The sequence below is a fragment of the Chenopodium album genome, chromosome 20 (genome assembly GCF_948465745.1).
Source record: "Chenopodium album chromosome 20, dcCheAlbu1.1, whole genome shotgun sequence".
Lineage (NCBI taxonomy): Eukaryota > Viridiplantae > Streptophyta > Magnoliopsida > Caryophyllales > Amaranthaceae > Chenopodium > Chenopodium album.
This window is the reverse complement of record NC_137853.1, coordinates 9,732,376-9,868,836: the sequence shown is the minus strand read 5'-3', so window position 1 is coordinate 9,868,836 and position 136,461 is coordinate 9,732,376. Positions and strand designations below refer to the sequence as shown.

The 136,461-nt window shown below is 37.2% G+C and overlaps 10 protein-coding genes, 2 non-coding genes and 1 pseudogene across 13 annotated transcripts; 9 read left to right on the top strand and 4 right to left on the bottom strand.

Annotated features, from left to right (window-relative positions):
* Positions 1-6,735: 6,735 nt before the first annotated feature.
* On the top strand, positions 6,736-7,653 carry LOC145596768 (uncharacterized). The gene has a single exon (XM_081652970.1). The coding sequence runs from the start codon at positions 6,736-6,738 to the stop codon at positions 7,651-7,653; it is 918 nt and encodes a 305-aa protein (XP_081509096.1).
* A 9,001-nt stretch (positions 7,654-16,654) lies between these two features.
* Positions 16,655-16,761, top strand: LOC145599942 (small nucleolar RNA R71). Its single transcript, XR_014104186.1, has one exon. It is a non-coding gene; the product is annotated as a small nucleolar RNA R71 (small nucleolar RNA).
* Positions 16,762-29,223: 12,462 nt separating this feature from the next.
* Positions 29,224-38,153, top strand: LOC145597566 (WAT1-related protein At3g45870-like). The gene is made up of 8 exons (XM_081653761.1): positions 29,224-29,627; positions 31,861-31,923; positions 32,006-32,122; positions 32,214-32,496; positions 34,268-34,423; positions 36,039-36,190; positions 36,360-36,549; positions 37,766-38,153. Exons 1-7 carry the CDS (start codon positions 29,368-29,370, stop codon positions 36,547-36,549), a joined length of 1,221 nt encoding a protein of 406 aa, XP_081509887.1. The 5' UTR covers positions 29,224-29,367; the 3' UTR covers positions 37,766-38,153.
* Positions 38,154-38,589: 436 nt separating this feature from the next.
* On the bottom strand, positions 38,590-44,980 carry LOC145598272 (protein root UVB sensitive 1, chloroplastic-like). Its single transcript, XM_081654602.1, has 8 exons — positions 44,834-44,980; positions 43,349-44,343; positions 42,945-43,220; positions 41,872-41,928; positions 41,562-41,760; positions 41,179-41,294; positions 40,312-40,488; positions 38,590-39,233 (listed from the first exon to the last, which is right to left on the bottom strand). The coding sequence occupies exons 2-8, from the start codon at positions 44,210-44,212 to the stop codon at positions 38,946-38,948; spliced, it is 1,977 nt and encodes a 658-aa protein (XP_081510728.1). The 5' UTR covers positions 44,213-44,343; positions 44,834-44,980; the 3' UTR covers positions 38,590-38,945.
* A 5,597-nt stretch (positions 44,981-50,577) lies between these two features.
* Positions 50,578-56,636, top strand: LOC145598115 (uncharacterized). The gene is made up of 9 exons (XM_081654428.1): positions 50,578-51,326; positions 52,724-52,931; positions 53,550-53,627; positions 53,931-54,294; positions 54,496-54,608; positions 54,679-54,843; positions 54,985-55,124; positions 55,909-56,001; positions 56,090-56,636. The coding sequence occupies exons 1-9, from the start codon at positions 51,217-51,219 to the stop codon at positions 56,247-56,249; spliced, it is 1,431 nt and encodes a 476-aa protein (XP_081510554.1). The 5' UTR covers positions 50,578-51,216; the 3' UTR covers positions 56,250-56,636.
* A 1,602-nt stretch (positions 56,637-58,238) lies between these two features.
* LOC145597938 (uncharacterized) lies at positions 58,239-62,954 on the top strand. Its single transcript, XM_081654221.1, has 4 exons — positions 58,239-58,703; positions 59,482-59,535; positions 60,752-60,877; positions 62,400-62,954. The coding sequence occupies exons 1-4, from the start codon at positions 58,305-58,307 to the stop codon at positions 62,577-62,579; spliced, it is 759 nt and encodes a 252-aa protein (XP_081510347.1). The 5' UTR covers positions 58,239-58,304; the 3' UTR covers positions 62,580-62,954.
* A 793-nt stretch (positions 62,955-63,747) lies between these two features.
* On the top strand, positions 63,748-64,934 carry LOC145598817 (glucuronoxylan 4-O-methyltransferase 1 pseudogene; annotated as a pseudogene).
* A 1,210-nt stretch (positions 64,935-66,144) lies between these two features.
* LOC145597342 (superoxide dismutase [Fe], chloroplastic-like) lies at positions 66,145-69,592 on the top strand. The gene is made up of 9 exons (XM_081653496.1): positions 66,145-66,295; positions 66,390-66,442; positions 67,518-67,589; positions 67,762-67,950; positions 68,031-68,202; positions 68,356-68,474; positions 68,609-68,659; positions 68,863-69,006; positions 69,320-69,592. The coding sequence occupies exons 1-8, from the start codon at positions 66,253-66,255 to the stop codon at positions 68,986-68,988; spliced, it is 825 nt and encodes a 274-aa protein (XP_081509622.1). The 5' UTR covers positions 66,145-66,252; the 3' UTR covers positions 68,989-69,006; positions 69,320-69,592.
* Positions 69,593-69,932: 340 nt separating this feature from the next.
* LOC145598371 (mediator of RNA polymerase II transcription subunit 22a-like) lies at positions 69,933-74,321 on the bottom strand. Of its 2 annotated transcripts, XM_081654715.1 has the most exons (4): positions 74,194-74,321; positions 73,168-73,312; positions 72,150-72,215; positions 69,933-70,572 (listed from the first exon to the last, which is right to left on the bottom strand). In XM_081654715.1, the coding sequence occupies exons 2-4, from the start codon at positions 73,309-73,311 to the stop codon at positions 70,324-70,326; spliced, it is 459 nt and encodes a 152-aa protein (XP_081510841.1). In that variant the 5' UTR covers position 73,312; positions 74,194-74,321; the 3' UTR covers positions 69,933-70,323. The 2 variants fall into 2 exon arrangements, with proteins under 2 accessions (XP_081510841.1, XP_081510840.1); XM_081654714.1 differs by lacking the exon at positions 74,194-74,321 and having other exon boundaries at positions 73,168-73,313.
* A 15,560-nt stretch (positions 74,322-89,881) lies between these two features.
* LOC145598248 (F-box protein SKIP31-like) lies at positions 89,882-94,359 on the top strand. The gene is made up of 9 exons (XM_081654579.1): positions 89,882-90,102; positions 90,610-90,843; positions 90,936-91,009; positions 91,934-92,009; positions 92,092-92,202; positions 92,820-92,994; positions 93,078-93,196; positions 93,718-93,784; positions 93,872-94,359. The coding sequence occupies exons 1-9, from the start codon at positions 90,019-90,021 to the stop codon at positions 93,940-93,942; spliced, it is 1,011 nt and encodes a 336-aa protein (XP_081510705.1). The 5' UTR covers positions 89,882-90,018; the 3' UTR covers positions 93,943-94,359.
* Positions 94,360-98,033: 3,674 nt separating this feature from the next.
* On the top strand, positions 98,034-100,153 carry LOC145598649 (uncharacterized). The gene is made up of 3 exons (XM_081655033.1): positions 98,034-98,191; positions 99,181-99,522; positions 99,621-100,153. Exons 2-3 carry the CDS (start codon positions 99,195-99,197, stop codon positions 99,911-99,913), a joined length of 621 nt encoding a protein of 206 aa, XP_081511159.1. The 5' UTR covers positions 98,034-98,191; positions 99,181-99,194; the 3' UTR covers positions 99,914-100,153.
* Positions 100,154-100,469: 316 nt separating this feature from the next.
* LOC145598648 (arabinosyltransferase XEG113-like) lies at positions 100,470-125,639 on the bottom strand. Its single transcript, XM_081655031.1, has 13 exons — positions 125,248-125,639; positions 123,571-123,858; positions 121,455-121,660; positions 120,015-120,120; positions 118,402-118,658; positions 107,101-107,236; positions 105,364-105,458; positions 105,231-105,284; positions 104,251-104,364; positions 103,286-103,384; positions 103,036-103,155; positions 101,265-101,351; positions 100,470-101,181 (listed from the first exon to the last, which is right to left on the bottom strand). Exons 1-13 carry the CDS (start codon positions 125,414-125,416, stop codon positions 101,014-101,016), a joined length of 1,899 nt encoding a protein of 632 aa, XP_081511157.1. The 5' UTR covers positions 125,417-125,639; the 3' UTR covers positions 100,470-101,013.
* On the bottom strand, positions 109,729-109,835 carry LOC145599844 (small nucleolar RNA R71). Its single transcript, XR_014104101.1, has one exon. It is a non-coding gene; the product is annotated as a small nucleolar RNA R71 (small nucleolar RNA).
* Positions 125,640-136,461: the final 10,822 nt, after the last annotated feature.

The window sequence follows — 136,461 nt, the reverse complement described above, 5'->3', positions numbered from 1 at the left end:
GCCCGAAAAATTGTTACTCATTTAATTTAAATAGTAATTATAGAAAGTCTATAGCACAACGATGATAGTAATTATTATCCTTAGTGATGAAGCACTGCTGAAAATTGGGAAATGCCGATGGTTATGTGAGTAAAGAGATACCATAGTGTTGGAGAAAATAGGGCCAAAAAGTGTGATACTTGCCATGGCTACTTAACATTCAAACGATTCATCTAACCTTCCATAGTTTTTTTTTACTAATTCAGGTAATTTGTTATATTATTACAAACATAACAATATTTTGTACTAATCCAGTAATGGTATTAAAGATTAAAGGAATTGATGGAAGTCACCCAGTCAAACAAATTGTTTAAAGGATACGATATATTATAACAAGTCATTTTTTATTTCACGTAATTTGTTAATGTTGTTATATTTAATAGAATTCTTAACCAGTAAAAAATTGAATTTTGCTTGAAGTATAATTAAAAGTATTATTTATTATTACTAATATAATATTTGCACTACATAAAGTTTCATATATTATACTTTTAAAAATATTATCGTCAATATTAAACAACATTATTTTTAAAATTATTATTCTTAATATTAAAAAAATATTGTTTTTGTAAAGTTAGATATTTACAACTATATGAGGTTTTATTGGGTATTAAAAAATTAAAACTACATTTGATTGAATTTGCTTTTAAAGGAAAAAAAATTTGGAGGTAACATTAGAAAAATAACTCTTTTTTAAAAAAGGAAAATTTATTGGAAACAACCTTTTGAATTTTTTTTGTAACTTCAAACTACATTATAAATTTTTTTAATAAAATACAACCTAATGCAATTTTCCGACGTTGACTCTATTTTTTCCAATGTTAATTATGAGTGTGCAATGCACGGACCATGTATATTGCTTAATACACTCATTTTCCCTCCTATTCACTCGTATTAAAACCCCTCTTTTATTTTCTCTCTTTTCTCTTTGCCATTCAATTGGAAAAAATTGCAGGGTAAATTCCTCTAAAGCTATTTGAATATGGGATTTCAAGTTTTCAACCAAGCATTTCATCAATTTCGAATAAAGTATCGTGGTTTCTGTTGTTTAATTCTTTCTTCTTTGTTTTTCTATAATTGGTATTTTGAAAAATTAGGGTTTTTTCACCAAATTTTTGAAATTGAAATAATTGACAAAGGATTTATCAATTATGCAGTGTTGGGCCCGTATTATCATACGACCCATTACACTTAGGGCACCAGTCCAAGATCAATGGTTCAGCAAAAATAAGCAAAACGGCTTGATTAGAGTAAACAAGGAAAGCAGCATCATACATATCAATCAAGAGGATACTTGCCAAAGATACACCTACAGAACAGGGAAGAAGATAAATCAAGAAGATCTTCTTGATTTCGAATATATTCTGAAGATATTTGTAAACCCTAGAGATCCCTAGGTATAAATAAGTGTAATTAGACATTTTCAGCATTCATGTACACACGCATACTCTAAATATAATCGAATTACTCTACTTTTATCTACGGAACTGCATCCCTACTGAAGAAGGAAGCTTGTCCTTACTCAGTATTGTATTTCTAAACTTGTTCTCTTTACTTAATTGATCATTTATTGCTTACTTATTGTTTATTCATTGCTTTATCAATTGTTCTTAGTAGATTTATATGCTTTTGGTAGTATGATTGTTATTACCCCTCAAACCTAGCAGATTCTCATATGTCCTTGTTGAGATTTGCCTAAACAATTTGGCGCCCACCGTGGGGCTGATAATCAATTAACCTACCAATCCGCCAAAAACCAAAGCAAACACCATGGCTGGGCACCAAGTACCCTTTACCATGGCCGAAATCAATGAGGGAATGAATGCATTCCGTCAAACCTTAGACTAACAAAAAAGCCAGATTGAAACACTGTTGGCCCAAAAGGTTCAAACCGAAGCCAAACTCACCAGTCTCACCAAACAAAATGAAGCCCTCCGTAGCCAAATACAATCAGTTGCTTCTAAGACCGTTAACACCAGAAAGAACACTGAAAGTATAGCCATGCACCTTGATATGTCAGGTACTTTTCATACCCCTAACAGGGAAAAAGGATCTAACACTAGGGAAACAGCCCTGGGTCTAGACTCTTTGGATGCAGGAATTCGTAAGAAGAATAGCCAGGAAGGATCCGAGGAAGGAAAGATAGAGAAAGTGGTCAAAGAGTACCTCAAAGCAATCGAAGCCAAGATCGCCAAGATTCCTGGAATGCCAAAGCCCATGGAGGAGGAGGCATCAGATGGCTATATAGAGTCTCCTTTCTCAGAAGAGATCGTCATGGTAGAAGTGCCAAAGAGGTTCAGCACGCCCAACATGGCTATGTATGATGGAACTAAAGCTGGGCGTGGGCCGGGTCAGCACGCGGGCGGCCCGGGCACGGCCCGCCGGCAGGCCCGGCCCGGCACGATGGCACGCCCCTCGTGCCTCGTGCGGGCTGCGGTTAAAAAAAACCAAAAAACAGCCCGGCACGGCACGAGCCCGGCCAATAGCCCGCAGGCACGGCCCGCAGGCACGGCCCGCAGGCACGGCCCGCAGGCACGGCCCGCAGGCACGGCCCGCAGGCACGGCCCGCGGGCTAACGGCTATAAGGCTGGTTGTGTTTTCCCTCCAACGGCCATAAACGGCCATAAACGGCTATAAACGGCTATATTTTCACCTATAAATACCACCCTAAACTTCCAATTCTTTCCACAACTCAACTTCTCATCTCATTCTCTTACTCTCTTATTCTCATAATCTCATTATTCTCATATATTATAATTTATAAATTATAATCTCTTAATATTTCTTAATCTCTTATTCTCTTATAAATTTTACATTTTTAATATTATTAGTCTACTACCAAAAAAAAAAAAAAATACTTTGTTATATTTACATTCGGGAAATTATAATTTCGGGAAATTATAAATTCGAGAAATTATAAATTTGGGAAAGCGTTGAAGCGTCGTTGTAAGATCTAACTCAACTTTATTTTAATTTGTTATTGTTATTGTTATTATTATTGTTGTTATTATTATTATTATTATTATTATTATTATTATTATTATTATTATTATTATTATTATTGTATACTTGGAACTACTTAATTACATAAAAACTAATTTCTATTTTAATTGTGGGTTATTTGGATTGTTGAAATCTGTCTAAGGCGGGATTTGGGCTCTGGACAACGTCGATCCTAACCATAACCTACCTGGGATCTCATTGATTTAGATAATCTACTATTATTATAATTATTTTTGAAAATTTATTAACTTACTAATTAAGTAATAATTAAGAAAAAAAACTTACTTATACTTGTTAATTGTTATAATTTGTTACTTTGTTAGTGTTATAAACTTATAATTGTTAATTTGTTATAATTGTTAATATTGTTGTTAATTATTATTTATTAGTTAATAATCTTAATTAATCATGGCATCAAACCCGAACCAATCCTCCTCTAAAAAAGCCAAATCTAAACGACCATTGGAAGGCTCTTCTATGCCCCCCCCTACAATGCAAATCCCTACTATGCAAATCCCTACAATGGCCACCACCCACCCCGGGTTTTCTACCGGTTTTCCCACCGGATTAGATCAACAAGGGACATTCCAACCATGGCAAAGCACCCAATCTCCACCTTATTATGCCTCCGCACATGATATGCCTTTTGAATTTAACTATCAAACAACTCAAGCAAGCAACACACAACCTGCCGGCTCTAGTGACCCATCCGTCCAAAATACTATTCCCCCATCTGATAACCCATTCATTGAATGGTACACCGAAGAAGAAATGACCCTTTTGAAAAACCGAAAGAGTAAATGTTGGCAATATTTCTTGTTAAGTAGAGATGGTGAAAAAGCCAAGTGTAAAACTTGTGGTAATATTTATTCGGCTCCAGCCAAAGGCGGTACGGGGCACCTAAACCGACACAGTGAAAAATGTGGTGCCCCAAGTACTGACCCAACTCAACCAAAAATTTCTCAATTCCATCCTTATGGCTTCACTTACAATTATGAGAGAGATAGGGATGAACTTGGGAGAATGATAGTCCAAGCCGAACAACCTTTTCTTTTTGCTGAAAGTGATCCGTTTAACAATTACATTAAACGAGCACTACAACCCCAACACAAAAAAATCTCCCGAAAAACCGTTAAAACAGCTGCCATGAAAACTTACTTAGAATACAAAATGAAATTAATTGAAGAACTTAAAACTCTTACTTCAAGAGTTTCTATAACTTCTGATGCATGGGATGGTGGTTATGGTTTACATTATTTGTGTGTTACTTGTCATTGGGTTGATAGTGAATGGTTATTGCAAAAACGTATTATTTATTTCAAATTGCTTGAATACCCCCATACGGCCTTTAATATTTCTAATTGTATTATGAGTGCTCTTGATGAATATTGTCTTAGGGACAAAATCATGTCCATGACGTTTGATAATGCAACATCCATGACAGCTAGTGCTAATCTAATTAAACCAAACTTGCATAATGTCATAATGGATGGAGATGCATTACATATTAGATGCATTTGTCATGTTTTAAACTTGTGTGTTAAGGATGGACAAGAAGCAATTGGTCCATACTATTCCAAAATTCGAAATGCTGTTTTGTCTATTATGTCTTCTAGCAGTAGGTATCAGGAATGGAGGCGATATCTTAAGCAAAATAAGATAAAGCCTATTAGAATTAAAACGGATTGTCCAACTAGGTGGAACTCCACCTATGACATGTTGAGTCAGGCACTTTCGTATAGAGTTCCATTTTCATTGTTTTACAATAATAAGTATCCACAATTCATGATAGCAGACTCCGATTGGGATAATTGTGAAAAATATATGCAATTTTTACAATTATTATATAGTATGACTCACTGTTTTTCTTCTGTTTATGTTCCTTGCATTCATTCTTTCCTTCAAAATGCATGTTTATTTGCTCAACTTCTTTATGAACATCGATCACAACAAGATTACAATGATTATGTTCCACAAATGGAGGCTAAATGGCGTAAATATTACACTAAGCTTCCTATGGTTTATATGTTTGCTTCTATTTTAGATCCTAGATCAAAGTATGATGGCACATTTATGCTAATTGATATTTACTATGAATGCATGCAACTCGGTGATGGTGTCGAACAATATAAAAATCATGTGAAAGATAAATTTTTTGAGTTATATAGAGTTTATGAATCTAAATATGGAACCGTCACTCATTTTGCCCCTTCTCAAACATCCAAAAGCGTAAGTAAAACGGGCAAAAGTTTGGCGGCCCAAGCTGCTAACATGTTATCTAAGTTTTCAGGTAGTGGATCATCATCAAGGCGAACACAAAGCGATGTTTCGGAGTTGCAAATGTACTTAAACTACGACTTCATGAAAGGCTTGGACGAAGATTCGAGGTTGGGGATGGACATCCTAGATTGGTGGAAATCCCAAAGCACAAAGCATCCAATTTTGGCGGCAATGGCACGTGATATTTTCAGCATCCAAGCCTCCTCCGTTGCCTCGGAACGAGCTTTTAGTGCTTCGGGAAGGGTTCTAGACGATAGAAGAACAAGTTTGAAGCCCGAAACACTAGAAATGTGTGTTTGCTTGAAGGATTGGATGGATGCCCAAGAACGCATCCAAGATCGTACTTTTACGGCCAACGACAACATCGATGGTTCCGATCGTTCTGGTTCAACTAGCTCCTCCGCATTAGCTAGTGAACATGAAGCCGAAGATGAAGACGAAGAAGATAATGAAGACCTTGATTGAAGATTACCAACAACTCGAGAATTAATATTAATTAGCGAAAATTCTAGTATTTCCTATGTACTCTATTAATTAGTGAAAATGTTAGTATATCCTATGTTGGCTATGTACTCTATTAACATTAGCCGTATAATAAAATAACAAAATAAGTTATTCATCAATTATTGTTAGTTGTACACTTGTACTTCATATTATCTTTTACTTAATAAATTTTTATGAATGAATTTTTTCAACTTTTAATTTTATGGAATATGTTATATTGTTATTTAATTTTTGTCTAATACTTATATAGTTATATGAATAATATGATATATAGTAAATTATGAATGAACAATAAATATTAATATAATTTAAACAATATTTAATATAACTTAACTCCATAAAAAATTTAATAATTATTATATTCAAATATTAAATTGTATAATTATTCAATTCAATTTTTTCTTTCATAAAAAAAATTCAAGTTTTTTTAAAGTTTTTTTTAATTTTTTTTTTTAAAAAAAAAAAAGAAAAAAGGGTAAGCCGTGGCCCGTGGGCCGGCACGGCCCGCCTCCACCGTGGGCCGGCACGGTGGCCGGCACGACGGGCGGCCCGGCACGGCACGACCGGCACGGTGGGCCGTGCCGTGCCGTGGACAGGGATGCTTGAAGGCAGGCCCGGCACGGCACGGCCCGCCTCCACCGTGGGCCGTGCCAGGCCCGGCACGACACTGTACCAGGCCCGCCTAGGCACGGCCCACGGCAGGCCCGGCACGGCACGTGCCCAGCACTAGATGGAACAATAGACCCTGATGAGCACGTGTCCCTCTACAAACAGAAGATGATGACAAGCTCAATCCCTAGAGACATCAGAGAGGCTATCATGTGCAAAGGCTTTGGAGCCACATTATCAGGTCCAGCTCTAACTTGGTTCATTAATTTAGATAATGGGACAATTTGATCTTTTGCAGGAATGGTAAACCTATTCAAGATCCAGTTCGCCAGCAGCAGGAAAATAGAGAAGCAATCTTCAGATCTATACCGTGTTGTGCAGAGACACGGTGAATCCTTGAGGGATTATCTCAACAGGTTCAACAGGGAAAAGATTGGGATACACAAGTGTGATGCTCCTACAACAATTGAAGCATTCAGAAGAGGGTTGCTAGACCATAGCGAGCTCTACAAGGAATTGACCAAGTATCCCTGTACAACCTTTGAAGACGTGCAAGCTAAGGCAATGGCTCAAGTCAGATTTGAAGAAGATGCATATGCAAGAAAGACTCCAAAGCTCAGAAAAGATGAAGATCGTCCGACAAGAAGGAACAACAACTTTCCTAGAAGAGGTCATCGATTCAAGCCGTATCAGCGTTCACGCTTTGATGAGGGATCAGTCAATGCTGTCGAACGAGAATTTTCTGATAAGGAAGATCCTGAACTCCCACCCAAGTTACATGAGTATTGCTTCAATGTCAATCCTGCAGGAGTAATAAGGACCTTAAACAAGATGGGAGATATTGTACAATGGCCCAGAAGGAGCGATAGGCCTGGAGAGAAGAAAGATCCATCCAGATGGTGTGATTTCCATTCAGATATCGGTCACACTACTGATGAATGTGTCGCGCTCAGAAAGGAAGTTGCATACTTACTGAAGAAAGGCTACCTCAAAGAGCTCCTGTCAGATAGATCTAAAGCTCCAGGGAAGGAAAGAGAGTCTAAGCAAGGAGGTCCTCCTCCTCCGCCTCCAATTATCAAAACCATCTGTTTCATATCAGGAGGGTCGGAAGTATGCAGTTTAACATATTCAGCAGCAAAGCGACGTGCAAAGGAGAGTAACAAATATCAACCAGACAAGAAGGGAGAAATCCAAGATAGACATCCCCATCATGTTTGAAGAAAGCGACGCAGTAGAAGGCCAACATGACGGTCTAGTGATCTCGCTCCCAGTTGGAAATTGCATGATCAAGCGAATCCTAGTTGACAATTGACAGGCTAAAGTCGTATCACCTAATCAAAAATAATTACCTAAGTCCACTAGCTTATGCAGATAGGGAAGTAGGGTCGAATCCACAGGGAAACTAGTCTTTCTACTCCTAATTAATTAATATTAGTCTAAATTATTAAAGTAACCAATATTTGTTGTGATTATAAACTATGCTACGAAGATTATGAGTAAAGAGAATAATTAAGGAAGAAATCAATAATAATAAAGCCTAGGGCATAGGTTCACTAATAAACAATATTCTAGGGTAAAACACAACAATCAATCATCAATGCTTTAATTAATCAGATCATAAAGGGCTTTCGCTACGTATTACAATCACAGAATTAATTTACCGGTATTAAATCTCATCTCTCGAATCTCGACCTAACCATTTATAAATTAATCCGCCTATTGAAATTAAGCCTAAACATCAATTCTCATCTCTCGAATCTCGAATCAATATAGCTAAACTCATACAATTAAACCTGGCCAAATCTAATTGCATAGCATTTAAACAATCAATAGGAAATCAATTAAGCATCAATGATCAACAATCATAAAATTACCCTTTCATATTATTTATTAGATCCCCATAAACCCTAGAAGGAAAACTACTCAGACATAATTAAAACTAAGCAAAACATAATAATTAAACAAGACATGAAGAAATTGAAAGAAGAAAATACTGAGATTAATTAAGAGAGAAATCATACCAAGACGGCGGAATTACAGTTGAATTAAGGAACAAGAGAGAATAAAAGTCTAGAGAGAGAAAGTCTAAGTAGATAGAAGGAGAATAAAAACTAGAGTAAGAGAATAATGAAGAATTCTCTAATCTTGCCTAATAAAATTACATTAATACTAAGCAAGAAGATCTCCGCTAAAACAAAAGCAAAACGGAAAACTAAACTCCCTAAAACCAACACGCGCCCGGTCGGGCAGTGGCTCGCCCGACCGGCCCGCCTTTTTCTCCTCAAATGCCTTCTCGCGCCCGGCCGGGCCCGCCTCCTTCGCCTCAGATGTCTTCTCGCGCCCGGCCGGGCGCGTGCTCCGGGCGCGGGACTCTTCAAGGTGTTGCTCCGCCCCGCCCGGCCGGGCGCACCTTCGGGCGCCCCTATTGTGGTTTGGGCGAGGCTTTTGGGCCTCGAATCTCATCCTTTGGGCCTCCGAACTGAGCCCTTAGTCACCGATTGATACCTCCGATCGGTCTTGGGCTATCGAACGTGGTCGCGGTCTTCCAATACTTGTAGATGCTCCTCGAAAAACCCGGGAAAATGCTCCAAGTATGCAAATTCCTACAAAACTCAAGCAAAACTACCAAAGCAATGGAAAACACAAATTAGTAATAAAAGTGGCTCGTAGGAGCCAAAAACACTACTAATTACGACCAAGGGACGGGGATAAATATATATATAAAATGAACACATCAAACTCCCCCAAGCCAAACCTTTGCTTGTCCCTAAGCAAAGAGCTCCTCAATGAACAATAAAACATGCCTCACCCCAATATAAAAATCAAGCACAAACGATCCAAGGCAAGTCAAGTGAGCATGCTTCAAAATCAACCAATCCTATCCATCTAATCACCCTTCCTCCCCAACAATTGTCAAATAGAGAAAACCACAAGAGCATATGGAATTCAAGACTAGTGCTCACACACTCAACTCTCATTTATGTGGCGAGTAAAAGATGTACTCGATCGCTCTCCATCCCAACCCCTTTAATGTGAACAATGCCCTCCCAAACTCACAACACTCGTGTGTTTGAAAAGACATACACTCAACCTAATAGTCGACTCGGAATATGTCAAGTCATAACTTGCATTGATAAACAACACTTTCACATTTACACAACTCTATGCACAAGGTCAAAAGGTCTTTAAAGCTTGTAATGTAAGGCTAGGGAAAAGGGTAGGATATATTTGGGAATATGTGAGAGAAAAGCTTTGCAAAAAGGGAGCCAAAACCTAATAAACCCATGACCAAAATTAATGATCATAAACATCTCCAACAAAACTAACTCCAACACGAATCCACCAAATATACTCCAACAAAGTAAACAATCCCAACACTCACAATTTCACTCATAAAAATATGAAAATATGGAACAGGAGTGAATAAACAAACTTTGAACTCAAAACTCAAATATTTTCATTGAAACTCAACTTTTTCTCTTTCTTTTGATCAACCTTCACTTAGAACATCTGAACATTAAACACTTTTTTTCCTTTTTGCTTTTTTTTCATTTTTTTTCTTGAGTTCACTTTCCTTTTTTTTTTTTTTATTTTCTCACTTTTTTTTCCTTTGAACTTCTTTTTTTCCATCACACTTTTATTTTTCAAATATATACACAATAAAACTCATCAAAACAAAAATATGATCAAGAACAAATAACTTCTCAAACCCCACCTAAATTGTGCAAATAATGTGCACACTACAAACTCCCTCACCTCACTCACTAATAGCTCCCCCAAGCCAAGCTTGGGACTAGTAACTAATGGGGCAAACATGGCTTGTAATGTGGCTATAAACAATAAGAAAGTCAAGGCAACAACATGGGTAGCAAGAAGGGAACAAATGTATCTAAATAAATCTGAAGGCTACCTAAAAAACAAATGCATTCGTCCTCCTCATGTGCATAATAGTGAGTTATGAAACACTACTCATCGTTGCAAATCAATACTCAAATTCATTGACATACCAGGAACTAATCACACATTCCTAACCAAATCAACTAGTCAAGCACTATATTCACAAGTAGTTGGACAAAATTGACGCAAGTTTAGGAATCCAGGTAATTAAACTTCAAATCATGATCAACAAATCCACAATGCTCAAAATCAAATACCAAGAATCAAAACAATTTTCTCAAGTATGGGGCACAGGGAAGCATGATTTACAGTTCATTGGTTCGTATTTTTTTTATTTTTTTTTTAATTTTTCAATTTTTTTGTATTTTTCATATAGGGAAAGCAATAAACTAATCTAAAAAGTAAAAAAAATCTAAACTAACGAAAACACACCGAAAATAAACAAAAATAAAGAAAAAGGAAGAAGAAATAAATACCAAATCCAAAAATCTCCCCCAAGCCAAGATCAGACAATGTCCTCATTGGCTCGAAGCTAGCCCAGCTGGCTACTCATCCTCATCCTCGTCCATCCGTGTGGACCCACCTGCTCCACCACTGGAACCTGCACCATCTCGCGTCCGTAGAGTACCTCAAGCTTTTCTCGTTGCTCCGGTGTTGCGATCTTGATCGTTGACCACTGAGCAAGTTGAAGAGCCGGGTCATATTGTTGAGATGACCCGCTTGAACTACCCCCGAGCAAGTTTCTGCCCCTCTTTGCCGCCATTGGAAGTGGTTATCAAAAATTAATTGTTGTGGAAAATGAAAATTTTTGATATAGGAATGTAGAGGATGAAGGGAGGAGTATAAATATGTAAAAAGTTTTGGATTTGGATGAGAAATTGAGAAGTTAGAGAATTTAAGTTTTTTAGAGAGAGAAAGAATGGAGGAAAGGAAAGAAAATGAAGGAAAGAAGAAGAAGAAAGAAAAGAAAGACGGTGCAAAGGGGAAGATGGTCGCGCCCGGTCGGGCGGACATTCGCCCGGTCGGGTGATCTGATTGAGCCGTTCTTTTTTCCACTCGCGCCCGGTCGGGCGCCAATACCGCCCGGTCGGGCGATCAATTCTTCTCCAAAACTTCTTCTCGCGCCCGGTCGGGCGTCCCACAGCCCGATCGGGCGATTTTCAAACAAATTCTAAGCCAACTCTCGCGCCCGGTCGGGCGTTCCTCCGCCCGGTCGGGCCAAATAAATGTCCGCATACGTCAACTCTCGCGCCCGGTCGGGCGAAGCTCCGCCCGGCCGGGCCCGAGAACACGTTTGGACGTTCAACTTTCTTCAAATTTTGGCTAACTCTTTTCCTCAAATCTGTACCAGAAACTCATAAAACTCATTAAATTCCCTCCTCTCTCCTCTCATAAGAAAAAGAAGAAAAAGAAAAATAAAAACAAGTAAAATACGGGTTGCCTCCCGCAAAGCGCTGGTTTATCTAGGTCCCGCACGACCTTCTTACCATAGTATTCTCAATGTGAACTGGAACTAGTCAGGTGTAGTAGTTCAACTGCACCAATTGTAGCCCCTTCGTGATATATCTTAAGCCTCTGACCATTTGCCTTGAACTCATTACCATGCTCATCAAACAACTCTACAGAACCGAACTTGTTGGCCCTTTTTACAGTGAAAGGACCCGACCACCTTGACTTCAAGTTTCCTGGAAATAGTTTAAGCCTAGAGTTGAACAACAACACCTTATCACCCTCTTTGAATTCTCTCGGAAGGATCATCTTGTCGTGCCATCTCTTAGTCTTCTCCTTGTAGACTCGCGCACTATCATAGGCCATCAACCTAAACTCATCAAGCTGGTTAAGTTGTAGAAGCCTCTTTTCTCCCGCTAGCTTAGCGTCCAAATTGAGCTCCTTAATAGCCCAATATGCCTTGTACTCTAACTCCACCGGAAGATGACATGCTTTACCATACACAAGTCTATAGGGAGTGGTACCTATAGGGGTCTTAAATGCGGTTCTATATGCCCATAGGGTGTCATCCAACTTATCGCTCCAATATTTCCTAGATTTTGCTACCACCTTCTCTAAGATGACCTTAATCTCACGATTAGATACTTCGACTTGGCCACTAGTTTGGGGATGGTAGGCTAACCCTGTCCTATGGTAAACACCATACTTCTTTAGGAGGGTATCTAACTTCCGCTCATGAAAGTGGGATCCTCCATCACTGATTATGGCTCTAGGCACTCCAAATCTAGGAAAAATAGTCTTCTTGAAAAGCCTATGGACCACCTTGGCATCATTGGTAGGAGTGGCAATGGCTTCTACCCACTTGGATACATAATCTACGGCGACTAGTATATAACGGTTCCCTCTAGAAGAAGGGAACGGTCCCATGTAATCAACACCCCAAACATCAAAAATTTCAACTTCCAAAATCCCAGTTTGAGGCATCTCATGCCGCCGCGAGATGTTGCCGGTCCTCTGGCAAGAGTCACAAGCCTACACAAAAATGTTAGCATCCTTGAACATGGTGGGCTAATAAAATCCCGACTCATTTATCTTGGCCACTGTTTTAGAGGGACCATGATGTCCTCCATAAGGTGAAGTGTGGCAGCTAGTGAGAATACCATGTACCTCCCATTCGGGGACACACCTGCGAAATAATCCATCTGCACACTCACGAAACAAAAAAGGATCATCCCAAAAATAATGTTTAACATCATAAAGGAATTTCTTTTTTTGTTGGTAGGACAAGTCGAGAGGTAGAGTACCACCCACTAAATAATTTGCAAAATCGGCATACCAGGGATGTTGCTCTACAACTGCATACAGGTTGTCATCAGGGAATGAATCATCTATAGGAAGAAAATCCTTACCCTCATCATACCTGATTCGTGACAAGTGATCTGCCACTACGTTCTCTGCACCCTTTTTGTCCCTTATTTCAATGTTGAAATCCTGGAGCAAGAGAACCCACCGGAGTAGCCTAGGCTTTGATTCAGCTTTGGCTATCAAGTACTTTAGAGTTGCATGGTCAGTAAAAACAATAACTTTAGAACCAACTAGATATGATCTAAATTTTTCTAAAGCATAAATGACAGCTAAAAACTCCTTCTCCGTGGTGGCATAATTGACTTGAGCCTCATCCAAAGTTTTACTAGCATAGTAAATAGCATGTAAAACTTTGTCCTTCCTCTGTCCAAGCACGGCTCCTAGAGCAAAGTCGCTTGCATCACACATGATCTCGAAAGGAAGATTCCAATCGGGAGCACATATGATGGGTGCCGATATCAAAGCCTGCTTAATCCCGTTGAAAGACTCAAGACACTCGTCGGTAAAAACAAAAGGGGCATCCTTAAGCAAAAGCTGAGTCAGTGGTTTAGCAATTTTAGAAAAATCTTTGATAAAACGACGATAAAACCCCGCATGACCTAAGAAACTCCTAACTCCCTTAACATTAACTGGGGGAGGTAATTGCTCAATCACTGAAATCTTAGCTTTGTCTACCTGTATGCCCTTATCAGATACAATGTGACCCAGGACTACTCCCTCTGTCACCATAAAGTGACATTTCTCCCAATTTAAAACCAAGTTGCATTCTTCACATCTTTTAAGGATTTTAGCTAAATTAATTAAACATGAATCAAATGAAGAACCATAGACACTAAAATCATCCATAAAGACTTCCATGATAGACTCTATGAAATCAGAAAATATACTCATCATGCAACGTTGAAAAGTAGCAGGTGCATTACATAAACCAAAAAGCATTCTACGATATGCAAAAGTGCCATAAGGGCATGTAAATGTAGTCTTTTCCTGATCTTCAGGGTGGATCGGAATTTGGAAAAATCCCGAGTACCCATCCAAATAGCAAAAGAACTTATGGTTAGCTAACCTCTCAAGAATTTGATCAATAAAGGGGAGAGGGAAATGGTCCTTTTTAGTGGCAACATTTAATCTACGATAATCAATGCACATACGCCATCCTGTAACAGTTGTAGTGGGAATTAATTCATTTTTTTCATTCTTAACCACAGTCATCCCACCCTTCTTAGGAACCACCTGAACAGGACTTACCCATTTAGAGTCAGAAATAGGATAGATAATACCTGCATCAAGTAATTTCATAACCTCTTTCTTGACTACCTCTTGCATATTGGGATTCAACCTCCTCTGGGGTTGAATGCAGGGTTTGTAGTTGTCCTCTAAGTGTATCCTGTGCATACAAAAATCTGGGCTTATACCCTTGAGATCATCAATACTGTACCCTATTGCCCTTTTATGGGTTCTGAGGATCTCTAGAAGTTGGGAAGTTTGTGGGTCATCAAGTGCAGTACTAATGATCACATGGTGCATTTCCTGCTCATCAAAAAAAACATATTTTAAATGAGAAGGGAGAGGTTTTAGTTCAGGTTTCTTTACCTCTACAGGTTTCGATTCCTGAACTAATTTTACTACCTTCTTATTCTCTTTGTCATCAGGTTCTTCTATGGCAAGAGCTTTCTCAATAATATCCACCTCCTTGCTCCAGACACTCGCATCACCTGCAGACAAATTACCACAAAGTATTTCTTCCAAGGGATCCCTTGCAAGAATCTGTGTCAAGCTATCATCACAAATATCATCCATTATATCGATAACATCGATCAAACAACAATTTTCCTCAAGCATAGGACCTTTTAAAACCTTCCCTAAATTAAAAGTAATATTATCATCACCAACAGATAGGGTTAGTTTACCATTTTTAACATCTATAATGGCTCCTGCAGTATGGAGAAAAGACCTACCTAATATAATGGGTATTTGTGTATCCTCAGCCATGTCTAAAACAACAAAATCAACAGGGATGAAAAATTTACCAACTCTAACAGGGACGTTCTCTAAAATACCTAGGGGATATTTAACAGAACGGTCTGCCATTTGCAAAGTAATATTAGTAATTTTTAATTCACCCATATTCAATTTAGAACAAATAGACGATGGCATTACACTAACAGAAGCACCCAAATCACATAATGCTTTATCTATGAAGACATTACCAATATGACAAGGGATAGAAAAACTACCAGGATCCTTTAATTTCGGGGGAGATTTATTTTGTAACAATGCACTACACTCCTCAGTAAAAGCTACAGTTTCTACTTCATTAAAGGCCCTCTTTCTAGTCAAAATATCTTTCATAAATTTAGCATATGCAGGAACCTGTGTAATAAGTTCAGTAAAAGGAACCGTTACCTGCAAATTTTTAACAACCTCCAGAAACTTACCAAACTGCTTGTCCAACTTAGTCTTTAGTTGGCGATTAGGGAATGGTAATTTGATAACTGGTGGTGCTTCCCTACTCTTCCCCTGGGGTGCATCCTTCCCTGAGGTTGTACCCTGCAATGAATCATCAAAAATATTAGTGTCAGGAATTTTACCCTGCAGCCCTGCAGGGGAAATTGGTACAACGGAATCAGGATTAGCAATATTAATTAAATCAGGTTCATCCTCTTTGGGCATTTGGGGCCCATCGTAGTGTGAACCACTCCTTAGGGTGATTGCATTAGCATGATCTGTAGGTTGGATTCCTTGCGCTGGTAAAGCTCCCTGCTGGCGAGATTGAAGGGTAGAGGACAATTGGGCTATTTGGGTGTCCATGACTTTATTATGGGCTATAATAGAGTCAATCTGTTGGTCTCTACTCTCCATATGTTTTTGCATACTGGTCAGCATTGCCCTAATTTCTAATAAAGCAGGGTCAGAAGATGTAGTAGGGGCTTGTGATGGGGGTTTCTGGTTAGCATGAGGGTGATAATATTTCTGCTGTGGAGGGGGTGCTTGTTGTGGTTGTTGTGGAGGTGGAGGATTTTGAACATTGGTGCTACGGTAAGATAGGTAGGGATGGTTCCGGTAGCCAGGATTGTAGGAATTGGAGTATGGATTATTTTGCTTGTAGGTTTGAAAAGCATTAACTTGCTCCATTGAACTCCTGCAATCTTGTTCATAATGACCTACACTTCCACAATTTTCACAGAAAGCATCATTAGCATTATTAGAAACAGCAGAAACATTAGCAACAAAATTAGGATTGTTAGTAGTAAGGTTATCTAGTTTCTGGAAAACAGAAGTACGCTGGGCTTGCAATAGAGTTACTGAATCAACATGATGCTTGCCCTTGTTAGCATAACCTCTAGCATTCCCATATTGGGAATTATGGATTGCCATATCTTCAATAACCTGACCTGCATCATCAACATTTAAATTCATAAATCTACCGCTAGCTGCGGAATCTAAAATTGTCCTAGATGCATTTCCTAAACCATTGTAAAAGGCTTGAATCAACTGCCACTTTGCCAAATTGTGGTGGGGACACTCCCTCTGCAGATCCTTGAATCTTTCCCAAGCTTCATATAATGCTTCATCTGTCTCCTGGGCAAAATTTTGAATGGCACTTCTCAATAAAGTTGTTTTCTCTGCAGGGTAATATTTATTATAAAAATTCAAAGCAAGTGTCTCCCAATTAGTAATACCAAGTGCAGCTCTATTCAAACCATTAAACCATAATTTAGCTTTTCCACATAAAGAAAAGGGAAAAAGAATCTCCCTGATTTGGTCCTGCGTTACCCCATTCTGCCTAATAGTATTGCAGTATTGACAGAAGTCTGCAATGTGAAGATTAGGATCTTCACCCTTAGCTCCACTGAACTGCTTTCTTTCTATCATCGTTATGAACTGGGGCTTGATCTCGAACTAGACTCCCTCGAGATCAGGTGTAGGAGAAAGATGTGGAAAATCCGTCAGGGATGGTTGCGAATAATCGCTAAGCTTGCAAGGTGGAGGTGGTGGTGGTGTACCCATCTCTAGTTCTGAATCAGAAGAGTGCTCCGAATCACTAGAAGTAGGTAATGGATTTCCAGGAATATTATTACTCCCAGAACCTGCCAGGATCTGCCTATAAAAATTCTTCTGTTTATGAAACGAGCGTTCGATCTCAGGATCGAATGGAATGTAACCTGATCTGGAACACCTGGGCATAAACAAAGAACTAAAAAGACAGATATTTAAACTACCTCAAAGAACTAATGTCCTTTGAGGCAAAAAGGAAAATAATCTAAACTACAAAAACAATTAGAAATAAAAATAAAATCGTCTCCCCGGCAACGGCGCCAAAATTTGACAGGCTAAAGTCGTATCACCTAATCAAAAATAATTACCTAAGTCCACTAGCTTATGCAGATAGGGAAGTAGGGTCGAATCCACAGGGAAACTAGTCTTTCTACTCCTAATTAATTAATATAGTCTAAATTATTAAAGTAACCAATATTTGTTGTGATTATAAACTATACTACGAAGATTATGAGTAAAGAGAATAATTAAGGAAGAAATCAATAATAATAAAGCCTAGGGCATAGGTTCACTAATAAACAATATTCCAGGGTAAAACACAACAATCAATCATCAATGCTTTAATTAATCAGATCATAAAGGGCTTTCGCTACGTATTACAATCACAGAATTAATTTACCGGTATTAAATCTCATCTCTCGAATCTCGACCTAACCATTTATAAATTAATCCGCCTATTGAAACTAAGCCTAAACATCAATTCTCATCTCTCGAATCTCGAATCAATATTGCTAAACTCATACAATTAAACCTGGCCAAATCTAATTGCATAGCATTTAAACAATCAATAGGAAATCAATTAAGCATCAATGATCAACAATCATAAAATTACCCTTTCATATTATTTATTAGATCCCCATAAACCCTAGAAGGAAAACTACTCAGACATAATTAAAACTAAGCAAAACATAATAATTAAACAAGACATGAAGAAATTGAAAGAAGAAAATACTGAGATTAATTAAGAGAGAAATCGTACCAAGACGGCGGAATTACAATTGAATTAAGGAACAAGAGAGAATAAAAGTCTAGAGAGAGAAAGTCTAAGTAAAGAGAAGGAGAATAAAAACTAGAGTAAGAGAATAATGAAGAAGTCTCTAATCTTGCCCTAATAAAATTACATTAATACTAAGCAAGAAGATCTCCGCTAAAACAAAAGCAAAACGGAAAACTAAACTCCCTAAAACCAACACGCGCCCGGTCGGGCAGTGGCTCGCCCGAACGGCCCGCCTTTTTCTCCTCAAATGCCTTCTCGCGCCCGGCCGGGCAGTGGCTCGCCCGACCGGGCCCGCCTCCTTCGCCTCAGATGTCTTCTCGCGCCCGGCCGGGCGCGTGCTCCGGGCGCGGGACTCTTCAAGGTGTTGCTCCGCCCCGCCCGGCCGGGCGCGCCTTCGGGCGCCCATATTGTGGTTTGGGCGAGGCTTTTGGGCCTCTAATCTCATCCTTTGGGCCTCCGAACTGAGCCCTTAGTCACCGATTGATACCTCCGATCGGTCTTGGGCTATCGAACGTGGTCGCGGTCTTCCAATACTTGTAGATGCTCCTCGAAAAACCCGGGAAAATGCTCCAAGTACGCAAATTCCTACAAAACTCAAGCAAAACTACCAAAGCACTGGAAAACACAAATTAGTAATAAAAGTGGCTCGTAGGAGCCAAAAACACTACTAATTACGACCAAGGGACGGGGATAAATATATATATAAAATGAACACATCAACAATGGAAGCTCTGCAAATATCATCATGCTAGACACCCTGAAACATATGAACATAGATGAGAAGAACATCGTCAACAAGTCAACAATGCTAGTAGGATTCAGTGGGGAAACCAAAAAGACAAGTGGAGAGATTACATTGGCAACGTACGCAAAAGGGATCAACCTACAGGTTAAGTTCCTAGTGATCGATACTCTGTCCTCTTACAATATGATTTTGGGCAGACCTTGGATACATGAGATGAAAGCCATCCCTTCTACATACCATCAAGTCATTCAAGAAATCAGAGGAGATCCTAGGGAAGCTAAAGAAATCAGAGGAGATCCTAGGGAATTCAAGAAATCAGAGGAGATCCTAGGGAAGCTAAAGAATGTTACAAGATAGCATTGAAAGCAACATCTGCAGAAAAGAGTTCAGCATAGCAATCAGAGGGTCAGCTGGGCCAAGAGAAATTGAGCATATCAGAAGAACAAGAAGCTACAGAAGTCCAGTTGAACCCCAAACATCCAGATCAAAAAGTCAGAATAGGATCAGAACTGAAGGCAGAACTCAGACAGCAAATTTACGACTTTCTAGACGAAGAAAAAGATGTGTTCGCTTGGACCCATGAAGACATGAAAGGCATCTCTCCAGACGTAATCACTCACAGTACACCAGTAAAACAGAAGAGAAGGAAATTTGCGCCAGAAAGGAACAAGATTATCAATGAGGAAATTCAGAACCTACTGAAGACTCGGAAGATTAGGGAGGTAAAGTCTTTTGGATTGAAGAACGCAGGAGCAACATACCAGAGGTTGGTGAACAAGATGTTTGAAGAACAGATTGGAAACACAATGGAAGTTTACATAGATGACATGGTAGTTAAATCCAAGAAGGAAGAAGATCACGTCAAAGACCTTAGAGAAGCGTTTGCCATCTTAAAGCAGTACGGCATGAAGTTAAACCCCACAAAGTGCACATTTGGAGTACAATCAAGAAAGTTCCTAGGATACATGGTCACACAAAGAGGAATAGAAGCCAGCCCAGAACAGGTCAAAGCCATCCTAGACTTGGAACAACCAAAATCCAAGAAGGACGTACAAAGCTTAATAGGGAAAATTGCAGCATTGAACAGGTTCATCTCAAAGTCTTCAGAGAAGAACAGAGCCTTTTATGAAGTACTGAAGAAGAATAAGGAATTCAAGTGGGAACAAGAGCACGACGAAGCATTTCAGAAGCTGAAAGAATACTTAACCAACCCGCTGATTCTCTCCAAGCCCAAAGAAGGAGAGCCACTCCAGTTATACCTCGCAGTGTCTGAAGGGACAATCAGCGCAGTTCTCACAAGAGAAGAAGACAAAGAGCAGTTCCCAATCTACTACGTGAGCAAAACCCTACTCAGTGCAGAAACGAGGTACGCATCATTAGAGAAAATCATTCTAGCCTTATTCACTGCTTCAGTAAAGTTACGTCCATACTTTGAAAGCCACTCCATACGAGTACGTACCAATTATCCCATCAGAGCTATCATGAGAAAGCCAGAAATGTCAAGAAGGATGGAGAAATGGGCCTTACACTTGAGCAGATATGATATACAATACGAGCCCAGGACGGCAGTCAAATCACAAGCTTTGGCAGACTTCGTAGCAGACTTCAGCCCTACCCTTGAAGAAGAAGCACAGAAGGAAGTACTGGCGCTACATGAACCAAAAACTGCACATAAATGGATACTTCATACAGATGGCGCAGCAAACATACGTGGAGTAGGCTTGGGAGTAGTACTGACATCACCCCAAGGAGACAAGATAGGACAGGCAATAAGGTGTAACTTCAAGGCTACCAATAATGAAGCTGAATACGAAGCACTAATTACAGGATTAACTGTTGCAAAGGACATGAAGATACAACACCTAGAGGTAATTTCAGACTCCCTACTCATGGTAAACCAAATCAACGGAGAATATGCAGCAAAGGACAACAGAATGATAGCCTACCTGGAGGTCACAAAGAAGCTCATTAAAGAATTCAAGGAATTCAAGATAGAACAAGTACCTAGAAACTTGAACACTGAAGCAGACGCCCTAGCAAACTTGGGATCAAACATCAACCTAGAGGAATTTGGAGCTATCCCCCTAGTGCACGTACTCTCACCAGCCATAGAGAAAGAATCAACCATGAATGTCTACGAAGTTCAAACGAGCCTTACAGAAGAAGAAGACAACAGCTGGACAACACCATTGAAAGAATACCTCTTGGGCAACACGAAACCAACAGGGAAAGTAACAGCTCAAGCATTTGCTCAGAAAGCTTCCAAGTATTGTCTGATCAGCAATGTACTCTTCAAGAAATCTACAGAAGGACCTTTCTTACGATGCCTGGAGGGAAAAGAAGCTCAGCAGGTCTTACAATCCTTACACAACGGAGAATGCGGAAATCATTCCGGAGGAAGGAATCTAGCCAACAGAGCACTCAGAATGGGATACTACTGGCCCAGCATGAGAAAGGATGCAGCAGAGTTCGCCAAGAAATGCCTAGCATGCCAAAAGCATGCACCCTTGACACACAAGCCATCAGAAGAGCTACATCCAACATTGACACCTTGGCCATTCATGAAGTGGGGAATGGATATAGTAAAGCTACCCCCATCATCAGGACAGAGAGTATACTTCTTAGCAATGACGGACTACTTCTCTAAATGGATTGAAGCAGAAGCATACAAGGAAATCAAGGATAAGCATGTCATCTCATTTATAAAAAGAAACATTCTAAGCAGATTCGGGGTACCAGCAGAGATCATTACAGACAATGGATCCCAGTTCATCAGCAACAAGACCACCAAGTTCTGTAAGGAATGGAACATCTCCCTTATCACGTCTACACCTAGGTTCCCACAAGCAAATGGACAGGCAGAGTCAAGCAACAAAGTCCTTATAGGCAACATGAAGAAAAGGTTGGAAGGAGCCAAAGGAAAATGGGCAGACGAATTACCCAACATACTGTGGGCAGATAAAACAACTCCTAAAGGCGCTACAGGCCATACCTCCTTCTCGTTGGTGTACGGATGTGAAGCAGTAATCCCAACAGAGGTAGAAGTCCCCACAGCAAGGTATGGGTTAATGACAGAAGAAAGGAATCAAGCAGAACTAATTCACAACCTAGACACAGTGGAAGAACTTAGGGAAGACGCACAAATGAGGATGGCAGCATACCAACAAGAAGTAGCAAGATCTTTCAACAAGAATGTCAGAACAAAAGTCTTCAAACTAGGAGATTGGGTCCTCAGGAAGGTATACGAAAACACCAGGGAAGTAAATGCAGGGAAGCTAGCACCCAACTGGGAAGGACCCTATGAGATCACTAAGGTAGTAGGTAATGGAGTGTACAGACTCAGAAATGCAGAAGGAAAAGAGGTACAGCGAAGCTGGAATGCAGCACACCTAAAGCTATATCATTTCTGAGGAAACAAAGGTACGTAGTTATTATTTCAATTTTGTCTTTTTACTTACAAAAACAAAAAAAAAACAGAAAAGCAAGCAAAAAACAAAAAAAAAAAAAGAAAAACACAAAAACACAAAAATCTCCAGCAGCCAAAATCAGCACGAAAGGTACTCCTCTATCCTCACTCTTTGTCAATTTGATTTATGATCATTACGAGTACTGACTTTGGCATCGGAGGGTCGTTGGGGAAACCCACGGCCACCCCTCACCTTATTCTGTTTTGCAAGGAACATTACCTACACTACTAAGCAAAAATGCAGCAAGTCACCGCAGAACAATGATCAGTCATTCTTGCACAGAACAGACCAACTATCCTTACAGGATAAGCAAACGCATGTAAGCAACAGTACAACTGTAATACAACTGTAATACAACAGTAATACAACTGTAATACGACTGTAATACAACGACTGTACAATCGCAACACACAATACGAAAACACAAATCAACATAGCAGAAAGACAGAAATACTTAGTTGCATAGCAACAAAATAAACAAATTATCCAGCTACAGAAATGTAGCACAAAAGACAAAACAAATTATCCAATTGCACTAAGGCAGTAAAAACAAACATCATTCAAAGTTTTACATTTTTTTTAAAGGTGACACAGCACCACTTAAACTAATTCTCCCCCATGTTATCAGCAGGGATCACCTCCTCAGCAACAGGCTTTATACTTTCTGGAGCATCCTTGACCTCATCATTATGAGGGGAGTTCACTTCTTCATCAGCAAAACTCAACAGCAATGAGCCAGGAGCAGCAGTCCCTTCAGGAAACGCCTTCTCGAAGGATGCCTTATCACCATCATAATCCCAGGCCTCATGCTTTCCTTGCTGAAACTCCTCCATCATCTCAAGACGTGCCTTCCCATAGTAGTATGTAGCAGCATCAATGGCCTCATTAGCAGCTTCCTTCAAGGTACCCTTCAGCCCATCCCATTCAGCAATACAATCCCTATTCTTAGTCCGTTCAGCCTTCAGGGCATCAGTAGCAGCTTTGTATTTGTCAGACAAAGCATCACGTTCCTTCTTCATAGCCTCATACACCCGAGTAAACTCTGACACCTTGCCTAGAACACCCAGGCAAGACTGAAGGCTCTGCAAAACAAAGTTAAAGTGTGAGAAGCATAACTCGGTAATATTGATTTTATCAAAAAAAAATTGGAGTATACTATACCTGGAAGGACTGCACAGCAGCCTCTTGAGAAAGGTCAGCAAAAGTCATCGAGGACTGACGATCCTTGAAAGAGGGAAACAGTAAGGTTTCCACATGTGGAGCCAGAGAATCAAAAGAAAACTCAGCACCATCAACATCGATAGGCATCTCCAGCTTCCTCTTGAGACTAGCGCGAGGCAGAGGCGGAGGAGGGACACCTTTTGGAGCAACCATCTTGATAGGAACAGTTTCAAAAGTCTGAGGGGACGAACGAGACTTGAGGCGACCTAAGATGGAAGACGAGCTAATTAAGAAGATCATGGAACCTTAGTGACCTCGATGTATCTACAAGGAGCATGGAAGAATTCAAAAAGGAGCGCAGCAAGGAACACAATAAGCGTATTTAGCAGGAAACACAACAAGTATATTCAGTAAGGACATGACTGACTCAAGAAGAACAGACAAACTGGAAACCCACAAATTCATGACAAAAGCAAAACAAACTTGCATCAACCAAACACATCTACAAAAACTAATACAGTAGAACATCATAAACACACAAAAAGAAAGAAAAACAAACCTTGAGACATAGTTGGGGCAACTTTCTGCTCAGAATCAGAATCGTCCAGAGACTTGATGGGTATAACTGGTTCAGGCCGCGTCAACTTGATGAAGGATCTCTCGTCTGCACTCAACTCGTACAACTTGTCTATCAGGGACGGAGACTGAGAGCGCTGCTTCAATTTACTCACTGCAACCAACAAGCAAATAAGCCCAAATCAACAAAGAAGGAGAGCAAAACATAGAAGAATAAGAAAACAAAATACCTTCAGCCTCAACAGTGTCAATCAAAAAATCACAATCATCACCCAACGAATCAATCCTCACAAAGAAGAACTTGTGATACCACTTCTTGTCAAACGCCTTCTCTAAGTCAGTCACCAAAGGACCAATACCATCCTTCAAACGAAGACCAACCCGACCCTTACCACTGGTCCTAATAGTGTAAGGATAACACAAATCCCTCACATCAAGCTCTATACCCAATTTTTCACTCGGCAAATCCAAAATTCTCAATACCCTCCAAGTTTGGGGCAATAACTGACAAGGTGAAACCCTAACCCTAGAAAGAAATTGACGAACAAGAGCAGAAAAAGGGAAAGTATGCCCAATTACAAAGGGATACTCGAAGAAACACACCCAACCAGGAGCAGTCCAGTCAGCCCTCTCCCTAGAAGATGGGATTTTCACCACAACCCCATCAGGAAATCGCGCAATAGCAGCGATGTTCTGAACTTCCTCCTTCGTGATGGTGGAAGGATAGACATCCTTGGCAGGAAAGACGTTCTGCGCCACCAAGTTAGGCTTTTTCACACCCTCATCCACCCCAGCAAACATCACTTTCACATGATCATCCATCGCAAAAACAGAAAGAAAAATACGAAGTGAAAAACAGAGCAAACAGAGAAGAGAGAGAAAATACCTGATGAAATTGAAATTGGGGCAAAGCAATGAAGTGATTAGACAAGAGCCTGCACACCTAATAAATACCAAAGACGGAAATAAACCGCCTTTCACAGTTATCGAGGAAGTTGCCTTAAAACCGCCACCACTTTCTATTTTGCTAACTGTTAGAACAATTTCTGAAATTCAAAATATTTCTAAGCATTTTCTTTAGGTAATTTTCACTTCCAATACTTGGAAATAAAAATTAGGGGCAATTGTTGGGCCCGTATTATCATACGACCCATTACACTTAGGGCACCAGTCCAAGATCAATGGTTCAGCAAAAATAAGCAAAACGGCTTGATTGGAGTAAACAAGGAAAGCATCATCATACATATCAATCAAGAGGATACTTACCAAAGATACACCTACAGAACAGGGAAGAAGATAAATCAAGAAGATCTTCTTGATTTCGAATATATTCTGAAGATTTTGGTAAACCCTAGAGATCCCTAGGTATAAATAAGTGTAATTAGACATTTTCAGCATTCATGTACACACGCATACTCTAAATATAATCGAATTACTCTACTTTTATCTACGGAACTGCATCCCTACTGAAGAAGGAAGCTTGTCCTTACTCAGTATTGTATTTCTAAACTCGTTCTCTTTACTTAATTGAATATTTATTGCTTACTTATTGTTTATTCATTGCTTTATCAATTGTTCTTAGTAGATTTATATGCTTTTGGTAGTATGATTGTTATTACCCCTCAAACCTAGCATATTCTTATATGTCCTTGTTGAGATTATGCAGCATTCATGGTTTATCTAAACGATATCAAATGCATTTGTGGTATCCCTGTTGCTAAGAGGACCTCGTGAACTCATGATAACCCTGGACGGAAGTTTATGACAAAGCTTTCTTCTTCCCTTTATCTCTGACCATGGCAGCAAATGGAAAACAGAAAGGAAAAAAAAAATCAGTGAATAAGTGATAATATGAGGAAGTTTGAAACTTTAAAATAAATTGCATAAATAAATACTCACTCTATTGGAATCTCTTAATTAATGGAAGTAGAGAAGAACTACAAAGGGAATTGATGGCAAACATTAATTTTTTACTCCAAAATTGAATGAGAGAAGAGGGGTTTTACTACGAGTGAATTGGAGGATGGTTGTATTAAGCAATATACATGGTCACGTGCATTGCACACTTATGGTGAATATCGGAAAAAGTAGAGTCAACGCCGAAAAGTTGCATTAAATTGTCTTTTAAAAAAGAATTTTATAATATGGTCTGAAGTTAATATATATATATAAAGGTTGTTTTAAATAAAATGGACACCTTAAAAGGTTGTTTCTGACAAATTTTTCTTAAAAAATAGTTATATTTTCATATTCAACCTTTGCTAATATTACACACAATAAGTAATATGAAATTTTCCAAAAAAAATATGCATGTTTTTTAACTTATGAAATATTTTCTTCAAAAATAGCTCATGCTAATTCATCACATGAAATTCTTAATTATTTTGTACATATAATGACACTAATTCGTTAGGAAAAAATGCAATAGGTTTTTAAAGCACTTTATCAACTTAATACAATAACTTTGAGCAAAATAAATTCAACTTAAATAATTTATTAAATAAAAATAATTTAAATTCAGCAATATAATCTAATATATATATATATATATATATATATATATATAAAGGGGAGTTTTTTCCCGAGATTTTAGAGCGCCATGTAGGATATTTATTTTAAAAAAATTATTAGAGCGGCACATAGGATTAATATTTTTATAACTCTACAATAGGATTATGCCACCTAAAATTAGTTAACGTGCCACGTAGGATTATAAATTATAGTTATATCCAATAAATAATTCAAGTGCCACATAAGCATAATTGACCGATAAGATTTTAATGGTTACATTAATTAAATACGAAATATTATCTTTTGAGATTAGGAATTTTATCTAATATTTTAAAATAAATACGGAGAAAATGATATATTACATACAACTAATAAAATAACAAATGTAATCACATAAATATGAAAAATATTTTTTAAAAAAAATAGATCAACCCGTGCATCGCACGGGCTTCGTCTAGTATTAAATACGTAAAAATTAATATAAATACAACATAAATTAAGTTACTTTTAACATAAATTCATCAAAATTAAGCTAATTTCGCAAAAATATAGAGAGAAAAACAAACCTTACCTTTTGCATAAACTAAAATTTGTTTTAAAAAATTCAAACAAATTGTGCATCGCACGAACTTCATCTAATTTAAAGTATATGTAGGTGTTATATATAGCTGTATAAGTGTACTAGTTATAGATATTATAATCATATACTTCGTATAGAGTATAACATGGGTTCATAACTTGACCACAGCTCACGTAGTCAAGTATATATAATACATTCAACAATCAACTGGACAAATGACTAGAGGTGTAAATGAATCTAGTCGAGTTAAATATTAACATGTTCGAGTTAAGCTTGATAGTTAAATGGTATATTATTATTAGTAATTAATAATTAATAATATTCTCCTATAAAAAATAATAAAAAAAAAAAGTAATTATTAACAAACTTATTAGGAATTTTTTTTTTTTTTTGACCCGAACTTATTAGGAATATTAGGAAGTAGTACATTCTTATTAACAAAAAAAATAATTAGTAATATTCTCCCATAAAGATCTTTTTTCAATTCTTTTGTTTTTTTGGGTGCAGACAATGCTATCCTATATCACTATAGGAATATTAGGCAAGAAAGCACCTTGTATACAAGTATATCACACATGAATGACATGATACTAATAATATACTCTGTAATAAATTACTACTGTACTTTTCTATAATTTTCAAATATTTAAAAAAATTAAAAACAAAAAAACAAAACTTTACTAACCAAACGATTACTTTTAACTTTTAAAGTTTTAATTTCCAATCTAAACCCTTCATTCTCTAACCATCAACTTTTTGCTCGATTTCTTCAATACCCTTAGAACTTGCATGGTTATTATCCTTGTCATCATTCTCCTCAACCTCTTCAACTTGTTTCTTTGCTTGGAGAAATAGTTGAAAGTATTTAGGATTGGCTTCCATACACTTGACAATTTTTTCACGAACCTAATTGCACTTGTCATCGTTGCTTTCTACGCCGCAATGTTCATCAAGTTGTATTAATTCATCCCCGCACCCACCCGCCTCCATGAACAAGGACATCCAACAAGGCGCGCACTCTTCTTTTTCTTCTCTATCGGTTTCGAGTTTCGTGTTTTGCTCATTTTGATATGTTGAAGACATGATATAGATGTCAAATTGTCAATCAGAGGTGACAATCGAGTTATATGAGTGATAGATAGCTCTTAAAAGAAAAAACAAAACATACATAAAGGGATTTTATAGTTTTAACTACTTAAGAAATATTTAGAAAGAAAGATTTCTTGGAAAGAAATGTAAGAATCTTTCTTTTACTTATTTTTTTCATTCAATTTTGGTAATTAAAAAAAATACTACGTATATGGAGTTGTAAATAATTTGCTTATGGAAAATATATCGATGATGTTAAGGAAAAAAATCGGGATTATATATTTGTATGACCATATAGTAAGTACAATTAGCATACAAGATTGTAATATTGACAACGAGTTTCTAATTTCCTATATGTTGATTAGCGATAGTGGATGTTCTGGACTTATGGTAATAAACTAATAAAGCAAACAATATAAATGTAAATTATGATCAACAAGCAGTATTTGTATGATTTAATTATAAATCTAGATATTAACTTAACCATAAGAGAATGTTTTGAAATAAGGATACAAAAAAAATAACTAAAATTATTTTTGCTAATTATTTTTACCACTAAACCGATTTTTACGGAACTGAAATTATTTCTATTGCCCTGAACTTTTTTTTAACTGAAAAAAAATTATTGTTACCAAATGTATTTTTTAAGGTGAAGTGAATTGAGTTTTAGATGTTATTACTTTGTTTAATTTTATTACCCATTAACTACTCTATACTCTTATCTAAAACAATCAAATTTCGATCACTATCCCTAATCCGGGACTTCGTATACGCTTATCAAAATCAATTAAATCTCGTATACATCAGTCCGTCCCTCACACGAAAAATAAAAGTCGTGAGGGTACCTTTCATTCCTTGGATTTTTTATTTTTTATTTTTAGTCACTAGATGATGTTTGAACAGACTGTATTGAAGATTACCAGTAAAACACTCAATTCTTCCCTTGAAAGCTAATTCAACTGTTCTTGATCACGACATTCAATCTTCACACCCACCAAAACTCACACAAAAACCCTAAATTCCCAAATTCAATTGCATGAGACACAGAGAAAGAGGAGCTTCTGAAGCATCATTAATGGCGAATGTAGGTGGTGTTGGTATCAGCTCCATGATCGTTAATGGCGGCGAGATATGGAAAGCTCATGGTGCCATGGTTTTGGTTCAGCTCTGTAATGGCGGATACCATGTTATTACTAAACTTGTTCTTAATGAAGGTGTTAATCAGATCGTTTTCTGCGTTTTTCGAGACCTTATTGCTCTCTCAATTCTTGCTCCTCTTGCTTATGTTCGTGAAAAGTTAGTCAATTTTTCTCTCAATCTTTCGATTTCTAATTTATAGTTTTGAATTGTTACATTTTGGTTTTTGATTTGGAATTTTGGTTGATTGTTTTTGTATTGTGTTTGAATTATTGTTGCTGCTTTGGAATGTTTTGATTTGTTGGATTAATTTGAGAGAGATTGAGATTTGGAGTGACTGGAATAGTGTAGAGGGATGATTATTTGAGGACGGAGCGAGTATGAATTATTTTTTGGTATAGTTTAAGCTATAGGATTTGGGGTTTTGGTTATTGGTTTGAGAAATTGATAGAAATATTGCTTGTGTTGAGTCTGAATTAGTGGAAATTTTGATATATTAGTTTAAGCTATAGTTGAATTAGTATACACAACAATTATTGAGGCTTTATTAGAGGACACAGGGAATCTGAATGTTTAAACTGTTTAAGGTAATAAGATTTGGGAATTTTTGGAGATTTTTTAAATTGTGGATTAGTAAAGGGAATTGTTATTATTGGCTAAAATGGAAGAAGGGAATATGTAATTCATTTGGTTGATTGAGGAAAATTGAATTTTTGTTCAATGTGGAAAGTACTAGAAAGGACTTGAATCGCTCCCAATGAAACAGGGTAATTTAGTGACTCTAGCCACTTACGACTTTACAAGCACAAGAACATTTTGATGTCAGATTACTGAAGCATTGAGAAGAGAATTACAGCATTATAGTGCCTGTGTATTAATATTTTCACTGGGGCCATTTGGAACAAGTATAGATTGGAACTAGGTAACTGCAAATCTTTATTACAAACCAGTTACGTCATTTTGTTTCAGTTCCCTGCTCATATTCAACTATGTGCACTAACATGTTTACATGTGTATATGTATTAAATGACTGCATGCTTAATAAGATGGCATTGGCCGGCCAAGATTGAATGGAGAAAAAGGCTTTAAGAGAAGCATATTTGAGTGAATTGCAGAAGTTGCTATTAGGGTGTGCTTATGAATTCTACAGACCAATTTGGTACCGAACTGAGACCAATTTGGTACCCAACTGATTGTTGAGGACTTGAGGTAGTACATTTGTAAATTGGTTCCCAACTGATTGTTGAGGTGATACATGTGTAATACCCAATTGATGTCACTTTTTCTTTTTTTGATTGTAAACTAGATAAAGAAGGTAACTTTATAGTTTTTCCTTAATTGAACAAGAATTTGTATGAGGAACATTGTAAACAATGATTTTGTCTATTTTACCTAGACTGGACTAGGTGTAGGGGTGAGCAAACTACGTATCTGGTCAAAATTTTAGGAATTGGACCCAGAACTGATTTCTAAAATTCTAGAAAGGACTTGAATCACTCCCAATGAAGCAGGAGAATTTAGTAACTTTAGCCACTTATGCTTTGGTTCTTCTTTAATTGTACATACAGATCATCAATTAGAAAATTGGATTTTGCTGTTTATCTTATAATTATAGAAGCCTTGAACCACTTATTTCTTTTTTAGATTTTGGAAAAATGATAGAAAATTGTATTTGATCTTGGAGAAGATTTAAACTGTAAAAAGTTCAAAAGGAAAATGAAAACTCAAGAGGGAAATGTAAAAGGTAATTGGGGGCACATCTGTTTTCATGTGAAAAGAAGTTTGCTGACTTGAAGCTTTTTTTATTCTGTTATTTTTCTTTGAGGACCTTCAACCTATATTATCATTACAATAGACTTCTTAACTTTATTTATTTCTTTGGAAGTGACTTAAGTGGGCATTGTGACTTCTTAAGTCCTTAGTCTTAACCCATACATGTAAAATTAACATTACACTGAAACCCCATTTGGCGATAGCCTTAAACCTTGTTACCCTATACCCTAAATCACTTAATTAGCCCCACGTGGGAAATAATCAATTAGTCTTTTTTATCCCTTGAAAATTTGTTGCTTTGCATTTTTTAAAATCTTATAGAACACATTGTTATACATAGGCTTTTAATCTCCATAAATGAACATCTGTATTTCTCTTTCTCAATTTGGGTCGTTTTAGATGTAACTAATTCAAAAATATCTTTCTTTCTAACTGAGGATACCTGTATGACATTGATACTTAAATTAATCTAGTAGCAGTCAGGATGCATATGAAAAAAGAGGGCGTGATTTTCTTCTTTACAGCAAATGAAAATGAAACAAAAGGGCTAACTAGTCCCCAGAAACCTGATGTCTTTGGTCCTTAAAAGAATCTGATCTTTTGTATTTGATTTCTTCAGGCGAGTTCGACCTCCAATCACTAAAAATCTTCTCGTTGCATTTTTCTTCCTTGGGCTTACCGGGTATGTGAGAAGATATTGCTGGTTTTGTTGTTGAGCAATCTCCTGATTATTAGCTGAGGTGATATGTTAATTACTTGACTAGGATTTTTGGAAACCAGCTTCTGTTTCTTATTGGTCTGAAGTACACAAATCCAACATATGCTGCAGCTATACAACCTTCAATTCCAGTATTTACTTTCCTCTTGGCCACAATAATGGGGTCAGTTTGATCAAATTTGGTTGATTTTGTATCTTTTATCTATTCTTTGCTGTTATTTTTTAATTTTCTTATATTGATCTTTTTCATGCAGCACAGAAACTGTGAATTTATATAGAACTGAAGGGAAAATGAAGGTTGCAGGCACGTTTTTGTGTGTTTCTGGTGCTGTTTTGATGGTTGTGTATAAAGGGCCATCTATACTTGAACAAAAAGAAGAGATGGAACTGCATGGTGAAATCAGTGCCAAAGGACAGCCAGAACCAGTTGGATGGCTTGTTGCTAGGACCATGGAATTTGGGTTTGACACATTTCACCTTGGTGTACTATGTCTAATTGGGAACTGTGTGTGCATGGCCACTTATCTTGCAATTCAGGTACCATTTTTAATTCTTTGAAGTAAATTATGATACTGCTAATATATTGAGTATCTAGGAAGTAGTAGGTTGGGATTAATGATACATACATAACTTCAAAGTAGTTGTTGGGATTAATGATACATTCATAACTTCAAAGTACTAGGTTGGGAGTAGGAACTTTTCTAGTTGAGAAGTTAGACCATTTGATTTGACTTTTCTCTTATGAAAGTAATTAATGGGCTTGAGGTGCATGGACCTTCTTGGCGGCGGGTTGGCTAGGCATAGCACAGTTGTGTTATGCTGCATAGCTAACTCCAGGGTGCCTGCTTACGCTAAATTTGAGTAGGGCCGCCTTAATTTTTCTTTTTAGTCTCTTAGAAGAATGCATGTGGCAATTCTGATAATCTTATGCTGTTTTTGGAATTTTCATTATTAATACCTTACAAATTTGCTAAGATATCTGAAATATACTCTGTACAACATACTGCCTCCATTATGCTGAAGTAAGGTAAAAGTGGGAACCATACATGTGGGTTTTTTTGTATTAAAAAGGAGAGAGATAGAGCGTAAAAAAATTACTTGTATTAAATACGATTGGGCCCCACAAAGTAAGGTTGTGGATGACAAAAAATGAATAAAAAGTTGTCATAAAAGGAATTAAATAACAGTAAGTATCTAAGTATCACTTAGAAGTTAGAAAAATGGATGAAAATGGAAAGTGAGTAAGACTTGGGAAAACAGAGGTATTATTTAATATTCTATAATCCTTCTGGTTTTTAGAAGTTGTAATGCTTCTTATTATATGTCAAAACCTGTATACTTTGACTATAATTTTTTTTCTAATTAGTAAGTACTACCTATGTTTTTATATAGTTGCAACATTATTATTTCTCATATTTGCCAACGCAAAACTTCAACTGTTTTTTTTTTTATTTTTTTTTTATGTTATGTATTTCTAAAAATTATAAGGATCAAATATTACTAAAGTACACATTGAGACAAATGTAACAAGATTCCATATGAATGTAATTCTTAAGTATAAATCACGAATAGTAATTGTAGTTGTGTATGTGAATAGTATACATTATTGAAATGTTGCAAGTATTAAAAAAATGGTTGAAGTATACGAAAATGTTTTGGTGGGGTATTGTTAGATTCAAGTCGATGCAATTTATTTTTTTAAAGTTTTTAACTATTTTCTACTTTTACAATTCATAATTAAAAATATAAATGGTCAAAAGTGCGCATTGAAGACCATGAAAAAGCAGTGTTACAATTTACAAACAAGGTAGTACGATTTAATATAATTTAATCACGTGGTTTAATCTTGTGGAAAATTAGTCACGTGGATCCTTGTAGATTCATCCCAATATATACATTAAAAGTATTTATTTTTATTACTATAAACAAATTACAGTCTTACAGATATTTACAGTCAAATTTATGCTTTGGTCAGCGTGAAAGTCTAACTAGTGTAAGTAAAAGATGATGAAGGATGTATTAAACTTTTACTATTAGAATAACAAAATGCTTATAATGCACTGTCATTTTCTGCATAATGTTTTTGAGTGCATGGTGCAAAGCTTCTTCCAAAGCATAAGGGAGGTGAGATTGTGTGTGTGTGTTTGGGATATTGAAGGTTGAACTTGTGACCTCAAGGTCATGAAGTGACATGTTTATCTAGTGCTTGCTGGGTTTTGCATATGATTGTAAATTTTAGTGGAAAAAAAATTCAGGATTGTAGCTTGTCTTATGGATTAAAAACTTATCTTTGTAACATATTTTGTAGGCTCCAGTTCTGAAGAAATATCCAGCAAGCCTCTCAGTGACAGCATATTCATATTTTTTTGGTGCTCTTCTTATCGTTACTTCTTCGTTTTTTATGGCCAATGACCCGACAAGCTGGAGTATGAACCATGATGAACTGTTCGCCGTTTTCTATGCTGTAAGTTTTCTTTTACCCTTTCTATGATGTCAACCTTAGTTAGCTACAAAGCGTCAATATCACATTCCCCTCTGGTACTTAATTTGAAGGTGACTACATGAATTATAATTGTAATCTCAAGTTACTTTTTAGATACATTACTATTATATTAGAGGTACATTAGTAACATATTACTATATTACATGTAAATATAAATTTCCCATTGACTCGGGTGTCAATTTCTGTTGCCATCAAATCCAAATTAAACTCCAAATTCATAACTCTTCATCACTATCCTAACTTTGTATATAGCAGTTGCTATAACCGTGGTGATTCACACACATCTCATCAAAATTCCCATTGACTCCCTTTGTCCCTAAATTAAAGCTCTTTCTCCCAAAAACCTTGTCCTTAAAGAAGAGCTCTATTTCTCTCATTTGGGTGGGTCTATTATCTGCTTCTTTTTTACTCACAAACTAATAAAACCCCTCCATTAATTCATCTCACTCTCCTTTAAAACAATTAACTATATCCATTACCTTCTTATTTAACTCTGCTTTAATAAACAATACCTCTACTACAATTTCTCTTTAAAATACCCTTGCCTAGGAGACATGAGTTTTTTTATATAGGGAATAGGAATATGGAAAGAGTTTGAATTTGTGAGGATGTGGATTATTCTCTAGCCAAAGTGTTAAGGCATTTTTGAATTGTGTTCATCTTCTAGCCTGCTTACAATATTTGGAACCTTCATCCTCCTCAATGCTTAGGGGGTAGGGCTGGCAAAAGCTGACCCTACCCAATATTCCAACCCCAAATCGACCTAAATATAGCGGGTTTGGGTTGAGTTTTTTATTTGATTTATTAAATGGATCAACCCAAACCCAACCTGAAATCATATGGGTTAGGTGAAGACCTGAAAATAATAAATGATTTAGAATCGAGTTGGTTCAACGCAAACCCAATTTTATAACCCGAACTAAGGGGAAACCAAACAAGTGACCTTTTGGCTAATCTTAGGTTTATCACCGGCTAGTGGCTACCCTTTTTACAGCCTTTCTTTCTATCTTCATGTATTCAATGGAGGCTTTTTAGTCCTTGCTTTTTTTACCTCCTTCATCGGCCCCACTACTCCATGGGTTTAGCTTAATACGAAAATGGTAGGTCAAATGGGTTCAGGTAGATCCATTAATAATACTTAAAATTTAAAAAATCAAGTTAAATAGGTCAACCCGAACCCAACTTGGGAACAAAAAAAAGAAAGATTAGGTTGGGTTTTAGAAATTGAACCTGCATATTGTTCGGGTTAGGGGTAGTTAACCTGGTCAGAGCTACCCGAACACGAATCTGACCTAACCTGATCTAGTTGTCGGGAGGGCTCTTGATAGGTTTGCTTCTAACCAATCAAAAGAAGGAAGAAATTAGGCTGCTTTGATACATTCAGATACATGATGCTTGCTACTAAATTCGATTAATATTTGGAATCAGGGAAGAGGTGTGTGTCAGTGTGTGACTGCTTTTCGATGGTGTATATTTTTGTTTTGGCATCTGCAGATTGTTAGTAAACTGTTTCATTGTTTTATACAAGTATTTATCTTATCTGCAATAAAATTGAATGTCACTTTTATCTTTTCAGGGAATCATTGCATCTGCCCTTAACTATGGACTTATCACATGGTCCAATAAAATATTGGGGCCTGCATTGGTCGCTCTTTACAATCCACTTCAACCTGCAGCATCTACCTTTTTGTCACTAATCTTTCTAGGAAGCACCCTATACCTGGGAAGGTATGGTTTGGCAGAAAAAAAAAATGACTTTCATGGTTACTGCTATATTTAGCTTTCTATGTTAAAATTTATTTCTACATTTGCATTCACTTTATAATTTATTAGTAACGATTGTCCTGAATAAAATTTAAGCATTAAGTGTACCTTAAATGGCGGGTCTTCTCTGCAGTGTGCTGGGAGGCTCTTTAATTATTGCTGGTTTATACATGGTCACCTGGGCATCCTACAAAGAAAAGCAAGCTGCTGCGGGTGTACCTTCTGAACCTCTAATTCACAAAGATTCTTCACTCAGCAAGATGCACCAGCAAGGACTCATTTTTGCCGGATCATCATCTTCTTTATACAAGGTTTTGGATTAGGTAATATGCACAACATGGAGCTTATCCTTTAGCCATCTTATTTCCAATTTTTGTGGCCATTGCGATTATGGTATATCTTTTTGTTTACATTTTCATCAATTCCATCTATGCATTGCTATCAACATAAAAATGAAGTGATGTGTAATTGTTGTTCAACAGCAGCTGATGTTTTTTGCTGCTTAGACAAAACAGTATCTATGCAGCATAGTCCTTTACCTCAGGATATTGATCTCAGACTGCATTAACAGTATCATTGAACTCTATTAAAGCAGATACAATCATAATCTTGCCTGAATGTTTCTTGTCAATTCATCTTAGTTTCATGTCTAGTACTTCATATTGTTTATAACTCCCTTCGTTTTAAAGTTCAGGAATTCTCCTTTATTATGAGCTTTGGCCATTATTTTCTTCCAAAATATGTGTTGCAAATATATACTCTCTTCATCCTAGTGAAAATGTCCAGCTTGTTATTTCAATTAGTGTTTTCCCTTTCAGTTATTATGTGCCATGCCAAAAGTGCCGCAATTTTTTATCTAGTTTTGTCAAATCAGTCACTTATTAAAGAAGGCCAGGATAAATTGGGAAGCCTGGTCATGTTTAAACTTCGTCTATTAAGTGGATGTTGTGGTGGGAGTGAGGGACAATTCAAGAAGGAAAGGTGACCATATTTCAAAAGACTGAGCAAATAAAAATTTATATTTTTAGAACTAACTGTAAATTACTTTTTTTCCGTATCTTTTTTTTTAACTAAAAAACCTATCTTCTTTGTTTAGCTATAATCCAGCTTGAATCGTGCCATTGGAATGGCCTAGGGAGTAATAATCACAAAGACTTACCTCTTAACTGTGTAAAACGCTATACATTTCTCAAATGAACCTGTAGATGTTCTTGCCTCAGAAATGAATGTCTTACTCCTACAACCTTTTAAGTGTGCTGCCTTCACAAAATGTGTCGGGCACATGTTGCACATTTACAGAGTTTGAAAAGTCAAGGGAAGATGACTGAGTATCCCTTAGTTTTTAGTTGAAACATCATTTTGTAGACTTAAAATCTGATTAAAAAATTTAATTGTTTTATTCAGAAATGATATCAAGGGGATGTTATAGTCCATTATGCTTTTGTGATATGCAAGCTGAAAATTGTCTGTCTTTGATGTGAACTTTTATTATGCCAGATTACTTGCTTCTACCAGTGCAACTAATTGCTCATGATACAGGTGAAGAGCTATACAAATGTACAGCAAGCATAATGTTTCCAAAAGGAACTATCACCAGGAACTGTGGTTGATATTGTCTATATCAAGATCCAGGGCACATGAATTCTGCAGATAGCGCTACAGAAAATGTGTATTTCAAAGAGAGAGCACACTGGTGGTTGTATATATGCTAGCTATATTGGCCAAGTCTTCTCTAGTTTTGGCTTTTTTCAAGTGGACTTTGGAGCAAGCTTCCTATTGAAATAAAAAATTTCAATTTGCTTATTACTTTCAAGATCATTTGTTGTAGACTTGTAGAGTTGTAGCCTGTTATATGATTCTCTTTGTAACGACAAAAACAAAGGCCTTTTCTGAGAGGTTTTATCTATGCTATGCAAACCTGATTCTATATGCATCAGTATCCTGATTCACAACAAGGTTCAGTTCATATACATCAGAGGACTATTGGTATGGTAAATTAATACACCATGTCCCTTATTTTTTGCACCATTTGACCCAAAAACTCCCACCAAAAGTGGGTCTATGGTGCAATTACTAGAGACGAGAGAGTAACAGCTTTTGCACAACTATGACAGTAATGACCTATGTTGCATAAGTCCGACACGTCGGATCCTTCGACACTCCAGATTTTATAGAATCTGTACAAGGTCATTATATATTTGGGTGTCATATCGTGTCGAAGTGTTAGAGGATCCGACACCCAACGTACATGATACATCAGGGTGTCGAAGTAACATAGGTAATGACTCACCAGACCTATCAAAAAAAAAAACAAAACAAAACAAAACAAAACAAAAAAGTAGAACAAATGTAGATGATCAATGTGAAGAACTAAAGGATATATCAGCAAAGAACGGAAAATTTGCAGATGAATGAGGTTAATAACTTACATTACGCAATACTAACTTTCAAAAACCACTGCCTACAAATTTTTCAGTATTATAAGGCTTAGCTACTACCTGGATGCCAAGCTTCTTTAACACTCGGCGTTGTCAGCAAAAGCTTTTGAACTCGGAGAAGCACACCAAAACATATGACTGACCTAAGATGTTTAGTAGCCAAATGTTTTCTTTTTCTCTGTTAGCTCAAAATGCAAAATGACTATTGTATCTAACATCTAGGCCACCATTTTTCTTTTGTTTCAGTGCACAGTTAGAGCTGTCAATAACTTATGCTGGCATCAGCTACTAGGTGCAGTAGAGACATTATTGTTGAGACAAATCCTATGAAGCAAAGGCCTAGCAATAAGACCATCAGTGACCCAACCTGCTAATTCACTATCATGCTTTGCATGGTCAAATTCCCTCTGCACATAATCAAGAGATATCTGTAACTTTCCACCAGGTCTACAGTCATCAGAAGCATTTTTCGACGGTATCCCGGCATTGGTCTCAAGCCAATAAAGGAAGTTGACCTGATACACAGATCTTAGCATGTCTTGCGGTGAAGCACTTTCTTTGAGTATAACCTGTACCAATCAAGTCCAAATTAATAAGAAGCAATAAAACAAATTGAGACTATGATAAAAGGACATAACACTAAGCATACAGCTTTATCAAATTAAGTATTCTATATTTTTTCAGGAATTATTAATAAAACATGGGAATACCGAGAATTGAGTAATGAGGAGGTTAAACCATTCTAGTAGTACTTATATTGACTTCGGGTTGACAACAAAAAATTTAGACCATGGCTCAAAATAATTTACTATCTTAGTGAGGAACAAATAAAGTACAATAATTACTCTGGTTCCCAAATTTCTGTTGTATTCTTTTCAGCTTAAAGACACCTATCTTCAAGTCTTGATTAAACTACACTTATGAATTATGAGAAAGCAATCAAATCATATAAAATTTCATCAGCTCACCCCCTCTCCTTAGACCACCCTAATCTTCATTCAGCAACTAAGGCTATGTTCACCGTTCAATTTATCTAAGCAAATAATTGCTTATGAGGTATTTCAGAGATGTTCAAGTTAGACCATATATTTCTATCTGCACGTGGTTATTGCTAATTATTTTAAATACCGTAATCAAAATAATTATGAAAATTTAAAATTTTGAAATTACACATTTATGCAAATTTAACGACATCTCACTTGATAATTTCACATCAAGTGAACTGAACATACCCTAATTACTTTATACTCCAATTTGAAATTACTCATTAATTCAAATTTAACGACATCTCATTTGATAATTTCACATCAAGTGAACTGAACATACCCTAAACTAAAGGCAGTGCGTCAGCAGTATAATTATATGTAAATGCAATATACAACATCCAAATCAGAATAGATCAGACAGAGAGGTTCTATCTACAAGAAGCTGTCAAGCTGAAGGCTGCAACTTCTGAACCCTTCATTCCACAGTCAAGAATCTAAGTCTAACAAAAAAAGAGGCACATTCGACAAAGGCTACTTGAATACACAAGAGGCAGAGACACATAAGAGAGAAGGAGGGTTTTTTTTTTTTTTTTTTGGGGGGGGGGGGGGGGGGGGGGGGGTGAAGAACTCAGTTTCATACAAACATGCAAGAGTTACTTACACAAAACTTTCCCTTGTGCTCGGCTAAGATGTAGCCTTCATTTCTATAGAGATCAAGAAGTGCAACTACATCCTCTCTTCTCTGAATTACATCACTTAGTGTGGATCCTAGCTTGAGCCGCTTCTCAATTTCTGAAGCGGCGTTCTTGGCTTCAATTGACAGATTTGAAGAAATTGGCTGAAAACATAAAGATACGGTTGAATAATTAGGCATAAATTCATAACATACATTACAATGTTTTTGCAGAACATATAAGATTTTGTATTACAGAAAGATCTTACATTACCATCAAAACTTCAATTAACCAGTCACTAGTCAGCAATCCAAGGGAATACAAGATATTCCCCCCCCCCCCCCCCCCCCCCACCACCACCACCCACAGACACACAAAGAAAGAAAAATCTACGATCATCCTAGCCTTAGTGTGGAAACACGCCTAATATCTTCAGTACATGTTTTGTCTTGTAATGTCATGGAGAGTTAGGCGTGTTTCCATACTGAGACTGGATATGACAAATAAAAAGGTGATTTCTAACAAATTTTCAAAAACTAAATGAATAATTTCTTTTGATACTTTCCCTTTGTCAAATACACAATGCTTGCAAAGTTACACATCTCTCGGAAACAACTTCTAACAGTCCTCAAATGGAAAAGGGTATGGCTATGTACATTTGGATATCCTAAGATTAGTCGAATATGGGTTTGACTCTAGAATATTGTTCATTCTATATAGATAACCAACAATGCGCAGCAAACTAATTATAATTAGGGGAAAAGGAAAAGGATGGGAAGGAAACCCCATATAGTGTCCCGTACAAGCCATGTTTCATGCAGAAAATCAGAAATGAGAATTAAAATAAAACTCACTTTATCAGCCGGCCTCAAATTCAGATCTGGTAATGCTGGAAAAAGAGGTTCCTCAGCATTGACGTCATTAACAGAAGGCACCTGACCACTCAACAAATATTCACTGAACACTAAGCCTGCAACAACATGTTTCAGCAAATAATTAGACTATTACCATGATTAATACTTAATATGAGGTTATTTCCAAGTTAGATTAAAGCTTAAAAGAGATGTGGCCCTAGTTATTAGCTGAGACCTCCAAATATTAGTAACTAATAAGAATCAGTAAAAAAGTGTGGCCTTAAGACAAAATTATTGACATGTCATTTTCAAAGTATATTCTTTGCAGAAAATTTTTGTGATTCTAACTTGAAAAATTGATTACTTCTAGGGAAAAGAAGTACTTGCTCGATATGGATTCAAAGTCCTCAGCTGAATGGATTGATAAGACTTCAGATTGCAGTACATGTGAACGCACGTTATTATACCAAAACTAGCAAGAGAAAGTGGTGTAGAGGAGCCTATGCAATTAGCTAAAGCTATCCCAAGCATGATGCCAATTGATTTGCTCACCATTCCTTGTGCTTCACCCTTTGCAATTACCTGACACAATCCATTTAGAAAAATCACACAATGTCGTATCATCTTAGTAGCTAAAGGAAAGAAGAGACTCCTCAACTTTGACGATTAATTACATGTAAAACCCATATCTACCTCTGCAAAATTCCTCTTTGCAGCAAAGCCTGCATAGAAACAGCTTCTTGTGGCAGCCTACAAAACCATTATATCAAATATTAGCACATAAAGAACAGATTGAGCTTTTAAAAGGATGTGGTGAGTATCACTATAAATCAATTGAACAATTAAAGTATTGTAATTCCATATAAACCTGTAATGAGATGGAAGTGATGACTGATGAAATGGTCAGTCCAAAGTCTGCAATCCCGGCCGTCACAGATTTCTTTTATTTTTTTTAATGATTATAATTGTCATCAAGATGAAAACTGAATAGAGTATAGACTAACTGCCCATTTCTATACTTTACCAAAAGAACTTGAAGGAGTAACAGCTAATTCTAAGAGATAAGTCTTTATTTAACTCAACAAGAAATACATGCAAACACTTGTCAACATGTGAGAAATTGATGAGTATAATAGAAGCACCAAAGAAGAAAATGTAAAAACAGATTTTTCAAAGTAGACTATGATGCGAGAAAGAGACAGAGACTAAGAGGTATCAATAACAAAATAAAACATTAGCTAAAAATGAACAATTCAACATCAATGCAAATTGATCATTTCCTTAAATAATTAATACCCAGATCCCAGCATCTTCTTAGCCTCTAAGATACCCATGTATTTAAGGGCAGAAGGGTAAGAGCAGTTTCTCACTAAACAACATATAACAAAGATAATAATTCAAGCAAGATACAGACTCTACAAAAGATACTGTAATCAGTAACACCAATCAATTAGTATTAATGGACAAACATCTACTTGGAAAGCTATGGTCTGAAACAAATTGAACTATATGTATATAGAACAATTTACTTCAAAACAATTTTCAGACGCATCAAATATGTTGAATGTGTTATGCGTAAGAGATTGTTTGTGCACATGGAATAGTTGGGCTAATGTAGCCACCATCAGCATTAATTAAGAGGTCTGAATTTTCTTTTTTGCTCTTTTAGCCGCCAGAGTAGCATTATCTTGGTCAGTTGGTCGTAAAGCATTCTTTTTTACCAAAACTAACTCAGAAGTTAGAAAGCACAGAAAGTTTTATCTTACCTGGATCAAGGTAGCAGCAGATCGTCCAGCTCCAGCAGCAGCACCAATGAAGACGAAAAGATGAGGAAAAGCTGGTGTTAAAATCTCCAATCCAAAAGCACTATTCTCCAAAAGATCAGCAAACAACCTCCATCCTTTTGGATGAACATCAAAGTGTCGCCCATATTTTGACAGCATGATCTTGCTAAGATATCCAATTCCATCCTTAAGCACCCAATTTATTGCCGCGGCAGTAGGAATCGCCCCCTTTCCCAGTCCAACAGCAAGAAGCAAAGACTACAAAGATAGGCAACCAAAAACTAATCATAAAAGAGAACACGTCAAACAAAATCTTTTTCTGAAGTTTGAACCCATCAACATAATATTTTTGCAAGCAATTAAGAAAAAGTTTTACTCAGGCTAACCTGTGTGGCAAGTACCCCACTGATCTGACTAGCAATACCCTGGACCCCTCTCCACAAAGAGTAGTCCAAATAATCGCTGGTCACGCTGTCAGGAAAATCTTCTGGTAGCATCAAACGAAATACTAACTCTTTGCACAGCAACCATAAACTAGGAACTCTTGCTGAGAGATTTCGAATTCCATCATCCATATTCCCCTTTCCTGATGTTGATGAAGGCATCATAGATGATGACGGAACCGTTACAAATTCGTCTTTTGAATAATCAGGAACTAGTTTTCTTCTCTGACTTCCTTTGATCTCCCATACAACCTCCTCTTCCTTTATGTCTCCTTCCTTGTCAATACTACCTAAGGCACCGGCAGGATCTAAATGGAACAGGCGTATGAAACCTAAAACTGACACCAAGCATAGCAGAAACTGCCGAGAAGAAAATATCCTCTCTCCCATTTTGAGGTTATCGTCCCATATGTGGCCACTGAGAAAGGAAGTCAACTGATAGGTCCAAAACAATGCAAAGGTACGCAATATCCCACCATGACTTTCCTCATGGTTACTATCACCATCGTTATCATTCTTATCATTGTTTTTTCCATTGCCATTGTTGTTATTATTGTTATTGCCATGATTCCCATAATTGCCATTATCTAACAAAAAATCAGATCCTAATGACGGAAGAACATGTCTCAACTCAAATGCTTTAGTTGCAACAGAACGCTGCAAGTAACTAACTTTACTCGTAAAAGCGAATTCATGTGCTTCCAACCGAGCCTTGAGATTTCTATGTTGAGAGACTACTTTGGGTTGAAATGCAAAAAGTGACAAATTATCCAAAAGCAACGCCGTAGAAGTGCAAGTGCAGCCCATGGGTCAATTGTGCAGCTTATATCTTTCCACAACAACAAATGTAATCCTACAAATCCAATATCATCGAACGTAATAAACCCATGAGTTGCAAATTGCACAGACTCAATTCCTTCCCATAGGTACAAAGAAACCTGACAAATAGAAACTCTAATTACTTTCATTTTCCGAAAGACGAGGTCAGACATTGGCAAGAGAGGTACCCAGCCTAACATTTCAAGGTTCATAAAGGATGTTAAACCATCGAGCCGAGCTGCCACTATTCGGGCTCTAATAGCCTCAAAACTTTTCAGCTCAACTCGGTTCAATTAAGCTCGAAAAACGCAACACATAGCAACAAAATTTGACTCAACTATCAAATTGAGCTCGAAAAATCACATATAATTTTTCTTCTAGCTTAAGAATATCAACGTAAATTGCCAAAAATGCACAAATCAAAATTCTAGCAATATAATCGCTCGCTATAAGATTTCATAATTTGAGAAATCATATAAACTATAGTTCAATAATCTACCTAGCATAAATTGACTATACTGACAACAAAATTAACGATAATGTGAAATGAAACCCTAGATTATGAAATTGAAATTCAATGATTAAGAAATAAGAAGAAAAAAAACTTACTCAAAACCTGCTTCGATGTAAATAGAGAATGCTTGGAAGGTGTTTCAATGGAGAACTCAGAGTGCGCTTCAATGGAGGAGATAGAGAGAGGTGTGCAGCGTAAGAAGTGAAAAGGTCAGAAGATTAATGTCAACAGATAAATATGACTGTTAGTGTTAAACGTGCGGGGCTCATGTATTTCGGGGGTTGGCTAGGCTAGCCCGCGAAATCTACAAAAGGTCCGGCATATGCACGGCCTAAGCCCACGTGTCATTGGTGCCAATTCAAGCCTAGGCTAAAATTTTCATATTTTAGCATGCTTTGTTGTGTTAGTCAGAGGCCATGTTCTGTGACTTTTGTCGTGCTTCATCCAAATAAAAGATGCACAAACAGTAATACGTTATGGCGTGCTTTTCTCATGTTGAGGAGGGTCATGCAGTGTCATTTTTATTAATGGATGGATACCCGAAAAGCATTAACGTTCGGAAATTTAAACTATTTTATTGTATTTTGTGATTTATACGTTGGAAAATAGTCATGTGTAATCCTGTTAGATTTGTCTCGAATTTTTTTTTATTTTTTTTTTTGTTAAGAAATAAACTTTCATAATATCATTTCTTTTTTTACTTTTTTAGCTATAATACAACTTAGTTTTCAAAAAAAAAAAAATTACAATACAACTTAAGATATTTAAGTTACAAAATCATTAGCAAGCGTGAAATCCCCAGTTAGAGGTCTTGATATGTTCGCCTTATGGTGTTCTTCTTATTACTTTTTTTGTTATAGTACGAGGGTTATTCCATACTATACAAGGTACTTACAATGTTTGGTAGTAAGAAGACGATAGGGTATTTGGAAAATATTAAAACCTTGAAAATGACACTCTATATATAGAAAGTCAAAGGTTAAAGAATATATAACAAGTAGTATAATATTAAATGTTCTATGAGATCTTGAAGAGATTATCATGTATGTTAAAATATTATCGGATTATTTACATTGTTTTAGTGTTTTGAGAGTCATATGAGATGATGATGAGAATCGATCATATCATCCTCTGAAATTGGAGAGTAGCTCTAATTAACTGAGTAATTCTTCACTTTCATACATAATTTTGACACCTAAAAATAAATAAAAGTTCAATGATTACAAAAATAATAATTTAGAAAACTAAAAAAATATTTATAGAACATTTACCTAATTTAATTGTAAACTTTTAGCAATAACCAATTTTTTTTTTGAAAGACAAGATCCAATATACTCCCTCCGTTTTTAAATACTTGCTCCATTTCTCCATGCGAGCAGTTTTAGGAGAAATTGGTGAAAGTAATAAAATATGGAGGTAGTGGGGTAGTTGAGAAAATAAAAAATTTGTAAAAAGTAGTAGAAGAATAGGAGGAGAGAGAGTATTATGTTGAGTCCACTAAATGTAAGAAATAAATTAAATATTGTAAAAACTTTCTAAAAAAAAAAGAAAATGGAGCAAGTATTTAAAAACGGAGGGAGTACAATATATTTCAATTTAAAAAAATAAAATAAAATAATAAAAAAAAAATCCAATATACTATAAGGTTATAAGTTGTAATATAAATTAGGTAAACTTTGTCAAAAAAATAATAATAATAATAATAAATTAGGTAAGGGAGGGATTTTTTTTTTTTTTTTGACGGGAAGGGGAGGGAATTTGAGGGACACAAATATCACTCATCATGAGTATAGTGAAAAGTCTGAAAACCCAAAAAACGTCTGGCCCAATCTAGTTCTTCAAGCCCAATAAACCTGACCTAAGGCCACACATGGCCCGACCAGTCCATTTTCTCACCTCTATTTATAACACATATTGCACGAGTGCATACCAAGCAAAGTTTAGCCTAGTAAAAAGAAGAACACCTTCAAATCTAAAGCTTTGAAGTTCAATCCTCAGTAGACGTACTTTGAGGGTGGGAATCCCGTTACCCTTCCCTCTCCCCCCACTCTCTATTTTTTTAATAAAAAGTATAATATACATACATACGTACAGCTACGGTACAAGGTACAGTTGAGTTGCATGCTGATTCAGAATCTTGATTAAGCATTTAAGCAAACATCATCCAGATATACCACTTGGCATTGTACCCTGAATCATGCTGCCAGCTGATTGGGTGGACGGGTGGTTGTCTTCCTTAATCCTAATTATTTGTTAATTATTTTCATTTTTTAATTACTGATGACTCATCAACCCACATTATTACATTAACATATTTGCATAATTGTCGTACTCCATACACTCCATCATGCACTAGAAGCTTATGTATAGAGTTATAGCCCTTATATAAGCATTTAGCCTTATAGGGATGAATTATTGATGCTAATTATATAATTAATCAACAACTAGCTACAGTAGTTTGATTGGTTATGTAATGTTTTCCAAGTTGAAATTTGTCTTTATTAATGTTTTTATGTACCTCGTAATTATTTTAATTGTATGTCTGCGTGTTAAAGATAATTAAGAGTCATCATAAGACCTTTGTTTGCAGTATTGTACCATACTTCCTCTGGTTTATTAAAATTACATTATCATTGATTCATTTATCTATAATTTTCATCTCAATATATACTAGTATCAAAATTTCTATTTTTAATATTTTTAGTTGTTGTTAATGTTTTGTTATTAAGCATAAAAGTCTAAATGCTGCAACTTGCAAGTCAAAAAAAAAAAAAGTCTATAAATAGTGCCAAAAACAAAGTGTGGTTACATAGTGTGGTCAGCTGCATATAAAACGCGCTGAATTTCATTCATTTTCCAAAGAAATAAACCTTACAACGTTGGGGTGTGATTAGTATGGACATCTTCCTTAAAACATCAAAATCAAATTTTAATGACTAAGGGCCAGTTCACAATTTACTTAATTTCAGTTCAGTTTAGTTCAGCTCTAATCAGTTTAGTTTAGCTCCAATCAATTCATTTCAGTTAAGCTCCTAATTCCCCTCTCTCATAAAATATTCATTTCAGCTCAATTCAGTTCAGTTCAATTCAATAAATATGAACCGGCCCTAATTTCCACAAAGTAACGTGAGCATATATTCCAATAAGTCACATCTAACATCACTCAATTTCCAAGTTGCTGGACCTAATCTCCAACTTATCCCCACGGCCCACCCCGTTTTTTCCTACTCTCTCTTTTGCCGTCATCACTCATCATTGTCATGCTTCATCCAATGCAATCTCCCAATTATTCATTTTTTCGAACGAAATCTTCCAATAACTTATTTTGTTTCTTTGTTATTTACGTAGTATTTATTTTAGCACAATCTCTCAAATCTAATATATATATATAAAGGGGAGTTTTTCCTCGAGTTTTTAGAGAGTCACGTAGGATCTAATTTTCTCAGCACGCCATGATTACAAATTTTTGTATTAGCCAATTAAATAAGAGATTATTAATTTCTTTTAGAATTAAATAATTCAAATGTCATGTAAGCAAAATTGGCAAATGAGATTTTTAAGTTTAAATTAATTAAACATTAAATATTATCTTTTAATAATAGTAATTATCTAAATATATAACAAATTTTAGCTCATAAATACAAAAAAAAAAATTAAAAAAAAAATTCAAACAAACCGTGCATCGCACGGGCTTCATCTAGTAATTCATAACATAGAGTACTGCTACTTCGTAGAAGTTTCACTCTCTCTATCCTTAAAATGTCTTAATCTCCAATCTTTAATTTCTGAAATTATTTAAAAAAAAAAAAAAAAAAAAAAAAAAAACAAACAAATTCGTGCTAATTATTAACGAGGGTAGTGATAGAAAAAGTAAGTGGGTTGCAACTTGCAAGCAAATTTTTAAATCAATTAACGCAATCTTATAACAATATCTATTTTAGTGTCTAATAGGGATTGAACCCCCAACCTTAAGGTTATAAGGTGCTATCTTTCTTATTAAATCAAGCTTAGCTTGGTATATATATGATTTGATATTTTGATGTATTAATTCGGCTAATTTTAAACTGTAAAATTAGACCGAGTTAGATTGCTCTTATCATGTCGAAGTACTCCTTTCGTTTCGTAATAATCGCAACACTTTGACTTTTGCATTATTCATATATTAACTTTCACTACATTTTTTTATCAATATATTAAAAAAAAACATATATTATCATGTAAAAAAAAAAAAAAAAACATATTTTATCATGTAAAAAAAAAACATATATCATCATGTAAAACATATATTCTCAAATTTTTATATGTGGTTGACTACACCGTGTGGCAAGGGTTACTTATTCACAGGTTACTCTTACACAGAATACTCGCTAATAATCAACTAAGTAAATTTAGAATAAGTAATCCCTGACCGACTGAGTAACCCTGGAATAAATAACCTAGGTGAAAACGCGCTAACTGACTGAGTTCCCCTAATAAAGTAACCGTCGACCGGCTGAGTAATCCCTGAATAAATAACCCCTATAAATAACCTCTATAAGTAACTCCAGTCTTGCTAGCCACACAGAAAAAGTCGCGTTTATTTTTATTAGGGCCTGTTCTCATTGACTGAACTGAGTTGAACTGAACTTATTAGAGCTGAACTGAAGTGAATATTTTATGAGAGAAGGAAATTAGGAGCTGAACTAAACTGACCTTATCAGAGCTGAACTGAACTGAATATTTTATGAGAGAAGGAAATTAGGAGCTGAACTGAACTGAACTTATTAGAGCTGAACGGAAACTAATCGTATAAGAACATACCCTTACTCCCTCCATGTTTTAATAAGTGTTATAGTTTGATTTTTTTTACTATTCACATAATGGTTTTGACTTAATTTAAATAAAACAAATGTTATTTATGATATATTGTTGGATCCGTCATAATATACACTTTCATAATATCAACTTTTTTTTTTTATAATTTTATTAACATATAATTAAATAAATTAAGAGGCCGTTTGGTTCGCACGAGGGAATCGAAATGGAATGAACAAAGGGAAAGGAGAAGAATGGAATGAAAATACCCTATTTTTACTTTGTTGTTTGTTTTTAAAACAAGGGAATCATTCCCCCACCACACCACCACCACCATAACCACCACACATTTCATCAATTTTTCACTTCCCACCATTTCCAGCACCGCCGCACCTCCTCCACCACTCGCCGCCCTTCGCCGCACCTCCCCCTCCCCTCGCTGCGCCAGCCCCGATCTCCCCTCCCCCGAAAAAACCAGCCGTAGTTTCGAAAACCCTAGCCCCGATCTCCCTCTCCCCCGAAACCGTCGCCGACGAATGAGAGGCGTCAGTGTTGTTACTCGAGGTGCCAACTACTAGTCAGTTCATCTTTGCTTTCCTCTTCCCATTCTATCTTCTCGCTATACTGTCTTCATTGATTCTTGAATCGGTGATAGACTTGACCAGAAATTCCTTGAGGAGTCATTTACAATTTATGTTTGTACAATTGCTTGATAATTGATAAATTTGCTGAATTCTTGCTTCGTGTTTTTAGTAGTGTTAATTGGTTTCTAGGAAATGGGTTTATTATGAAATTAAATGGGTTTTTTGCGGGGCTAGGAGTGGTTTTTGCGGGGGAGGGGGGTGCAGCGGTGGTCGGGGGAGGCTCGGCGGTGGTCAAGGTAGGGGCGGGGGTGGTCTGGGCTGGTTTTCCGGTGTGTTGGTAGGTGTGAAGGTGGTGATGTGGTGGTGTGAAGGTGGTAGGGAAAGGGAATGGGAAAGTCTAGGGGGGTGGGGAATTGAGTTGGAAGGATTTGGGGTAATGAGGAGGGCAAAGGTAATGATTAAAAATGTAAAGCAAACATCAACAAAGGGAATCGAGCCAATTGATTCCCATTCCCTTTCCTGATTACCCCCAACCAAACGGCCCTTAATGGTCTAATTTATACCTCGACATACGTATTTGGTTAAACCGTAACACTTAAAAAAAATATAGAGGGAGTAGCAACAAAACGAAATAGGAAGACGAAAATTTTAATAATGTCATCATCCCCTATAAATTTTCTCTCTCCTCTCTTCTTGCTCTACAAGTCTACAACTATCATCATTATCATCATCTCACTATCTCTCTCTATAATCAGTGTCACCATTTTTTAGAGAGAGAAAGCTTCTATCCAAAACCTCTCTCTCCTAAATTTTTGAATGTTATCGAGTTGAGCTGATTGAATAATGGAATTCAGCTTCTCATCACCTGATTTTTCTGTAAATTGTTCACACTCTTTGTTTTCTGTTGCCGATTCTTCTCCTAGAATTTCTCACTCTTCTTCTTCTTCAATTCCAGAATCTTCGCCGAAATCGCGTGATTCTGTTACTAATAATTGATGACTGCAAATTAATGTGATTAATTTTTTTTTCTATCTAATTGTGCCTGTAAATCGGGGGATTAATTGTACTAATAATTCAAAAATTAACAAAAATCAGTAGAAATGATGATGATGATGAGTGCTTCTTTGCCGTTGTTTACTGCTACTACTGTCTCATCTTCCATGGCTGCGATTTCATCAAGGAATTGTTTCAATGATTTTTGGAATTTTAGGTAATTTTCTGATTATCTCTCTTACTTTAATTTGTAAGTGTACTTTTATGTTCAACTTTTGGTTGATTTTTTTTTTAATTTTTGTACTTTGCTTTGAAATTTGAATTCGATGATGTGTTTGTGGTTTTTTTGATGCATATTTGTCCTCAATTGTTCCACATTTTATAATTAATTATTGATTTAAATAAATTACTCACTTTTTGTCCTATCTAATGATGTGTTTGTGATTTTTTTTGTTCTTTTTGATGCTTATTTGTGCTCAATTATTCCACATTTTAGGTTAAATTATTAATAAAAATGGATCACTTACTTTTTTGTGATTTTTTGTTCATTTTGATGCTTAAATGTGCTCAGTTATTCCACATTTTATGTTAAATTATTAATAAAAATGGATCACTCACTTTTTTGTGATGTTTTTGTTCATTTTGATGCTTATTTGTGCTTAAATTATTAATTAAAATGGATCACTCACTTTTTAAACCATGTTATGGCCAATCTCCTGAGAGATCTTCTTAATTTGTCACATCTAACCAAGTTTTACGAGTATTAGTTGTACTAGCTTTTAAACCCGTGTGATGCACTGAACTGAAGATGAAGAATAACAATACTCATAAGTTGTAACGCGTTATAAGAATACATTTGATTCAGACTTTTAATGGTCTATGCTTTAAAAATTATACATGGAAAGGATGATGGAATATTACACTTGGAATAGAATTATTGGTAATGACTTGAGGAAATCATATACAAGTATAATTGTTTGCTTGCTGAAAAGGATAAGTATTTGTTTATTACTCACTCTTTTAAATAATAAAAAGTGGTTTACATCTGGCTTTTGGATTAAAAATTGACCATGAATTTCTAATCACTATTTGTATTATAATTGACTACAACAAATTTTATGCAATTGAAATTTTCAACAAATAAGTAGTCAAATTTATTGAAGTATTTGGAGCCAATGTTTTAAAATAGAAGTAATAATTTGTTTGTTGGACCGCTTTATTTCTATTGCTTGTGTTAATTATCATATATAGTATTTTATGTAATAATATGGACTAGATAACACTATAAAGTCCTAAACGTTCGGTTAAGGGTGGTTGCTGACTGCTGAGGATTTGAGAATGAATGCATTTATTATGACATGAAGTTCAGTGATTGCTTGAATTTCCTTGTATCAGAAAAATAAGAGGAAATTTCTCAATTAGTCGATAAGATAGTGGTAGCATATAGTTTTACAATGTTAAAGATGTTCTAGATAGGAGGGACATACTTGGTTTTGTAACTATTCAAGTGGCATAAATTTAGTTGTAGCTATGCTGACTTGGTAGCTGGTTTAAGCTTATATGATAACATGCCTGTTTAGGATTCTTGTTTTAAGTACTCAAAATTATGATTAGGTGCTCTGATGATAAGGCTGGCTATCTTTCGAATGTAAATGGGATGAAGATATCATTCTTGAAATCACTGATGATGGCAACAGCCCGGCACCCAAGGAACAGGAGGTCTAGCACCATTTGTCCTAATACCATAGCAGCTGCTTCAGCTTCTCCACTTTTCAGTGGTCAAGTGACAAGCGATTCTTATGGCCCTAATTTTTATAAGGATGTATGTAATTCTCTCTTTTGGTAGTATGACTTTATGGAATTCAACTTCCATGCTGCAATACAGTCATATTGCCAATCTTTATAAATTCTGATCTAATTATGGTGAATCATAACCTTCCTGGTCTCTATTCTGCATTGATGTGCTACTCCCATACTCCCATTTGATGATTTCCCCCTATGACCCCCCTGTATTGAAACTACTGAGTTACTGTTAGTCCCAGAGTCCCTGGTTTAACAAATTCATCATTATATAGTCATTTACTGTCATTTTTACTAGAGTACTATTACAGCCAAAAAGGTGTGTGTGTGTGTGTGTGTGTGTGTGTGTGTGTGTGCGTGTTTTTTTTTTTTTAAAAATTATAATCTTTATTGGAAAAATGGTGCTGATAATTGAATTAATCTGAAGAGAAGATGATTGTGTGAAGCATTATGTTTCTTTCCGACTGTGCTTGTGCTTGAGACAGTTGTGTCTGACCTTACTTTTGTGATTTGTGTGGTTATGTGAACTTCAAGAAACCACATGTTTCTTATGAACATGCATATCTATTATCTAGTAGTAGTCAGATTTACTCATATCAGCTTTTTGAGTGCATGGTCTAACTGCAACTGTAATTTCCAGGCTCTAAAGGCTGCAAGAGAGAAGTTTACTGAGGAGATATCTTTTCAGTCAAAGGACAAAGATATCTCCCTTGCAAAGGTAAATTCTGATGAGCAATTTGGCTTACTCGCTGCTCATCCTTTGAGGTGAGAAGCTGATAGTATAGATGCCATAGATATTTTCCCAAGTAGAGTAATTTCTACCTTTCTCTGCTGAATGGGGTTGCTATATAAACCAATGCCTATATTAGTTTATCAATTGAAAGCTATATTCTCATGTTTTGCCTTTGGATTAGCAAGCTCAAAATTTTAGTTATTCTCTGTTTTATGCTTTGTTTTTTCCATCACGTATACTATCACAAGTAATTTAGACGTGTGTCTTTCTGTTGTCAACAATGTACAGGCTCTTCTGTATGTTGCTGCTGAAGATGAAGCTTTTATGGCCTTTAACAGAGAGATGGATGCTCGTTCTGTTTTAAATGAAAGGAAAGATGTTCCAATAGCAGCCAACGATCACGAAGGGGATTGTTTGGAGCTTATGCTTCTTGCTGGAAAGAGTTTAACAGAGTGGCTGAATGAATTGGATGCTATTGCTAGAGAAGTTGAGGCCGAGTTAGTTTCAAGAGATATAGGCTGCCATTTGGTTGAAGTTATAGAGGCTGTAAATGTAGTCCTGTTTGAATCTAGACGCTTCAAGAGGGTATCAATAGCTGTGGAGCCAAAGTGTTCTTACTTGCATGGGGTTCTGAGTTCTGGAGATGGCAGTGGTATATCTTTTCATTCCATTTCCCTATCCAAATCTGTCCTCTGCTCTTTAGTCTTTGCAATACTTTTTCCCTTAAAAGTGAGATACTGAGATGTCATTTTTTCCCTGCATTCATCCTAGAGTCTCAGGATATATCTCTTTATCCCATATATTTTGAGCTGATGTTCAGTGATGCTTAGGATATGAATTTTTCTATGAACAGCTATATTGCTGAGCATTATATACATAGAAGTCTGTAAGAGACTGGGTTTGACCATGTTGGGATCTCGTGTTGGAGAGGACTTTTTGATATGGCCCCAAACCGAAAACCCAGAGGTATATATACTCCTTTTTTGTTTATCTTTAGGCCAATTGGTCAAGTTGTCTTGATATATTTTCTGAACAGGAGCTCTTCAAAGTAACTTCAGGGCATAGTTTGTTTGCCATAGTTAATGGGAGGTGTGTGGAAGATCCAAGATCAATGGCCTCAGACCTAAACAGCAATTCACTTCTAAGTCTTGATGTTGTTACGAACCGCGATGTTATTGGGATTGCTTTGGCAAATTTGATTGTAAGCAAAATTTCCAAAACATCTGATTTGTAATGTTACAATCGGAAATTCCATTCTTATTGAAATCTTTTCTAAGGATACATTTCTTATTTGACATACACTTGTCCATGATGTTTAATCTGGAAACATTGTTGGGTGCAGAGGCTGCATTGGAAACGTGCTTCAAGATCAAGTCATGGGTTGATGCTAACATCAGCTTTAAGGCTTGTTCATGATGCTGACAGGAGGTTTGAGAAGATAGATGGATCAAATCAACCGTTGTTGCGTCCTCGAGATTTGAGGTTTTATACCATCTTGAGTTCTTGATTTCATAATATTATTGGCTGTTAGTTTGTTGTTGACAATAGATAAGCATCATAAAATGCTGACCTCTAGATGCCTTGGTCCTTTCCATGTTGCACAGCTTGCAATACCAATTAATGTGTTCGGGATATTCTATTCTTGGCATTACTGTGCTCAATTAGAATTAGACTTCTGGATAATTCCAGAGGTTTTTGGCACCATTCAGGCATTAACCCTTCTGAATAGTTACTCCTAACTTGACTTTAACTATGTAACTTTTGCTGGTGGTGCCATTCCTCTATTGACTTGATCTGCTGATGCAATTGTTTCTGACCAGTTTAGTCTATATCTCTGAATACTGGAATCTTTCTCCGCCTGTTGAGCAACTAAGAGTTGCTTGAAATTGGTTTAATATGGCTTGATAGTCTCATGCCAGCTATCATTTTATCTATATCCCTTTTCTCAAATTGCATATGCATGCACATAACCTTGGATGATCAATACCGATCATCTCACATTCATTACTTGGCTGCAGTGAGGTCATTGTCAAGATTACTTGGCTGCGGTGAGGTCATTGTCAAGAAGATTGTTGCAGTAATGTGCAAGACTAATTTGTGTCGTATATTCTTACTGGAAAATGAGACTAGTGTGATATTTTTAAACTTTTATTTGTTATATGGTTCTATTTTTTTATTGATTCAGCAGTTTACCTTTTCCAAAATTGTTCTTTTTCTTCCCGATCCCTCCTTTTTTCTCCATTACTTACATCATCTTTTTCGGCAGGTTGGCAATTACGGCTTCAGAAAGGCTATTAATTTTACAACCTCATAACTGGTCTTTAAGGAGAGATCATGGGCTGATGTTGTACTATAATAGGTACAGACGTACAGTATTATATTTTATTCTGTTGTGTTAAATTGGTTGCTTATTGTGTAAGATTCATAATACTGACTTCAATTGGCAGGCAATATGGAGAAGCAGTCCAAGAGCTGAGTATTTGTATGGCCTTTGCACCAGAGGAAGAGGCAGCTCTCTTGGAACCATTTGTCGAGAGACTTCACCTTATGCGTCTGGAGTCATCCTGGAAATCTTTGGGACACGCAGGTCAATTGACTGCCCTTTGATTTGTTTACATATGTATAACTGTTAGTCTCCTTGGACTCTTCACTACTGGGGCATAAAACGAAAATTTGGAATGATCAAGTCTACAGCTCAGGTGTACGAGTTCACCTATTCAACCCATATGACCATTTTAGATGTATCAAGTAGAATCGATTTAGTGGATAAGTGCGAAGATGTCTACTTTGTCTATTGTGATAGTTTTTTGCAATTGCATTTTTATGGAATCGTTCGGTTCCTTGTAGTCAGTTGCACCGTTAATTCGTTGTTGATTAGATCTAATCAAGCCATATGCTCGTATCATATTAGAATAGATCAAATCTCCGCTGTTATTGCTTTTGTGTATCTTCAGAATACTATATTTAGTAATGTATGCTTAAATTTAATCTTCACATCATATTGATGGAATTAATCTAACTGCCAACACTCCAACAGTCTTATTTATGAGTGTTATGACCACTTTTTATAAAAAGACTAAAGAACATGTTCTCTTTAGCTTATTTTCAGTTCAGCTCAGCTCCAATAAGTTCAATTCAATTCAGTTCTTATCTTAATTTCATCTTCTAATAAAATATTCAGCTCAGCTCAATAAGTTAAGTTAAGTTCAGTTAGAACAGACCCTAAATGAGTGATCCTTGAGGAAAATCCCTTAGTGTTGTTTGGTTGCTATGGGAATTTACTTCCCATAGGAATTTGTATTTCATGGGATTTAAATTCCTACATCAAATTCACGGCAATTGCATAAAGTTTCCATTTTCAAATTCTCATGATTTTTCACTTCCCACATTTTCTTTATGTAACCAAACAACAATTTTAGTGAAGGTCTAAAATATTGGTCTTCTTAGCAGGAGTCACCGTACGCTACAAGGAAGAACAAAAGATTAGTGGACTTGGTTCTTGACATACGGAATTACGGAGTATGATATGGCAAAACATACTGCGAACTGAAAAGCCAACGAGTGAACTGAGAAGACCAATTTAGGGTCTGTTCTCATTGACTGAACTGAACTGAATTGAGCTGAGCTGAGCTGAACTGAACTGAAATGAATATTTTATAAGAGAAGGAAATTAGGAGCTGAACTGAACTGAAATGAAATGAATATTTTATAAGAGAAGGAAATTAGGAGCTGAGCTGAACTAAACTGAACTGAACTGAGTTGAACTGAACTGAACTGAATTTCAACGTAAGAGAACAGACCCTTAAAGCATGTAGTGAGGCTCTTCAAAATGATCAAAGCTTCCTGGAGGTGGACAAGTGGTATGTGTGCATGTGTTGAATGAGTGTTGTAGGATAATTTGATCTTTTGTTAATAATTTTTGTATTTTTTATTGTTTTCGTGAAGGTAATAGAGTACTCCGTAGTGGATAAGTTAGTTAATTTAGGTGTTATTCAATTGGAGAGAGTTACCTATTTCGTAGTTCCACCTATCGAAATAAAGAATCTTCTTCGTGAGGATATCATAGTACGACACGTTTTATTGCTTAGCTTATTTTTGTTATTTTCTCGACTTGACCCTCCTTTGCACCAAAAAAAAAAAAAACCCAAGATGAACAACTTTAAACTACGAGTAGTTATTTTTGAGCCAATACAAGTTGAACACATCATCGTTCAAGTCAGATTTGTTTATAAACTGACCCTAAATATTTTGTTCAAGCTGGTTTATTTACCTTTTGGTCGAGCTTATTAACAATTTGTTCACGAGTGTATCAACTCATTGACCTCCCTAAATATCTTATTATTCCACAAAGATAGTAAATAAATTTGACAAAAATTTCTGCATTGTACCATCAAAAAATAAATTTTATGCACTTTCATATAAATAAATAAATAAATAAATAAATAAATAAATAAATACTTGTACTTGTAACTATTCTCCATTTAATAGCCATTAAAAAAAAAATGAAAAACCAACTTCACGTGATATGCACGTGCAAAGTTAGAGGCTTAGCAACAGCAACAGCAAAAAATCAACTCGAACACAGAAACAGCTCAACTCATAGAATACAAGAGAAGAGTATAGAAGAGAGAGACTCAAACTCACCTTCAAAAAGCTTCATCAATGGCGATTTCTTTCCTTCCTTCAACTTCCATTAATGGAAAACTCAAGCTCAACCACCATCATCAACACCCCTACTTTCTCTCTCCTCCGCCGTCTTCTCGCCGTCTTCCGCTGCGCGTGGCGGCGTTTCAGCGCGGAGACTTCGAGTCCCTAAAAAGGCGCGTATTATCCGGTGAAGCTTGGAAGGAGGTTTGGCACTCTGCTAACGACGGCTTTGAGCAGCTTGTTTTCGACGCAAGGAAGGCCGCTGAGCGGTTCGACCGTCGGTATTCTGTCTCCCGTCGTCTTTCGTCTGCCGCTGAAGCTGCTTCTGTTCGTGTTCGTGAATTGGACCGTGAGTTTGAAGTTACGCAGAAATGGCGGAGTTTTTCTCTTGATTTCTCTCGGAATTTGCCTAGGGTTCGATTTCCCGCCTTATCTATTTCGTCTTGCTATGTTATTTCTGCAATTTGATTGAATTATTGGAGCTTTGTTTTGATTATTGTTTGCAATTTGGTTAAGTTTCTTAAAATCATGGAATTTTGGGAATTTTGTGATTTCAATTTGTAAAATTGGGGGTATTTTTTCCATTGCATGAGTGAGTTGCTGACTGAATTAGGGTTTAAGGCTCATAATGACGAAAACGAACACAAACACGGTCTGTTTACTCAGAATTCCAGTTTGTGAATGGGTTTCATTGGAAGATATGGATATTGTTTGCCTCTAGAAGATAAAATTTGCAATTTCAAATTATCAAATTGGGAACATTTTATTCATTGCATTTGAGTATGTTGCTGACTGAATTTGGGTTAAGACTCATGATGACAATTTATTGAATTGGGAACATTTTATTCATTGCATTTGAGTATGTTGCTGACTGAATTTGGGTTAAGACTCATGATGACAAGAACGAACGCAAACACGGCTCTTTTACCTGAAATTCCTGTTCGTGAAAATTGTGATAATCGTTGGGACATGTGGATGTTGTTTGCCTTTGAAAGTTGCTATGTCGTGCTGTTTGGAAAATCATAAATGACCCAGTGCAAGTATAGATGATAATTTTAGTAGGAAGTATGTGATGATGATGATGATGTAGTTTTATGACTATCATGTGTTGAGTAATTCTATTGTACTTCTTCATTCTTTTTTGTGGAAGTTGACATAATGGTTAATGCTATTTATTAAATGCTTCTTGCAGTACAGGAAGCAGTTCAATAGTTTTATGGATACTCCCCTTGGAAGGAGTTCTGCGGTACGTATCATCTAAATTTATGCACCGTTTTGCATTTGTTCTTCTCTACGGAGGTTATATTTTCAGTGTGCCTGCCTTCAATTATTCAAATTGAAATTTGAGCTTTGTCAACTTTTTAGCGGGCTACCATTACTCATACAAACTATTCTTATTCATTGGTATCGGACCTAAATATTTTGAAATTGTTGATAAAAGTCAATGGAGCCTCAAGGTGAAGAAATAAGACTGATTTGGTGAATTGACTAGCTCAGTAGGCTCTTGTTGTTAATACTTGGGAATTTGGATTTACATAGCTGCATAGATAAACATGGGAGACATGACACACATGAGTGTGGTGAAATTGCATTTTTCTCTTTTAATACCCCTCCTTAGCTGGACTTTCATTTTGAATGTGAATGGGAGGCTTTAATTCTAAGCATATTACCGGATGACTTTATTTTGTAATTCTAAAGGAGTACCCCTCAGCCAAGATATCCGTTGTTTTGTTAAAGGAGAACCTCTTGACTAATGTCTGCCAACTGAAATGAGAACTTTGTTTTGTTAAACTATTCATACCCTTACTTTATCTTATACAAGGAGTTTACCACAGGTTATAAAATTCATTCAATAACATAAATTGCAATATTGAAGTGAGTGTCATTATTAGTATAACATATCTAAAGAGCTAAGCCAATTAATTCACCTTAAACTTTGCACAAAGATAATGAAGATATTCCTGCAGGACTGGAAAGTAATTCATTACATCTAATGGCTACTCTACCATAACTTACATTCAGGTGCCTTTTTTTTTCACCATTTTAATAAAGTGATGGTAGATCAGTAGATGCTTTCAAATCTTGTGACTGTTGGCAAGAAGCCATTTGTATCATAGATCTTTACTGCAGGAGAATTCTTCTAATATCTGTATTGTTCCCCAATTCCGTCTTTGCATTTTGACTTCTATATTGTTCTTGTCTTACCATGTTCTTATTGTCTCTTTTATCTGATATGAAGCCATTTTCCTTTCATCTTCATTCTTTTGTGGTGGATCCGTTGGTTATCCACCATGAAGACATGGAAAATATACCCTTCCGATTTCTGTGTTAGTGATCTTAAGTTCTATTCACTCCATAACTTTATTTAATAACTTTCATGTTCATATTTGACATAGTTCAATAGTTGGCTCAATGCTCTAGGTTTTGGTTGTGCTTACTTTATATGTTCATTTCCATTTCAGACAATCTTCTTCTTATGGTTTGCTTTGTCTGGATGGCTATTTCGGTGTTTGATAATTGCCACTTGGGTACTGCCAATTGCTGGTCCTCTTCTGATCACTGCTGTTGCTAATAACATGACCGTGAAGGTAAGTGCATCTGCTTGCATTAGTTGTTTTGTGATCAAGACATCAATTTTTTCTTGAAATTGTCTGCGAGTAAATAGACACCTTATTCTGATAATAGTCTAGCTCTAGCATATTGAATTTAGTCCCCTTTATTAATGGCTGGTTAGTTCTTTCCATTAATTAAAACATGAAAGTCCATGAGTATGTCTGTGAAGAGACCATATGTAATGGTTTCTTATACACTCAGCTGCACCAGGGTTAGAACATAGAATCCAATGGTTTGTCCAAAAAGTATTGATGGTAAACCTGGTATTGGGGTCTGAGTACTTTCCGATTTTGTTTAGCTTGGAGTTTTTGTGAGTCTGGTGATAGATGAAAGGAATGGGTGCTTTGAACTTTATATGACTGAGTAATCTAGTTGAAAAATGCTTTTTTTTGGTGTGTGTTAGATTTGAACTTGCAGTTTACAGCAGTCAATAGAAGTAAAAAGTAATATAGATATGTGACCAAACTTCATTCTTTTGGTGGGTTGTGTGGCACATGAACTTATCCTTTAAAAACTATGTATAAGGGAGATGATAAGTTGGCTTGATCTCAAGGGCTCTAGAAGCGGGGGATAAAATAACAGAAGGGAGAAGTATGTAAACTACTGTTTACAACTCTAATTGTCTCTTCTACATCCTGTATCAGTCCTCATATACTGAGGCATGTGAAGTCTGACTTACTGGGTGATCTCTGTGGTGTGGTAAGAGAAATATCAGAAATTTATTGTTGGGGATAGAGGTTTTTTTGTGGTGAATCGTTGTTCTCTGGTGACTTGGTGAGGTCGGTTAAGAAATGTCTTTGGTGATAGATGATTTGTAAAGGAAGATGTAGTAAGGTATGATTATACCATATTTATAAATTTGAGGCGTAATTGATCTCAGTTATTACTCCATGAACAGCAGGCTGTTATAATCCCAGATACTATGTCGCATATTACTGGAATATTTCTGTTCTCCTTCTGAATGGGGTTTGGTTATCTTGTCTGTTGCTGTACTGCCAAGTATATTGGATAATATTGCCTCGGTTTTTTTAACTTACTTGCAACGCTTGCCGACATGATTTCAATTATTAATATCTGCAATTGTCGATAAGTAAAATTATATAAAGTTGATATTTTGGAAATATACAAAGTATAATGGGAAGAATCTAACATGATCCCACATGACTGTTTTACCATAACTTTTAATCATCATGAATAGTCAAAGTAGAGTATGTGGTTGATGTAAAAGTCAAAACATTGCCAGTAAAATAGAAACGGAGAAAGGAAATTTGCCTTTTAGCTGCCTACTTAAGTACTTAGAGTGGAAAATATAGTCAGTTGCTACAAATCTACAATATGCTGGTAGAATAAATAACAATGAAAAATATTGACAGCTGCTGTAATATGTTGGAAAAACCCAGGTCTTGTAATGCCAAGTGTAATATAGCTGCCAATTTTCTTCGTGCGTCAAATGTTCTCATGCACTTTTTGTGTGTTTTAAACCAAATTATTTCACAGGGTGCTTGCCCAGCATGCAAAAGACAGTTTATAGGTGTCAAGAACAGCGTAATACGCTGTCAAGGTTGTGGTAACATCGTCTGGCAGCCAAAGAGTGATTTTTACTCAAAGGGGGGTGACAAGGGAACCCGGTCAAATTCTAACCCTGACATTATAGACGTTGAATTTGAAGAGAAGTGATGAAAACCGATATGTACTCAATTCGGATATGATATGTTTACTAGTTCTCTTCGGGACCAACAAGCTGTGAAAATGGGAGTGCAAAGAAGCTGGTGAAAGGAGAAAATGTCATATTTATTTAGGATGGTAAACACATTTATGTTGTTATATTCTGTATCTTGAGTCTGATTAGTCACATTGAGAAGCAAAATGCTGCTGTCTCCTTTTTTGGATCATGTTTTTATGTTTAGAAGGCTGATATGTAATAATTTTTTCTGTTGGTGCATTCAGTGCCCTGACTTTGTCGTTGTACAGTAAAAAATCTCATCATACCTCGTGTAGATAATTTGGTTAAAGTTCGACTGTTCATCTAATGTGCTAAATTTTCTGATGTTACCAGTTTCTTGTTTGCTTTATTTATTTGTTTACTACCTCCGTTACATATTATTTGCAACGATTTGACATTAAATAGAGAGCGAAAATGTCTAATCGTTGCAAATAATATGTAACGGAGGTAGTATTTATTTTATTTTCACCTTTTCTTGATTAATGTAGATAGTATGTATTTTCTTCACCACACTAAGATTTTCTGTACCTTTTCTCTCAATTTATAAGAGTCGGTTCATTTGAAAGCACGGAGGCGTATTTTTTGTCTATTGGTGGTTAGGTTGTAGAAATTTACTAAAATAAGATAGGTTGTCTACATTGATTTAAAGGCATTACATGAGATATCTGATTTACTTATCAAATTTTTATTATTAAGCTTGTTGGTTGTTTATGTAAGTAGAAAATTTAAAACTGTACGAAAAGCATGATAACCAATAAAATACAAGCTCAACAACTACTGAACTACCACTAAAAAGTTAACTCATATAAACCATGACCCTTTGATTTGCTCCTTTGTGAAGCTTTCTTATTAGGTTCCTTTCAAGCTACTACTTGACAGACAAACATAACTCTATCTTTTTCATTTCCTAGGTTTCTAACAATTAAATCAATTACTTAATCTCTAAACTAATCTTATTATTATAAACTAAGATGTGTAAATGAAAATCACATACCAAACATGCAGATCTACCAAATATTATGTGTAGTATCGCTTCATCTTAACTCAATAGTTGCTCAATAGTCTTCATCACATAACCAATATGCTCATCTCATAAAAACCCGTTTCCTTGTCTATGCAACACCAACATTGGCTTCTTGCATTCATCATATCCTTGAATTTAGAGAGCGAAAAACACTGGTCATTCGATCTCTACCATCATCGGAAAATTACCATGAGGCCTAAACCTCAAGGCCCTCTCAATGTTAAGCTCCTCATTTTAGGAGTTACCCTTGCTTTTCTCCTCCTCTTCATCTTGAGATCAAACTTGTCATCATCTTCTGATCAAAGTACTTCACAAACCGTAAGAAGTAAAGACTCGGATTGTTCATCATCTTGCACGAAACTCCCATCCTCACTATCTCATGCCCTCATTCACTACACAACCTCAAGCATCACACCACAACAAACACAAAAGGAAATCTCAGTTAGTGCCAAAGTCCTACAACAAAAGTCCCCTTGTAACTTCCTAGTTTTCGGCCTAGGCCATGATAGTCTAATGTGGAGCGCGTTAAACTATGGAGGCCGGACTGTTTTCCTAGAGGAAGACGAGTCATGGATTCAACAAATCAAACGTAGATTTCCTATGTTAGACTCTTATCATGTTGTCTATGATAGTAAAGTTAATCAAGCAGATACTTTGATGGAAATGGCTAAGGGAGAAGAGTGTACATCAATAGGTGATGCTAGGCATTCAATGTGTCAACTTGCATTGAAAGGTTTACCTAAGGAAGTGTATGAAACTAAGTGGGATGTGATCATGGTGGATGCACCTACAGGGTACTACGATGAGGCTCCCGGTAGGATGACCGCGATTTACACTGCCGGGATGATTGCTAGGAATAGGGAGGATGGAGACACTGATGTGTTTGTTCATGATGTGAATAGAGAAGTTGAGGATAAATTTTCTAAGGCATTTTTGTGTGAAGGGTATATGAAGAAGCAAGAGGGAAGGTTGAGGCATTTCAATATACCAAGTCATAGGGATGGGTCAGAGAGGCCATTTTGCCCTAATTAGTATTTTTTTTTTCTATTCTTTTTTTGAAAGATTTTCTTGAGTTTTACACATTATTTTTCAATTATCATAAATTTCATATAAGGCCATTATTTTATACTCTTCTATCCTATAAATGTTGTCTCAATTTCTATATGATTTGTTACTTTGAGTTTGCGTCAATTTCTTTTAGACTTTTAGTTAACATGGTCCCTACAATCTCTCTATTTTAACATCTACCAATTAATTTGTCTCTCATCAAGTTATAATGAGTTGATTGAAACAGTTTTTAAAAAACGGATAGAGTAATGGTTATTATATACAAGTAATAGTTATTATTAATAGCTAGGACAAAGTACAAAATCCAAATTTGGTTAGTCCGATTAATATGAACCAAGATTTTTAATTACTCCCTCCGTCCCCTTTTGATAGTCCCTTATGGACATTTTTCACGGGAATTAATAAACACAAAAATAAATAGTTAAAATACATTGAAAAAGTAAATTGATATTGGGTATGTAAAAAAGTAGAGGGAGAAAGTAATAAAAGTACATGGGAAAACAAAATTTACATGGGAAAGTTAAATTTGCACATATATTATTGCAAATTGGAGGGAATTTTGGTAAAAAATTAATATTAATAGTTGTTGGAAAAAACAAATGGGGTGAACATTTTGGGACTAAAATTTGTCCATAAGGGACTATCAAAAGGGGACGGAGATAGTATATAGTAAAAATGTCATCCTTGGCTCATATGCACTTATGCAGTACACATTGTACTAGAAAAAACACAGCTCCATTCTACATTTGTACTAGATATAACACCTCCTATGTGCTCATCATGTCACCATCTTTCTGGCATTTTCGATTGATTATCATATTATTCATGTCACAAAAATTTTCCACCAAAATAAATAAATGTGTCAAAAATAGTGAGGGAATGAGGTCTAGGTTCATCCTTCACCATAAAAAATTTACATTAAAATCGAAAACGTATATTGTATAATTGTATATGAAGTGTTGAAGTGTATGCTCACCTTAGTTTTTCATAATTCTTACTTCAAATTACATCTTGACCAACGATTATGTATGCACTCGGAACAAAACTATGTGAATTCATGAATACTACGAGTATTAAAATGAAAATAATTTCCTTTATACAATACTTCGGTTAAAAAATTATTTTATCCATCCACGTAAGATAGATAGTGAGCTTCATAAAAAAACAACTGCCTATAAATCCCACTTTACATGGACCAAAGCAAAAAGTTTACAACTACTGATAAATAACATCTAATATTAATTAAAAAAAAAATAAGGATTTTGAAGATTTTTTACACCGTGTATGAGGACTTGAGGAGTGTTGATGTATTAGTAGTACACTTTATTATTTTCAATACTATTTAATTTATAAACAGAGAAATTAATAAATTTTCAATATTAATTTCAAAATTTATTTTCTCTCTAATTTTATTCATCAAATTACTATTTGTCCTTTAGTAAACACCCAAGTACCTATATACAAGAGTCAAGACTGAAGAGTGTGTCTGGCACATTTCTAGAACCGTTTAGAATATTTTGTAGCTCAGAGAAACAATGTCCGCAATTGCTGCAACTTCCTCAATTTTCACTAATGAAGGTTTGTTTGTTTGACCCTCTTCATTCAATCATTTTTTTAATAATTAAATTAGATTGAATTTCGTTTGAATTAATATACTTGGTGATTTTTGCAGGGTTTAAAGGGGGCCTAGACACTATCCGCTTCTCACCTTGGAAGCTTAAGGAAGTGGGTATTCTTATTTTATTTTATTTTTTTTTAATTATTAATACTATTTTGTCTAAATTTTATGTTATTATTATTGGGGAAATTGATTGTGGATATATTTATTGTTAATGGGTCTTAAGCTGCTTGAACTTTCATGGTTTTTTTTTTTTTTTTAAAAAAAAAAAAATTATTTTATTTTACTTATTTTATTTATGTTGAAATTGCTAGATGACATTTATGTGTAATTAAAGATAGCATCAGAATTTTCATTCGATAATTAGCTTATAAAGATGTTTGGTAAGATTAGTTGTGAGGCCGAACAATTAACCAAGGATTCTCAACTTGGAAAGTCATTTACTAAACATATTTTTTTTTGGTTGTATGACGAGATTAATGACATGGATAAGCAAGAAGTCGGTTATAACTTATAAGCCAGCGAAAAGCCATATGTAATCAAAAGGCTAGTTATAGAGCTTTGAATTTTTTTTATAAAAAATGTGGATGGGAGAATTGGTGTAATATCTTGCATTGTACATTGTTTAAGATATAAAATTTGCGGACTTTGTTTAATCGAGTGACTTAATAAGGCTTTCTGCAGTAGATAGTCTCTAAGCAGCAGATTGCTAGATGAGGTTGACAAATAAAAGGCCAAGTGATGCTAAAGTTATATGTGTATGATTTACATTAGTTCAATAAAGTAATTAACCATTATGAGTAACAAAAGCTAACAATGATTCATGAAAATGAATTAATATATAACTTCAAGGTATTTAATTTAGTTGTGATATGAGGCTAAATGTACAAAATCTCCATTAGGGGAGCAAAAAGGATCATGCAAGTTTCTAATGTGAGCTAGCCTTGCTAGGTGAAATTGCATTGCTAAACAGGAAGACTAGTTTGTCGGTTATGACTTATGATGTGCCTCTTCTCTTCTTTTATTGTATTGGAAACTTTAAGAAGTTGTAGTAAATTGCCATCACGAAGCTCGATCTCTTTTCAACACTAAAGGTCTAGTTATTGATTTTGAACCCCTCTAATTTGATTTTATTTTGTGAAGAATACTTACATTTGTTTTTCTGACGATATAATGCTGCAGACAAGAGTAAGAAGAGCCGGTGCTGGTGTTGTTACAGCCAAATTTGACTTGAAGCCCCCACCTTATCCATTTGTAAGATTCAAATTACTGTAAAGCTCTGTATCTGATATTAATTCTTGCTTAAACTTTTTCTACCTTACGTTACTTAAGCTACATGATCTATGACTCGAAAGCACTCAAAGCAGTACCCTCTGAATCTCGAAGTTTGCTAATCTCTTGGCAACTCTATGTTAACTGTTGATAGGATGCCTTGGAGCCGCACATGAGCAAACAAACATTTGAGTATCATTGGGGGAAGCATCATAGAGCATATGTGGATAACTTGAACAAGCAAATAGTTGGAACAGAATTAGATGGAAAGCCACTTGAAGAAGTCGTACGAATCACATATAACAAAGGGGACATGCTTCCTTCTTTTAATAACGCAGCACAGGTATGTGTTTGTAACTTTCTTCAAGTGCAGACTATCGTTGTTAGAATCTCAATGTCTTCACAGTTGCACTTTTAATATAGGCCTGGAATCATGAGTTTTTCTGGGAGTCCATGAAGCCTGGTGGTGGGGGAAAGCCTTCTGGCGAGCTTTTGGCACAAATTGAAAAGGATTTTGGTTCTTTTGAAGCATTTACTAGTGAATTCAAGACTGCTGCTGCCACACAATTTGGTTCTGGCTGGGCTTGGCTTGTTTGTGAGCACTCTATATTACTAATATCTTTGGTTTCCTAAATAAATTTCACAGGATGGCCTTACCATTTTCACCTTAATAAAGAAAAAGGGAAAAATAATAATCAGCTTCTGGTATATGATGTATGCTAATCTACTAATTTCTTTTTGAACACAGACAAAGCAAATAAACTGGATGTCGGAAATGCAGTAAACCCGAAACCATCTGAAGATGACAAGAAACTTGTGGTTGTTAAGAGCCCAAATGCTGTGAACCCTCTTGTTTGGGATTATTATGTGAGTAATACATCTTTAGGCTCATGCCTAGCAATGTTGTAGTGAGCTGATAAAGTGACAATGGTTTGGTAAGAGTCGTAAGACCTTGTTTACTTAAGTCTCAATTTTGATGTATGGCATGTCTTATGTTGCAGCCACTTCTTACTATCGATGTTTGGGAGCATGCCTATTACTTGGATTTCCAGGTGAGGCTAACCTTCAGAAGTCTCAAGACACTTGCAAATGCTCCCCCCACCCAAAAATCTCCCCCCTTCTATTTTACCTCTATGAAAAAAGGAAAAACTGCAAATGGATTTGGTTGAATAGGAAAGCCTCTTTTTTCTGCTTTCCTTCTCAGAATATGTTAAAGGTGACTCACAAGTCGACCTCGTATTTCTCTGTTTTGCAGAATCGAAGGCCTGATTACATCTCAATTTTCATGGAAAATCTTGTTTCCTGGGATGCTGTCAATGCAAGATATGAGGCTGCTAAGTCTTTTGCTACTGAGAGAGAGAAAGAAGCAGTGCAGAATTAAGAAGATTTTGGTTAGAAAGTAAGTAGTGAAATCACAGGCATTCATTTTTTATATTAATACAAATGTCTCAGAATTAAAATAAAGTGACCAAGTTCAGGGCAATTTTTGGACCAAGTCCTGATTATCAGCGCAATAATTAGACAAAGATTTATGATAGTATATGAACCTTGTTAGACATGTTTTCGAGTGCAAGGGTTTTAAAACTAGTATCGTGCGGTTCGTGCCCTAAGGCTGGTCATGGTAAATTTAAATGACTGCTTTCTGGTAATTTTGTTCAATTAGATTTTGTCATAGGTTGTGTTCTAATTTCATTTACTTGTCTTCTTGATAGGTGTTAATGGTTGTTATGTGATCAAGTTAGCTAGATATTGGTGCAGCAGATCAAAGCTGGAGTTCCTTGTAGTCTTGTAGAACCGGGCCAAGCTGTTGTAGCTGAGCTTATGTGTTCCTTCTACGGGTTGTATGAGGGTGCTTTTTAGCTTGTTATACAGTTCTGATTGTAATGCCAGCAATAGTAAAAATAATGAGCATCTCTGTGAAAACATGGTTTTGGAGAGGCACTTGAACCAGATATAAAGCATTATTATCGAGAACATTTTATTAACGCTGTTGATTTTATGAACTTTGCATGATTTCTGAGAACTAAGCCTACAGGCCTACCTCCATAGGTTAGGTTGCCTGGTTTAGCTTGAATCAAACTGAGGGCTTACATACTTGATTGGCTCAGTTACACCCTGAATGCTATTTGTCAATTGTTCAAGGAGCGAGCCTTCTTATTCTTAGGAGTGATAAGGGTTATTCAGCAGTAATTTAAGTAATGTGCCTTGCATTTTTTTATTTTTATTTTTTTTTGAAAAAAATGCTCTGTAGTTGAATACTCCTCTCACTTTCTCAGTCATTCAATCCCATGTTTATTTCTGAAAATCTATTTTCACAATATCCAATGCACATAATTGACTATTAATATAATCTCTCTTGTTTAAATTCAAGAAAAAATAGTATTCTGAAACAACTCTTGTAATGAATTTTGCAAGATCCTACATAACAATAATTCACTTCTACAAATAAACCTAGACTTGTTCTCAATCACAGCATATACATGACAAGGGGCTCTATCTATCTGCTAGCTTGACATCCACAGGCACCACAGCTACATAGTCTACATTACAAATAGCCCCCACCCAAACGACCTTTGGAAAAAATCCTATTTAAAACTGTGGAGTGTTGTACCTTAAATCACCCAGAAGACAAACAAATAATAGAAGTCAAGTTGTGCATATATCTAGACTTCTTTTTGACAGTCAGGTAAATTAGACTGCAACTATCATGCCAAACTCAAGGTGATGGAGGTTGGCTGGCTGCGCAGGCTTTCTCTGCAGAAGAATAAAAATGAGATTCAAGTTCTTTGAGACTAGCTGCTGCCTCTTCCCCAACTCTACCCAAAGTAACGTCTGTTTTTTCTGTCAGCTTATTGAATTCGCCAATACGTTGTTCTACATGGTCATTGAGCGATGCAAATCCAGAAAAGATAGCAGTCTGCTTCAATTCTGACACCAACTTCAACAATGAGTCAGCTGCTTGGACCTGTTAATCAACCAAAAACATACAAGTGGAATAAAGACAATGAACATGTATACAGAATTACAGAGACATTGTACCTGAAAAAAACATGTATACAGAGATAAAGGAATTGAGTGGCAATTCAATGAAGTTAAGGTACAAGAAAAAATTGGGAAGAAAAAGACAGACTATCTACCAGATAGTTTCTCAATTACATCCAGGAGAGAACTAGTCAACTTTCTTTGCTGTGTTTCTTACAACAGAGATCTCCACTCAAGAGAACTAGTACTTGCCTAAAAAAATGAAATTAGAGATTGAGATTATTTGACATAACACATAATGACAATTATGGTATTAAATCACAACCATGTCACCGAATCAGGACCCCATCGTAAAGGTTTTTGTGTGAGTCCATGAAATTTTAGGCTGCAAACCATCTGCATTGCCCGACATGCTTGCAAATGTAGTTCTGTGACCCAAACTGAATTCGAGATTCGAAGTCATGATAGTTCCTATTGCCTAGAATGAATAAAGCGGTTATATACTCCGAATATGGCAACATTGCTCATCATCCAGCAGCTATCAAGGTTTCTAACTAGTCTCTCAAATGTCTTAGGCCAAAAGCTAATGAATTATTGTGGTTGAGTCCTAGGATCTCACAGCAAAAAATATTACAAAAAAGCAAAACAAGAGGTCATTCTCAAATCTCAAAGTAGACTAATGCCTCAAGCAGGAAGATTATCATGAACTCTATTACGAAGGAAAGAGCAAATTGTTAACCACATATGGGTCATGGCCGTCATGCAATAAATAGTCAGAGTGCAAGTCAGCTTATGTTAAACTCATGCACTAATCAAGCTCAAGCAGCAGGAACAAGAACAAAACTGCAATTGTATAAAGGGACACAACAAATTTCGCATATGAATATTATGCTAGGTGAATATATTGATCAATATAGAGGAGAAAAAGGTAACAATAAGCTGAACTCAGTACAAGTAAAAAACTTGAACAATCAGCTGTTGATTGCCATCTTAAAATCTAATACTTCATTCTAAAATTATTGCAATGTATTTTTTTAATTTTTTTTTAAGGAAGTTCCACAAATACTCTCCTATCACAATTCACAATGTATGTATCCAACACACCCTAAGAAATCTCCGTAAGTTCCTTTCTCATCTGGGTTCTATGGGTAACACAGACGGTTTTTCAGAGTAATTCAGATAGTTTTTCTGGTCCTCATAACCGCTTTCTTAACTCTTGTGCCTCCCCCCCCCCCCCCCCCCCCCCCAAACACACACACACACACACACACACAAATAGAAAGGAGGAACCATGGGACAAACACACACACACACACACAAAAAGAAAGGAGAAACCATGGGACAAAGTAAAACTTGGATAGATTTCCACAGCAACTCCAATCTAAAAGCAACATAGTCATTGACAGCCATGCAGCTTGGAAAATGCTGGCAAAATATGGAAAAATTACAAGTTCTAGACGACATTGCAATCCAAAGAAATTTGGAGACAGACAGTATGCTGAAGCCTTGTGCCTTAATATTGTACTGCATATAACTAAGATAATAAGATTATGCTCTCACCATCCTGGCTGCACGCACTTCCATCATGAAAGCTTCTTGTTGATTTCTGACGGGTGGATCATTTACCTACAGATTTAAGAGATTCAGAGACTTCAATAGATACTAATAACAGTGCCTTACTAATGACATAGCTAATGACACATTGTTAGCAATTCAAAAGGAAAGTGAAACTTAGGCATAGCTTTCATGTTTGATAGTGAATGCTGGATGATTTTATCAAGCTTGGCGCTTCTATCAGGTACAGATTAACTTTACAAAGCAGGCATGATATAAGCTAATTAAGAGTATTAAACAAAAAAATTACAAAAGAAAGCCGTATCCAATTACAAAGTAGTAAAGGTTCTGACTTATGCCACTGCAGAAGCAGACATCCTGAAAAATGACCACATTTCATTACTAAAAATCAGTATAGAAGCAGCAGCAGTTTGGTTCGTAGAGTGGTATGGGTTTGGAATCAGAATTGAGATAGGAGTGATATGGGATTGGAACGTGGTACTTAAAACTGAGTGGTTGGTTTTGTTCAGGAATGGACTTTTTTTTATATGATACCTGAAAGTATGGTACTTTGATGAACCATACCCCCCCTTCCCCCTTTGGTTTCTAAACCCCATACAATGTGTGTTTGAGCCTTTGAGGTATAAGTTTGGACATTGGTATTTTGTTAAACAAACACAAGGTATATCTATTCAAAACCCATACCTTATACCTAAGTTACTTGACCAAACACCCCTATAATGGGAACCTTTTGGTTCACAAATTGACATGCAACATAATCGAATGAAAACCCCAAAACAGGGAAGCATAGATTGAAATTTACATACTAAAGCTTCATGTATTTCTAATGTTTGGTTCACACTTGAAATAAAATCGTCTTAAATTAAACTAAAAATTGACAGCCACCCAAATCAGGCAAAGCACAGCTCTGAAACTAAGCATGCATATCTCGAAACAAATCAAGAGTATATATATGTTAAATAAAATCCACAACTTACTACATAAAAAGGAGGTGCAGACAAACCCGAGAAACATTGACAAGAACAGTGAAATTGTCAACAAGATTGGAAACATCAGTTTCAACTCTTTGCAAAAGAGCCTTCTGCTTCTGTGTGGCTGCAGCAGCAGCGGCGGCTGTAGGTCCACCTCCGCCACTTCCTTTATTCATTCTAGACAATAGGAAATACAATACACAGTCTTAGGTTAGACAGAGTAAAAAAAACACTACTTCGATAGCAAAATCATTGTTATGTGGGAAGGGAATTGGCTAGACATGTATTCTATCATCAAACTGCGATTTTGGGAGAAAACTAACAAAGCATGTTTTGTCCGAAAGCAAGTGTCAACATTTCCCTACACATCGGAAATTCGAAATAATATGGCAAATGTATACAGCATTCAAATTAAGAATCCAAGAAGCAAATAATTGCTTCAAAATTCACCAGTTTCTATTACTTCTTCTGTCACTTTACAATTCTCAAGTAAATGAGAAAATTGTGTTAATTTCCATACAGTAGTTTTTAATCTAATGAACAAGAAGTAGTTGATCAATGGTAAATGCATTAATTATATTAATTATTACATAAATACACCAAGGACAAATCAAATACTTATATTTGCTGCTCATGATCCAAGGAAAAAAGCACAATTCTTTTCGAAACACGAAAGTAACAAAATTAATTCTATTTTTTTTTACGAACAATCACGGCGAATCCGATACTAAATTGAAAGAAGACAGCATAACATTCAAAGCAACTAGCAGCACTCCTAAATTGTTTATTTTCATTATTCCAATTTAACAATAAAGGGATATGTAAACAAAAGGGCTGCAACTTTAGCAATCAAATTTGAGTCAATTATCTATTCAAATTCTTTTTGCTTTAGCACATGAACAACAAAATTCTAGCAATGAATAAATTTTAAGAAATCGAGTGATTATAAGTAATAGTTCAATAATCTACCTTAGAAGAAACCTAAATTAAATTAACGATAAACCCTAGATTTTGGAATTGATATTTGGTGATTTTAAAATAAAGAGAAAACATCATACCTCAGAAACTGGTACAATGGAGGGGAGAAAGCTTAGAAGTAGCTTTTAATGGACGAGTGTATTGTTTTGTGATCTCTCTCAACTAAACAGGATTTTCAAATCCTTGAGGGGTGTTTGGTTCCTTGAATTAGAATAGGTGGTATGTAATATCATACTAGAATCTTAAATCTCATACAAGTACTAGTTTATAGTTGTTTGATTTTATTCTTGGAATGTGTTATACTTTCTAGGAATGCATTGTGAATTTTAAGAGGAGAGATTAAGGCTTGTTCACTTCATCTTAATTTCAGTTCATTTCAGTTCAGCTTAGTTTCGTTTCAATCAGTTCAGTTTAATTCAGCTCTTAATTTCCGACTCTTATAAAATATTCATTTCAGCTCTATTCAATCCAGTTCAGTTCAGCTCCAATTACTTCAGTTTAGTTCACTTCGATTTAGTTAGCTCCAATCAGTTCAGTTAGATCCAATCAGTTCAGTTCAGTAAATGTGAACATGTCCTTAGTATGGTCAAATGAAAAATTAAAGGTATGTGGTGAAGTTATAAGTTAGAAACCCTTTAACATGAGAATCTATGATTGAAATGGAAGGTGTTTAGGGTATTTTTACCCTTGACAAGTGGACCAATGAGGAGGTGCCACGTGTCAGAGGCTGGCAGGTCATCCTTGACCAATCTCCAGCTGACACGTGGCCTCTCCAGATACTTTCTTAGAATTACGGCCTTCAAGGGCCCAATTCCCCAAAAATCCGCTATTTGGTGGCGCAGCCCATCAGTCCTAGGTCAGAATGACCTAGGGAGGGGCACTTTTCCCAATGACCCTATAAATAGGGAGATATTCCCCCAAATTGGGGGACATTCAGAAATTTACTATCATTTATTACATCCTACTTTCTCTCTCATCAGAGAACTCCTGAGCTTGGAATCCAAGCAGATCCCCATCTAAATTTCCGCACTTTTTATTTTCCTTCAAGTTACTAACTTGAACGTTGGAGGCGGAGCACCACCCAACCGGTGTCTCCGTTGTTTTTGCAGGTACAGAGTCAGCGGGACCAGTCTTCGAGTTGTAACTCTCCCAAGGGACAAAAACACCCAAAACATTTGGCGCCGTCTGTGGGGAGAGTACCTCAAGATGGTCAAAAATTCTGTACCAATTCTCAATTCTACTTCTCTACGTCCGGTTACTCAGACGGGTAACCAAGAAGACTTGCAACCGGTTATTCAACCGGAAAATTTTGAAATCCCTCAGCCTCCGCCTCAGCCTCAGCCAGAGGTATTCACTGAGGAGGAGGAAGAAGAAGAAGACAATGATGTGGAGACCTACATAACCAAAGATGGCTCCCTCATCTCTAAATCCATTCGTTCCAGAGATCAACTGGAGCGAAATCTAGACCAGGCGGGTCCAAGCAGCTGGCCCACTGGGAGGTCAGACGGGGAAACCCGGAAGACCAGAGGAGAAGCTCCAGTCACCCGGAATGAGCTCCTGAAATTCATGAACTCCTTCAAGGGTGAAATCAAGGAGATGATCAACAACAAGGCAGGCTCTAGCAAGAGTCCGCCGGCTAAAAAGACTCCCAATGATGGGAAGAAGAAGCCGGTCAAGGACAGGCAGCCAACTCCTCATCCAAAGGAGAAGGCAGCCGCAAAACTTGACTGGTCCAAGATTCTGATGCCCCAGAGGCAGCCCCGACAACCCCATCCGGAGGCCAAAAAGACGCCTACCTTCGATGCTAGAGAATTCATCAATCGAAGGAGGCAGCAACAGTCTGAGTCAGCTTCTACCTCAAGCTTTCCAGACAGCTTCAAGGAAGCTTCTGCAAGGAATTCTATGTCCTTGCATGAGAGTCGGACAGGCGGTAAATCCGTCAACACCGAACCTCAGCTGATGATAGGGTCTATGCCATACGCACCCCAGGCGCAGTATGGGCAATATGGCCTCCAGTTCATGCAGCCACCCTCATTCGGAGGTCAGGCGGCATATACCAATGTCCAGCCACTAGACTGGCAGCTCCGGCTGATGAGGCTAGGCGAACAACCGTCTGCCTTTGCAGCCAATATAACCGAGGCGGCTCAGCCGGCCAAGGTTAAGAATATTTTGGTTGGTGCTTATGATGGAACCACCAACCCAGAAGACCACCTGATGGCATATACCAACCTAATGTGTTTACAAGGTTGGGACGATGCCACCTGGTGTCGATGTTTTCCGGCTACATTGAAGGGCATTGCCCAACAATGGTTTGGCAACTTGCCAGCCGGATCTATTGACTGCTTCAAGAAGCTAGCCTTCTTGTTTGCCACCAACTTCTCAATGAACATCCCTGCTAAGAAAACAAGTTTAGACTTGAGCACCATTAAGCAGGGAGAGAGAGAAGGGCTACGCTCATATGTCAGACGGTTCAACCTGGTCAGAATTCAGATCCAGGGGCTGTCTGACGAGGTAGCATTTACAGACTTCTTCAAGGGTCTGAGAGACGGGTCGACTTTTAAGTTCGACCTTGTCAGAAAAGGGGCATTTACGCTACAGGCGGCCCTGAGGGAGGCGGAAAGCTATATACAAGCAACCGACCTCTGCACGCCTGGTAGCCAGTCGGACTCCAAGAAGTCTGACAAGAAAAAAGAGAGCCGGTCTGCTCAGCCGACAAAGAAAAAAGAAGAGAGCAAGAAAAGAAAAGAAGTCTGGGCGGTCAGTGATTCTGAGCAGCCGTCCCAGAAGAAGAAAAAAGAGTTTAAACCATACGTTCCCCGGTATGAGTTTAACAAAGACTGCAACTCCATCCTCATGGAGGTGAAGGACCGGCTGTCCATTGAGAAACCGAATCCAATGAAGAGTTTCGTCCAGTCACGGAACAAAAATAAATTTTGCCAATTCCATGAGGAGGTTGGCCATGACACCAACGACTGCTTCAGTTTACAGCGGACGTTGGACCGTCTGGCTGACAAAGGACTTCTAAAGTCCTACATTTCTAAGTCCCCAGCTGGGGCAAAGAAGAAGAACAAGGGTCAGTCCTCCAAGGCAACCCCCCAGCCTACTAGTAGTTCGGATACCAACAAGGATCCGGTCTACACTATAGCAGACGGATTTTCATGTGGTGGCCCTACCATCCGGGGCACCAAGAGCCATCTTCGAAAGATGGACAAGGATGATGATGATGAGCAGGCGTCTGCCAGTTCCACTTTCCCAGACGTCCTCATAACTGAGAAGGACAGGGGCAGCGTCCGCCGTCCGCATGACGACCCGGTCGTCATTGAATGTAAGGTTGCCAACCAGCTGGTTGGACGGATCCTTATTGACACCGGCAGCTCGTCGGACATTATCAGCCTCCGGTGCTTGCAGAAGCTGAAATACAACTCCAGCAGCATGCATCCGGTCACCCACCCCTTGGTTGATTTTGGGGGTGGGATGGTCTATCCAGCCGGACGAATTGACTTACCCATCCGGTTGGGTGAGAAAGGCCAGGGACGACATATTGTCGTCAGATTCTTGGTCATTGAGGAGTTGACCGCCTACAACATCATTCTTGGGAGGCCAACCCTCAATGAAGCCAAGGCGGTAATCATCCCGTCTCTCATGCTCATTAAGTATGAGAGGGATGATGGTTCTGTTGGTTCCCTGAACGGGGATCAGAAGACGTCCCGAGAGTGCTACCTCTCAGCCGTCAAGGATACTGTGGCCTCAGACGGCCAAGGGAAGGAACCAATAGACCTTGATAATGTCAAGGATGCTCCTTCACCCCCACCAGCAGCCGGTAAAAAGAGAAAAGCTGCAGAGCTGGTGGTGGTGAAGAAAGAAAAGAAATAGCAATCACTGACTGGTGAACGGTCAGAGGAGCTCCGTCCCCAACCGGCTGGTGAAAGTATTGATCTTGTTCTGGACGACAGCCGTCCAAAGCGAACTGTTAAGGTTGGGACGGTTGCTAATGCTGTTCTGGGTGCAGACTTGCATCTTCTGCTGAAAGAATTCAAAGATGTGTTTGCCTTTGAAGTGGAAGAGATGCCAGGCATCAGCCCGGATCTCGCTGTCCACAAACTCGCCGTGGATCCAAAAATGAAGCCCATCTGGCAAAAGAAGAGGAACCACGGTGAGGAAAGAAGTCAGGCGGCAGCTGCCGAAGTAAAAAGGCTGTTGGATGCTAGGTTCATTTGGCCTTGTAATTTCCTCGACTGGGTGGCAAACGTTGTGCTTGTAAAGAAGCCGAATGGTACCTGGCGGATGTGTGTAGACTACACAGATCTCAACAAGGCATGCCCAAAGGATAGTTATCCACTTCCAAAAATTGACAACTTGGTCAATTCAACAGCTGGTCATGCCTTGATGAGTTTTATGGATGCCTATTCCGGCTTCCATCAGATACCTCTGTGGAAAAAAGATCAAGAAAAGACGGCCTTCGTCACTGATCAGGGGTTATTCTGTTATACTGTGATGCCGTTTGGCTTGAAGAATGCGCCGGCTACGTTCCAACGGATGATTAATACAGTCTTCATTAGTCAAATTGGGAGGAACGTAGAGGCGTACATTGATGACATGATAGTCAAATCCAAGCAGCAGGCGGATCACCTTGCTGATCTCCGAGAAACCTTCACCACACTCAGGCGGCATAAGGTTATGTTAAATCCTAAGAAATGCGTCTTTGGTGTTGAGTCTGGGAAGTTTCTCGGATTCCTGATTGATCAAAAAAGGATAGAGGCTAACCCTGAGAAGATACCGGCGGTAATTGACATGAAGTCACCCCGCACTGTTAAGGAAGTTCAGAGACTCACCGGTTGCCTGGCCGCCTTGGGGAGATTCCTCAGCCGGTCAGGTGACAAATGCCTTTACTTCTTCCAAGCAATCAGGAAGAAGACTAGATTTGAATGGGGGGATGATGTTGAGGCGGCATTCCAAAAATTGAAAGAACACTTGCACTCTTTGCCAAGGCTTGTTAGTCCTTTGCCTAGAGAGAAGTTGTACATGTACTTAGCCGTCTCAGACCATGCCCTCAGTGCCGTTCTCCTTGCTGAACGAGACGGTACCCCATGGTGGAGAAATTTGGTCTTGCTCTATATATGGCCTTCAAAAAGTTGAAGCCATACTTTCTGGCACATCCGGTTGTAATCTACACCGATCAGCCCCTCAAGCGGCCAATGTCCACTCTGGAGTCATCCGGCAGAATGTTGAAATGGGCTATTGAAATGCAAAGTCTTGAAATCTCCTACGAACCAAGGAAAGCAGTGAAAGGTCAGGCGTTTGCCGACTTCATTGTTGAAATGACTCGTCCGGTTCTCCCGGATAATGTTGATCAGGTTTGGAAGGTGTATGTAGATGGGAGCTCTACAAAGAACGGTTGTGGTACAGGCATTGTTTGTGAATCTCCAAAAGGAGATAAATATGAGTATGCACTACGGTTCAAGTTTCATGCCTCAAATAATGAGGTGGAGTATGAAGCCCTGCTAGCCGGAATCCGCATGTGTAAGGCAGCAGGGGCAACAAGATTGACGCCCATTCTGATTCTCAGTTGGTTGTTAGCTAGTATGAGGGCACTTATAAAGCGACCCATCCGGCTATGATCAAATATCTTCAGGCTGTCAAAGATGAGGCTGGGACACTTGAGGAATTCAGATTGAATCAAGTGCCCCGGTCAGATAACCACCCGGCGGATGCGCTGTCAAAGTTGGCATCATCCGCCTGCCATGATACGCCTCGGTCAGTCTTTTGGGAAATTCTTGAAAAAAGAAGCATTTATGAAGAGCCCATTGGAATCCTGGATCGAAGTTCTACTTTGATGGATGGCATCCGGGCGTATCTTGTAGATGGCACGCTCCCTGATTCACCTCAAGAGGCAGCCGTCCTGAAAAAGAGAGCAGCTAACTTCGAGTTGAGAAACGGAGAACTCTTCAAGGCTGGTTTTCTCAAGCCCTTGTTGAAATGTGTTACCCAAGAAAAGGGGAAAGAGGTACTCGAAGAGCTTCATGCGGGATTTTGCGCCTCCCATATAGGCGGCAAGTCCCTAGCCGTTAGAGCCAGGCGGCATTATTTTTGGCCTACCCTTGAGGCAGACGCCAAAGAATTTGTGAAGAAATGTGATAAATGCCAGAGGTTTGGCAAGCTGATACATCGCCCGGCTACTGATCTGACGGCAATCCACAGCCCAGTCCCGTTTGCTAAGTGGGGCATGGACATTTTGGGTCCTTATACGCCTGCTCCAGGCGGAAAGCGCTATATCTTGGTGGCTGTGGACTATTTCACCAAATGGGTGGAGGCGGAGGCAGTTAAGAATATCAAGACAAAGGATGTCATCTCTTTCATCTGGAAAAATATTATCACCCGGTTTGGGGTACCTATGTCTATGGTATTTGACAACGGCCCTCAGTTTGAGACGCCTCAGCTCAAGACTTGGTTAGGAGATCAGGGTATCTCAAGTTACTTTGCCTCAGTCGGCCGCCCTCAAGCAAATGGTCAGGTTGAGGCATTCAACAAACTCATCTCAGACGGCATAAAAAAGAAAATTGAAAGAGCCGGTGGTTTATGGGCTGAAGAGTTAATTCATGTCCTTTGGGCCATCCGGACAACTGCCAAGGGGTCAACCGGAGAAACCCCATTTCTCATGGTATACGGAGCTGAAGCCGTTTTACCCATTGAACACTATGAGCCTACGCTCAGAGTGATGCTCTATGATGAATAGGCAAATTGGGAGGCCATGCGGCTGGCATTGGACTCCCTCCCGGAACGCAGGGGCAACGCTGCCCTGCAACATGAGATATACCGTCTGAGAATGACGAGAGCCTACAACAAAAGAGTGCACAAACGTCCTTTGAAAGTGGACGATTTTGTGTTACGGAAAATGGAGGCAACCGGTAGGGCCAATGAGCTTGGAAAGCTAACTCCTAATTGGGAAGGCCCCTACCGGATCTATGAAGAAGTAAGGGATGACACATACCGCCTGGAAACCCCAGACGGTAGACGCCTGCCTAGAACTTGGAATGTAGATAACTTAAAAAGTACTACTTCTGAGTATTGTAAAGTTTTTTGTAATAAGAAGTATTAATGAGAAATGCTTTTGTTTCATTTATTGTCTTTTTATTTCCGTCTGGGTTTACCCATACAGATGTTGTAAAGTTTAGTAACAAATTTAATATGTGAATAACTTGAGGCCAATGGCCAGATAAAAAACTAAGTTTGATACTTAGTATATAAAATCAAAAGTCCATAGTGACAAGAGGCTAATGGCTGGATCCTTAAGCTAAGCACAAAACCGTTTAGTGGCTATGCAACTGGTCTCCAACTAGACCAGAAGCCAAAGGTTAGATGGTTGTCTTTTTTACAAATTCGTCTATTCTGTTATGGATATAGGCGTCCGGCGACACCCTTCCGGGTGCAATCGTCGCAGAGAACAGCCATCTTGCTCGTTCTATATACCCATGCAGGCGGCAAAGATTGAGTGGCTAGACCAGCCAACTCATAGCTGTCTGACCATGTTATTTCTCCTAAGTAATTTTTGGTTGTGAAAACTCCGGCTGCCTGCAAGTATCATCCGGAGTACCATCATAAGTTTTTACTTAGTAAAATTTTCTTCAAGTTGCGCACTTATAGGGCAAACCCTTTTTTGCGTAATGGCTATAAAGAATACCAAGGAGGTTTGATACCGACTGGGGTAGAGGTTGTATGCCTGTCATTTGACCGGCTGTGTACTTGGTTTGGGGCAATCACTATTGTGATTGATTGTCTTACAAACATCCCATACTCTTTAAAGTATGAGAAGTTTACAAGACAATCAATCCTTTTTCAGATTAAACCAACCACACAGCCGTCCAGGGGCAAGGACAGCCAGATTTGTACCTGCCGCATGCTTTTCATAAGATAGGCAAAATCACAAGTATATATATTGAGTATATATGCAAAAGTGAAAAAAAAACTGAAAAAATTGAAAAATTGTGCAAGTATAAGAAAACCGACTGAGTCGGTATACTTTAATAAATTAAACTGGCTCAAGGCCAGGAATAATTGTCAGCCGAATCCACATCCAGTATACAGAGAAACATAAAAAAAAAAGAAGTTACACAAATACTCGGCGCACAGGCCGGAAAAGCAAAGGTTGGCACACAGCCGCTTAAAAAAGAGAAAAGTGGTTGGCATACTGCCGCAGAGAAGGAGGGGAGCTACGCTTGGGGCTGTTCTGGTTGGGCTGGAGTGGTAGAAGGAACATCATCCGAAACCACAACCTCTTCAGGCTGGCTGTCCTTGGTGCCAAGTTCCTTCATTATCTCATCTAAGTCTGGCTCCTCTGTGTCCGAAACCTCAGCATCATTTTCCAAGGCCCAGTCCTTGAAGCGAGGCAGAGCAGGATCCCCAAGAACCTTGGCATCATACGCATCAGTGGCGTAGTTGTACCTCAATTTGTAGACTTCAAAGTCTACCTCAGGGTAGAGAAGCCCCCAAGCCATCTGGAGGCGGATCTCATTATCCCGCTCATTCTCCTTGATGAGCCGTCCCTGCTCAGCCTTGAGCTCTTCTTCATGCTGACTTTTCAGAGTGGCAAGCTCAGCAATCAGCCGGGACTTGTCCTTCCTTAGATCAGCATTTTCTTTGTCAGCGCCTTCCAAGGCTTTGAGGTTTGAGCCGGCAGTTTTCAGCTGGAGCTCCAGGTCGCTGATCCGGCTGTTAGCCTCATCACTAGCAGCCGTCAAGGTCTTGAACAGCTCCTCCTGTTTCAACTCTAGGGCTTTAATCTCAAGATCAAAGTTAATATATGCATATTCAGCAGAGTTGAGATTGGCTTGAGCCCTTTTCTGCATATTCAGCAGAGTTGAGATTGGCTTGAGCCCTTTTCTTGGCATCAGTTACCTCTTCCTGCTTCTTCCGGAATGGCACGCGGAGCCCATCCACCTGGACCATAACCTGAGCAAGGTCATCCGGGAAATTACATACTTAGTAAAAATGAAGAAAAATGAAATGAATTAAAATGAAAAAGATAAGGGGCAAGTTTCACTTACCTCCGCCAGCTGCCCTAGAATCTGGTCGAAGTCGACCTCATGGCGGTTGGGCATGGAGTTCTTCTCCGTTTGGGTGAGAGTCCTCACCATCCGTTTGCCAAACCCCGCCAGGTCCAGGGGCCCAGAAGTAGCATCTGCAGCATAAGAAGGACTTGGTGAGAGACTAGCAGCGTATTTGGCATTCATTCTTTGCCGGCTACTCACGGAACCCCCAGAAGGGTCAGTCATAGTCTTGACGCGCATAAAATCAAGCGGCCAAGGAATCTCTATCTTACCTTTGGAGACGACCCTCGCCGGCTCCTCCCCTGCGGCTGCAGCACCACCTGCAGCCCTGGATGGCTCGCCATCCTTCGATACTTCAGTAGCATCCGGCTTTCTCTTTGACTTCTCTGAGTTTTCACTCAGAGTTGCCATGGCTTCGGGGCCTTTTCCCCCAGTTGTTGGGTGGCCTTTGGCATTAGTGCCGGAGACCGTCGAGGTTGCCTTCTTCCCGGCTTTGGCAGCCGGCTTCTGAAGGTTCTCATCCCCAGGTCTTTTTAAGACCTTTGTTACGGAGCGGGGGAGGATGCCAGTTGAAGCCTGCAAAAACGCAGGGAAACCGTAAGTCATCCGGTATCAGAAAGAACTTGAAAAAATTCAAGAAAAGTTTGAAGATTATCTTACCCCGCCTTTTTTGGCCTCCTTGGCCTCAATGGTGGCCTTCTTGGCCATAATATTTTCCTTGCGGAGCTGAGCCGCAGACTTAGCCGGAGTCTTAGCTGGGTCAACCATTCTCCTTGCTTCCTCTGCAGAAAAACATGAAAAGTGTTAGAACAAGAAAAAGTTCAAAGCATTGAAATTTAAATTGCAGGCGGAAGACCGCCGGGTGGGTGAGTGTATCTACCCTTTGGAAACATAGGGCTCAACCCGCAGGCGGACAAGAATCTCTCATCCGCAAAGAAATCCGGGTGGGGGGATCCAGTTTCTTGGAACAACTATGTGAGTCCCATCCCCTAAGGGCTCAATTGTTGTCTTGAAGAACTCCGGCTCTATTATTTGCTCCCGGGCTTTGGTAGTAAGAGCTGGGCGTATACACTTTTGGCCCACCAAAGCCGGCTCTTTGTTGTAGCGCCGGAGGATCTTATTTATTCTCACTTGAGGGGAGGAGACCAAGTACCACTTGTCTTTCCAGCCTCCCCACTTGGACACCTTGTCCAAGGTCATCAGATATTCCGGGAGCGTGAAAATAGTGTACCACGCTCCATATCCGCCTGGGGCACTCTTGAGGTAGTGCATGTGGGCGAATGTAGTGAAACTGGGCTCAATGTCCTGGAGCTCGCAGGCGGCAATGTAGCTCAGGATATTGACCCAGGAGTTGGGTGTCAATTGCCACACCCCCAAGTCGTACCCCTTCAGAATCTTCCGGATGCCGCGGTGAAGGGGAAAGCGGAGGCCGGCTTCTATCACCGCCTCGTAGCAGACGAAGTAGTTGTCTGCATTGTCTATGTCATCCCCCCAGGCTAGAACAGCATCAGCCGGAGGGACGATGATATCCCAGTCATCCCCAAAGGGATGTTGTTGTTTGAAAGCCTCGAAGCCGCTTTCAAGAAGAGCCCTGTCTCCAGGCTTCATCCGGGTCTTGGTAGGATCCGGGTTTATTTCTTTCTTTGCTGTCTGGCGATAAGCCTCAGTAAGGTCCTCTCCATCAGAGCCGGATCCCTCTTGCTCTTCAGCAGCCTTTTCGGTTGGGTTATTTGGTTGGTCTGGAGAGGAGGCGGTCTCCTCACCGTCTCCCCTCGAGTCGCTGTTGCTGGAGGTAGACGGGGTGTCCTCAGCTGAATTACTTTGCTCTGCCGCCTCATAGTCCTCCTCCCTCACAACTTCACTTGCGGGCACTTCCCTAGTGCGCCGCCTGCTGGGCTTGGTAGCCGTTTGCTTAGTTCTGGCCATTGTGTCCTGCACAGGCACAGAGAGGGAAGAAGCCGGAGATGAGCAAAGTACTCCAGAAACTCCAGACAAGGCACCCCCGGTTCTAGACTCAGCCGTCCCTGGTGACCGGCTGAGCGTCCTAAGCAGTGCCGTGTGTGCAAATGGAGAGTTCATTTTATTTTTTGAAAAATTAATGTATACAGCCGGAAACGAGTGTATACAGGCTAAAGAAAAAGAAAAAGAAGAAAACTTAAAGAAGGAAACGGATAGTTACCTTACTTTGAGTTCTGAAAATCTGAAAACGGCAAAGTAACCGGTGACCGGGTGACTTCGAAAGAGCACACGGAAATCTTGAAACTTGCTTAAACGCAGCCGGGATCAGAGCACCTCTCTCTAGAATACTCTCTTTCTCTCTCTAAAAAGTCAAGAATGTAAAAAGTGAAGAGGAGGGGGGGTAAATTCCTATTTATAGGGGGTGAAACGGCACGAATCCCAGTCACCACTGTCAAAAAATAGCCGTTTTCACTGTTCACCCTTCATGGGCTGACACGTGTCACAAGCGCCACGTGTCCTGCCATGTGCCACCTGTGAGGGGCAAATGTCTAGGGTATTTTTACCCTTGACAAGTGGACCAATGAGGAGGTGCCACGTGTCAGAGGCTGGCATGTCATCCTTGACCAATCTCCAGCTGACACGTGGCCTTTCCAGATACTTTCTTAGAATTGCGGCCTTCAAGGGCCCAATTCCCCAAAAATCCGCTATTTGGTGGCGCAGTCCATCAGTCCTAGGTCAGAATGACCTAGGGAGGGGCACTTTTCCCAATGACCCTATAAATAGGGAGATATTCCCCCAAATTGGGGGACATTTAGAAATTTACTATCATTTATTACATCCTACTTTCTCTCTCATCAGAGAACTCCTGAGCTTGGAATCCAAGCAGATCCCCATCTAAATTTCCGCACTTTTTATTCTCCTTCAAGTTACTAACTTGAACGTTGGAGGCGGAGCACCACCCAACCGGTGTCTCCATTGTTTTTGCAGGTACAGAGTCAGCAGGACCAGTCTTCGAGTTGTAACTCTCCCAAGGGACAAAAACACCCAAAACAGAAGGTACCCTATTGATCTTGTAGGTTAACATTTTTTGATTATCTATAGGCAAAATCACTAATTCAAGTAGCAGTTTTATTTTTACACTAAATCACTGCTTCAAATAAGACGACTTTGCACCAATAGTGGTTTTTCTCAAAAACAATAAAACAAAGAGCACGTATTTACAATATTGGCACTAGACAATCAATTTTTGTTTATCATGAAGATCACTCTGTATTTGCTCGTTGAAAAGCTCAACCAAACAAAAAAAATAGATGAATAGCTTAATTCATTATGAATAACAAGGTGATTCATAAGTATGATTTTTGTTATTTTGTAATGGGTAATGTAATTACTAGTATGAATTGTGAGTAATTATTTATGTAACACCCCAATAATTCTCTCTTTAAACCTCTGAGGACCCTGAACAATATTTAAGAGAATTACTGGCGTGCTACCGCCACGTGTTCAAACGTTAAGGCTTTATCAGAAAATAGCAGCGGAAAAACTAAATCAGTTATAAATAAGTTTCAAAACCAACGAATGAAACCAAATTAAGTCATACAACTTGGAACCATTAAGGCCCTTATTCAAAACCCAATAAAAGTAGTAAGTGATTAAATTCAGTGTTCAAATAAATTCAAACCCAAAAGAAATAGTGTCGAATAAAATCGAATTAAAATAAATTCAAACTTGCAAAAGAAATAAAATGCAAACAACCAACTCTCTACTCAAGATCCCACAACCCTGATGAATGCTGCATGTGTAAGAACCTGTGGTAATTCTGCTCCCCAATATTACAAGTGTAAAAATTGGATCGTCACAGGGTCATTGAAAGGCGAAGGCCATGACCAAAGAAAGACACACAAAGCACGCAATCAGCAAAGCTGAGTACATACAAGCTGCAAAATAAATTAAGAAATCCATAACATGCTACTAATAATCAATCATCATGCATCATTAAATTATAGACTCAACACACGACTCAACTATTTATATTACTAAGACTCCATTAATTAATAATAGGTAAATCATTATTTTTATTCATTGGATTACACAATAGACAAGGTTGTCCAACCCATGCTCCATTTGGAACATCAATAAAAGAAAAACCCCATGCCTCCTTTCGGAAACATCAATAAACATCCAACGACCACGGGCGCGACTCCGTGACCGTAGTTAGTATGAGATCTCACCTAACTCCTAGTTTTAAGAAAAATATTTGAAATAAGAGACTCGTAGATCAGACGGCCTCGAGAAAAGTACACGGCTAATACCCCATGTACCCCAACCCCTGATTGTCATTACTCCAGAAGTGCACCAATCCAGAGTTTTATTGCTCATCCATCTTGCACTTTACGTGATTTACAGGTTTAGACTTGGTGATGACTCATATGCATAACAATACAATCAATCCAATATTAATTCAATCAAGTAAAGCAACTTTTCAATTTCAATTCTTGATTTATTAGTGGCAAGCAACATTTATTATTTATTCCTTTACTACCTCGGTGTATAAACACCTTGAGTGCATAAGACACCCCAAACTCTTAACCTTGTCTTATAAGACATGAACCATTCCTTTACTCATCCTATTTCATTAAATCATGAATGAGTAATAATTAAGTCATTTCACCAATCACATACCTTTGCCTCTAAGCGCACCTTGCATAATTAGAACATAACCAATAATTACAATAAGGAATAGTGCACGTGAAAGGAAATTCACAATGTATAACCAAACAATTTAACCCAGTCATCCCTAGACATGATACTAAGTTCTCGATCCGTCCTTAAACATGCACCTAAAAGCAAGGTTTTGTAACTTGTACGTACCTTGAGCAAACGAATTGGTATGCCACTTTACTAACTAGAAATCACCTTCAATAAACTCCTCTCCTAAGACAAATAATAACATCTCAATCAATACCCAATCAATCAAATTTACAGCAATACTAACTTACTTTAAAACCTTCAAAATCCAAATCAAACAACACTTTAAAACCTTCCCTTTAGTTAAAATTAAAGGCTTATATATAGTTCTTTAAATTTTTCTTCATAAAAACCTTAAAATACACTCTTATACATGAAATTACAGCAAGTTCAAAGTCTAATAAAAATCTGAAAATTATATAAAAACCCCTAAAAATCTCCCTTTTTAATGGGTGATTAAACCCTCTTTATAAAACATCAAAAGTAGTACTTAGAAACTATTTTCAACACTTAAAACTTCAGTAAAAACATATATTTATGCTTAATTAACTTTAAACATAATTAATTTTATTAATCAAACTCAAGGATAATATTTTAAGTATAAAAAAACTTCGTTAAAATCAAAAACTGCCCGAAAATCATATTTAGAGGCTGAATTTGGCCACGAGAGGGTGGTGCTCACTACCAAAGGTAGTGAGTCTTTCTTAAAACGTTGTTTCCACATGGAAAACACTACTTTTTCATCAAAATCGGATGAGTTCAGAATCTGATCGGGATTAAAACGGGATTAATATTAACGAACGAAAATCTAAAAATTAAAACACGAATCTATGTGTTCAAAATAATCTGGAATTAAGTTAAACTAATCAGTAATTATAATCACCAAAATTTCAAAACATCATTACTATAAAATCCCTAAATCAATTGTTCATAAAAACCCTAAAATCATGATTTTCAATAAATTAAAACCCTAGGTTTATAATTCATAAAATATGAAATTTATAACATAAATATAATCTGAAATTTATAATCTTTATACCATTAAAATATAATTTGATACTAAAAATATAATCTTTATACTAAAATCAAAACCCAAAACAATTAAATTAACATTAAGCAAAATAATGAAACAAAGGAGGATGAAAATAAGACTAACCTTTTTGTGTGGGAAATTTTTTGGAGATTCATGGGATATTTATAGGAGAGAATTATTGTAGGGTAAAAAGAAAGATTGGGCCTCATAAAAATAATGGGTTGATTAAGTAAACAAATGGGTTAGGCTTGTGTGATTGGACATAAATTGTAGAATAAAGGTGCATAAAATAATTTGTTCAAATAATTTTCGACCCAGATTAATAATTTGAAACTTTTCAAATTAAATTATGAAAAATAACAAATAAATATTATAAATAAAATAAATTTTCATTTACAAAATATTTAAAAATACAGGGGATTACAATTTACTAGATTAATCATTTGATCTATAACATAGGGAGTAACTTCATTTGTAGACCAGATAAGAGGGTCATTCAGATTGGTTATTTCAGGTCAAGTCAAGTTTGGGTCAACATGTAACTGAGTGAGGTTTGGGTCGACTTCAGGTCAAGTCAGGTCATCTTAGGTTTCAAATTAAGTTTGAGTCAACATATAATTGAGTAGGGTATCGGGCTTTGTGTCAAGTTCGAGTCGATCGTGCATGATATTTTGTGCACTTGATGTAGAAGTTTGTGCCGGATGATTTTATCAAAGTTCGTTTTATTGATGCCAATTTGACCTCTTTTGTGATGGTGAATTTGTCTTTCAAGTGAATGTTTTTTTTTTTTGAAAGAAAAGTGAATGTTTAAAATGTTACAACCATTATTCCCAACAAAAAAAAATCCAACCATTATAGTATGGTACAAAGCTACACAAATAACCCAAATAATAGGTCCAGTGGGCAGCCAGCCCAATAACTCAACCGACGCGAATATCTCGCATCATTGAAACATACCATCAAATGGATTTTCACCGTCACATATATATGCGCTTTTCCACCGCCGGCGAAAATTCTCCGGTCGCCGGTGTTTGTTGCCGGAATTTTTTCCGACGAAATTTTAATTTATTTCTTCTTGTGTTTTTGGAAATCCCAATTTCAGTTTCGAATTTGAAAAAAAGATGTCGAATTTGAATTTGGATGAGGAAGAGGAAGATCTTGCTCAATTTCTCGAATCTGAGGTTCTCTCCGAAGTTTCTGATCAGGTTTTGTTTTCTCCCTCTTTTGTTGTTTGATTTCAATTGTAAGAAATTTGTGAAATTGTTCTGATTTTTCCTGAATTTAGCTCCTGAATTTATCCTGATGAACCCTAATTTCAATTAAATTATATTTTATTCATTACATTTCAATATATCATTATTTAAGCAATCGAAATTAATGATTATCGTATATTAAAGATACTTAATTTGGGTTTTTTTTTTTTTTTTTTTTTTTTTTTGGTTACTTTATTTATCTGGGAACTTGTCATTGCCATTTGCTAAGTTAAGATTTTATGAGAGATTTATCAAATTTTTATGATTGTGAATATTTCTGTTGCATGATATATTTTACGTTTTATTGTGAAAAGTTTTGGGTGTAATGAATGTTTAATTTTCCAACGATTTTACTTGTTAAGTTTGGTAGTGAAGTCAAAGCATTTATGTATCAGTGGAATTTCATGCTGTTAGCTATATATGAGAAATGAATTGGATTGTGGGTATGTTGATGTACAGGATGAAGACACAAAGGACATGGAGAGACCAATGAAGAGGCCGCGTACAGAGGACATCATCAGAGAGACTGAAAATGATGCTTGTGATATCAATGGAGATTGTGGGTCGAAAGCTGAGAGTTCGAGTTGTAGCACTGGTGCCGGTATAATTGGCGGGTTGAGGATTGAAACTGGGATATTAAGCAAGATACCTCCGGAGTTATTTCAGCATGTTCTCAAGTTCCTGTCTTCTGAAGTATCTGAATCTAACTTTCAAATTGAAATAATGTTTCTTCTTAGTTATAAGTTGGGATAATTTGTACTTACCTGTTTTTATGCAACTTGCAGGATCTTATTTCATGCTCGCGAGTGTGCAAGTTTTTGAATCATGCTGCATCGGAAGAATCCTTGTGGCGTCGTTTGTGAGTATATTTAATTTTGTTTGCGTCTTGCTTATTCATTGAAGATCAGGCCTTTGCTTCTCATTGATTGGTTTGCTGGTATTGTTTTGTGGGTATACATGATGTATCATGTTATTGCTACTTAAATTTGACTGAGTAATTATAAATATCAATTCTTTACAAAAAGAACCCTTGGTGCTTGTATTGTCATTGGTTGTGCACTTGCCTCTTTATATGTAGAACATTGCCATAGGCCATTCACGTTAGTGTGCCTTAAGTTTTTTTAATAAATTTGGCACTTCCCTTAACCTTCCAAAAGTGTCATTTTTAAGAGCGTGTAGCACTAGATAAAAAGATGACTACAATAAGGGAAGTTAAGGATGACATGAAGAAAGTTGGTTTGTATGAGTGTGTAGCACTAGATAGAAGCGAGTGGAGGAAAGATCTTTGTTGATTATCATGAGAGACAGACTCTTCATTCTTGTCTCACGCAACCAAGATCATCCTTATGAGAATGCTTCTTTTTTATTTTATTTTTATTATTATTTTTTTTTTATTTTTGTTTGGCCATCCACTTCATACCAAGTAAGCTGCAAAATGTAATGCGGAGTAAATTCTAGTAGCAGGCTAAACATTCTGCGCTTGAGTCTTTAAAAAATTTAAATGCTAATATGTAGCTTAGCTTCCCTTGTTATCAGCCTTTAGCATTAAAGTTTTGGTAAAACAAAGAGTTGAAACAGTAACTGTCATTATGAGAGAGGAAAAGGAAGATAACTTGGAAATGGAAGGAGAAGTGACAAGAAGATCTGTTCCTGCTCATGAATTCAAATCTCAATGCCGATTTTGTATTCACTTTTTATCATTTAAGTTTAACTGTCCTTGAATAGCTTCTTGTCATATGAAGTTGCCAGATTATTTATAGCCCACATTATACAATTCCTGCAGGTATTGCTTGCGTTGGGGGTTGCTGCCACCAACAAGAAATTTACGGGACTGTGCTTGGAAGAAGCTGTATATACAGGTAATATTAAGTAAATCAGAGAATACTCTGTTTCTACCTACTTAGATGGGTGAAGTTTGATGGAATCTCTTTGCTCTTCCAGCGTGATGAGGAAGATATGGTTCAATCTGTGACAAATTGCCAACCTGAGTTTAAAGAATATTATCTTCAAATGTACGCAGCTAAGAGAAGTCAAGCTCCACTTCTTTCTCAGGTAATCTCTGGACAAGATGTAAACATTTTATTTATCTCTTGAACACATGTTTATGCAGAACTAAATATTCAATGAAGTTCCCCTACCAGAATATACAGCTTTTTATGAATTAAAAAGGCCTTATATCACCTTGGAACCTCTTTCCTGTTTCGTAAGAATCTCAAGCAATTTCAACCAATAAAATATTTATTTGTATAAATCATAGTGTGATTTTTAATTTGCTATGCCAAGTGTGGGATACTTGAGGATCACTGGATCAGACCTTAAGCTACAAATATCTCTGATTGCAAATATTTGACTGCCTTAAAAGTTTATTAACAAACATGTAAGCCATATATTATCATTGTTAATTTGCTACACCAAGGCTGAGATAATCCTGTTTCCATTAAGGGGCATGAAAACAAATCATTTTGGAAGTTTAATAATGTTTATATTTTGTGTTCCCATATTTTAATTCCAAAATTTTTATTTTTGTGCTTCTCATCATGTTTGGGATCCATGGTGTGAATATTTATTTCTCTTTGTTTCATGTGTATTGTTTACTTTTGGAGCAAAGAAAACTTAGTCCTTTAAGCGCCTGTTCTGAAACTGTCTAATATATTTTTTTTCTATGCAAGGTAAATGACGATCTCATTATTCTTGACAAAACGGTTGCTGATCAAGTATCTTTGTGGAAGAACAGTAGAGGCCTCAGTGATAAGGTGGTCACAGACCATACTTGCTCTGGGGAGGTTTGTTCTTTCTTTCAAATTGGGAATGTTTTCATTTGTGAAAAGACTGGAAATGTTCATGGTAAAATTCCTGTTGGCTGTGCAAGACATCACATATATGAGAAGCTTACTGCAGTTTGTTAATTTATTTTGTTGTGATTGCAGTCTGCGATGATACATGCAAAGAAGCTATTGCTGATCCTGCAAATGAGCTTTTGGTTTGTACAATATCTGGACGTTGCTTTGACAGACTTCTTTCACCATCTGAAGTGGAAGGAGATGGGGTACGTAAATATTACTTTGTATTTCTTATGTTCATGTCTGTAGTGGTAGAGTCTCTCTTCACCCCACTCACCTCAGAATAACAAAAATTGACGTCTTCAGTCTTTTTTTTGTTTTTCCTGCCCCCCCCCCCCCCCCCCCCCCAAAAAAAAAAAAAAAAAAAAAAAAACTATGTCCCCTTGTGAAACTGGTTGTTATTCTAACTAAGTCCATATATTCCCTCACTCCCCTGGTCCCCTCCCTAATCTAATTGTATCCAGCTGAGTCTGGAATTGAGGTTGAGTGATTAATTGCTATAATTCTACATGCAGTCTTGTATCTAGCATCCCCTACTACATTTTTTCCCATTTCTATACTTTGTTGTAGTCCCTTTTTGTTATTCCTGCTGTGTTATTATGTTGATGGACAATGACAAATGCCTAGTTGTAGAATAGGCAGAATGTGACGTTGCATTGTCTGTATACCTATTTTTGTACATTATTGTTGTGTTCTGATATTAAGGACGTGTTATAACAAAATGCAGGACCAGGAGCAACAGCAAGATGTTGTAACTGATGAAGCTGAACCATTCATGGGAGCTGGTCGTTTTGGTATGAATTTTTACCTTTTATTATAAATTTACGCATTATATTCTTGTTAGCTTTTTTTCCAAATCTTATGCTGTTTCTTTTTCTCAGCACGAGCTTATTTGTTGGGATATAACTGTGATGACGAGAAAGAACTTGAAGCTGCCTTGAGGTTTTGCTGATTTAAGCCATGCCCTACTCTTAGCTTTCATATTTTCTTTTATCTTGTAAAGACCTGAGAGGTTATGCTATCTACCTTGATGCTGGGAAATGCTTCGAAGTGGTTGTTCAGAAGCCATGTTCTTGAGATGTTGTTAGGTTATACTTGTATCATTGAAATTGCATGCTACAAGGTATGCATTGTATCAATGCTACAATGTATTGCATGCTACAAGGTGTGTTGTATCAATGCTACAAGCTTATACTGTATCAATGTATGTATTGTAGGATCCCCTCTTTAGATTTGAGATGTATTTTCTTAAATTTCAAAGCTTGTAATAATAATACCTTAATGTAGATAAATATTATCTGTACCTTTACCCAACTAGCTTGCTGCTGGCTTAAATAGCTGCAACAATAGTGAGTTCCTTTTCTTTCTATTCCATTTTTGTTACTGTACAAGTTTGTCCAACCGATAGTTCTCTTAAGTTAGATGAGTATTGAGTGAGGACCTTTTGGCGTAGCTATCTGCTGAATCTGCCTAGCGGCCTGAACATGAACGCGAATCAAGTGATACTTGCGATATTAGATTAGGATACCAAACATGAGTTGGTCAAACCATTAAAACGATCCCAATTTCCCAAGTTTAGTCCAAATATTACCAATAATCAAGATCTTGATTCAAGTCTTCTTGTAGAATAATCCAACAAAATATTAAGAACGAAGACATTGAAGCTGTCATTTTAAACAATTATATAATCAGGAGTTACAGAGCTTGTGTCCAAAACCTCTTGTGCCATTAATTTTCTATCTTTCTTCGACTTTCTCCAATGCTTCGGACTTGTAATCTATATACGTAGTAGTACGGAGTACTTTGTGTTTGTCTCATTCAAGAAATATAAAAGTCAGTTTTATAAAATTGGTAGGATATTTTATTCTGATATGAATATTCTTAATTATCCAGAAGTATATTATTCTTAACAGTTTATGCCCAATTACTTAATTTTTGGGGTTTTTTTTAATTTTTTTTTTTTTTTTTTTTTTTTTTTTTTTTTTTGGTGTGTTTAGAGAGCCGTAATGGCGGGGTTGAGTATCGATCTCAGAATCTCCTAGAACCGGGAGTAAAGCTCTAACCACTTAGCTATCACTCTCTCTCATTTATGCCCAATTATACTTCTTGGGCACTAATCTTTTTCTTAAGGCTCTCAATGTTTTAAAGTGAAAATTTTGTTGTCAAAATTCAACATGTTTATGGTTTTTTTTTTTTTTTTTTTCCTAAACAAAATAGCAAAGGTCTAATAAAGTCCTCAAAGCAAAATGTTTAATACGGAGTACAAGATTACTTATAAGTTATAAGTATTGTATCATAACAAAATGCTAAAAGTCCAGATATATTATTGGTCATGAGTCCATCTCCTCTTATGCAAATACTATTAATATACTTGTTCGAGTTCTGTCCAATTAAATAATTTTTTTTAAAAAAATTTAAATCTTGTGTAATGTACAAGGCTAATTTATTCAAATATGACGAGGGGCTTACAAAGTTACATTACTAAGGGTCTGTTCACATGTACTGAACCAAGCTGAACTGAACTGAATTGATTGGAGCTGAACTGAACTTAACTGAACTGAACTGAGCTGAAATGAATATTTAATGAGAGAGGAAATTAGGAGCAGAACTGAACTGATTGGAGCTGAACTGAACTGAACTGATTGGAGCTGAACTGAACTAACTGATTGGAGCTGAGCTGAATAGAACTGAAGTGAGCTGAAATGAATATTTTATAAGAGAATGAAATTAGGAGTAGAATTGAACTGAACTGAACTGATTGAATCTGAACTGAACTGAACTAAACTGAACTGATTGGAGCTGAGCTAAACTGAACTGAAATTAAGCTAAAGTGAACAGGCCCTAAGTTTATGTGCTACGTGACACTCTCTTCTCATGCAAAACACTTAGCAAAACAATCCCATCATTGTTTAATAATTTGATCGCTTCAATTTCTTTTTTGCACCATCTAAATTCTTGAGCACTCTCCTCTTTTCAAAAGAAAATTCTTTTTTTCTCGGTTCAAATATTTTTGGGAAATTATCAATGGTACACCCAAGATTCAGGCTTTTATCAATGGTACACCAACTTAGTTTTTGTTAATCAGCGGTTACCCTACTTTTCACACGATTATCAACTATACACTTAACGTTAAACAAACGTTAAGTAAAGGTTAAGTTAGGGTTTAATTCGATTTTTTTAACTTAAAAAATTCCCTCCCTTTTTTTTCCCTCTTCATTTTCCCTCCTTTATGTACTCTACCCCACCCACCCCCTCATCACTTTGACCACCAAATAAACAAAGTCAGCAAATTCATTTGTTCTCTGCATAAACTCATTAAATTCTCTTCTCAGAAGTTGAACACTTGTAGCTTCAGCTGTACGTACTAGCCACTTTACTTGCTGTGTCACTAACATAGGCGGAGCCAGGGGGGGGGGGAGGGGGCTGGTGGAGGCCCGACCCCCCGTGGCCCAATTGGTGATATAAGTAATATATAGTTTGCCCCCCCCTAAAATAACTAATAAATAGCTAATATTTGTTCTTATATCATGATGTTAGTAATAGCCTAGTTGGTTTGTTGGAGTTTTTCATGGTGACTTGGTGGGAGAGAGGTCTCAAGTTTAATTCCCACTATGAGTGTTTTTTTAATTTTTTTTCAAGATAACTTTGTTTCTTGGCCCCCATAGATTTTTATTCCTGGCTTCGCCCCTGGTCACTAACCACATGATCCTCCTTCACCCACATGAAAAATTCACATAATCTGCACTTTTAATAGGGTCTTCCTGGGTTTGAAACAGAGCTTGAGAATCTGACGTTAGCAGATCTTGAGGGGTGACAATTGCAATTAACTGATTTGAACCATAAACCCCTCCCATTTCTGTTGCTAGAGGAACCCATGCAAGAAGAAGACATTGAAAAAAAAAAATAAATAAACACAAAAGAAAGAGTGAAATTCGAAAAAAAAGGGGAAAAAAGTGAAGGGGGAAGATCAGAAAGGAGAGAAATTATATATAGAGCAAGAAGGGGTGGGTGGGGTAGAGTACACAAAGGAGGGAAAATGAAGACGGAAAGTAAGGGAGGGAATTTTTTAAGTTAAAAAAATCGAATTAAACCCCAATTTAACCTTTACTTAACGTTTGTTTAACGTTAAGTGTATAGTTGATAATCGTGTGAAAAGTGTGGTGTACCGCTGATAAACAAAAACTAAGTTTGTGTACCATTGATAAAAGCCCGAACCTTGGGTGTAGCATTGATAATTTCCCAATATTTTTCAACCCTTTTTCCTAAGCTAGAACCCACAAAATTGCACTTTTTACTTCAACTACAAATTAATCTCCCACATCTCTTTGATTGCGAGCAAAAGCAAGACTCCCAAAGGTTTGATATTCTTATTAGACCTTTCATTATGAAACAATATCAAAGCGCAAAAAATTCTGCCAAGATGATATTTTTGATAAAAGATATTATCTCAGCAATAGGTCAATAGTAAAGGAGCAAGAACAAAAAGAAGAGGATAAAGAAAAATGTGCACACCTAAAAGCTAAGCCCAACTTGATACATTTTAGGAAAATAATACTTTTTTGAGCCTAAGTGTTATTCTTATTCATAAATTCTTATACGTAACTGGCCATATAGCCAATCAATATAGGGGAGTGTTAAGGGAGTTACCCGATCAAAATTACAAGGGCTACTCGATCAAAATTACAGGGACTAGAGTAAATATGCCTAACTTTGACTTTTACACTGTTCACATCATCACTTTGATCTTTCGTTTTGCTTTATACTATACATAAGATTAAAATCTAATCAGGTGGGTACAATACTTATTAGAATCACCCCAACATATAACTTACGAATGTCAACTTTAATAAATGCACCAATCAAAACGGGACATTTAATTTGAAAAAAGAGGAAACGGAACAAAGTGAGGAATACCATATAATTTAGATTAAATGAATGAATTTATAATACACCCGAGTGTATAATAAAAATTGTCGACAAGGAACAATAACGTGGCGTAGCCCGTGTGAAGTGCGCGTTGAATTACCGCGTGGAATCGAATTCCCAAAGAAATGAAGAAAGGGTGATTATCTTATTAAATCTAATATTATCTCTCTTTTATAAATATCCATTCTCCTATACTATTTCTTCTTCCTTCCTCTGTTTTCTCCTTTACTCAATTTCTTCATATCTTCTCTTCTGATCAATCTCCGATATCTCAGGTCCGATATCTCTATCCTCAAATCTTATTTTCTGCAATTTTTTTTAAAATTTCAATTTTATTTTTTAGTGGGTTTATTTCATTTATTATTTTGTGCATTATTTAAAATATAATTGCGAGTTTTTGACTTTGATCAAAGCTCTTTTACAGATTTTCAATGCTGAGATCATGTATTTTGATATATTTTAGGGAACCCAGATTTCTTTCTGCCTTATTTTTATGATTTTTATTGTTATTTATTTTTTATGAAATCCTGTGTTTGACTTATGAGATTGATCTTTGATGTTAATTTGGTATATGATCATATATTTTTGTTTGATCATATAAAATGTAAACTTAACTTCATATAAATTGTTGGTTCATTTTCCCTAATTTTAGGGATTATTTGTTGATTACTTTCATGCATGCAATCTCTCTTTGATATTTTGTTTCTAATTTTGATCTGGGTTATTGTTTTTGAATGTGGATGAAAATTTATGAATTTTTTCTATAAAATGCTCATTTTTTGGTTAGATAGAAACACATTAACTTCTTCACGGTCGATGTTGCGTATTGAATTGGAAAGATTGTGCAATTTGCCTTGGTTTTAGTTTAATATTTTTGGTGTATTTGGAGCCACAATGAGCAATGATGTAGACGGGATTTGATTCTAAGTCTTCGGTACCACCTATAACGGCCTTAAAACTATGATCAACTATGTTAGTTGGCATCTATTGTTAGTATGTTATTGTGCATGTTTAATGCTTGCTTGTATGTCTAATTGTTCATGGACACATCTATTTATTGTGTGCATTGGTTGAGTTGCTTAAATTTAGATTCAACAGTTGAAATTTTATTATTCTTTTCCCTAGTAGACTAGAAGGGTGTTTCATGCAAAGATAACATACTTCTATTAACCGATACAATGGTCTATTCTCGATTAGTGTCATTGTAAATGGGAATTATTGCTAGATATATTGTTAGTTTTTGATTTTGTGTTCTATACTGTAGTGTATTGAAGCAACATGGGGGGTGGAAAAGACAACCACGACGAATCTGACAGAGGACTGTTCTCAAATCTTGCTCAGGGTCTTGCTGGTGGGCATGGTGGTCATGGAGGGTCTGGATACCCTCCTGGGCATTACCCTCCACAACAAGGTGGCTACCCACCTCAAGGAGGCTACCCGCCTCAAGGTGGCTACCCACCGCAAGGCTATCCTCAACATGGTGGTGGCTACCCACCACAAGGCTATCCTCAACAAGGTGGCTACCCACCTCAAGGCTATCCTCCTGCTGGTTATCCAGGGGGCCACGGTTCACATCAATCTGGGGGTCATAGCTCACATCATGGAGGTATATATGCTTAAATTGCGGTGCTTGAGTTATACCTATTGATCGTTTTTTTCGCGTTCTTATATATTTAATATGTTGGTTTGGCTTTTATTGTTCAGGTGGAGGCATGGGAGCCATGGGTGGAATGCTAGCTGGAGGTGCTGCAGCTGCTGCAGCTGCTTATGGAGCTCATAAATTGACACAAGGCTCTCATGGTTCTCATGGTGGTGGTCTTTTTGGAGGTTCCCACGGAGGCCACAGTGGCGCTCCTTTTGGTGGTGCCTATGGTCATCACGGAGGGAAGTTTAAGCATGGGAAGCATGGGAAGTTCAAGCACGGAAAGTTTGGCAAACATGGGAAGGGTCATGGTGGAATGTTCGGTGGTGGGAAGAAATTTAAGAAGTGGAAGTAATTCAGCTGTGCCCTTCTCAGCATCAGCATACAAACCTAATAACTCTAATGGTTGATTAGCACAGCTTAGCTTTACTTAAGCTGTGGCTTATGTACCTCTTGTGCCCAAGGATTATTTTGGATGTAGTGTAATATTTCTTGTCTTGTATTTTTTTCTTTTGTGGCCTGACTCAGTTGTGTGGCATCCTTTTGACCATTGCGATATAGATATATACATAAATGGCGTGTGGCTTTTCCTGTTTGCTGTTTTCTATTTTCTGAGAGTAGCATGGCAGGGCAGTCACGGATAAGCAGGAAATGTGTAGTATAGCAAAAGAAATATGCTCTAGTGTGAAGGCTTCGTATTTAGAATTGCTGCAGTAAAAAAAATTCAGTTTGTTTATTTAATGGTTTAGTCTAATTGAGTTTTGTTGATGATATGTCAATTTTAGTTTATCAAAGATATTTATTTCTGTTCATCTCAACTATGATCACATTGTATGCATACTTCCATTTGATTAATTTCTGAATCCAAAAATGATCTAATTTACTTGTTTTGCTTGGACCAAACATAAAACTTTTGAAGTACAAATTTGTGTATATTTCCAAAAAAGACGCCAATTCTTTCACTGGTAATTTTGTTCGTCATGTTTGAGTGAGAATTGGTACACATGAACATAGGATACAACTTCATACAAAACCGTATTAAGTCATGCCCAGATACAACTTTTGCACTGATAAATGATCTTTACAAAGATCATTGATTCAACAAAATTTCCTACAACATTTATTTCACATCCAGGATCGTAAAAAATTTCTTTGCTGTACCCTAGAACAGGGCAGCACATATCTTCATATGCCTGAATTGCAGCAAAGTCGTTAGCCCTGCAGCAATAGTTGAAAATCTCTCAGTTGGAACTTGGAAGTTGGAAAGCACTGCCAATTGCCTGTAGCAATAATCAAAATCTCTCTCTCAGCTGGAGCTTGGACGCACTGCCATTTACCGATGGAGATTGCAGTGTGTTTTCTGTAGAAGACCTAGATTTATGTCAGCTGATTACAAGTTGTGCTTCTTGGTGTAAGCCTTTAAAGTTTTCATATTGGAAGGAACGGTCCACGCAGTTATACAGGAGGGTGATCATCCTCTGGCTTTTGTGGTGGTAATGGTTTCCACCCAGGTTTTTCATCCCAATACATGTCATAATATATATGGCCTGGAGTGTTATTCATCACACAGCACCAGATGCCTACATATCGCTTAACACGATTCTTGAACTTCCGCTCTCTCTCCTAAAAGAGCATATTAAAAAGTCAGCATTGTAAGTTGTAGCAAAGCATACAGTCCTATGAAATATTTTGAAGCAAAAACTTGCCTTGTCAGCAAACCCAACAAAGGCATTTTGGATTGATAAGAAGTTTATAACTTTGATATCCTTGAACGAGGAGAACACTGTCTTGAACTATCAAAAAGATTAAAAATAAGCTGATCAATTGCATTGCTGAAGAAATATACTGCTATAGTAAAAACAAAATGCTACTAAAAGCAGCACACTCACAAATCAACTAAACAAGAAAGTTAAGATAACAAGCAAGCACCTCCTCATCTTTTTCTTAAAATTGTGCCTTGGGGTAGAAAGGTGTGTATTGGGAGTGAAAAGGCCACAAGGACAATATGCACTTTGTGCAATTTTCCTAATTTCTCCAACATTTGCCTCAAACACTGCCTACCTCTAATATAGTGTGGTGGACATAAGGCACATAACATTAGTGCTACAACATTAATCAAAAATAACGAAACAATACTTTTAAAATACCCTTTCCTGTACTTCAGAAAAATTTACAAGATATCAAATAAAAGAAAGTACCAAGCAGACAGACAACGAAAACTTTTAAGCATGTTGGCACCTTAACTCTCTATCATTCATCATGCAAATGAACACCATTTGAGAATATCCTTCCTGTACTTTGAGAACACTAAAACAAGAAGATACCAAATCTAAAAAGCACCAAGAAGACAGACAATCAAAACTTTCAAACATGTTAGCATTCTATCTCATCATTTATTTAGCAAACTAAAAACATTAATTATTCTTCATGCTTCTTTATGCAACAAGCCCTAGCTAATGACAGGTGAGGAGGTCGAAGCGCATTTTCAAATTCCCATTGACCTATAGTACATTAAAATCATTAAAGGTCCCAAACCGTGGGCCTGGCATCTTCGCAGTCCCTTAGCCTTATAATGTATTTAGTTCTCTCATCTTTGGTCAATGTGGGACACTTACCTGTGTTGTCTGGGAAGGCTATGCCTCAACAGCATGAACTTGGAAATAACAATCAAGATATATAAACAGGTCTCAAGATAACTGGAAGAAAGAGCATGTTATGCATATTATCAAGGGGTAAATTCCAACTTAAGAATAATGCAAAATAAGGTAGCCAAGGGCCTAAGATCAAAGTCATCAAACTAGTTCTATGAGGTAACACCATTGACAGAATGGCATTCTAGAAATGATTTGGGAGATAGAGGTATTTGGAAAAGGAGCACTATTGGTGTAAACAACGCAGTGAGGAAGGAGGAAAAAATAGGATGACCGTCCATCACCCATAACTTTGTCGAGGGTGGGATTGTCTCTGTTTGTGTCTACATTGTGACCAATTAAGGTATGCTTAACAATTTAAGGAATAAAGTAAAAGTGCCAATAAGACATGATGAAGAGTAGCATCTGATAAATAAAAATAATAATAACAAAAAAAAAAAAAAAAAACAATCAGACAATTCTAGGTTTTATGAAGCACCCACACTGATTTCATATACACACTAGCTTCTACTACTGCTTGTTATCTGTTCTTGTCGTTTTCTTCTTATATATACCATATAGCCCTTCATTTATAGGGCTTCTTGTGTTGGGCTATTACTACTGTCTACTGGAGGTGGAGAAATTTTAAGGAAAAATATTCACCAGATGGGTTGCTGTTTGACGCGACTTCTTTAAGTTATCAGCAAAAGGCGCAAGCTGATGTGAACATTTAAAGTGAATAAATTTTGTAATACCAAGCATGTAACAGCATATTGACCAGGATGCAATTACTTCAGATATATTAATTGATGGTTTATCCAAAAACCCAACTATCATAAATGAGTACCGTTTCTTCACTGCCATGTTTGGGAAATCTGAGCAATCCGGCAGCACTAACATTTTTGGTAACATGATAGTCTTTTGATCCTACTTGACAAAGATGCACATCAAGCCACGATTTTTTCACCTGCACACAAAGAGTTCCAGGTAAATGATCCTTTCAAATATGCAATATTTGTAAGATAAATCACTCAAGTCCCTGTGCTAACAGCCTAACATACTTCTTTCAAAAAAAAAAAAAAAAAAGCCTAACATACTTCATGGGACAGTGCTGGATTATCAAGGAAGGAGTACTCCCTAATATCAATATGTGGACCAAATTCTTGCTGTGACAAGTCTTGCAGCATCACGTTCACCTGCGAATAAATTATTCAAATAACAATATTAATTGTCAAATACTTTGTATAACATACAAAATATCTGCAACAAGTTTACAATAGACAGCTGATACAACTGCGCTTGAAGTTCAGCTTCCCCTATATAAAAATGGAACACTCAATGAGAAGAATGGGTATACATTGTCTCCCAGAAGAACCTACATAATAACATAAATTTACAGTTCAAGTGAAATTCTGCGAAATGGGAAATTTTTAACCTCAAAAAGAAACACCCTACTTGACTTTTTTTCTAACCTATAAAAATAAAAAAAAAAAAAAAATAAATAAAAAAAAAAAAAAAAAAAAGGAACAGAAACCTAACTTCTGATTGAAAGTGCACTTAAGTTTCAAGTTCTGTATATAACATAGCACCTGGAATTGCCATGAGATTTAACAGATCATCTTGCAACTAAGAAAACAACCTTTAACATTGGAGAAGTAGAGAGAGACATAAGTAATTCACATTGAAACAGTAAATACTAATGCACACCTTTCTGCAATATTAATTGTCAGATTCACAACCTTAGTAGTCTCTTTTTAATGGAGAGAAGGAAAGAGAAAAAAATATAGAAACTTTGTTTTCTTTCTTCTATTATTTTTGTTCTAGTAAGTGATCCCCAGATGTAATGCAAAAGAGAATTGAAAATAGCTGAACAAGCATGTATAAGGTTCTCTGTTGAAGATAATAATAGTAAAAGGAGCTTCTCATATAACAATAATTATTTTCCAAAATCCTTGACTAATATATGAACTCTAAGGTTGAATAACCAAAATTTTAAGCCTCGGAGAGCACAATCATTAAAGCAGATGAGATAAAGCTGAATAAATTTCACCCTATGCTTTACCTCGAAAACATGATCCAGAGGGCATATAAAAGGTTGCCTTGTCATGGTACCCTCCAGGATACCAGGATGACCAAACCAAAGCCTATCCAACCTGCACCATATTGGCGGCATGACCTACAAATCACAAGTAAATAAGATATCAGCATAAATAATTCACAAGGCAATCCCAATCCTGCTTTTCCAATTTCAAATAATGTCTCAAAAATGCATACAAAGAATTTACAAATTCTTCATTGATGCAAGACTAGAAGAATTACTAGACAAGGCAACAATATCCTGCAAACCTTCATAATTATTAGAGTTTAGACTTTAGACAAATGTACTATAGAAATGCACAAAATGCAATTTGAACAACCATTCTACCCTCAAAAGATGGGGATCGTTCTTGTTCAGAACTAATAATCAGTAATAGAGGTATAATGGTCATCAAATCAACAGAAGGCATAGCAAAAGAATGTATGTTGAACTTGAGTTACATATTGAGTAACATTCAATTAAATTCTGGGGAAGAGGGTACACAAAGAGAAAGGAAGGAAAGCAGACAAATAGGGACTGATAAGGGCATGTTCTGATTGACTGAACTGAACTTATTGGAGCTGAGCTGAACTGAACTGAATTGAATATTTTATGAGAGAAGGAAATTAAGATAAGAACTGAACTGAACTGAACTAAACTTATTGCCTTATTGGAGCTGAGCTGAGCTGAAAATAAGCTGAAGAGAACAGGCCGTAAGTCTAATGGCTGACAATTACTTGAGTGAAAAACCTCTGGCCGCGTGGCCAAAAAGTATACATTTATGCATTTCTGTCCCTTACCTTCCTTTTTGCTTTATATACTCTAATATATATTAGTTCTTGTTTAATCAATGCATGATGTATTGCAATTGACAGTTATAAACTTACGATGAACAGAATTGAGTATGCATATTAACAACCACAGAAAGAATTGCATTTACAAACAGTCAAATGCTTTGTTCTCACCAGGGTCCGATTTAGCAATGACGCAATAGCAAGCGCAGTTCGTATCTGCTTCATCTGAGAAGAACCATTAAAGTATCATTGAGTAGATGTCACATATAACAGCAACTACAGACATCAGCAATTTATATTATACCTGATAATTAACAAGCGCAAAGTGTGACTCAACATTATGCTCTCCATCTAATAATAAGCTCCTCGGAATGGATGGCTTAAATGACAAGAAACCTCCTGCATTAGATTCAGCAGAAGTGGTAGATCATCAATATTCCGAAATTTCTAATAAAAAGCATAGAATTTATGCAAATCCTGATAAATGGACATGAAAATTGCAAAATCCCAATTATTGTTACTCTCTCTTTAGTGTATCTAAATTATATCCCCATAACAAAGGAATTATCTCTTAGTTGATAAAAAAATCTCTTATCCTTCATGTCACTATTCTTCAAACGTTTCTAGATTCTATATTATTCAATTTACAATCATGAAGAACAACACAGGACTTCTGTCACTCCATCAAATTTTAGGAAAGATTTGATAATAACTAACATAAGATCAGTCCATAGCTAAGAAAAACCCAAACCTTAACTTGAATACACATGTAACTATTGCATAATTAATTGTCAATTAACTCCAAAGAAAGGCTTTCACACTAGGAATTAATGGGCATGTTTGGTAATTAGAATTTTGACCAAAAAATGAGCTTGTTTGACCAAGTTAGAGGTTTGACTACATAAATCATCTAATTTGGTTGTTTGGTAAAAGAGCTTTTTAAATGAGCTTATTGAGGCAAATCAGCTAATTTGTAAAAAAAACTAAAAAAGAGAGCTTTTTAGATTTAGCTTTTTGAGTAATGAATGTCAAATGACAATCTAATCCTAAAACGTTACTCTAATTTACATTCTTGCCCTCCCACTTTTTTTCCCTTTTCAAGTAAAAATAAATTGCTAATGTCATTTCATGTGTTCAACTAACAAACAACTACAACTAATAAGCTAAATTTACCAAGCAACTCTACATAATAAGCTTTTACCAATCATCTAGCCAAAACAGCTAATGCAACCAGCTAGTCAAACCAGTAATGCAATCAGCTCTTACTAATTAGCTAACCGCTAATTATCAAATAAGGCAATAAGGTAAGGTGTAATGCTGGAGACAAAGCTCTAAAGGTGAAACCGATTACTCCAATTGAGTATGTTACAACCTAACAATTTTAACTAAGAATGTAGGAAACCCTAAAGGAGTAAAGTGATCCAAAAGAAAGCGTATTAATTATTTGAGAAGTTTCATATTATTCATTTGCAAATTGAATTAATGTTTTTCACTGCCATCTAAAGGCCCACAGATACCCAAATCAGAAAGGCCAATTACTTCACCTGTTTGACAAGAGAAATTCTCTACTTAAACAATAGTCAATCATTCATCATCACATATGTCATGTGAGCCATCCCTGAATGTCTTTGAGGATAAAGAGTACCAGAGGCCCCTTTATTTTCCAATTGATAACATCATAGGAGTGATATAGACAACAAGTTCCACCCAGTGACCCAGTATTACACACTCCAACTATATCACAGTGTCTATCCTAAGTTCAAGAATTCAAAAGATGGAAGGCTAAAAATCAACAGAAATATATAGTTTCTGGAACAATACATCAAACTGATCAAAGGACCACAAGGAAAGTCAACATAGAAAGTAATAAGGTCAATCACTACGAAATGGAGGGAATACAACTAAGCAGGTGGAAATGCATGCAGTATTGCTACATCAAATAAAAGAGGATTATTGCTAAACATTAATGAGAAGAAAAAGAAGAGGTACATAGAGTAATTTTGCTTAATGAAATGACGCACACACATGGGAAGTCAAGTACCTGGAGAGTTATAGTACTCTGGTGGATCATAAAACACCATGGCTTCTCGTAATCGATGGCGCTTTCCTTCAGTACCAGCATATTGGAATGTGGTGTGCACTGCATATGGCTCTAATTTAAATTGTTGGTACATCGCCTGTCAATCAGATATCACAGTATAAATCACTCAAAATTATCCTTACATGATACAGCTCAGAAGTTTAATTCAAAGTCGTGGAGTGATAACTTGTTATTTGATATGATTTTAGGGTGATTTTGAACCTTGTTTACTCGATATATTAGCATTTTAGTTCACTTCTATCCTATTTTCGTTTAATTTTTGTGTATCCCTTGCTTCACGGGTTGTTAGTGTTTTTGTTGAGTTTTTAGGTTCAAAGACGATCATTTGAGGCATATGGATGATAAACCGAGGTTAGAAGCCGTGACAATGAAGCAAAACCGAAGAAAATGTGAAGAGAAGGGCCTAGGAGACCCTACACGGCCGTGCCATGTCCTACACGACCATGCAGGGGTGTCCCAGCAAATCTGAGCTACTGCCTGGCACGGACGTGCAAGACTTCAACACGTCCATGCAAGTTATCCAGCACGCCCGTGCCACTTAGGCTGCCTGTGCATCACACTTGGCCCAAATCAGTTTCAAAACTGATTCTACTGTTCAAATTTGCACGCCCGTGCCAAATGTGGCACGTCCGTGCAGATATTCTTGGCCAAATCAGTAGCAAGACTGATTCAACCCTCTGCATCTGCACGGCCGTGCTTAGGGTGGCACGTCCGTGCCACTTAGGCTGCACGTCCGTGCCACCCCCGGCACGTCCGTGCGCACCTGTAGCCGTGCCCGACTCTTGTTTTCTCCGTCCTTTTTATTTGAGGGTCATATAAATACCCCCCTTTGCTCAATTGTACGGCATCCAAGTTTTTAGTGCTTCCTCTTAGTTTGTAATTGTAGAAACACAAATACTCTCAAATCATTAGTTAGATCTTAATTTTTAGCTTGGAAATTTCAATCCCAATCATTGTTGAAGACAAGTTCCACCATTGTTAATCAAAATTGAAGCTTTCTAGTAATTATTTCTCACTCTTTTCTCCTATTTCTTCTTGCTTTGTTGGTAATTATTTGCTTAATTCTTGTATGCTTAGATTGTTAATTAGCTTAATTCTTAGTTTAATTATGCTCATGAGTTGTTTGAAATTCTTAATTGCTTTAATCTCCATGGATGGTGAGTAGTCTAATTTTCTAGGGTTTGGGTAAAACCCTCAATGTAGTCACTAATTACTTGTTGCATGTGCTAATTTGGCAATTGTTGGGTGTTAATTAGTTGAGCTTAAGTGGTTTGATTGCTTAGTTCTTGTATATGGCCATTGCTAGAACTATTATCCAAGCTTTCTCAACGAAGGATCGAGAGATGAACTTGAGTTAGCTCCCTTATGCTTGATTGACTTGAAATGCCATGAGAATAGGAATTTCTAGTCAAGGGAATGTTTATGTCATCATGATTATGCTTTAACACTTGTTTTATGCTTTGTAACCACGAGAGTAGGTTGTATTCATGATTAAAGTAATCCCTCTAGCTTGAGAGAGTAGTTGGGTGCCTTAGATGATTTCCCCTATTTTACCCCTTATTTTACCTTGTTTGTGCATGCTAATCGTGATTTGTGATAAGTTGAGTGGTATAACCCGAGCCCTAGAATCCTCTAAATATTGTTATCTCCCCTAGCTTTAATTGACTTGAACTAGTACTTGTTATATAAAACCAAACCAATTTCGACTTCATTTAGCTTATTTATGCGGTAGTATTTCGGTGGTTGATTCAACGCCTCTCTTGGGTTCGACCCTTTCTTACCCTTGCTATTAGCTAGTGAGACCAAGATAGGACTTTATCTTTGGTAGGCTCGACGACGGCCTATCAAATTTTTGGCGCCGTTGCCGGGGAGGCAAAGTCACATTGAATGTATTATTGTTGAATGAGTCTAAGTGTGTGAATTTTTATATCATAATTTTTTTTATTTATTTTTGTATATTTGTGTTTTCAACTTGTGATAGTCATTGCTAACGTTTTTCTTAGTTTTGTTTGACTTTGCATGACACGGAAGAGTAAGCAATCACCGCTTATCCCCGTTGATCCTGAGCTAAATAGGACTTTGAGAAACGTCAGGAGACTTTTGCAGGGCACACCCGAGTTCTCCATTGTGTATTCGGATTTGGATCCGGAAAAAATCTTTTCAACCAACGAAGAAGAGAACATGGGTGATGACAATCCTCCTCCACCATTGCTACGAGATTATGACCACCCCAATGCCTTCACACTTCGGAGTGGCATACGTCTCCCCACCACTAATGCAAACAATTTTGAGCTATCGCCTCAACTCATCCGTATGATACAAGGTGATCAATTTGGTGGTAGTTCTCATGAGTGTCCTTTTGCTTATTTGGACAACTTTTTCGAATTGTGCACCACCATCAAGCAAAACAACATTACGGAAGAGTTCATCCGTATGCACATGTTTCAATTCTCCCTCCGTGACAAGGCAAAGCATTGGTTGAGAACGGTAGAAGAGGGATCATTGACCACATGGGATGAAGTCACTAGAGCTTTCCTTGGAAAGTATTGTCCACCCGAAAAGACCGCCGAACTAAGGAGGAAAATCACCGATTTCAACCAAGAGATTGATGAGACTTTAAGTGAAGCTTGGGAGCGTTTCAAGGACTACACTAGAAAATGCCCACACCATGGTTTCACATCATGGATCATTGTTCAAAGCTTTTATGATGGTCTTACTCCTACTTCAAGAGCCAACCTTGATAACGGGGCCGGTGGTAGCCTTAAAAAGCTATCGGTGGATGAAGCATACAAAATGATTGAAGAGGTGGCAAAGCACTACGCATATGGAGGTGATAGAAGACAACCTCAAGCAAAGAAGGCCGGAATCCACGATCTTAGTGCAATAGACCTTATTGCATCAAAGTTTGACATGCTAGCTCATAAGCTAGATCAAGCCACTCTTACGTCTCCAAGCTCTTCCTCACAACAAGTCATGTCTTGTGAAACTTGTGGAGGAAATGATCATATGTCCTCTTGTTGCAACTCAACTAACCAAGAGCAAGCGGCGGCAATTGGGCAAAGAAATGAGCCATACCCCCAATCTTACAATCAAAGTTGGAAACCCCAACAAAGTGCGGGATGGAAGCAACAAAACCAAAGGCCCCCACAAAATAGCTACAATCAAAGCCAAAACCAATCCCAAAACCACTACAACCAACCTCACTCTCAAAACCGACAAGTTTCATATCGCCATCCCAACCAAGACCAACAAAGGCAACAATATAACCAACCCGCTCCTCCACCTCCTCAAAAGTCTAGCCTTGAAGCCGCACTTGAGAACTTCATTGCACAACAAGGAAGAAGCAATGCGGATATGCAAGCGAACATCCAACAACTTCAAGCACACAACAAGATAATTGAGAATCAATTGGCACAAATAGCACAACAAGTTGGGAGTTCATCCTCAAGTCCTAGCGGTCACTTCCCAAGCTCAACGGTGGTAAACCCAAAGGAGCAAGCTAAGGCCATTACTTTGAGATCGGGGAGAGGTTATGAGGGGCCGGTCATGAGTGAAGAAGAGCCTAAAAAGGGAGATGAGGGAGTTGTGGTGAGAAATGAGGATGACTTTGAAAATGAAATAGTTGATGTTGAGAAAAAGAAGCAACAAAAGAGTGACGAGGGAGTCACAAAAGAAAGTGAGGGATGAGGAAAGAGTAGAAAAGCCCCCTATGAGAGTATACAAGCCTCCAATTCCATTCCCTCATAGGATTGTAGAAAAGAAATTGAATGGAAAGTTTTCAAATTTTCTTAAAGTCATGAGAGGATTTCAAGTGAACATCCCCTTTCTTCATGCCATGTCACAAATGCCTACGTATGCAAAATTTTTAAAGGATCTTCTATCCAACAAGAGTAGGCTTGAAGAGAGTGCAACCATCTCCCTTCCTAAGGAGGTGAGTGCAATCATTCAAAATAAGCTTCCTCAAAAGCTTGGCGACCCGGGTAGCTATGCAATACCGGTGAAGATTGGAGATATGGAAGCTATGGATGCTTTATGTGATCTTGGGGCAAGTGTAAGCTTCATGCCCTACTCTATTGCTAAGAGTTTGAAAGTTGGAGACTTGAAGCCAACAAGAATATCCTTACAATTGGCCGACCGCACGGTTAGGCTACCTTGGTGAATTCTTGAAGATGTGCCGGTTCAAGTTGGAAGAGTATTTGTACCATGTGATTTTGTGGTAATGGAAATGGAAGAAGATACTACGGTGCCCCTAATCTTGGGAAGACCGTTTTTGAACACCGCGGGAGTGGTGATTGATATGAAGCAAGGAAGATTGACCTTGAATGTGGGAGATGAGAAAATATCATTTTCATTCCTGCAAACATTGAAAAAGCCATTGTATGATGAAGTTTATAGAGTTGATACTTTGGAAAGGGACTTAGAGAAGTTTCAAGAGAATTTGTTTGAAGGAGATCCTTTACAAGCTATCCTAACGGGAGGCTTAGTTGAGGAAAGTGAAGAAACAAGGGGGTATGATCTTTTGCTCAACCAACCTTTAGTCCACAACAAAATGAAAGTGGAAGTGCTTAATGTGGAGGTAAAAGAGGAGAGGACTACGCCTCCTCATAAGGTTGAACTTAAACCCCTTCCCCCTTTACTTAAATATGCTTTTCTTGATGATAGTGAGAGTTATCCCGTTATTGTCAATGCTAAGCTTGATGACACCGCTCTTGGGAAACTCCTAGATGTTTTAAGGGAGTATAGAGGTGTCATTGGGTATAAAATTGATGACATTAAGGGGATAAGTCCTATATGCATGCATAAGATTTTACTTGATGAAGATCATGCTTCCTCGATTGAGCACCAAAGAGGCTCAATCCAAACACGAAGGAAGTTGTGAAAAAAGAAGTTTTAAAACTTCTTGAAGCGGGCATAATCTACCCTATCTCCGATAGTAAGTGGGTTAGCCCGATTCAAGTTGTGCCTAAAAAGGGAGGCATGACCATCATCAAGAAGAATGATAAGGGTGCGACCATTTCTACGAGGTCGGTCACCGGGTGGAGGATGTGTATTGATTACCGAAAATTGAATAAGTCCACCCGGAAAGACCACTTCCCACTCCCCTTCATTGATCAAATTTTGGAAAGACTAGCATCACATAGTCACTATTGTTTCTTGGATGGATACTCGGGATTCTTCCAAATCCCAATCCAACCAGAGGATCAAGAGAAGACTACATTCACATGCCCTTTTGGCACCTTTGCTTATCGAAGGATGCCATTTGGACTTTGTAATGCACCTTCCACATTTCAAAGGTGTATGATGTCTATTTTTTCCGACATGCTTGAATCATCAATTGAAGTATTTATGGATGACTTTTCTGTTTTTGGTTCATCTTTTGACATATGCCTTTCGAATTTGATTAAAGTGTTGAAAAGATGTCAAGAGGTGAACTTAATTTTGAATTGGGAGAAATGTCATTTCATGGTAGAGGAGGGCATTGTTCTTGGTCATGTGATTTCTAGTAGGGGCATTGAAGTTGATCATGCCAAAATTGAGGTCATTGAGCGTCTCCCACCCCCTACAAATGTGAAGGGGATAAGGAGCTTTCTTGGACACGCGGGTTTTTACCGCCGGTTCATAAAGGATTTTTCAAAAATCGCAAAGCCGCTCACTCAATTGTTGGTAAAGGATGCCCCTTTTGTGTTTACTAATGATTGTTTGCTAGCATTTGATAGGTTGAAAGAGGCATTGATTTTGGCTCCTATTATTCAACCCCCTAATTGGGAGCTTCCTTTTGAGCTCATGTGTGATGCTTCGGATTTTGCCATTGGGTCCGTTTTTGGACAAAAGAAGGATAAGAAGCTCCATGCTATCTACTACACTAGCAAAACATTGGATGATGCACAAAAGAATTACACGACCACGGAAAAATAGTTTCTAGCTATTGTTCATGCAATTGAGAAGTTAAGGTCCTACTTGTTGGGGGTCTAAAGTCATAGTCTTCACCGACCATTCGGCCTTGAAGTACCTCTTGTCAAAGAAAGAACCGAAGCTAAGGTTGATACGGTGGGTCTTGCTCCTACAAGACTATGATATTGAGATTAGAGACAAGAAGAGTGCCGAAAATGTTGTGGCCGATCATCTTTCACGGTTGCCTATCTTTGTAGGTGATCTTGATAACTTACCTCCCCGACGGAGTCTTTCTCTTTGGTTCTTGTATGTGCTTGTTGATATTAGCTTTGCATGTTGTTTGGATGTTAGGGGAAGGAACAAACAACATGCAAAGCTAATATCAACAAGCACATTCAAGAACCAAAGAGAAAGACTCCCCCCCAAGCTATCATAAACATTGTCCCCAGTGTTAAAATAATTAAAGCACAAGAAAGGGGAGGAAGAGGACTAACTCATTGGCTCGGGCCTCCTTGGGAGCTTGAGCCCCCGGGGTACCAATGTCGGTAGACATTCCGAAATTCACCCAATTCCGACCGAAGACCCTCGAAGCTTGTCCTCATGTTGTCGTAGTAGGACCTCATGTCTTCGTGAGACTTTCTCATAGTCTCGAACTCGGTGGTCATCCGGTTAAACCCGTCGTTCATCATCTACATTTGTTGCTCGAAGGTGAGGGGTGGGTTGCCCTCACCCATGCCTTGACTTTGGTACCCTTGTTGGTACCCTTGTCGGTGCTCGTATTGTTGTTGTTTGTTGTTGTGGAGGTTGTTGTGGTGGTTGTTGATGTTGCTCTTCTTGCTCTTGCTCCTCTTCTTCGTCTTCACCGGGAGCCCAAGGGTGGTCCCTCTTAAAAACCCGGTTGGTCTCATCGTAGATGAAGGTCCGCTCCGGGTCGGGGAGGTAGGCGTAGGACCGCCCACTCACGTGCCACAAGTAGGGGTGCGGCCCTTCCACGTCCTCTACCCACCTCATCGTCATCAGATCAATCTGCGTCGTACCTAGGCAAACAAACCTCATGATTTGCAAAATCAAGGTTAAGAGCAGCAGCAATAATAGTGAACATACCACCTATGGTGATGTTACCGGACCCGGTGGCAACATCTTCTAGGTGGTCTACAAACCAAGACCCTACATCTAAGGCCGTGCTACCCTCACTCACGTGCCATAGGAAGTGAAGCTCCCTAGTGGACACTACCCCCGAACTATCACCTCTAGCGAACGTCGTGTTCGCTATGGTGCGCTGTGACATCCTAAAGGCGGGGTGGATGATGGCCGTGGCCTTATCGGTCCTAGGGTTGTAGTTGAAGAGGCCGGTGATCTTCCTCCAAAACTCACCCGCATTATAGCTACGGGGTGACCTATCTTTTGGCCTGATGGTTCCGTTCGTAGGCCACCCAAAAGCTTGGTTCACCCTATTAATGGTCATGTTCTGTTGGGTGTTCATGAGTTGAAAGGTAATGCGGCGGGGGTTCTTGTTGGTTAATCTCTTAAAGGTCGGGGCATGCAAGTCTAGCCAACCACCTAGGCCACATCCCTCAAATAGCATTCTAATGTCCTCCCCTACCCCCAAGGACTCGGCCACATCCTCATTGTAGAATTTGGTAGGCCTAATTATCCTCCTACTAATTCTCAGGAAATTGTTCGAAAAGGTTTGGTTATTGAAGATTATTCCCATTGTATCCACTTGTGGTGGATCAACGGGGGGAGGAGGAGAAGGGTTGCGGTACCTAGCGTCCGTGTTTCTAGGTCGATTTCTTCTAGACATGGTCGGTTATTTGATATGATTTTAGGGTGATTTTGAACCTTGTTTACTCGATATATTAGCATTTGCTTCTAGACATGGTCGGTTATTTGACATGGTCGATTTCTCTTTGGTTCTTGAATGTGCTTGTTGATATTAGCTTTGCATGTTGTTTGTTCCTTCCCCTAACATCCAAACCCCTTAACATCCAAATTTGCTCCCTTTGAAATCCAACACCTTAAATCCAAATCTCTTAATGTGTGAATACTTCTCTTTTCTTTTTATTTATTTAGATGTATAGTTGTGTTTTAATTTTTTTTTTTTTTTATGCTTAGCTTAGTTTTCCTAACTTTCTATCTTTTTTTGCTTTCTAGTAACCTTAAACAAAAAAAAAAAAAAAAAAAAAAAAGAAAAAAGAAAAATTAGCCCTGGAATGAGACTCAAATGACGATGCTTATATGATTTGCTTGCTTGACTCTTGAGTGATGAGTAAAAGTTCTTTTAGAAGGGTGTGTGCAAGAATTGGGGTCATTTAGAGGCTTATTAATCTTGATTGCACTAGTGTATATGAAATGAAAACCGATGAATGCTCAATTGCACGTCTAGCATAGGATATTGTCAAATTTGCCCAAAGTAGGATATGTTTGAATCAAATTGCGGTCCCTTGTGCCCTTGGTGTGTCTCCCTTCCTCCCCAAAATGAAACTCTACTAATAAGCCACATGTTTCGAATAAAAGAAAGAGTCGCTCACAGTTAAAAGAGGCGAGGGCAATGAAATTAATATATATATATATATATATATATATATATAGAAAAAGAAGAGGAAGTCAAAAACTCCTCCAAATTCTGAAAAAGATTTTCACTTTTTCTTTCCTAGAGGTCAATTTGTGGATGCCTCCCACGCACTATCTATTGTGATGTTTCTTTGTGTAAATTCCCGAATTAGAGCGTAGTTGAAAGGGCTTGGGAGTGCATTTTGGGAGGTGGACTTGCATTTTGAGATTTTATAACCGAAAGAGGGCTTTGCAACTTTGGAATATCTAGACGTGCTCTAATGAACTAGTAAAAGGTATAAGGAAGTATCCTAGTGCAACCTTGATTAGTTCGCCTCTCTACCCCCAACTCATGTGCACATTTGTATGAATGGTAATTCTTGAAAGTTGCTCACTTGTCTTGCTTGTGATTTATATCCCGATGAGTTGACTTGGGCAATAAAAACATTGGTTTGGTGTGTTTTGACCACTTTGATGATAACGATGTGTTATGATAGTTTGGTGTGGTTTGTGTGAGTTGTGGGTTAAGCTCAAGGGAAACCCCCACGAGATAAAAACTCGTCCTCTTAGGCGACTTAGGGGTTTAAATTGCTTTCACTTGTGCTAAAAGTGTTTACGGTTCTTGCCATGCGGATTTGTGTTTGTGTTTTCTCTCCTTGGTTTGATCATTGCCAAGTAATCTTCCTTCTTGGTTTGACATGTTTGTTTTGCTCGAGGACTAGCAAAAACTTAGCTTGGGAGGATTTGATAACTTGTTATTTGATATGATTTTAGGGTGATTTTGAACCTTGTTTACTCGATATATTAGCATTTTGGTTCACTTCTATCCTATTTTCGTTCAATTTTTGTGTATCCCTTGCTTCACGGGTTGTTAGTGTTTTTGTTGAGTTTTTAGGTCCAAAGACGATCATTTGAGGCATATGGATGATAAACCGAGGTTAGAAGCCATGACAATGGAGCAAAACCGAAGAAAATGTGAAGAGAAGGGCCTAGAAGACCCTGCACGGCCGTGCCATAGCAAATCTGAGCTACTGCCTGATTTGGCACGGACGTGCAAGACTTCAACACGTCGGTGCAAGTCATCCAGCACGCCTGTGCCAGAAGCAGACGCCCGCACACTTGGCCCAAATCAGTTTCAAAACTGATTCTACTGTTCAAATCTGCACGCCCGTGCCAAATGTGGCACGTCTGTATATTCTTGGCCAAATCAGTAGCAAGACTGATTCAACCCTCTGCATCTACACGGCCGTGCTTAGGGTGGCACGTCCGTGCCACTTAGGCTGCACGTCCGTGCCACCCCCGGCACGTCCGTGCGCACCTGTAGCCGTGCCCGACTCTTGTTTTCTCCGTCCTTTTTATTTGAGGGTCATATAAATACCCCCCTTTGCTCAATTGTACGGCATCCAAGTTTTTAGTGCTTCCTCTTAGTTTGTAATTGTAGAAACACAAATACTCTCAAATCATTAGTTAGATCTTAATTTTTAGCTTGGAAATTTCAATCCCAATCATTGTTGAAGACAAGTTCCACCATTGTTAATCAAAATTGAAGCTTTCTAGTAATTATTTCTCACTCTTTTCTCCTATTTCTTCTTGCTTTGTTGGTAATTATTTGCTTAATTCTTGTATGCTTAGATTGTTAATTAGCTTAATTCTTAGTTTAATTATGCTCATGAGTTGTTTGAAATTCTTAATTGCTTTAATCTCCATGGATTGTGAGTAGTCTAATTTTCTAGGGTTTGGGTAAAACCCTCAATGTAGTCACTAATTACTTGTTGCATGTGCTAATTTGGCAATTGTTGGGTGTTAATTAGTTGAGCTTAAGTGGTTTGATTGCTTAGTTCTTGTATATGGCCATTGCTAGAACTATTATCCAAGCTTTCTCAACGAAGGATCGAGAGATGAACTTGAGTTAGCTCCCTTATGCTTGATTGACTTGAAATGCCATGAGAATAGAAATTTCTAGTCAAGGGAATGTTTATGTCATCGTGATTATGCTTTAACCCTTGTTTTATGCTTTGTAACCACGAGAGTAGGTTGTATTCATGATTAAAGTAATCCCTCTAGCTTGAGAGAGTAGTTGGGTGCCTTAGATGATTTCCCCTATTTTACCCCTTATTTTACCTTGTTTGTGCATGCTAATCGTGATTTGTGATGAAGTTGAGTGGTATAACCCGAGCCCTAGAATCCTCTAAATATTGTTATCTCCCCTAGCTTTAGTTGACAGTTGATTCAACGCCTCTCTTGGGGTTCGACCCTTTCTTACCCTTGCTATTAGCTAGTGAGACCAAGATAGGACTTTATCTTTGGTAGGCTCGACGACGGCCTATCATGGACCAAGGTTGATAACAAATCAGAAGCAATCTTATCCAAAGGGTTAAGAGACTATCATAATCCATCTTGGAGTCTGACATCAATAACAGCCCACTTCAGTCATCCCTTCCAAAATCACCAAATAACTCAATACTAAATATTCATTAGCATGTAGCCTATACTCATTAGCATGTTATATACGTTCTGTGAACCCTTAACACTGTGCATAAACCTCTATAATGAATCCTGTTAAAATTCCGAATCCACGATTCCACGTAGTCCATTCACACAGATAGGAATGTAAGGCATGATCCCAACCACTCCAACACTCATTCATTATTAAAATCACCCAACTTCCCATCCACGTTTTATCTAAGAAGCTAATAAACTCTTCCTTCAAGGATCCACTCTTAATTTACCTGTCTCTATACTAGGAATGGAGATAATGTCACAATCTGCAAACAAAGAACTGAAAAAATAGCGTACCTGAACAAAGTAAGTATGTCCACTACAGAATATGCTGGCAGGAAGGAGCCCAAGCTTAAGATTCCCATCATAAGCATAAACTAAACCACTTTCATCATCAACAGAGGGCCCAAGCTGCCTTCGTACAATATCATTAAACCCATTCTGATCCCATATCTTTTCATCAGCAAGAAGCAACTCTTTCCAATGTTTAGCCAACTTCTTCGAAGATTCTGTCGGTCTCCAGTGAAAGATCCCTATATTGTATGCACCACTAACTGTTTGACAGATAATAAACAATGAGTACCATACATATCAGACAAAGAATGTATTTCTATGAATCTTTAGTTGTAAACAACGGTACATGTATTGCCATTTTTGAAATAAGAAAAACCCACTAAGATTGAGGAACTGGCTCATTGCCTCATTGGTCATAAGGAACAGTAAAAACCCATTTAACTTGGAGCTCATTTAAGGGAAGATGCATACTAGCATCATCATGTTTATAGTTAAAGTACCGTTCGAACAAATTGACTAACGGTACAATGAGACTGAGGTACACAACATGCCCTATACGATCTTGTGGAAAGCTGTGGCCTGTGGGGCATTGATGCAGTGGCTAAAGGCAAAAGGCTCTTTCTTGATGTGGGTAGAACTGAAGGGAAAACACACATAGCTCTAGCCTGCCTATAGAGAAGAGAATTGAAAATGGGAATTACAAACAACAAATTCTTCCCAAGGAGGCCAAGTTGTAATGCGAGTGAGATGCTGGTCCAAAAAATGCTCAACATAAAAATATGTTGTTAAAGGCTTACAGCAATGGGAATGCAGATGATACAAGAAGCTTAACTCAAGGAGGTTTCTATTACACAAGGAAGTCCCTAACAAATGTACAAACAAGAACCTTGTAAATCATAATTAAAGCACATATATTACATGATCATCCCAGTAAAAGGTGCCAAGATTTTCTGTTTTAGTTTTATAGAGGATAACTTAGATCACACTAGTATCATCACTCCATAACTTCAAAAACCAGACAACAGCCAAGAAATTAAGGGGGCTGGTTATCCAACTGATGGATCCTATTAACAGAGGTGCCAGAAAAAGATAAAGCTCAGAGGTAAGTCGAAAAACACACTGGAACTTTTGACGAAAACTTGAGGAAAAGATATAAAAGGTGCAGAATACAAGAAAAGCTGTTCCTACTGCCACATACATGTATGTATGAGAATAGGGAATGTTTTTATGTAATTAGAAATTGCGGAAGGTACCCGATTATGGATATAAAGAGTTTAGAATATTTTTGGCATGATGAATACTGCTTACTCTGTTTCACAAACATTGCAACATCTTGACTAGCACACTTGCCAATACACATCTTTGGTCATAGATGTCGTAAGTTATCCATCTATTAAGTAGGAAAGAATTTAAAAAGTTGATATCATGAAAATATGCTATAAAACTAATACAACAATAATTAAATTAAATATAATTGCTTTTAGTAAATTAGTATAAATACATGGTTAAACTTAGTACTTCTAATAAGTGCACAGCTAAAATAATTGCAATTATATTGAAAGGGAGAAAGTAAGACATAATTCAGTTGACACTAAATCAGATACTAACAGGCTCACCTTGCTGCCAAGCATCCAACCTATCATCAAGCACTGTTGGCACAACTTGATCAGTTGAAGTCAAAACATCTGCTTCAGGAAAACGAGCAAAATATGGAAGGGGGTTCTGTTACATGAACATGGAACGTTACCAAGGAGCAGATAATACATAATATAAAGAATAGCAAACCCAACAGACAAAACAACATAGATTGGTTCATAGAATTTAATTCTGGACATTCTAACAAGAAAAAAAAAGGGTTAAATGTAAATATTTCAAGTCTTTACATTCATGTGAACTGATGAATGTAAATAATAAAGCAGAACCCAATTACAGCATGATGATAACAAACTCCATGAAATTATTTAAATGGTTTGTCACCTAAATCTAAAAGACTAAAATTATGGGTTTGATGAAGCAACCTAGATAATAGTTTGGGGAGCTTGAATTTATAATGTTTCATGATGGTCACATTTGAGTTGTGTCTAAAAATAAATAAATAACTGCAGAGTAAAAGTCAAGGGCAAGTTTAACATGTTAAGTTGAACCCATACCATGACACTTGAATTGGCCCTTGTCGTAGACCATGTTCAAACAATAGAAATATAGAATAGTCCATAACTTAGAGATAATGAACTATCCTTAAAACTAAAGACAACTACACATCCGTAACAAAAGTCTGAATTCTTGAATCTTGCAAAAGCAAGACAATCCAAGCCTGAAATCCCATCATGGTAGTGGACTAGTGGTGGTAATGAGGGGAGGCAAGGCCCTTGACTATGTCTGTTGAACAATATGTGATGGATCAAACCAGCCCTCAAGTGGTCCTCACATACACTGGTAGAAGAAGACAAAAAAGAGATCAACAAGAAAAGGTGCAGCAGCAACCAACCACAACAGAGACACAACAACAAGCTGCAGCACACACCTTAGTGGAGCAGGGGAAGCAGTCACCAGCTGGACACTAAAAGACAAGCTTAGAAATCACCTTTGGAAAATTGTAATATATAATCAAAGAGAGGAGAGAGAGTAAGCAGGCGATGATTTGAGTAATGATTAGAGAGTAGTCAGTAGTGAGTTAAACTCATCCTAGAGCTTGATAGGCTAAACCTATCACTTGTGTGAAACTTTGTTTGTTAATGAAAGCTTCAATCTTTCCCTCTCAATTCTGTTAGTTTCTTAGTATATCTAGGTTTGAGCTTGCTGTGTGTTTGAGACTATCACACGATATCAACATTAATTACTTAGACACAAGTCACACAATCGATCAACTCCTAAAAAGATGGTTCACATACAACGTTTAATAAAAAAAGCCTTAATTCTTTTCCAGTTGCAGAACAACTACTTTGTACCCACAAATAAATCTAGAGCATCAGTCTGATGAACGAAAGCAGAAAAATATGTAAAAGCAATTCAATCAAAACATAAAAAAGGACATTACAACGAGTGAAGAAGAGTACCTTCAACCAAACCATGTCCGTGTCACACATTAGTAATTCATAGCCAAACGGCAGAATAGAATCGATTAAAATAACCTTTTCTCTTCCCATTTTATGAAAAGTTGGTGATCCCCATCCCACATCTATAGTGCTCATGTGGCTTCCCATATCAAAAACTGGAATACCCTTCCAATACAATGCTTCCAACAATTTAGTATCCATTGCACCTACAATAGCAATATCCAAGTTACATAAGACTTTTATTTACCTCTATACATGTACCTATTTCTGTTTTAGTTCATATTCTCCTGACAGTGCTTATGGAGAGGGAAAAAAGGTCCTCCATGATGGGTTCCATAAACGCACACAAACCACACATCCTCCCCCCCCCCCCCCCCCCCCCACCCCCACCCCCCAGGCCCCAACACATATACCTAATATTGATGAATAGACCATTCCCAAACATCAGTATATATTCAAGCTAGCTAAAATTTATTAATTCACATAAATTATACCCTTTTCAATATTCCTAATTGTTTTTGGTTAAATGTCTTAATCCTTGACTAGATCAATGAAAAGCTAAATCTATGGCCCGTTAAATGCACAAGTTACAATAAAAAATGTGTGTGTCAATATACATTTGCATTACTAAAAAAATTTGTCAATTCCAAATTCCACATTAGCTATTACAATTTAGCAATGTACTCCCTCCGTCCACAAATAATCTTCCGGTTTTCCGTTTTAAGATGTCCACAAAAAAAAAATCTTAATATGTGTGACCAAACTTAAACGGAAGACTATTTGTGGACGAAGGGAACACATAGGTAAATGTAAGTAACTATTATAGTTTCCAATCATAGCACACTCAGTTATACTACAATGATGAGTGACCGAATAATACTATAGATAGATTGTACCTTTTATAATTTCCAATGTTTTGTAACTTCCTAAATGATTATTTTGTTAAAGAAAAAGACAACTGGCATGAAAATGGGAAGCCACATTAGGATACGGATTTAATATTATATAGTACTACCTCCGTTTCATATTATGTGCAACAATTGGTATTTTTTGTGACATATAAAAAATTCAATTGTTGCACATAATATGAAACGGAGGTAGTATATATGTTTCTAAGTTTGGGCTTGAGCCGCACCATCATCAAGAGATAGATTTTACTTTACAAAGCCAAGGAAGGTTCACCATAAAAGCAAATAGCAATAAGGGAGTAGCTCCTTAGCCTTGTAAAGTGATTAACTCTCTCTTATTTTATCAATATAGGATACTCACATGTGATTTTTGGGATAAAGCTATAAAACCTTCAACACTAACCCTCACATTTGAAGTCCCTTTTATTACAGAGCTCAAATGTGATGTTTCATAGGGCTGAAGCATGCTTTTAACTCACAACCTCACATGTAAGATCCATTTAATTTGACCTAGTCTGGGCCCAAAGGTATTAAAGGTCCACATCTACGGATTGTCATTGATATCATGTTAGATATAGGCCTCAAGAACACCCAGCATCAACAGAGAGTCCACTTTATGAAACTGAAGAAGGTTTTATGGCAATAAAGGGAGTTGCCCTAGATCCTTAATGAAAAAGTTCCCATAAATATGTGAAATTTTATTTATTTAGAATGGTCTTCACTGAAAGTAACAAGAATTCACTTAAGCATATGTTTTGCAATCAATAGAATAGAAAATACAACAATAAATCATTACACCAGTTTATTTTTAGCATGGGGTCACGAGAGACTAAAGAAACTGGTTCACTAACTAGTCCTTAGTCTTATTTCTAAAAAGTAGCAGATTAGTCAAAAGGGGTATCTAATCAATTTACTCTAGGATTATATGGATCAAGCAGCACAATGTACATTTGAACTGTGAGATCTTTACATGTGGCACCAGGGTAGTTATGATGAGTCAAATAGAGATCATGAATATGTTTAAATATGCTTAATAGTGAGGCCACATAAATAGCAGCTGAGAATCCTACTTATTGAATAAGGATAGATGTTTAAACAAAGTTCCGGAAGATTCTCTCCAAGTAATTCCAGGTTTCAAGAAAAGTATTCAGATGGTGTTGATCCAGAAATAAGTTTTAAAGCAAGAACTTGAGGTTGAAAGAACTCACCAACTAGGAGATTTAACAAACCCAAATCAGTCAAATGTTTAACCCAAGTCAAGATAAAATCCATGAATGCATAGTTTCCAAATGTGACTATAATAACATTATCCTTTACTCTCTCCTCCACCAACTCTTTCGTCAACCGAAAGGAATCCAAAGGTGGCATTTTCTTTGATTTAGGAGGCTCCCATATAGGCTTCAAAGATGTGCTCTGAGGATTGACTGCAAAAACTGAACCTGTGCTTAAACCTGTCGGCAGGGAAGAGTTTGGTGCTTCTAGAGAAGAATCTCCTCCTGAAATAGAATTCATAACACCAAAATATCTAATTCAGTTATTGATTCACCTTTCATAAAATTATATGCTTTTTCATGAAAGCATAGAGCACACAATAATATACGTTGGATAGAAAAGATTCTTTAAAAGCACTCAAACCAAGGTATTCCACCAATTGTCAATCAAACCGGCTCCAGAAGATGAGAATAAAAAGGTTTTGGCTCACACCTCCATTAAAGATTCTTCCCCTACCCACACCCCTCTCCTTCACCATAGAAACATTTTTCTTTATATTGAAATTTCTGATACCTCGCACCTGCCCAAAGATAGAGGATAAAGCCTTCACCTTACACATTCAACCAAGTTATGCATGTTACTTATTTTTCCTGACTAAAGTAAGCCTGTGTCACTTCTATGTACAAAGTTACTCTCAACCTGACCCTTTCTAACGGTGAGGTCATTCATCTATTCTATCATACTCACTTTTATAATCTGTGTATCACGAACAAAAGCAAATTTAAAACATAGTGCCCAAATATCATTCGGTTTCAGTTCAACATGCCTCTTCAATTATCTGTCTAGTGTATGACATGAAAGCCTAGGTTTCTAAAACATACTCCGGGAATATTTCAAATTCTAGTAACTTTTTACACATTATTGACCCACAATAAAAACCAATAAAGTTCCAATATATCTCTCCTTTACACCAATTACCACCCTTTTTTAAGTTCATCTCTCAATAGAGCATAGTCCAAAATAATACATCCAAGCATGGTAATAAATTTACCAATGTAAAAATTACCATCACTCAAACTCGCTTGATACATATAGATTACACGTAAACAGAAGATCAAGTGAATGCCTCTACTAATACAAACAAAGTGACTATAAGAGGAACTACATGCACAAGTGAACTCCAACCAATATACTTCTTCTAACAAATAATGTCTTCTTCTATACAAGCTCATACGAGGCAGCCACAAACAAAGCATAGTCTAATTATACAATCAAAGGGATATTCGACAACCAAAATCCAAAGCAAAAGCATTATCGAAAATCTCATTATCGATGCATTCCTACCCTCAAACTCGAAAGAGCGCCCCTCATCACCCAATTCACATATCCTAATCACTCAAAATACATTCCTTAAAACCACATCAATTAAAACTCCCTAATATCAATCCCTAATTTAAAAGATCACGAATAACACAGTAATAGCATATCAATAATCACCTCAAGTATATACATTAATCTAACACATACTACACTACACTAAATTCATCAAAGCACAAACATAACAAAAATGGAAAAGTATTAAATTCTTAATCTTATAATATACATCAAAGTAATTCAAAAACTACAATGAGCTGATAAAATAAACCCAAAAAAATCAAAAGAGAGAAAATTACTTGAAGTTGAAGAGGAAAGAGAAATTCGAGCATCAGGAGACTCAGTCGAGTAAATAGCAGAGAATACATAGAATGAAGAGAAGATGATTCCGATTATCACAGTAGCATACATAGTAACAAATAATGGCTTCGATTTCGTAGCTTCTTGACATGGATTATCCCACGCCATTTTTACACTTTCTTCTTCAATCAACAAATCAAATTGATCAAAAACAGTAGTTTTCTGCCCAGATTATTACTAGTATTAATTCAATTAGTTTTAAAATCAGATTAGTAATGAGTTTATGGTGATCATCGTGAAGAAATTGGGGAAGATCATCGAAAAATAGGGTTTGCTGGATTTTGGTTGATTTGTGAAGAAGAAGATGAAGAAAAATTGGTCGGAAAAACTGTCTCAGATTAATTAGTAAAGTGAGTGTGTTTAAGGGTTTGTTTGGGGGTAAATTCAAGTTTATCTCTAAGATAAATATGTGAATATATCTCCTCTCACAATTTATTCATTTTCTTTTATTATTTAAATGATAAAATGAAAATAATAAAGTGGCACAGAGATCAATGCATAAAGTTGTGAGGAGAGATAAACTAAAATGTTAATCTCCGAGATTAATTGGGGCTCCCTCTTTGTTTGGATAGGAAGAAATGGAGGGAAAGGAAGAGAAGGGAAAGGGAGGGGGGCTAAATCCATTGTTTGGATAACAATTTGAGGGAGGAAGGGAAATGGAGGGGATGGAAATGAAGGGAAAATTTTTCATTAATTGTTAATGAATAAAATCTTTCCACATTTGAAAGGATTTGGAAGGAAAACATATTATACAAACTGACTTACTGTAAAAAGACCGATGTACTCTTCTATTTTCCTCAATATGATATATTCAACTACAGTATTTTTCTCTCTTTACTGCTCTTCAGAATTATCTTTCCCCCAAATTCTAGGGTTTGGCATCCCTATTTCATCAATTTCAATTTCTTTCAATCTTTATTAATCTCGAATTTGTTCTTCAATTAGCAATTGAGTTGAATGTTTGCTGCAAATTCTGAAATTCAACCTCGATTCTGCATATTTTCAATTGCGAAAACCTAATTGTCGAGGTTCTCGTCAATTTCAATCTCTTGCTCAAGCTGTTTGTGTGAATCAATTCATCAATTGCAACTTACAAAAATATGTTGTAGTTATGTATTAACACAACACCTTTGATTTTTCGTGTTTCTCATTCTAATGTAAGTGATTTTCATTAATTTTTTGCTTTTTTTTTTTTTTTTTTTTTTTGTATTCTGAAATGATGCAGCAAATTGGTGAATGGTGTTACACTGCTATCCCTTCCCTTCTTTTCTCTTCTATCCAAACAAGGGAGGTGAATCTTTTCTTCCCTACCCTCCCTACCCCTTCCCTCCCCTTCCTTCTTGAAATCGTATGCAAACAAGCTGTAAGTGTTTTGTTCAAACGTAAAAATTAAAAATGAAAAATGTCTGATGAATTAAATATAGTGTTCCTGTCAAAAAATAAAAAGTAGTGTGGTTAGAAACTTAGAATAACATTAATTAGATCATGCCAAAAACTACCAAATCAACGTTCAACAAGGTGGAGTAATAAAGAAATAACACTCTCTAACTAGATATTCGTACTTTAGATTTGGTTTTTTTTTTTTTTTTTTGAAAAGATACTTTAGATTGGTTAAATACTTTGATATATAAAAATGGAAATAATGGTATTTGTTTGGTTGAATTGGTGTGTTGTCGTCGTCTTGATACTTGTAAATTTGGGACAATTATCCGAAATTTGAGATTTTAATTAAGCTAAAATTTATTAAAACAAAATTCTTCACAGCAATCTTTTATGTAGGAGACCTTTCCCTAAATATTGTTGGGAAAACGCGCAATTTCCAAAATACAATCAATTTATTTTTAATTCCCATCGTACCGTCCACGTCAGATGAGGAAAACAAACCCGTTTTTTTTCTCGTCTAGCAACGAACCGCTACTTCAAGTAGCGGTGTTCTAAGAATAAACCGCTACTTAGTAGCGGTTTTAATTTCATACACCGCTACTTCAAGTGGCGGTTTGCCTCAAAACACCGCTACTTGGAGTAGCGGTTTATAAAATAGACACCGCTATTTGAAGTAGCAGGTTTTAGTTAGCACACCGCGGTTTTCTAATAAACCCGCATTAAAAATAAATTCCCACTGAATCAGTGACGTCGACGGTACGGTGGGAATTAAAAAAAGATTAGCTGTAATTTGGGAATTAGATAATTTCCCAACATTATTTAGGGAAAGGGCTCTTTATATAATAACAAATCTAGGAATTATTTCCTCTGTCTTTATTTGTTTGTCTCATAGGAAAAATGTGTTTTATTAAGGATTAAACCAAAGTTTGCTAGTGGGTGGGGGTAACTTTGTCTACTGTTTTATGAGTGAGTGCAAGTGGGGTTGATGGTGGGGACCTAATAAATAATACTATATAAGGAAATGGAACAATCTTTAAAGGACATCCAAAAATGGAATATGGAGCAAATATATATGGACAGATGGAATAAAAGATAGAGTACGAAATTAGACTCAATTAAAAGCATGTGGAGTTATACATAAAGTAGTATCATTTTTTGCCAACTAATATTTGAGTTATTAATTCATTCTGGACCCATCCTTTAACAACGAGGTGACAAGATCTCTGAAAAAGGCATACCCATAATGAGATGACAAGCTGCACCCAGTTTTCTCACCTTGATGATGTATATTAAGGGTTAAAATGGTCATATCCACAGTAAAGTGAAGGGTATATCTAAAAAAGATACTCCGTAGTTGATGTGAATCAAGAGGCTGATTCTTTTGAAGGATCTAATACACTTTTAGAAGGTCTAAACAACTCCTATATAGGCTGGCCAAAATAAGAAAGGTTCAATAGCTTGATTGGGAAAGAAGGAAGCATGATTTCCAAGGACAAATAAATGACACATCCGGCTTCCACGCAGTGATTGCAAATGACACGCACCACTTCAAGGGTCACGCGAGGTAATGGGGGCGAGCATATCCACCTAGACATGCCTAACTTTCAATCATACTTATCATTTTGCACGCGCCACTCCAGGGTCACGTGTCGAAGTAGTGCTACACATACAATGGTTGTATGTGGGCCAAGTATACAACACCACTTACAAATTGCCTACTCACCATAAGCCATAAAAATGAGAGGGAAAATTTGGGGGGGGGGAATTTTTGGTGTTTGGCGCCATGTAGTACAAGTAGGCGGGAATTCTTGTTGGCGATTTTTATTGGCGGCATACTACTACGTTACCCAAAAAATGTATTACGTTACAATCGTTATCACAAAAATATATTATGTGACCAATAAACACAAATTTTTTACCAAATGTGACGATGTCCTAGTCAGCGTCAGAAATGAAGAAAGATGGTTTTTATAAAAATTGATTAATATTTCATTTGACGATATTCCATGAACTACTAATCAAAAAATTATTATAACCAACTGAATAAAATTCTATTTTTATGCTCTTTCTATACACATCCATATCGACATACTTTCAAAAATGTAATATAGTTGAACGATATTAACCTTAATAATTTGTTGTTTTTCTTTATCTTTATCCCATAGTTAAGAAAAAATATTAGAGGGTTAAAAAAATGGAGGTCTACTGTAAAATATTGGACGGTTATAAAAATAGTTGATGTGGTTTCAAAATTTTAGTTACTGAAGTTTATTTCAATGTTGTCAAAATATAGTATCTAAAACACATGACAAGTAAAATAATAAGGTATGTTACTTGAAAATTGTCAATAATTTGTGGGGAAAAAAAATTTTAAGGAACGAGAAAAAATATTGGAAAAGTATGCCAACATCACATGAGGAAACAGATTTGAACTCGAGACCAAAGACAACATGAAGTTCACTATGTGTAAACAAAATCATGTTTACGATCACCATGTCATCCTTTTGCCAAAATATATAAATAATAATCTAGTCATTAAGATTTTAAATCAAAGAGTAGTGAGGTACACACAACTACATACAGGTATCACTTACTCATATAACACATAATAATCAAACAGTGGAAAGTTAAAATCAGTATAATCTCGTGTGTTTAGATTTTATTTCCTTAATCAATGCTTGGGTTACTACGAAATTTTAATTTTTTTGAAATTGAATTCGACACTGTAGGCGTCGTTCGAAGTGCGCCTACGTTAAAGCATGTTGTGAATATGCTTGGCACTCATAGGAAGTGGGAATTGACATAACGATTAGGGACAAGGAAAATAGGGAGCCGCCAAGAAATTTGTTATTGCTGATGCTTTGATTGGAAGAAAAGAAGAAAGGAATGACGTTCCCCTTATTCTTCCAACTCTTGCCTAGTGAATCTTGAACTCGAGTACTATGGAACAAAATGAGCTCACTTAATGCATTGACTCAATAAATCGGATTGGAAAGGAAGAGTGTATGAAAAAATTTTCAAAACCAATGTGAAATACTCTACTCATTCCTATTACGACGAAAAACGACGCATGCATGATCCTAGTATACAATCATAAGCAATATAGTGCATTACTCGAAGACAAAGTATGTGCAACAACGACTCAACATGTATGATTAGGTGAGTTTATAAGACTCGTGGTATGATCGCATGGCTAGACATGTGGACATTACGAAGAACCTAAGGACCTAATAACACGGAAGACTAAAAGACAAACTAACTTGATTAATTTTGTCCAATTTTAATGTTTATGCTATTTACTAGGTGAAAACGGTCCATTGGCAATCGTTAGTCATAAATAAGATCAACCATAATCAACGACAAAGAACACATGTTAAGGTTAGCACAAAAAATCACAAGAAACTAAAAAGATGAGTGGAATTCTAGAAGAGTTAGGACTCATGGGTATAAATAAATAAATAAAAATAAAAATCTATAGTCCTATGTTATACGAGTTGACACGGATTAAAGGACTTGGCTAAGACTAGCTTGACACAAAAAGAAAAAATAAAAATAAGAGGTTGCACACTAAAAAGACACCTAAACTGGACAGGCTGTAGTATATCGGTTATAATTTTTGTTCTGTGACTCTGATTGTGGCGAAACAAACGCCAAATAAAAGATAAAACTTGGGGCTACAGATCCACAGGTTGCACGACACGTAACTCTTCCTAGAACTCCGGCTATGACCAAAACAAGTTGACTCTTATGCAGGATACGGGAATAAAAATCCGGGTTGACTCAAAATAATTAAAAAAATTCTATGACTCGACTCTAATAAAAAAAAAAAGGTTTGATAAGAGAAAAAAAAAATGCACACATAAGCACATTGTCACGAATGATGCAATGAAGTTCGCAACCTAAAGTCAAGATCTATGTTCCACTATGGTCAAGCTTATTTGGGTGTCAAAGGGTACCATGGTTAAGAGTTTGGACGCGTTAGCAAGGCAGCCTCCCTTGAGGGTGTATGCCAACGGGCGGCTCCGCGAGTTCGTGATTAAATCGAACTCGACTCCATGGGTTGGGTGGATTTAAAAACTCGGATGAACCCTTATTGCCATGAGCGTTTTTGGGTTAATAGAGCTTAAATCCCCCGGGCTAGCCACATACGTAGAACACGTACTATTGTGGAAAAATAGGTAAGCTAAAATGCATATGCATATGTGACAATGCCAATTCAATCGCATGAATACAATTCAAGAATCTTTCAAGTCTCATCCACTCATCTCAATTAAATACCGATCACTCAAATCGATAAATAACCAAGAATCCTCCCCAGTGGAGTCGCCAAATTGTAGGCGTCGTTTGAAGTGCGCCTACGTAAAAGCATGTTGTGAATATGCTTGGCACTCATAGGAAGTGGGAATTGACATATACGATTAGGGACACGATTAGGGACAAGGAAAGTATGGAGCCGCCAACAAGTTTTTAAGGAACTTGTAAACCGTTCAAGGATCATAAAAGGCAACCACGAAAAGGGACAACGAAAGGCAACAACGATTGACCCGTGAAGGTTACACCCCATTCATAATCCATGAGATTACTGACTCCATATGGTTCGGAACCACGAAAGGAGGATCGGGGATGATGGTACGAAGTGAGTCATGGAGTCATATTCGCCCGTATTGGCCTCTACTCGATTCTTATTGTGAAAAGTGATTCATGCGATCTCAAAGGCATGCAAACAAAGATTTAATTTGCTCCAAACTATTATTAAGCTAAATTGGTTGAATATTAATGCAACATATAATTCTAAAATATTCGTGATCACTTGATTAGATAACAAGATTAAAAAGGAACCTAAACCGGTTGTCCAAATTATCTTATTAGTCGTGATATTCAATTACATATTCCCTTTAACATGCAATATGGTGATCATAAATAATAATAGAATAAACTTTAATATTGGAAGCAATTCAACAATAATAGCGTTAGTCAAATCAAATAATAATAACCCTAATCATGATAATAGCAACAAGAACAAAAATAAGAGTAATTTAGTGATTAATTACTCACTTTCCGCGTTACCTTGAATTGCTACATCATGAATAAATTGTTAGTAACTTCAATAAAAATAAATCAAATTGAAATTAAATTAAATAAAAAGTAGAATTGATTTGGTCCAAACCCTCAGTTAATTCTACCTTTCACGCCTTGGTTTAAGTATAGAACTTCGGGTATTATATGGACTCCTTAGAGTGCTTAAGGGATATAAAATGAGAGAATAGGGTGGCTAGGGTTTAGGCTAGAGCAAGAGAGAGAGGAAAGAATATTTTTGGTGTAGGGAGAGAGAATGATTTTTGGTGTAGAAAAGAGGAAGAGAGAATGATTTGGTGATCAAGCTTGTTGATGATTGAAAAAGGGGAGATATGACCTCTATTTATAGGGGAAAAAGAAGGGTCGAAGAAAGAAAAGATAAGAATTCAAATCGGATAAAACTCTTCCGATAGACAGCAGTTTTTGCGGTTTTTGTTTTTATCATATCTTTTGATCCAGAAATCGGAATAAAATGAATAAGATATCGTTGGAAAGGTCTTGAAGTCTACTTTCTAAACCAATTAGAATCAGATTAAAATATTTTGTAGAATAAAAGATATGGCCGAAATAGTAGGACGGTGTCAGTTTTGGATAGAGTTTCGTATTTCGCTCATATCTTTTTCGTTATAGCTCGGAATTAATATTATAATATATCATTGGAAAGATAATTTCAAGAGCTATCCAACCATATAAGAAAATATGAAGCACGAAAATAATATCTGATAATCATTGAACGTCTTTCAATTCAAATAGAATTAGGACTTTCAAAAAGAAAAGTTTTATTCAATTTCAAATGCTTTAATCTTATCTTTTCAAAAAGGATAATTAAGATATTTTAGAAACTTATAGAAGCTTCCAATTAATCCTAATTGGATTAGGAATGGGATTTAAGCCTTTGGACCCTCCACATGATCATTGGGTCGTAGGTAAGGTGGGCTTAGGTTCAATTTAGACTCAGTTTAGTATTTTGGCCATAACTTATTCGTTATAACTCGGATTTGGGCTTATAATATATCGTTGGAAAACTCTTTTAAAGGCCCATCCAAATATTTAATCATTGGACCCAGATTATGGACCAAAATAAACTGGTCTAAACGTTTTTATAAAAAGGACACGAAATGAATGATTTTAATGGACACGAAATGAATTATTTTGGGTTTAAAGGCACGAAATGAGGAAAATAAGTTATGGTTTGGTGAAATGGGTTAGGAATTGGGTTGGTTTATGAATTTTATTGGGAATGAACATGGATTTAAGCACTTTAAAGATTACATACTCAACCCGACCAAAAATGGCGGTGAAAGGTTGTTCATCATCGAGTTTGGTTTTGGGGAGACACTTTTACGTGTCTACAGACACAATCATAATGTACAACTTAAGATACCATTCTTTAGTCTTTCCTTACCATTTAAGCTAGATAGCATCATCATCATCATTTTGTAAATAAATTAATAGATTCATATATACATTAAACATTATGTTAGACCTGACAAACCGTTCATTCCAGTCGAGTTTGGGTCGGGTCACATTCAGATCGGTTACGGGTCAATTCGAATTTCAGGTATGACTCGAGTCAGGTATCGGGTCGAGTTTGGGTTGGGTTATCAATTTCAGGTCGGGTCTGTTCAGGTTATACCATGTTTGGGTCGAGTATGTTTGGGCCATATTCGAGTCGGGTCATGTTCGGGTTGTTTCATATGTGGATCAAGCTCAAATCGAAAATTATTGTATTTGTTATTATTATAATAAAAACTATCAATTCGGTTTATGAGCTTGGCTACGTTTGGAGATAAATAATTTGAGTCATTTTTTTCAGCATAATTTATTAGTTCAGGACATTTCATGTATCGAGTATGTTAAAGTTAAACATTTCTAGTCAACTTTAGGTCGGGTCAATTTCAAGTCGGGTTAATTATTCGGGTATCGAGTCAAATTCTGGTCGGGTAAAATCGGGGTGGGTCAATTTAGGTGTCGGGTCAAGATCGGGTGAACTCCATTTAGTTACCGAACTCTCCATTTTCTTGTCGTATGGCAGTTCATGGGCCGCTCATAGGGTAAATATGGCAAGGAAATAGTTCCGCCTGGAGCATCTTTAGCCATTATTACGGGATATAATTTAAGCATCGGAACCATTTGTGAATTAATCGATAAAACTTTGATGTGGCCTTAAATTTTAAACCAATTCCTTGAATATGGATACTAAATACGAAGTTGTTGCTACTATGACTAGGCCTATAGCCATCTAAAGTGCACAAAAGATAATCAATTTCGTTGCTAGTGTAAGTGATTAGGCATGTAGTCATCTAAAGGGCACGAAAAATAATCCTTTCGGAATACGTACAACTATCTGCTTCCTGCAGAATACACTCACGTTTATAGTATTCGAACCAAGTGCACAAGTGTTTACTTTACGCACTTGAGGGTATAAGTCGATTAATTAAGAGATTAAATCAATTTTATCTACCAGCGCTCGCATAACCTAAGTTTTGAGTAATGATCTCAATACTTGTCTCCTCCAAAAAAAAAAAAAAAAATTGAAATTATGATAGTTAGAGCACAAATCGAACAAGGTAGGGTTACCCTACACTTATTATTGGCTATTTACAAAATACTCCTCTGTGTTAATCGCCTATTTAATTGGACAATTTCTTGTGTATATTATTGGCTATAACATCTGTAGCCAATATATATTACGGGATATTAACATTGGAACCATATGTGAAATTAATTTATAAAACTTTGTTGTGGCCTTAATTTTAAACTCAATTCATTATTGATAATGGATACTAAACCAGATTTGCTGTTACTATGATTGAAACAAACTTCCCAGATATAGAACGTGTGATGATAAAATTGTTATCTCATCATTTATACCATCCATTTTTTTAAACAAAAATAAATATTATGATTTAAGTTTGTAATTGTTACAAAATTTTATAGTAACAATTTATCAGTGGTCAACCCAAGCTATAAATCTTAGCCTTACTAAATTTCTAGTTTTTGTTACTAATTAATTTTTAAATTACAGCGTTTGGCTTATTCTTTTCGTAGTCTTGCCTGCGAATCTACATTTCTGCAATTTTTAATCGCTTGAATGTTCCTTCAAGCTTGAATATTTAATTACTAAGATAAAATATAATGTTATCGATTAATGATGAATCACATGTTATTTTTATCTACAATATAAAAACAGAATTTATCTTTCAACATTTGGGGAAAAATTTCTCCATTGAATTTGAATTTAATGGATACAACAAACAAATAAGACAAAATATTTACAAAACCACAATAAAATTAAAAAATTAACCATAAGTCAGTGTTCAAGATGAGATTCAATTGTTATTTGAAATGTAAATTTCGTTGATTAAACACCAACAAAGCTTCAATTATTCTGAGTGAACATTGAAAAGGAGACGAGCTGAGTATTTGGCAAAAAAAAAAAAAAAAGGAAAAATGCACTTTAATAATCCCAACTTTGCCCAATTTACTTTAAATAATTCCAACTTTTGATTATTGTACAACAATCCTAACTTTCACCTGCATTTCTTTCTTCAAGCCAGATTATCGGTTACCTAAAGAAAGGTTTAAAATTTTTTAAACCATTTATTTGACACGTGTTGCATGCTAATTGCTTCACCAAAATAAAAATAAATTAATTAGAATTAAAAACAAAAACAAAAACAAAAAAAACCAAAGATCACCGGCCACCAAATGTTGGTGGTCGGCCTTCCCGAACCAGCAACCTCTACTCCCGAAGCGCCCTTTTCGATCCCCTAAACCCAATTTTTTCGACCGACCGACCGACCTCCCCACAATGGAAACCCGCCCCTCACTCCGTTTATTTGCGTTTTACGGCAATTAGAGGAGAAAGAAAGTGAGGAGCTACATTTTTAGTGGTTTTGGGGGTTGAGAAGTGATTTTAAGGGTCAGGGTTGTTATTACAGTTGGTTTTGGGGGTTATGGGTGGCAGTTTCAAGGTTGTCGGCTTTGGTTATGGTGGTTTCGGGGGTTATGGGTGGCGGTTTCAAGGTCGTCAGCTTAGGTTATTGTGATTTCGGGTTTTATGGGTGGCGGGTGCAAGGCAAGGGTTTCGACTATGGTAGAGCGATTTCTAAGGAGGTTTAGGGGGTTGGGGCTACGGAGATGGTGGTTTAGGGTGAGTGACCACCGCCAGCGGTTGTGAGCTGGTGGTGGCTTGGCTGGGTTTTTTTTTAATTGAATTTTGCTTTAATATTTTTTTTAGTTTTTGAACCAATTACAACTTGACACGGCTCTAGTTACCTAGAATAAGAGGTCATTGACTTTCGTTGACCGATTTGGGATTGAAGAAAGAAAACGCAAGTGAATGTTGGGACTGTTGCAGAATAATCGAAAGTGGGGATTATTTAAAGTAAACTGGGCAAAGTTGGGATTAATAAAGTGTATTTTTCCAAAAAAAAAAACATCAAAGAAGAAAAAAGCTTGAACAACCGGAAGAATGGGGGATAACATCCATGCGAAAAAGATGAAGATTAAAAAAAAATTTCAAATTTTGGATGAAATTTCAAAGGAAATTTTGGTTTTTGGTGAAAATGGGCCCTTAAATGCAAACCAATCGAATGCTGCCACCACATACAACCATTGAATGTATAGTCTTTTCTCCACGCGCCACCTCCCTACAACCACCTTGAACTTGGCAACACCATGAGCCGGCG

Bases quoted from the DNA above. Each gene is read 5' to 3' on its own strand.
- LOC145596768 (XM_081652970.1), top strand. From the start codon at position 6,736: ATGGTAAACCTATTCAAGATCCAGTTCGCCAGCAGCAGGAAAATAGAG.
- LOC145597566 (XM_081653761.1), top strand. From the start codon at position 29,368: ATGAGACACAGAGAAAGAGGAGCTTCTGAAGCATCATTAATGGCGAAT. The intron at 31,924-32,005 runs GTATGTGAGAAG...TTACTTGACTAG, and splicing joins TTCTTCCTTGGGCTTACCGG to GATTTTTGGAAACCAGCTTC. The intron at 32,123-32,213 runs GTCAGTTTGATC...TTTTTCATGCAG, and splicing joins CTCTTGGCCACAATAATGGG to CACAGAAACTGTGAATTTAT.
- LOC145598272 (XM_081654602.1), bottom strand. From the start codon at position 44,212: ATGGGCTGCACTTGCACTTCTACGGCGTTGCTTTTGGATAATTTGTCA. The intron at 41,929-42,944 runs GTAAGATAAAAC...ATGGTTTTGTAG, and splicing joins CTGCTGCTACCTTGATCCAG to GCTGCCACAAGAAGCTGTTT. The intron at 40,489-41,178 runs GTGAGTTTTATT...TTATGTTTTCAG, and splicing joins ATTTGAGGCCGGCTGATAAA to CCAATTTCTTCAAATCTGTC.
- LOC145598115 (XM_081654428.1), top strand. From the start codon at position 51,217: ATGATGATGATGATGAGTGCTTCTTTGCCGTTGTTTACTGCTACTACT. The intron at 52,932-53,549 runs GTATGTAATTCT...TGTAATTTCCAG, and splicing joins GCCCTAATTTTTATAAGGAT to GCTCTAAAGGCTGCAAGAGA. The intron at 54,844-54,984 runs GTAAGCAAAATT...TGTTGGGTGCAG, and splicing joins TTGCTTTGGCAAATTTGATT to AGGCTGCATTGGAAACGTGC.
- LOC145597938 (XM_081654221.1), top strand. From the start codon at position 58,305: ATGGCGATTTCTTTCCTTCCTTCAACTTCCATTAATGGAAAACTCAAG. The intron at 58,704-59,481 runs GTTCGATTTCCC...TGCTTCTTGCAG, and splicing joins TCTCTCGGAATTTGCCTAGG to TACAGGAAGCAGTTCAATAG. The intron at 60,878-62,399 runs GTAAGTGCATCT...ATTATTTCACAG, and splicing joins CTAATAACATGACCGTGAAG to GGTGCTTGCCCAGCATGCAA.
- LOC145597342 (XM_081653496.1), top strand. From the start codon at position 66,253: ATGTCCGCAATTGCTGCAACTTCCTCAATTTTCACTAATGAAG. The intron at 66,296-66,389 runs GTTTGTTTGTTT...TGATTTTTGCAG, and splicing joins CTCAATTTTCACTAATGAAG to GGTTTAAAGGGGGCCTAGAC. The intron at 68,475-68,608 runs GTGAGTAATACA...CTTATGTTGCAG, and splicing joins CTCTTGTTTGGGATTATTAT to CCACTTCTTACTATCGATGT.
- LOC145598371 (XM_081654715.1), bottom strand. From the start codon at position 73,311: ATGAATAAAGGAAGTGGCGGAGGTGGACCTACAGCCGCCGCTGCTGCT. The intron at 72,216-73,167 runs GTTTGTCTGCAC...TTAAATCTGTAG, and splicing joins TTCTTGTCAATGTTTCTCGG to GTAAATGATCCACCCGTCAG. The intron at 70,573-72,149 runs GTGAGAGCATAA...GTTGATTAACAG, and splicing joins AAGTGCGTGCAGCCAGGATG to GTCCAAGCAGCTGACTCATT.
- LOC145598248 (XM_081654579.1), top strand. From the start codon at position 90,019: ATGTCGAATTTGAATTTGGATGAGGAAGAGGAAGATCTTGCTCAATTT. The intron at 90,844-90,935 runs GTATCTGAATCT...TGCAACTTGCAG, and splicing joins TCAAGTTCCTGTCTTCTGAA to GATCTTATTTCATGCTCGCG. The intron at 93,197-93,717 runs GTACGTAAATAT...AACAAAATGCAG, and splicing joins CTGAAGTGGAAGGAGATGGG to GACCAGGAGCAACAGCAAGA.
- LOC145598649 (XM_081655033.1), top strand. From the start codon at position 99,195: ATGGGGGGTGGAAAAGACAACCACGACGAATCTGACAGAGGACTGTTC. The intron at 99,523-99,620 runs GTATATATGCTT...TTTATTGTTCAG, and splicing joins TCATAGCTCACATCATGGAG to GTGGAGGCATGGGAGCCATG.
- LOC145598648 (XM_081655031.1), bottom strand. From the start codon at position 125,416: ATGGCGTGGGATAATCCATGTCAAGAAGCTACGAAATCGAAGCCATTA. The intron at 118,659-120,014 runs GTGAGCCTGTTA...TCTGTCAAACAG, and splicing joins GTTGGATGCTTGGCAGCAAG to TTAGTGGTGCATACAATATA. The intron at 105,285-105,363 runs GTATAATATAAA...GGTTCTTCTCAG, and splicing joins TTGCGCTTGTTAATTATCAG to ATGAAGCAGATACGAACTGC.